Here is a 144,179-nt window from a genome sequence, read left to right on the forward strand (position 1 = left end):
AAACAACTCGGTGTATACAGAATATACATGCAAATATACTCCATAAAAAACTCCAATCTCAAATGAAAAAGAACCCAATGGAAAATTGACAAAGAACTAAAATAGTTCACAGAAAATGTCCAAATTATCTGATATTTAAAAGGAGCTTAATTTCCTTAGTGAAGTGGAAATTAAAGCTTTAATTAAACATTATTATACATTTATTAAAATGAAGACTTAAGAAGAAATATACCAAGTTAAATTCTGTAGTATACAATCAATTTTCTCCAACATTTTAGCACTATCTGCTAAACAAAATGTGTATACAATGTAACCCAAGAATATAAATCTAGACATTAGATTAAATCCTATAATGTTCATATTATTTACTTTATGAATTATGCAATTTTAATTTTTATTGTTCATATACCCAAAGAACTATTTATATAAGTCACCAAATACAATTTTTAAAATTTATTTTCAACTTTTATTTAATAAATATAAATTTCCAAAGTACAACTTTTGCATTATAGCAGCTTTTCTTTCCATAACCTCCCTCCCACCCGCAACCATCCCATCTCCCACTCCCTCTCCCATCCCACTCTTTTTTTTTAAATTTTTTGACAGGCAGAGTGGACAGTGAGAGAGAGAGAGACAGAGAGAAAGGTCTTCCTTTGCTGTTAGTTCACCCTCCAATGGCCGCCACGGCCGGCGCACTGAGGCCGGCGCACTGCGCTGATCCAATGGCAGGAGCCAGGTACTTACCCTGGTTTCCCATGGGGTGCAGGGCCCAAATACTTGGGCCATCCTCCAATGCACTCCCTGGCCACAGCAGAGAGCTGGCCTGGAAGAGGGGCAACCGGGACAGAATCCGGCGCCCCGACCGGGACTAGAACCCGGTGTGCTGGCGCTGCAAGGTGGAGGATTAGCCTAGTGAGCCGCGGCGCTGGCCTTCCCATCCCATTCTTCATCAAGATTCATTTTCAATTATCTTCGTATACAGAAGATCAACTTATTATATACTAAGTAAAGATTTCAACAGTTTGCATCCACACAGAAACACAAAGGATAAAGTACAGTTTGAATAGTAGTTTTACCATTAATATGCATAGTACAACACATTAACAGCAGAGATCCTACTTGGGGAGTATGTGCACAGTGACTCCTGTTGTTGATTTAACAATTAACACTCTTATTTATGATGTCAGTACTCACCCGAAGCTCTTGTCATGAGCTGCCAAGGCTATGGAAGCCTCTTGAGTTCACAAACTCTGATCTTATTTAGGCAAGGCAATAGTCAAAGCGGAAGTTCTCTCTTCCCTTCAGAGAAATGTACCTCCTTCTTTGCTGGCCCGTTCTTTCCGCCTGGAGCTCACTCACAGAGATCTTTCATTTAGGTTTGTTTTTTTTTTTTTTTTTTTTTTGCCACAGTGTCTTGGCTTTCCATGCCTGAGAAACTCTAATGAGCTTTTTATCCAGATCTGAATGACTTAACAGCTGATTCCAAGGCCAGAGTGCTGTTTAGGACATCTGCCATTCTATGAGTCTGCTGTATATCCCACTTTCTATGTTGGATCATTCTCTCCTTTTTAATTCTATCAGTTAGAATTAGGAGACACTAGTCTTCTTTATGTGATACCTTTGACACTTAATCCTATCATTGTGATCAATTATGAACTGAATCTGATCACTTTGATTAGTAAGATGGCATTGGTACATGCCACCTTGATGGGATTAAAATGGAATCCTCTGGCATGTTTCTAGCTCTACCATTAGGACTAAGTCTGAGTGAACATGTACTGAATTGTACATCTCCTCCCTCTCTTATTCCCACTCTTATATTTAACAGGGATCACTTTTCTGTTAATTTTAAATGCATAAGAATGATTGTGTGTTAATTAAAGAGTTCAACCAATGGTATTAAGTAGAACAAAAATACTAAAAGGAATAGAATAATAACTTGTTCCTCAACAGTCAGGACAAGGGCTGATCAAGTCATTGTTTCTTACAGTGTCCATTTCACTTCAACAAGTTTCCTTTTTGGTGCTCAGTTAGTTGTCACCAATCAGGGAGAACATATGTGGCTTATTTCACTCAGCATGATGTTGTCCATATTCCCCCATTTTCTTGCAAATGACCGGATTTCTTTTTTTTTTTTTTTTTTTTTTTACTGCTGTATAGTATTCTATAGAGTACATATACCATAATTTAATCAGAACTCTTCATGGTATCCCCAACCTGGAAGCCAATCAACTTCTCTACAGTAGAGCATTGAAAATATTTAATTAATACCTACATTGATTATAGATTGTATTAAAAATATACTAACAGGAAAAGTAGACACTAAGAAACACACGTTGTTTTGCTCTCATTATATAAATTACAAAAAAAAAAAAACTAAAATTATCAAGATGTATAAATGTCAAGTGGTTGTTTCTTCTTGTTTGGGTTAAGTATACCCAAAAGAGATCAGAAGAGATTTCCTGGGTACAGGCTGAGCTCACCAGTTGGTGAAGATTTGATGCCCTGTACACTTATGATATATGTAGATTTCAACTTGCTTCATTAACATATAAAATAATCATCTGCAATGCCATGGAGGTATACATTGAAGACAAATTTTAATATAAATAGTATTTCACTGAATCATCCCCCTTAAATGACAAAAAACTCTTCTGTTCCCATTATGATCATTATCATAGATTCCTCAATTTGCTTGTTTTTTCAAGGAAAAACTGTGATATATGTATGTATATAATGTCTATATTTGAAGTTTATGTGTCAAAATGTTAAAAATTATACAAAAATAGGGGCCTATGCCACAGTGCAGTGGGTTAATCCTCTGCCTGTTGAGCAAGCATCCCATATGGGCACCAAATCATGTCCCAGCAGCTCCTCTTCCATTCCAGCTTTCTGCTATGGCCTGGAAAGGCAGTGTAAGATGGCCCAAGTCCTTGGGCCCCTGCATCCACATGGGAGACCCGGAAGAAGATCTTGGCTCCTGGCTTCGGATTGGCACAGCTCCTGCCATTGCTGCCATTTGGGGAGTAAACCAGCAGACAGAAGACCTTTCTCTCCGTCTCTCTCTCTCACTGTCTGTAATTCCACCTCTCAAATAAATAAATAAATAAAATCTTTTAAAAAATACAAAAATAATAATACAAAAACAAGAAATTTATATAAGAATAAGGTATGTCAATAAACAATAACTTTTGCAAAAGTGCCATCTGTTGCAAATAACCAGCACTTCATTTTTGGAATTGTCATGAAATTTATTCTAGGAAGCTATAAAGTTCAATATTTAATTGGATGGTACAAAAATAAATCTATTGACCTCTTAAAAATACTTAGAGAAATGGTAGGCTTCTTGAAAAAGTACTGACTTCCGAAGATATTTGTCTCTATGAGGGGAGTTTTCAACATGAGTTGCAAAATAGGACACAAAGTTTTATTCAATGCAGATCTAGATGCTGCAGAAACAGAAATGTTTTTTTAAATTAATATAACTCAACAATGGCAGATTGCCAGAAGACTCTCCTTGTGCTATTTGCAATGATTTTGGCATAAATGGTATATGTGAAGTCTATTACATTAGGTGTTTTTAAACAAAAAGGGCAGGAACAGTTATATAAAGCAGCAGTAATTTAAATGTACCCATAAACTGAAGCACTATGGTTTCCTTTACCCACTAAAATTGAAGGGATTTCTATCATTGCTCATTGTGTCCTAAATGCTTTTGTGATATTAGTCACCAACCTATAATGACCATTTTCAGTTGCACAGTGAGACTTCATGTAATTTTGGAAAAAATAGTATTGTATTTTATTTCTCCCTGCCAGTGTTTACTTCTATGCGTTCATAACACTAGTGATATTTTATATCTAGTTGTATAAAACATAAATTTTTACTTAGATACATGCATAAATGTTATTGCAGTGTATTTGATCCAGTGTATTTGGTAGTTATAAACTAGCTCTTTACCAATTTACAGCAGAGATAATAAATTTCTTCCTAGATTAACAGATTATTTGTATTAATCTGATACAGTTTTGCTACTTAATGACTGTTTTATTTTTTCTTTAAGAAATATTAATGGTATCACTAGCTTTTTTCACAGAGTTTGATAAAATGCTTTTTTTCAACTTTTTTTCATTATAAAGAGAACAGAATTCATATATTTCACAGATACAATTCTTGGAATAAAAACACTTTTAAAGTTAAGAAATACACTATTTGGCAATGTATCTAGAGACAAATCTGGACATCAAAACACTACCAAAAATATTAAGGCTGCAGATTGTTTTAAACTAAATATTAAACAAAAAAAATAATGAAAAATGGAAAAGTTCATTGTCTAATTTGTATCATTTTGTGCTGTGTACATATTTTGATCTATCACAGTATTCAACAGAAATGTCCAATAATTATGTGTTAACAATTTCAAAAAATTATGATCTACTTATCAAAAAAGGGAATTTAATTTTCAGTTGAGATTAGGACTCAAGTTTGTGCTATAGCATTAGATTTGGAACCCAACAACTGACTATGATTGGAACTTGTTTACAACTAAATGTAGGGGGGAATAAGAATAATTTGTAGCAGTTTATAGGTTTGGAAGCTGAATCTCAAAAAGCTAATTTATCCAAGACCATAAGTTTTAGTGACAGGAATAGGGAACCTATTTTCTGCCAGGGCCATTTGGATAGTATAACATCAATTTGTGGGCCATATAATACAATCAACGTAAAGATTAGCCTGCTACAGATTTATAGAATACCAAATGTCACATGTTATTGCCTTGGCAGGGGCAGAGCAAATTATTTCACTGGCCTTAAATATGGCCCCATGTATTGTAAGCTCCCTATTCTGGGTAGAATAGCTGTCATGAAAGAACAAATTCCAAAATTTTTATATTCATATATTTGCTACCAGGTTGGCATTCTATTTTCAAATAAACTGGCCAACATCTTGTTTAAACTTACCTGAGATGAAAAGAAAAAAAAAAAAATCTAAGATAGAGAGAGTTTTCCTGAAAGTTGCATACCTAGCACCCAGGTTTCAGGATCTTTATGCAACAACAGAAACCCAGTGCAACTAGGGAAGGTAACTTTAGAACCCGTATCATTCAGTCATGTGGTCACGCTTCCATTTGTCTCAAGTCCTACAGACACCACAGCACACGAGTTGAACACAGCCTATCCTATTCTTAGATTATCTCTCTCTCTCTCTCTTTTTTTTTTTTTTTTTTTTTTTTTGACAGGCAGAGTGGACAGTGAGAAAGAGTGACAGAGAGAAAGGTCTTCCTTTGCCGTTGGTTCACCCTCCAATGGCCGCCGCAGCCGGCGCGCAGCGGCCGGCGCACCGCACTGATCTGAAGCCAGGAGCCAGGTGCTTTTCCTGGTCTCCCATGGGGTGCAGGGCCCAAGCACCTGGGCCATCCTCCACTGCACTCCCTGGCCACAGCAGAGAGCTGGACTGGAAGAGGGGCAACTGGGACAGAATCCGGTGCCCCCACCGGGACTAGAACCCGGTGTGCCGGTGCCGCAAGGCGGAGGATTAGCCTAGTGAGCCGTGGCGCCAGCTAGTCAGATTCTCTTAACTTACAAGGAGTGAAAGGGAAACATCAATGGAAAGTAAATAAGCAGGTATCCTTATAAAGCAGTCAACAGTACTTGTTTATTAATTTCAGGTATTCTAAATTGCTATAATAAATAACCAAATATATACTCATTTATTTTTGAATTTTGTTTTTAACTGACAAAGAATTGTATACAATTATAGGGTATAGTGTAATGTTTGAAGACATGGAAATGTGTATTACATTGACATCAAGATATTTGGCAAAGATAAGTCTTCATACTGACTTCTAGGAAGAAATCATTTAAATACATGAAATTAATATATTTTTAGTCTATATTGACATAGATATCTAAAATCCATATGTATGTAATCTCTCAAGATAGATAGATTTATAGACATTAAAATGAAGAGAAGAACTTTTTTAAGCCAGTCATGTGTGCAGGATTTGTCATACTATTTTAGTTTTATTGACTCAAAATCCATCTGACCCTATTGCCTCACCCCTGCCAGGCAGTAGGAAGGTCAGTCTTAGACATGCTTTGGGATTCTGAAATTCTTCTATGGAGCACATTCTTCAGTGCCACCTACTACATAATCCAATTCAGAATTTCTAAATTTTATGAATGGTATGAATGATTTCTGAACACTATGAATGAAATATACATAGCAGAATTATGTATATTTTGGGATTATGTATATTGTGGGATTCCAGTTTGTTTTTTAATTATTTTTAATAATGCAGAATGGTGATCTAAAGGCCTTTTAATAAAAATATCTTTCACATAAAATTAAAGGTAATTTAAGTCCTTTTAAAATTAAATTTTCCCAATCTTACATTGCCGTATGTTTTAATGTTATATGTAGACATAATCTTCCAATTTTAACAGTGAAGATAACTGTAATTAGCATTCCCCCACTGAATATCTACAAGAGGGATAGTGTCACTTGTGTTTTTAATTCAGACTGTGTAAATAGTTAATGGATTTAGCTCCTTTTAAAACTTTAAAATTTTAATTCTTTCATTTACATGAACTTCTGGTTTAAACCTATGTTCATTGTCATGTGAATGCTAACACTTTCTACCTGAAAGTTAAAAGTTTCTATCACACAAGAGAAGGAGTTAGCAGGTAGAATTGACATCTATAACTACATGGAATTATAAATAATGTTTTGTTATCAAAGATGATTTTGATTATAAAAGTTCAACAATTCCATACTGCAGAACACGTGTTAAGCAATGAACTGCTCTGTCTAAAACTTTACCTCACACATCTTTCGTGTGTTTTAGCACAATTTCATTGAACCTCAAAATTTTGCATCTTAGCCATTTCATATTGGGAACATTTGCAGCCATCATTAGGTACAGTTTTGAACAAATATGAAAAAGCAAATAAATGAAGAATATAGTGCAGAGTAAAGCTCCAGGGACAGAGTATATGGCATAGGAAAAAGGGAAGATAAACAGGTTTCTACAAGAAAGATGGTGCAGCCATTATAGTAAAGACAAGTTATCTCCAAGTTTTGCCAATTTGCTTTGAAATTACACAATACTTCTAGATTGATATATTCAAACTATATCAGGTGATTAGAAAGTTCAAAACAAACATACCAAATTATAAATTCTCTAAGAATATGAATATGACCATATTCTAACTCACAGTACTCATACTAATGAGATAAAGTTGTTCTCATATTTCCTGATAATCATTTTACAATTGCTCAGCATTCCTTCAGAAAAACTTATGCACTTAATGGATAGACTTTTGAAGCACTTCATGAATTTTAATTTAAGAAGTGATGTGAAATGTTAGAATTGTTTCAAGTGTATGCCTTTTCATGGGACTATCTCTTCTTATCAATAAAAGGGCAAGATTTATTGTTATATATCCAAGGGCACAAACACACTTTGGAATGTTTACTTTTTGGAAAAGCAGGAATAAAATAAGGATTCTAATGCTTGAGAAAAATATTTAACGAGAATTGTGTTTTGAAGATTTCTTTTAGAAAACAATCATTCCAAATCTTGGAGAAGATAAGCATGATATGTAAGGAAGAAAAGTGAAAGAGATGGGGGTGGGCATTGTGACTTAGCAGGTAAAGCCTCCACCTTTGCGTTGGCATCCCATATGCATGTTGGTTGGTGTCCTGGCTCCATGATCCAGCTCCTTGCTAATTGCACAGGAAAAGCCATGGAAGATGGTCCAAGTGTTGGGGCACCAATGTGGGAGACACTGATGAATCTCCTGGCTACAGCATCATCCAAAGTTGGCCATTGCGACCATCTGGGGAATGAACCAGCAGATGGAAGATTCTCCCTCTCCCTCTCTCTCTTCCTGCCTCTCCCTCTCTGACTACTTCTAAATAAATAAATATTTAATTTTTTCAAAGTAGAAGAAATGGAAAGGGAAGCTGAGCTGGATTCCAGAAATGATTTTCACCTAGGAGGTAGCTTCATCAGAAACTAAGAGAGCTATAGCTCCAGACCCCAAGAATGATAACATGAAATGAAGTTAGAAAGATCTGAAGGCAGAAGCAGTCCATAACTTGAGGACATCTACCAGTTGCATTTTGTAGAACTGAACATGTCAATAATAAACACAAGAGCATACTTCTTGACTGTACCCCAATATTTTATGTGTGGTTTTAGTAAAATTATATTTAGATAGAAAATATGTGCATATGTTTCTTTAGAAATTCAAAATGTGGATAGAAAGGAGGTTTGCATTTGATGATCATAATCTTGGCTTAGCTTACATTATCTTCCTTTCCCAACCTAATGATGGGTATCATTCCTTTACACTATTTATCACCTTACTAATTTCAGAAATCATGTCTTTCACTTTAGGTCTCTGAACCAAATAGTTAAAAAAATGAGGAATATATACACAATGGAATATTATTCAGGTATAAAAAAGAATGATATTCAATCATATGCAGCAAAAAGGATGCAACTGGAGGACATAATATAAACTGAAATAAACCAGATCCTGAAAGAAAAATACTGCATATTCTGCCTTAGATGTGGGAGCTAAAATTATAAAAAAAAAATTATGTGTGTATCAGTATTGCTACAAATATAGTTTTGTAAAACTTGGTTTACAACTTCGTCAAACCAATGGTTAAGAATGTTGAACTGTGATAGTTTTAATGATCTGTGATTACTTTAAAATTTACTGTAGATAGGTAAAATGGTCATTTTTCCATTCAATTCTTGTTTACAGCCATTGTCTATATTCTCACTGAACTAGGTTTTTTGCTTTTTATTTTTTAATCTTCTTATTAGGTGAAGTAGTAAGCCTTTTTACTGTAATATGTTATTAAAATATGTTATCTCAGAAACAAAAAAAGGAGAAGGAAAGAGGGAGGGAGGGAAGAAGAGGGAAGCAAGGAAGAGAATAGCCTTATGTTCTTAGAATTTTACAAACCACATAGAATCTGCAAAATATTAAAATAAATTTTAAACAACAACAACGAAAAAGACTTCCTCACAAATAGAGTAACATGTTTGAAGTATATTAAAATTTTGATCTAAAAAGATAACAAAAATAATTACTTAAATCTTTTATCCATTTATCAGCCAATTCTGATAACTAAAACAGCAAAATATTTCCAAATTTCTATCAACACAATAAAAACTACAAATCCAAAGATTAATGAGGTAGTATTTGATATTTTCATAGACATAATGAAACATAATGTCAAAAGTTTTATTCGTTTTACCTTTGTCATCTGACTAACTTTGTAGCATCATGATTTACTACCTCCATACAAGAGTAATTTATAGAGGATGCCTTAGAACCTCATTATATGACATCAATAACTCAGTACTATTCTTGCAAAAGACCACATAAAACTCTAATACCTGGGACATGCAATCCCTGGAATGGCTTTTAAAAACCCTTCTATTACCTAATGCCAGGAAATAGCTTCCTATATTTCATCACGAAATGCTGCAAACTCAGTACTGTTGACAGATGCAATTAAAGCAAAAGTCGCTGGCCTTCTATATATCTATTATCTGATCAGCAGAACTTGAAATGGCTACATCCCATCAAGACGGGCCTCACTAGATTCACTAAAATTCTGGTTCAGGACAATGAAAAATTAACACCTATCACTGGAATGATAAATACCATCAATGTGTGTCACCACCACTTAATATTGCCATCTTAATATTTACCACTAGCACTAGCCTTGGAAGTTACAGCAACATCGTTAAGAACTGATGATGGGAGAGTAACCAACTAAAGCCTATTTTTCCTCTTAGAGTAGCTTGTTTGTGGAAACTGTCCTGTATTCCTGAATTCACAGAGTGTTCTCCAGGATATCAGTTTACCTGAATCTTCAGCCATCTCTGTATTCGACATGTTTTCAGTTTAGATTTTACTCTTGGCATAGATTTTACCTTACTCATTTGTTTCTGTCATTTACTACTTCTGTATTCTCAAGTAGAGATTGTTCTATCCCATTCATGAAACAAGCTTAAACTAGGAGCTTCAATAAGTTCATAGAATATAGAATTAAGTTTATCTGATGCAAAATTGAAAGTAATGCATCAGCTTTTCATAATACAAACTTTCCATGAAATTTGGGAAGACATTTCATTGTAAAAATTAAAGTTTATGATCAAAAAATTAAGGAGGCTCATACCTAAATTCTATACATACATGATTTATTGTACACTATGCTTATCTTACAAAAATGGAATTTTCCTTCCTGCAGAAGATGTTCCTAAGATATTTCTTTTTACATTTTGTCTTCATCATTTAATTGCATCTAGTTTTATTGGAGCATCCCAAAATACTTCCTGATTTTTCAAAGTTTTTCTGCCACTGGTCAACAAACAGCAACCAAAATAGGAGAAAGAATTCTTGTTTTTTTCTTTTTCTTAAAATTTATTTGACAGATTGAGTTATAGACAGTGAGAGAAAGAGACAGAGAGAAAGGTCCTTCCCTCCGTTGGTTCACTCCCCAAATGGCCAATCCAAAGCCAGGAGCCGTGTGCTTCCTCCTGGTCTCCCACGCGGGTGCAGGGCCCAAGCACTTGGGCCATCCTCCACTGCCCTCCCAGGCCACAGTAGAGAGCTGGACTGGAAGAGGAGTGACCAGGACAAAATCCGGTGCCCATATTGGATGCCGGCGCCGAAGGCAGAGGATTAACCAAGTGAGCTATGGTGTCGGCCCCCAGAATTCTTGTCTTTTAAGTATCTAGACTGAATTCCTATGACAACCATGACGACATGCCTACATATCTTCCTCTTTTCAAATTCAGAGGAGTTTAAAATAAACATTTCTCTCTCTCTCTCTCTCTCTTTTTTTTTTTTTTTTTTCCATTTGACAGAGTTAGAGAATAAGAGCGAGAGACAGAAAGGTCTTCCTTCCGTTGGTTCACCACCCAAATGGCCGCTATGGCCGGAACTGAGCTGATCCGAAGCCAGGAGCCAGGTGCTTCTTCCTGGTTCTCCATGCAGGTGCAGGGGCGCAAGCACTTGGGCCATTCCCCACTGCCCTCTTGGGCCACAGCCGAGAGCTGGATTGGAAGGGGAGCAGCCGGGACTAGAACACGGTGCCCATATGAGATGGCACGCGACACAGGAGAAGGATTAACCAAGTGAGCCACGGCTCTGGCCCCTGAAATAAACATTTCTAAAGCACAGTGTCTGCTGCATTGCTTACATGAATCCCCATCACGTAAGTCAGGTAAACTCAATTCAGAAAAACTTCCACCAATTTTCCTTTTTTAAGGACCATGCTTTACTTAACTAATCCCAATTCTCCAATCCTATTCCTTTTCCATTATCCCACTAGTCCATCCTAATTGTACCATTAAAGCAGGGTTGAAGCTTTGAAAAGAATGTAGCTTCCCCAGTGGAACTTAGGTTATAAGGAAAAAATTGTTGCTAAATGGGCTCCATGGGCCTGAGAAGTCTTTCCTATCAAATACCTTGTGTATCAAAATTAGCAATTCTTTCTATTTTTGTTACGTAAGATCATTATCCCCTGTTATAATGTAAGTAGAAGTTTTCATAAGTGAAAAACATCTAATATAGCTAATAGATTCTAGAGAGGGAAATAATAAAAATAAATAGGAGAGAGATTTTGATTTTAAAGTTATATACATTTGTGGGTATATTTATGTATCTGCATATTGGTATATCTTCATTTTTGTGTGTATCTAGTATTTCTATATGATGAAAGAAAAGATTGTATGGCTTAAAAGACATATATTACATACATAAGATGTTTCTATGTGATAATAAAAATAAATACAACTTTTGAAATCCAAGCATCCTTTGAAATATATAGAAAAATTTCTTAAGTATTTGTTGCTTTGTGATAACTTAAATATAATATTTGGCTTTGAAAATAATGGAGGTGCAGGTTTGGGTACAGTGATTAGTTTGTCACTTGGGTTGCCCACATCCCACACTGAAGGGCCTGTTTCAAGTCCACTTCCTATCCAACTTCTGCTAACACACACTGGAAGGCAGCAAAGAATGACTCAATTACTTGGGTGCATGGGAGACATAGATTGAATGAGAGGCTGCTTGCTTCAGCGATCCCATCCCTAGCTATTGCAAGATTTTGAGCAATGAACAAATAGATTTTCGTACTTCAATTGTTTCTGTATTTCTTCCTGTCTTTCTTTCAAACAAAATTAAAACAAAGAAAAATCAAAACCAATATCATTTATACATCATGTAACGAATACTTCCAATAAACTTAATTTACAAATGAAAGAGGCTGTGAAACACTAAAAATATGAAAAGATGTCAGACATATGTGTATATTTGTTCACTGATGCTATTCAAGAGAGAACTAGGAACATCTAAAGTAATTGCAATTTTTAATTCTACAACACGATTCAGAATTTTTAGAACAGATAGCAGAAAATGAAATACTTGACTTTTTCAGGAAAAAAAATAAAGCTAATGATAGATGGTTCCAGGACACTTATGCTCCATCCATTTTAAAAATGGTATGGTTTTATAATTAGAATATTCTAATTGATTTGGAAATGCATAGCTGGAGATTATCTTATAAAGATAAGAAAAGTTTAGATCTTTTTTATGCATTCCTTTTAATTATGAATAAGACATTAGTCTTCATTTTTATACCTGAGGTTTTAATATTGTTATGCATATTATTCTTAAACTGTAAGGAGGAACAGTTGTAAAGTTTGGCATAGATAATTTGGAAGTCTAGTAAATAGGCCAGAGCCGTGGGTCACTAGGCTAATCCTCCACCTGCTGTGCCGGCACTCAGGGTTCTTGTCCCAGTCGGGGTGCAGGTTCTGTCCCGGTTGCTCCTCTTCTAGTCCAGCTCTCTGCTGTGGCCCAGGAGTGCAGTGGAGGATGGCCCAAGTGCTTGGGTCCTGCACCCACATGGGAGACCAGGAGGAAGCATCTGACTCCTGGCTTCATGATTGGCACAGCACACCGGCCATAGTGGCCATTTTGGGGGTGAACCAACAGAAGGAAGACCTTTCTCTCTGTCTCTCTCACTATCTAACTCTGCCTGTCAAAAAAAAAAAAAAAAAAAAAAAAAAGGAAGTCTAGTAAATAACAAGAATGGTTTATTCATTATCTCTAAATGAGAAGCTCTGGGATTAACAATAAAATTGCTCATTTTAGAAAGCACTAATCTGGGGTTAAAGGGTAACTATCACTAAAGAAAAGAGTGTAGGGGCCAGAACTGTGGTATAGTGGGTGAGGCCACCGTTTGTACAGCCGGCATCCCATATAGGCACAAGTTCAAGTCCCAGTTGCTCTACTTCCAGCTCAGCTCTCTACTATGGCCTGGGAAAGCAGTGGAGGATGGCCCAAGTGCTTGGGCCTCTGCACCCGTGTGGGAGACCAGGAGGAGACTCCTGGCTCTAGCTTCCAGTAGGTGCAGTTCCAGTAGTTGTGGCCAGCTGGGAAGTGAACCAGAGGATGGAAGACCTCTCTTTCTCTGCCTCTCCTCTGTGGAACTCTGACTTTCAAGTAAGTAGATAAATCTTAAAAAAAAAAAAAAAGAAGAATGTATTAATCTGTGTTAAATTGAAAAGAGAAGTTGTTTTATGTCCCAGGGAACCAATTCTTCTGTCATTATCTTACTAGCTTTTGGCTTCAAGTTCCCTGAGTTGGGTTTCTACTAAGGATTGTATTGAAACCAATTGGTTGATAAATTTATCTTATAGCTGAGTCAAGCTTTAGATACTTTTTTAAAATATCATCAATGACAAATTATTATTTATTATGGATAATTATGAAGATGTTTATTCTGGTTTGAATGTTTTCATTTTTCTAACTAATATACTCGAAATCTTACTTTAATGAATTCCACTAAATATTCATTGATATTCACATGGGTATTTTCCCTCCACAGTAATGGATTGTTAATTCTTCACTTTTTCCATAAATTCAACATTTAAAAGCATTTTATATAGGCATGAAATTCTTTATGTTGTAGCTTTAGGAGTTTGGAAGGGACCAGTGTGGTGTTGGTTCACTGAGTTGTTGGCACTGGGCACTGCCGCAGTGATCTCGGTGTCCTTCAGCATCTGCCAACGATGATGTAATCGATCTGATGCCATCTTTTGGCCCCGGGGCATCTATGATGCATTTCAGGTGCAAATGTGGTACCCATAAGTACACTGCTGCTTGGCCCAATTTTAAGGATGCTGGACAATAACTGTTATCATTCTCAATCGTATATGATCTGCCACAGGTTGAACTACTAGTTGTAATTTATACAGGGAAATGTAATTCAAGGTAATATTAGATTCCTACAACATTGTGAATAATTGCCTAGATCTTACTGTAATATTCTCATTTACCCAAACATTCTTCATTATCCTTATTGTTCATATGCTAATAACTTGTTCTGATCTCTAAAAAGCTGGGATATGATTAAAAGGTCATCATTATCTTTAGGTATGCCTATGAGTTTTTAGAGATTGGCTTGAATATTACTTTCAAAGAAAGCACTAAAATGACAATGATATATCTATGCTCCATTATTATTGCACTAAAATCAGTTTTACATTCTCATCTTTGAATTTTTTCTTGTTTCTGCTTTCATATTTTTTAAATTGGCAAACAACTTCTTTCAGATTTATGTTTCTAAAATTTTTAGACTTTTATGTTTACAAGGTTAATCCATCAAATTAACTTTATTTGAGAAAAGAAGGCTAATTAAAAGCATAGTCACATTCAGTATATGTTAAATTCATCAATGTTAACTTCAAGAATGCCAATTTCAAGATCAAAGTCCAAAACATTTTTATGTTCACTTTCACATAAAGATTCATCTCATTATAATTTGAACTTTTGAAGGTATGGTAGTTATTTTATTTTGGGTGTCAAATAACAGAAATCTATTCCTTCAGCTTTGTGCTAAATGGGAATTTGTTATTAGGACAGAGAAACATCCCCTGAGAACACTGGCAAAATGCACCTGACACAGTGGATGGGCTGAACCAAAGTCTGAAGAGCAAGGTGTGTGGCAGTCTGCTCCACCTACAAGTATTACCTTAAAGAACTTTGCCTCCTCCATTTTGCTCCAATGTAAAATATTTCTTCTTGTTACACTTTCTCCTTTCAAGAATATTTTCTTTTTAGATACTTAGCAGAATTTCAATTGATTACATATTTCCTCAATGAGCATGTATATTTTATTACATCAGTTTATTGTGTCTGTTTCACTGAAGTTAAGCTCTCAGAAGGCAAGGATTCTAGCAAATTTTTCAAAATTGCTATCAAAATGATAATTCCAAAACACAGTATCACTGAATAAGACATAATTATATTTATATAATACAAAAATGTAAAATCATTTTAATAAGGAACTTTGGACATTAGACAATATATAACAATACTATTCAGCCCATTTTTGACCATGTGCCATATATATTTAAACTATAATTTCTTATGCTTACAACTGACCCAACCACCTGATTTCTGGTGCTTCATGTATTTCTCAGGTAGTAACACAGAAGTGGCCTGACTGGAATCTCTAGTTACTAGCAAGGACAGCAAGAATGAATAGTTCTCCAAAAGCACCCAAGAACAAAAAGTCAGTTGCCTTCAATCACTCATATGCAAGAGCACTTAATTTTATCAGTGGGCATTTTAGATGGTGTCCTTCAAAGGAAAGAGTTGATTATAAATTCTCTCTAGTCTGGAATGAATGTAGAAAAAAAGATTGTTCTTTCCAATTATCTTTCCTATTTGACCAGATGTCACACTGAAAAATTTGTCCATGCTTGTGTCCATGTAGTTGAGACTATGGCAGAAATTACAAACACAAAACAGATGCTTATTAAAGCCCTCCTGATTATTTTATGAACGAAATATTTACTCTTAATTTTAAATTAAAATAAATTGTAGTAGTTGCAAATTTGGACTGGTCACATGGAGTGACTTCAGGCATGACTGGCTCTAACCATGGGGAAGAATACTAGGATTGGATGGGGGTGGTTTTGTTGAGTCACATCCACCCCATGAAAGCAGGTATAAGAACCTGGTTACATACTGAATGAGGAAGTTGGGGCTTATGGACAAGAATATGGGGAAGGACACCAGTGAAGTAGAAGTGCTTACCGTGAAGTATCGGTGCTCAAAGGGAAGATATTCTCATTCAATCATTTCCAGAAAGAACACATCAAGCCCCGGATGTCATATGAGATTTGATTCAGGTGCTTACCCTCACTGAGATAAAACAACCACCGTCACTCCTGTTTCCCTAGGAGTGTGCTAGCAGATGGAAAGCTTTTCCAGTAACATCTTGAGAACACAAAGTATCCTAATACATATTAACTCATTTTCCTGGAAGCTCCTCTTCCATCACTCTGAGATCCAGGGCATCCTTCTGCCTCTCACACATGTTCTAATTGAGACACCTTCAGTGAGCCTACTTTCAGATCTTCTTTTGCTGGCCAAAGAATAAAAATCAAAGAGTATGCTCTCTGATGAGGTACTCTAATAAAAAGCCAAGATAATAACCTAAGCATGGAGTTTAATATACAAAATTATTTCTACCTCCTGATATTGCCTTATTCAACCGTGCGATTTGGACACTGTTTCACCCTGGTGTACAGCCATCTCTTCAAATAATTAATAATGTAAGTCTATTCTGTCTTGTATGGATCCATTTCTCCTACATCTTTGTTGACAGCATGAATCAAAGGAACCCATCCTAAAAGCATGCTCAGAATATATAAAAAACATAACTTCTACTGGTGGAAGCAAAGACAAGGATCTTTCCTCTTGCCAAGCATATCTTTTAGCTCTGGCTCCGAGAATCATTTTATTTTAAGCAAATGAGTTCTTGTTTGACAAGAGAGAAGTGAATGCTCATCATCAATCAAGTCAATGAGGGAAAAATCATACTTACGTTGAACTGTAATAATTTCTGGGGCCAATTATTAGGTGCCAGACCACTTGAGCTTTCCAACACTAGGTGAGTGACTTAAAAAATGAGAGTTCTAGATTCTAGCAGGGAGTAAAATAACATAAAAATTGAAAAGGACTTTAGAAAGAATGCAGAGGCTAAACAGTCAAGTGTAGCCCCATTACAGTAGTTTAACACAGACAGGCTAAGACGATAAATAAAGTATTGAGAATATACTAAGACTACAATTGTGCTTTAATAAATTGCATGGGATAATTTGAATAGAAATCCTTATGAAGATATGAGAGCACATAATGAGAGAAATAGGCCTAAGAGTATCTGAGGAGGAGGGTAAATCTAGAAATAGGACATAATTCATCACTAGAAAGAGAGCAGGGAAGGGAAGCGGAAGAGGAAAGGGAGGGGGTAAAAGGAAAGAAAATGGAGGAAGGAAAGAAAAGTAAGGAAGGGGTGGAATGTTATCGAGAAGCAAAGGAAATGGCATCAAAGTGGCCAATAATATTTAATGCTACTATGAAGTAAATGAAAATGAGAACAAAAACCATCACATACAGCAAAATGATGGTGAAATTTTCTGAGACCCAAATAAGACACATGATGTTTTACCATTTAATAGGACTACACATCATGTAAGTTATAAAGAATAAAATGGGAAGGTGGGTTCAGCGTGTGACGTAATGAGTAAAGCCACTGCCTGCAGTGCCCACATCCCATATGGGCACCAGTTCAAGTCCCTGCTGCTTCACTTCCAACTCAGCTCTCTGGTGTGGCCTGGGAAAACAGTAGATGGCCCAAATCTTTGGGCCTTTGCACCAGCATGGGAGACCTGGAAGAAGCTCCTGGCTCCTGGCTTCAGATCCGTGCAGCTTCAGATGTTACTGCCCTCTAGAGAGTGAACCAGCAGATGGAAGATCTCTCTCTCTCTCTCTCTCTCTCTGCCTCCTCCTCTCTGTAACTCTGCCTTTCAAATAATAAATAAATCTTTAATTAAAATAGGGGTGGTTACAGAGCATCAATTTTGGCACTCGAAAAGGATATTTAAATTTTCCCTCTACTTGTTTTTAATACACTTATTTATATGAAAGGAAATGATGGAGAGAGAGTGTGAGGGAGAAAGGGTTAGAGGGAAAGAGAGAGAGAGAGAGAGAGAAAGAGAGAGAGAGAGAGATTAAGAGATCTTCCACCTACTTGTTCACTCCTCAAAAGCCCACCACAGCCAAGACTGGTCTAGACTGAAGCCAAAAGTATTATTCTTGATTTTGAATTAATATGATCTCAAAAATTGTTTTGTCAAAAAAAGAGACAAATTTAACAAGACAACTATTTCTTAAAACCCATTCTTATTCTGGATGCTCTTACCTTAATTGAAAAGTATTTTTTTTCATGATTAGTTATTACCTTCTACAAGACCACTCCTAGATCCACTATTCATGGCAACACTATGGATGAGTGTCAATTAAAATTATCTGTGGATCTTCATTCTGACTTTAGTTTCCTTTGTACCTATGAAATTGTATAAATTGAGGTTTTTTAATGAAAAAATTTTATGTAACCAGGATGTGTATAATAAAAAATATGTTCCCTAATTAATCAACTGTTCTATCCAATTAGTTATGAAAAGTAGCAAAAATCCTCATTATCACATTTTATTTTTAAATCAATGGATAGAAGTTAAGTTCATCCAAGAAAGTCATCCAAGCTGTAGCATGTAGCTCAAGGAGGTAACAGATGTTACTCTTGTTTATGATTTGGATTAAAAAACTCAGCTGTATATCTTCAATCTTTCATTTGTCTCGTACAATTTAAATAATATATTTATCTTAGATTGGGATGACATACTAAAATAGAATGAGCTAGATAGTTTATCAACAACAAAATTATTTCTCACAGTTATGGAGGCTGGGAATTTGAAGATGATAGCTGATTCAATCTGGTGAGAGTTCATTTTCTAGTTCATAGACTTCCCCCCGCTTTTTTTTTTTTTTTTGCTATATCCTCACATAGCAGATGAAATGCTAAAATATATAAACAAACTCCTTGAGATCTCTTTTGTAAATGCACTAGTCCCATTCATAACAGTGCTATCCTATGACCTAATCACTCCCCAAATGCTCTATCCCATAATATTATAATCTTGGGGATCAGGAATTTGGAGGAGACATAAAAATGGATAGCTTGACAGTGCTTAAAGTATGACTTGATTAGCAGTTCAGTGATTATGAATAACTAATTTTCTTGATTATTGTTTCTATTCTTCTCCATACTGGTTTTATCTCTGGAAATATAAGATTACTATCTCACAATCTTTCATCATTTCAGTTTTGCAATCTATGGAAAATCACAAAAGTTTCTCTCTCATATGTTCTAACAAATGCCTAATTTTATCTCAATGGCTATCATTGATCTAAGTCCTCAGCAAAAGATTATCACCGTAAATAAGAAAAACGCCATATGCTGACATTACTTGGCTTGGATCATAGTTTTCCTTATCCTTATTACAGCAGTAGGAACTCTATCTAAGCCTTATGGATTGTTGTGAAAAAGAGGGAAGGAACTCCAAATCTTTATTACTACTTGAATGAATTGACACTGGTCAGACCAAATCCAATAAATGCCTCCCATACATAGTTTGAAGTAGCACAGATACTTTTATCTTTTTTTATAGACATCCCCATTTAGTACTTTTCAAAAGGGACATACTGGATTTATCTATAACAAGCTTTCTTTTGAATATAGCTACCAGTGCTTTAATAAACATACCAACAGCAGTTACAATATATCAAGCAACTATTACATACCAGTTAATATTTCAAGTCCCCTGTACTCATTATATCATTAAATTCCATACCTACAAGATATAATATAATTCTCATGTAAGCATCCCAAGATTCACAGACCCTACTGAGCATATCTGTGACTTTATTGCTTAACAGATTTCTGTTCTGCATCTAAGACTGTTTGACTCCTTATTCTAAGCACTTATAGAATACCTAATGGTCCTTAAGTGTTTGAATTGAAGGAAAATAACTCTCTGAGCTAATAGCAAGTAAAACAGAGCAATATTGGGGTAGCTTTTAGGATAAGATATATCTTACCTCAAAATCACAGACTATTTCACTTTTGAAATTTTGTAATGATGATGATTATTTTTTCTCAAAATTAAAGGAATTTCAGATTATTTGCTAAAAGCAGGATAAATTTTGTAATAAAACAAGAACATCAAATAAGTTTTTTTATAAAGGATGCAATTCAGCATGTAAGTTAAATATTTGCTTCTCTGAATTTGTGGATTCCCCGTTCTTGAGCATCCTAGGTATTACATCTTGACCACAGCTTATTCACAGTGCAACAGCTTCAGTCTTTCAGTATGCAAAGGTTCCAACTTATAAAATATGTTTAATAACACAGAGAAAGCCATAATTTTACTTGTTTTTTTAATTTTAAGGTATACAAATTCATGTATTTCCTATATAGAGATTCATGAAAATAGTGATACTTTTTTAAAGACTTATTTATTTATTTATTTGAAAGTCAGAGTTACACAGAGAGAGAAGGAGAGGCAGAGAGAGAAAGAGAAAGGTCTTCCATCTGCTGGTTCACTCCCCATTTGTCTGCAACGGGCTGTAGCTGTGCCAATCCGAAGCCAGGAGACTCTTCTGGGTTACCCACATGGGTGCAGGGGCCATCATCTACTGCTTTCCCAGGCCATAGCAGAGAGCTGGATCAGAGTGGAACAGCCTGGACTCTAACCAGTGCCCATATGAGATGTTGGCGCTACAGATAGCGGCTTTACATACTATACCCAATAGTGATACTTTCTACCCTAACCTCCCTCCCTCTCATGCTCCCTACCCTTCTTCCTCCACCCTCTCCTATTCACATTCTTATTTTTTCTAAAAAAAGATCTACTTTCAGTTAACTTTATATTCATAAGATTAACACTACACATGTAAATGGTTCAACAGATAGTATGAATAAAAGTTTAAAAAACACTGTTCCTAAACAGTAGAGACAAGGACTGTTATCCATTACTGGGCTATTTTGATTATAACTGCCCTGTAGTATGTCTTGAAATCAGGAATCGTGATGCCTCCAGGTTTGTTTTTGTTGTATCAGCTTGCTCTAAGTTGGGAGAAAATAGTAAAAAAAAAAAAAGTGGAGAAAATAAATTCTCAGGGGAGAATTGTAGGAAAATGGAAAATCTTCAGTGGAGGTTCTGTGGAAAGAGGAGAGATGCTTTGGGTCAGCATGGAAGGTGCAGACATGCAACAAAAAGCAAAGACACAACACACAACCCAGGCAACCCTGAGTCAGAGAAAGCACCTGCTTTGGAGAGCAAGGTAAGCTAAGACTGCAGTGGCTCATCCACTGGTTGTATACCTGGATACAGAGCCTAGTGCACTACACTATCTTTGAGTCCAGCCCAGAGTCCTTATGGGAACAGGTTGCCTGTTCTCCCAGAGAAAAAGGAAAGAGGCATGACTCGCCGCAACTCTACCACAATGGTGCCTGACGGCAGCTGAGAGAGGGTGAGTGCCATTATGGATATAAGTAGGTAGCAGCTGCTGCAGCTGTCGTCCGCACACCCAGCAATGGGCTTGACAGTTGCCAACTTGACAACATATGCACCCTCAGCAGCTCCAGTGCATGCATCCAGCAATGGTGGGGAGAAGGAGCCATTCCAACACTAGTACTGGCTGTAGAGACGCTTGTACTCGACAAGCACAATGATGAAATGAGTAGGGCTGCAGCCACCAGGTATTGTACATCCATATGATCCAGGGATTTTATCAGAGGGGAAAACCTGCATTCTTCATTGACTTTGAGCTGGCAGACAGGATTGACTGGTGGCTGGGCACCAACATATGACTGTGAGATATTTCTAACCTCTCAACATATCACAGGGTCCAGGGCTCTGGGGCTCATACTGCCCAGGTAGAGCTCCTACAGGCATCTAGATCTTGGAACGTCTCTGCCTTTCTGTGGACAGGACAGACTAGTGGGGCAGAGTCAACCCTCTGCACCATGTGATTGGGAGAACCCTGAGTGCTGAGATTGTGGGAACTCTGTGACTGCATGAGGGAGCGCTGAGTATAGTTGGGTCTCTGGGCAATCACTATATGAGGTTCCACATGCTCAGAGCTCCCTGGTTGCCTGGCAGCAGGGAGAGGCAGGAGTGTCTTTGCAGCAGGATCCAGGCTCATGGTGAGGACTGCACAGACTCTTTGTGCAGGTCATATATCGGCACAGATGAATATTGCACCCACCAAGGGCTAACTTCCAGGCATTGATCTCCTTAGAAGAGAGGAGGTTAGGGTGTGATTATGCCAAAAGAGGTGCTCATACCCCCGCTTCTGTTAACAAGAAGAGATCTACCACTCCCACCCTGGAGCACTGACCAGAGCGCCATGGACAATGGACACACCTCACACAAACCTCTGGGTATTCACTGAAAGAGCAGATATTTCACTAAGCCACAGAGACATAGTTCAAAGATAAAAGCTATCAGAGGGAAAAAATAAAAAGTATCTTTACAAACGCCTTAAAATAAAGGGAGAAATTCAAGAAAAAAGACTAAAGAAGACAACATGACCCTCCCAAAGAAACACAACACTTCAATATTAGAATGTGAAAAAAAGATTGATAAAATACCTGAAACAGATTTCAAAAGATTAATCATTGGATTACTCAGAGGCAATGAAAATCAAATTCATGAATTAAAGAAATGCATACATGACATGAATGAAAAATGTTCCCGCGAAATTGAGATTTTAAAGAGAAATCAAAATGAAATGTTAGAAATGAAAGAATTCAATAGGTTAAATACAAAATTTGGTGGAATGCCTTAACCACAGTCTTGGTGAGGCAGAAGAAAGAATATCTGTGTTTGAAGACAGATCTTTGGAAAGTTCTCTCTCATATCAAATAAGAAGAAATTTAAAAAATTAAAAATAGCATTAGATATTTATAGGATACTATCAAATGACCCAACATATGGATCCTGGGGGTTCCTGAATGTGTGGAAAGAGAGAATGGAATAGAAGGATTATTTAGTGAAATAATTACAAACGTCCCAAAATTGGTGAAAGAAAGAAACATTCAAGTAAAGGAAATACATAGAACTCCTAATAGACACAACCAGAAAAGATATTCACCGTGATGCATTGTAGTCAAATTCTCCACAGTAAAACACAAAGAAAAGATTCTAAAATATGCACGAGAAAAACAACAGATTACTTTCAGAGAATCTTTCAAATAGACTCACAGCTGACTTCTCACCAGAAACTATATTGTAATAGAGAATGGAGAGACATAGTCCAAGTCTTAAGAGAAAAAAAAAAAAAAAACTGTCAACATAGAATACTGTACTCTGCAAAGCTCTCATTTATGAGTGAAGGTGAAATAAAGATCTCTCGTAACAGACAGAAATTGAAGTTATTAGTCACCATTTATCCACCTTACAAAAGAAACACAGAAAGATAGTCATCAGTATGAAAAAATGTAAAGGCAGAATATCTCCCAGCAAACGTACAAAGGAAATGAGATTTTTAAATACACATTTTTGGATATTTTATTGTACTAAGATCTTTATATGAAATTTCTTTGAACATAAGGCCAACTTGAAGGCATGCTTAGTTATGACTTGTAGCTTAATCTTCAATGCCAGAGTATATTAACATACTTTATAAAACCTTGTCATTTAGCCTCTTTTAGAGAATTTCTAGAGCATAATCCTTTCCTCTCTCAAGGTTACCTATAGATCTTTATTTTTTTTCTATATCTCCAGCACCAACATCTACTATAACTGCTAGTAAACTCAGAAGATATCCTCAGTGACCAATTAAGTCTTTATTGCAGACTGTCTTTTATCAGTATATACTGACCTCTCAATTGCTAACACAATGGAACTGTTTAAATATTGGGGGAAATGAATTCAGAACTGATGGACCTTAATTATCAGAAAATATTTCATCCAGATTGTTCCAGCTAGCTATTTTGAAAGTTATGTCTGCATGCTCAACAACTCAGATTTTCTCCCCAAATAGAATGGCCTAGTTGATGCCTTTGTGCATATACGTTGGTTTTTGGTTTTGGATCACACCTCAAGCTATTCTATCTTCTCTCCTTTCTTTCACCTTTCTTAATCTTCCAGTCACAATCCTATTAATGGAGATCAGGTAGCCTTCAGATATTCTCAGCCATTAGTGCAATATTTGAACATAGTAAGACCTCAGCAATCAATTGTTAATGAATTATGAAACTTACACTTGCAGCAATTAACTAAGTTTTTGACAATTAGATTAGGACTTCGGACTCTAATTTTTTCATGTAATCATTTCATGCAGTAAATAATATTTACTTGAGTTCTAAGTGTTAGGCACTATGGTGAGCTTTTGGTTTTAAAAAAAAAAAAAAGCAAGTGGAAGAAACCTGGTCTTATCCTCAGGAGACATAAACTCCACCCAATAAGCTTTGGAAAGGCCCTAAGGAAGGAACTGGCTTGATTCTAGGGTACCTATACTAAGGGAAGTTGGAAATCAGAGATTTATTGGATGATAAAATCAAATCTACTTTTTAGATGATTGCATTGGAGATCCTACCATGAATCAACTACAATGGCCAAAATAAGATGTAAGATGTAAGAAAATTTTCCCTTGGAGCATTTTTCAGGTATCCTAATGAATAAGGATGATAGACTGAGTTACAGGGGTGGTGATACAGCTACTGAGTAGAAGGATTTTAGGACTACTTATATGGTTAAATCTAAAAGGACTTGGTGATAAAGTATACATAGAATCCGTAGTTGATGTCAAAAGCAAATTTACTAATTACCTTTAAGTGAAATTAAAAGTGACAATGTACAGTGAAGAAAAAGTATATACAGGGAAGGTTTTTTTTTTTTTTTTCTATTTTGGCTTTCTTACTTTTTTTGGCATAGAAGATATTGAGGTTGTTTTGTCTTTTTTTTTAACTTTTATTTAATGAATATAAATTTCCAAAGTACAGAATATGGATTACAATGGCTTCCCCCCCATAACGTCCCTCCCACCTGCAACCCTCCCCTTTCCCACTCCCTTTCCCCTTCCATTCACATCATGATTCATTTTTGATTCTCCTTATCTACAGAAGATCAGTTTAGCATACATTAAGTAAAGATTTCAACAGTTTGCTCCGACACAGAAACATAAAGTGAAAAATACTGTTTGAGTACTAGTTATAGCATTAAATCTCAATGTACAGCACACTAAGGACAAAGATCCTACATGAGGAGTAAGTGCACAGGGACTCCTGTTGTTGACTTAACAAATTGACACTCTTGTGTATGGCCTCAGTAATCACCCTAGGCTCTTGTCATGAGCTTCCAAGGCTATGGAAGCCCCCTGAGTTCATGACTCTGATCATATTTAGACAAGGCCATGGTCAAAGTGGAAGTTCTCTCCTCCCTTCAGAGAAAGGTACCTCAATCTTTGATGACCCGTTCTTTCCACTGGGATCTCATTCGCGGAGATCTTTCATTTAGGTTTTTTTTTTCCCCCAGAGTGTCTAGAGCATAATCAGCCTTAAGGGCTGATTCTGAGGCCAGAGTGCTGTTAGGACATCCGCCATTCTATCAGTCTGCTGTGTATCTCACTTCCCATGTTGGATCATTCTCTCCCTTTTGATTCTATCAGCTAGTATTTGCAGACACTATTCTTGTTTATGTGATCCCTTTGGTTCTTAGTCCTATCATTATGATCAATTGTGAACAGAAATTGATCACTGGGACTAGTGAGATGGCATTGGTACATGTCACCTTGATGGGATTGAATTGGAATCCCCTGGTATGTTTCTAACTCTACCATTTGAGGTAAGTCAGCTTGAGCATGTCCCGAATTGCACATCTCTTCCCTCTCTTATTCCCACTCTTATATTTAACAGCGATCACATTTCAGTTAGGTTTCAGCACTTAAGAATAATTGTGTAATGATTACAGTATTCAACCAAAAGTATTAAGTAGAACAAACAAAAAAAAATACTAAGAGGGATAACATATTAAGTTGCTCATCAACAGTCAGGGTGAGGGCTGATCAAGTCACCGTTTCTCCTAGTATTCATTTCACTTTAACAGGTTTCCTTTTTGGTGCTCAATTAGTTGTCACCTATCAGGGATAACAAGAGGTTGTTTTGTCTTTAAAAGTTGAGTTTGGAGAGGCTATGAGATAGCAAGAATCAATTCTGAATGGACAATCAGATATGTATTCCTGTAGGAAATAGGGGGGTCAATGAAGAAAGAGACATGAATAGAACCATCTATACTGTGCATATAATACTTTTCATATTCCTTGTACATTTTCTTTTATCTGAAATTGTGCTATTTTATAATTTTTTACATTAGTCACATTTGACACAAGACAATGCATTACAGTTAACATATGGGGGAGATCAACTGGAAGAGGTAAAAAACCTCTGTGAGACTGGAGTAATTAAGAAGATTCTATTATTCAGGTACCTTAAAAATGCAATACTTTGGGGTTTATGGTATTTTCAAGAACATCATTAAATAATGGTACACAATGTTTAAAAGGAGTTTTGCAGAACTAAGTTTATGGAATCACTAAAAGCTATATAGAAAATAGCAATAAAGATTATATTAGAACATTTAATAATTTCATGACACATGATTTTTTTTTCTTCTGTTATACACCTCCTCAAAAACATTTCATCTTTACAGAAAGGGAGGTTTGGATTTCTACAGGCAATGTAGAAGGAACTTGAAATAACAGTAAGATGACCCACAGCAACTCAGTTTACATTGGGGAAGAATGAGCAGGAAGAACAACAACCTACCACAGCCACCACAGCAGATTACCTTTTATTATCTGCAACCTGGTGCCTTGCATACACCAGATTGGACCCAAGAGACGTGAAGCCAGCCTACAAACTTGCTATATCTGCTTGGCAAACCCAATACATTAATGGCTGTGATTTTTCAGTTTTTATTTTATTGATCTCCAAAGAAAATCTGCAGTGAAAAGGTGTTGTATTTTCCTCTGATTCGGAAAACAAAATGGCCAGGACTCCAATTACAGTTGTAGAAATAAGGTCCCAACCTCCCCAAATGCATGGCTTCAGCTTGCACACATTGATTCCTTAAAAAAAAAAAAGGTGCTATTATATGATACAATAAAAGTGTATTTTCAAAGATTTATGTTTTCCAGCTCCTTTGAAAATGCACCCTACAAAAAATTATAGAAAATCAGAAGTCAACAAAAAAGAATCAATTGTTTTGGTTTGGTTTGTAAGTGTGGATAGGGCATTAATATAATGGATTTCTGAGTGTGCTGTCCCAATGCAAAAAATCAAGCCTCTTCAGTGTTGCTCCCTATTTCACAGTGCCCTCACTCTAAGGTCCTCATATTATCCTTTAACTGTCTTGAGGACATCAACATAACATCATTTTTCTTTTTACAGAACAGAAACAAATTCCCAGTCAACAAATGAAAAAAAAAAACAAATTTAAATTTGTTTTCTGTTTCTTATTGGAAGTTTCTGTAAGCTCTCAGGCAAATTTCTTAAATGGATTCTAGTTCTGAACAATAGCAAATGAGTTACTTGCAATAAGTTGTAAAAAGTTTGTATCACACTCCCATTGTTCTCTCTCTCTCTCTCTCTCTCTCTCTCTCTCTCTCACACACACACACACACAGACATACACACAGACACGCACACACACACATAGAGAACTAAAGTTCAAAACTTCAATAGGGTAGATTATGCTAACTGGAAAGAAACTCAGTTGTTCATAAAAGGAAGAGGACAAGCAAACTAGAACATCACTGAAACCCTGTGTTCTTATCTATATTATCTAATTGCATTTATTCTTAGACATTGAAGAACTGACAGATTATGGCTGGCGCCGCAGCTCACTAGGCTAATACTCTGGCTGCGGCACCGGCACCCCGGGTTCTAGTTCCGGTTAGGGCGCCGGATTTTGTCCTGGTTGCTCCTCTTCCAGGTCAGCTCTCTGCTGTGGCCCAGGAAGGCAGTGGAGGATAGCCCAAGTGCTTGAGCTCCTGCACCAGCACAGGAGACCAGGAGGAAGCACCTGGCTCCTGGCTTTGGATAGGCTCAGGGCGCCGGCCATAGTGGCCATTTCGGGGTGAACCAATGGAAGGAAGACCTTTCTCTCTATCTCACTCACTGTCTAACTCTGCCTGTAAAAAAAAAAAAAGAAGAAGAAGAAGAAGAAGAAGAACTGGCAGATTAAAGATAATGCACTAAATTGCTTGATATCTGAGTTCCTTAGCCTCTTAATGTCTAATTTTTTTCATCCTAACTCACTATATACCTCCATTAGTCTGTTTAGCTTTGTCACCACAGAACCACATGTAACATCTGTACTTCAAGTATTTAGAAAACTATTTTTTGAAGTTTTGTTTGAAACGCAGAGGAACAAAGAAATACAGGGAAAAACAGAGAGATAAATGTAAAGACACAGAGATATTTCCTATCTACTGGCTCATTTCCCAAGTAGCCACAATAGCCAAAGCCAGGATACAAGAATCCGATCCTGGTCTCCCAAATGGGTGGCAGGGACCCAAGTACTAAAGCAATTATCCGTTGCCTTCCAGGAAGATGGGCAGGAAACTGTATTGGAAAAGACACCAGAACTTGAGCCAGGAGTCCGATATAAAATGTCGGTGTACCAGGCAGTGGTTTAACACATTGTGCCACATCACGTGTCCTGGGAAAACTATTTATCTTCTTTAAGCTCATTTTTGTGTACTTTTATTTCACTGATTCTTCATCTTCAATAAAGATATCAGTTTCATTGACCCTACATCCACATACCTTCACCTTCCCCTTTACAGGTTAAATCTCGTTACTATATTGGTGCTGGTGACGTGGTGCAGTAGGTTAATCCTCTGCCTGCAGCTCTGGAATCCCATATGGGTTTTGGTTCTAGTCCCAGCTGCTCCTCTTCCAATCCAGCTCTCTGCTATGGTCTAGGAAAGCAGCAGAAGATGGCCCAAGTCCTCGGGCCCCTGCATGCATGTGGGAGACTGGGAAGAAGCACCTGGCTCCTGGATTCGGATCAGCACAGTGCAGGCCATGGCGGCCATTTGGAGAGAGAACCAATGGAAGGAAGACCTTTCTCTCTGTCTCTCCCTCTCACTTTCTGTGACTCTGTCAAATAAATAAATAAAATCTTAAAAAAAAATCTCGTTACTATAATCACTCTTCAAAATACTGTCATTTACTCATTTGACAAAATCTGAGCCCTGCACTGGTGCTTGGGCCACTAAGGTTGTTAAAATCCGCCCCTCCCCTGACATACACATTCTTGTTAGTTTGTTTATGAATTACAAAATAATTATTCTACAGCTCTATTTTTACTGAGAAAATAGAAATAATTATATAAAAGGAAATTCATTTAAAGTTTGTTTATTTGAAAGGGAGGAAGAAGGGTGGGGGTGGGGAGAGGGAGAGGGGAGCAGGAAAGGGGAGGATCAGGAGGGAGGAGGAGAGGAAATTTCACCATCCACTAGTATCAAACAAATCTTAGGAAGAAGGTACTATTATTAGCCCTCTTTTACAAAGTGGGGAAGCTATGGTTAAATATTAAGAAATTATGAACAAAACAGGATCTGTGACTGACAGATCTGGACTTCAACCCTGGATTTGCCAATTCATAATTTCTTAACATTTAACCATAGCTTCCCCACTTTGTAAAAGAGGGCTAATAATAGTACCTTCTTCTTAAGATTTGTTTGAAACTAGTGGATGGTTAAATTTCTGGCATAAGGTCAGAGCTCAAGGAAGGAAGTACTGACAATATAATTGTGAAATTTCCCTTTGATTTGAGACAATGAATAACTTAAAAGGAACCACATACTCTTTGTGTTTTACATGTTGTCATCTTATAGATGAAAACCATAATGAAATAGGGGAATTTTTGTGTTTTGTTATATTTTAACTATAAAAGCATTGCCATAAATAAATGCTCTCTTTTACTTTGGATTCCTCAATGAAATTTCAACTTTTCAAAAACTCAAAAGAACATGGTCATGAGAGATATATCACATTCTGTGCAAGATAAAAATTACAATTTATCTGTAACTTTTTGCAATAACCACTAATGAGACAATATTATGGTCCAGTGGCATCTCTAAAAATGAATGTATGAGCACCAAAAAGTGTATACATTTTAATGCAGTATGAATAATAACAGCAGACAATAAATCCTACTGGAAATAGAAAAACTGTGAATGTAGAAATTTTATCAATAGTATTTCTCAATTAGTGGGTATGAATATCTATCTAAAATTTTTTGGGGGGATTGTTGGGAAATGCTACAATAGGAAAGAACTTTTCCAGCAGAAAGAAGAAGTAGCAGCAGAGAAGACAAAAGATGAAGTCCATCCATTCTCCAGAGTTATGCACAGGGGACAACAATAGATAACTATACTAACCAAGACTATGATTTTAAAGGACTCCAATATTTAAAAACTAAGTGTTATAAAGGAAACATCAATTGAATATAAATTTTATAATATTTCATTTGGTTCCCATTATCTGTCATAAAGCCTTTAAACCAAAATTATTTCATGTAAGCATCACTGCTATCCCCATGGCAACATTATCACGTTCAACTTCTTTCACCAAATATAGAGAATGGCTTTTCATGAAGGCCCATAATTATGTTTTTATTACATTTTAAGTTATGAAATAGGCTACAGAAGTGGCAATGATATTATAGTATCCATATAACCTGAACCTAATGATGCTTGATATTTCCCTAGAGGATTGAGATGAATATATCACCTTAGCACTGAAGAATTTGATGCTTTATTTAGAGTGAACTTTAAAGGTAATAATCAACCCAACATATTCTTGGCTTCTCTATGGCATTCCTTCTTTATGAAAGGAAACCAAAAAGGAGCATAAACACTGTGTTTCTAAGACCCAGTCAGCTTAAAAAACCTTACTCATACAAAAGGTTAAAGGAGTAGGTTGCAGAATAAAACCCAGCTACTCTTTCTCATGTTTCCTAAATTCTCAATGTTCTACTTTGCAGTGATGACCTTTACAAACCCAAAAGGCTTTTTCCCTGGAGACTGAACTTCCAGAATATGACAATATGGCAGTATAAGTACTCTCATTCTTGAGCCCAGAAAAATAGCTTAAATGTCTTCCTGATGAGCAGCTGCTGCTTGTCCTCCTCCTCTACCTCCTTCTCTTGCTCCTCTTCATCCTTCTCCTTTCTCTTACTCTTCTTTGAAAAGGATGGAGTCAGGATACAAATAATGGAGTAAAATTCCACAAATATTTTGAACTAATTCTAATTCTTTTCAAATGCTTCAAAACAGTTTAAAGGGGCCAATGCTCCCAAATTCCTTCTATGAGACCAGTATTACTTTAATTCCTAAATTGGAAAAATGATATGACAAAGAGAATGATAGACCAATATCCCTGATGAACACAGATGTAGAAATCTTTGACAAAATACTAGAGCAAATAGAATCCAAGATCACATCAGAAAGAACACTCACCCGGACCACATGGGATTTATCCCTGATATGCAGAAATGGTTCCACATATGCAAATCAATAAATGTGATACATACATTAACAAATTGAAGATTAAAAACCATAGGATAATCCCAATAGATGCAGTGAAAGCATTTGATAAAATACAACATCCTTTCATGATAAGAAACTCAAGCAAAATTGGTACAGAAGGAACACTCCTCAACAAAATCAATGCAATTTATGACAAACCCACTACCAGCATCATATTGATGGAAAACTTAGAAACATTTCAATTAAGATGCAGAACCAGATAAGGATGCCCACTTTCACCATTGCTATTTAATATAGTTCTGGAAGTTTATCTAGAGTCATTAGGAATGGAAAAAAAAAAGTGATAGCAATTGGAAAGGAAGAGTCCAAATTATTCCTGTTTGCAGTCTCCACTAAGAGACTATGAGAATTCATAAGAGAGCTTGGTAAAGTGGCAACATATAAAATCAACACACAAAAATCAATAGCCTTTGTATATACAAACAATGCCATGGCAAAGAAAGAAATTCTAAGATCAATCCCATTCACAATAGCTACAAAAAATTTAAATAACTTGGAATGAATTTAACTAAGGATGTTAAAGATCTCTATAGTGAAAACTACAAAATATTAAAGAAAAACATAAATGAAGACACAAAAAAGGAAGACTCTTCCATGTTCATGGTTTGGAAGCATTGATATTATCAAATTGTCCACATTTGTGAAAGCAATTTACAGATTCAATGAGATCCCATTCTAAATACCAACGACTTTCACAGATGTAGAAAAACAATGTTAAAATTCATATGAAAACACAAGAAATCCTGCATATCAGCTAAAGCAATGTTAAACAACAAAAACAAAGCCAGAAGCATCACAACACCAGATTTTAAGACATACTATAGGGCAGTTATAAGTAAAACAGCCTGGAATTGGCACAAAAATAGACATGTAGACCAATTGAACAGAAGAGCAATCTCAGAAGTTAACCCATTCATCTACAACCAATTAATCTTTGACAAATGAGCTAAAATCATTCCCTGGAGAAAGAACGGTCTTTTCAACAAATAGTGCTGAGAAAAGTTGATCTACACTTGCCAAAGTATCAAACAAGACCCCTACCTTACACTATACAAAAATCAACTCAAAATGGATCAAAAACCAAAATCTACCATCTGATACTGTAAAATTACTAGAGGTTAACATCAGGAAGCTCTACAAGACACTGACATAGGCAAAGACTTCTTGAAAAAGAAGCACAGGTAATTAAAGAAAAAAAATAGACAAATAGCATACATCAAGCTAGGGAGTTTCCACACTACAAAGGAAATGCTAGACAAAGTGAAGAGGAAATTGACAGAATGGGAGAAAATGTTTGCAAACTATGCAACTGATAAGAGATCTATAAAGATCTCAAGAAACTCAACAAAACAATTCTGTTCAGAAATGGGCAAAGAATATGAATAGGCAATTTTCAGAAGATGAAATACAAATGGCCAACAGATGCATGAAAAAATGTTCGGGGTCACTAGACATCAAGAAAATGCAAATAAAACAACAATGAGGTACCAAATCTCCCCAGATAGAATGGCGATCATCCTTAAATTAAAAATCAAATGCGTGCAGGCAAGAATGTGTGGATAAAGTATCCTAACCCACTGTTGGTGAGAATGTAAACCAGACCAACCGCTATGGAAGACAGTGTGGAGATTCCTCAGAATACTGAAAATAGATTTACCATATGTCCCAACCATTCCACTTCTAATAATTTACCCAAACAGAATTTAATCAGCATATGAAAGGGTTATTTGTACCCTATATTTATTGAAGCTGAATGCATAACAGCTAAGTTATGGAATCAACCCAAATGCCCATCAACTGATGACTGGATAAAGATAATATTGTATATATACACTACAGAATAGTACATGGCCATAAAACAATGAAATCTTGTGTTTTACAGCAAAATGGATAAAATTGGAAACCATTATGCTTAATGAAATAAGCCATTCTCAAAAAGAAAAATATCATAAATTTTCTCTTATATGTGCCAGTTAATATGGAGTACAAAAAATGCTTAGGACTTAAATGGACATTTTGTGATATGATTATCATTTTTATCCCTTGTTTATACTCTTGTGGAACTTTGTTTACTACTACTGTTTACTTTTTGAATATCACGGTTAGCATCAAATTAATCTGTGAATATAGAGTGAATTAAAATTATGTCTTTGCAAAAACTGATGAAGAAAGGGGAGGGAGAAAGGAGGATTAGGGTAGGGGCAGTGATGAAAGTGTGGTTGTATTCTTGAAATAATACCTATGCAATGCATTTAACCTTTTATCTTTATATTAATAAAAAAGAATACCTACAAAAAAAAAGGGAAAGAGCCCTCACCAGAGCCAAATTAGTCGGAAGCTTGATGTTGGACTCCTAGTCTTTAGAATTGTGAAAATATAAATCTCTTTTGTTTAAGACACTCAAAAAATTAAAACAATGTTGATAAACTATTTTTGATAATGCATAATCAAACTAGGAATATTCCATTGAATGAAAATTCTGCTGAATCTCAGACTTTCCGTGAAATATAACATTAGCTGTAATAAGATTTTAGTGTGCAGAAGGCAAGAATATCACTTGCTTCAAGATAATTCCAGGTGTCTGGCAAACTTCATAGAATGTGAGCAAGGCTGATAGTACCTCTGTACTATTGGCCTCTCAAGAACACTAAGGCAATTAAATTATTCAGTATATTTTGATTCTTTTCATAGCGTTCAGAACTATAGTGGAGATCAATGGTGGATAAGTGATATCTATTTGTAACTTCAGGAATCCCAAGAAGCTATTCAATGAAAAGTTTAACAATGCTTGCCATCCTGAACTCAGGCTCCCTCTTCTCTGCACTTGATTAATACCTGGGAAGACAACTACCTTTTATAAGATAGGCACCAAAGCAAGACCAAAAGAAATGAGACTATTCTGATAAAACATTAATTTTCTTAAAAAAATAACTTTTATACATTTGAAAGTAGAGAGACAAGCAGAGATTTCCCATCCCCATTTCACTTTCCAAATGCCAGCAACAGCTATGGTTGGACCAGGCTGAAGCCAGGAGCTCCATGTAGGTTTCCAATGTGGGTGCCAAGGACCCAAGTACCTTAACCAATACCTTCTGTCTCCCAAGATGCACATTAGCACAGGCTGAAATCTGGAACATAGCTGGGACTCAAGCCTGGCCACTCTGAAGTGGGCTGTGGAAGGACCCAAGTGGTATCTTGACCATTAAACAAACATCTACTCACACTTCATTCTTTGGTGTTTATGAATCTCACAGAACACGTGGAAAATACAGGAGATTCAGTTGTCAGATGGAACTGTATTGTCCCAGGTTCAAAAACATCTGCATTCATGATCTTATTTACCAATAAATAAATTCTTTTCTTAAAAACAATTTTTAAAAACTCTTTTGGATATTTGGAACTATTACGTATTTAACTGTTAGTGTCATGGATTTTGAAGAGATTTCTAAATCCATGCCCACTATTGTGTAATTAGATGTTCATTTGAATTATGAAACTTCCACCATCAGTTAACCCTGTGCCCTCATATTTTGATCACTTTAACAAATTGATTGCAATTGTCTTTTTTTCTTTTTTGACAGGCAGTTAGACAGTGAGAGAGAGAGACAGAAAGGTCCTCCTTCTGTTGGTTCACCCCCAAAATGGCTGCCACAGCCACAGCCGGCGTGCTGCGCCAATCTGAATCCAGGAGCCAGGTGCTTCCTCCTGGTCTCCCATGCAGGTGCAGGGCCCAAGGCCTTGGGCTATCCTCCACTGCCTTCCCGGGCCACAGCAGAGAGCTGGACTGGAAGAGGAGCAACGGGACAGAATCCCGCACCCCAATCGGGACTAGAACCCTGGGGTGCCGGCGCTGCAGGCGGAGGATTATCCTAGTGAGCAGCGGTGCTGGCCTGCAATTGTTTAATCATAAATAGTTTAACAACCTGCAAGATGATTAAGTGTATGCCACAGACCTAATCCTTCCTATACTATTCAACCAAACAAGCAGTAATTATTATCAGGAAGGAGACAGCAACAACAAAACTAGAGATTTGGTCAGTCATCTCAATTCAGGTATCATCCTGAAGGATTTTCCAGGATAATTTTGAGTATAAGTGATTTTATTTCATACACTCTTTTAACACCATCCCCCCAGATCTGGAACACCATTGCATTAGACATTAAATGACGTGGAAACATGGAAGGAGGGAGAAATCAGATCATGGTGAATCTTAGATTTCTAATGAGGTTCACCTATGGTGCTAATGGTGTTAGATTGGGTAGCTCTGGTGTTCTGAGGAACAATCAATAAAAAGGAAAAAGAGAGATGACTGTGTGTAGAAAAGAATAATGAGAGTCACAAGTGTTCTTTTGGATTTAAAGTAGTGAGAATGAGAATTGAATGCCTCTGCGTTAGCCCTAGTTCATACTTAGTACAAATTGTTTCTACAAAACCTATTCATTTTGTTCTACCTATGGAATTTAGAGAAAAAGAAACTGAGGTGAAAACAAAACATGCAAATAAGCACTACAAAGACATTTAAAAAGAGAAAATAAAAGAATGCATATAAATATAAAATAGAAGCCACTACATAGAAATATTAAAAGACAGGCAACAAAATAACAAAGCTTTAGGATTTATCATGAGGAGATTTTAAAAAGAAAAAGACTAAGACTTGTAGCATGAAGATATTTTTGTCATGAGGAAATACACTAATTATGCGGTGGAAATCTTGTTAACAACTAAAATATCCCACAGTAAAGCATCGAACCTGGAGAAAATAAAAGGCTCATGAAATGCGAACATCTGCCCATAGTAGGAAAGGAGTCAATATATTTTATGGGAAAATCTGGCCCTAGTCTCAGAACAGTTGCTATAGTAACAGATGGTCTAAGCAAAAGTTAACAATCAGTAATTCTATACTTCTTGCCTCTGACCAAAAAGCTACTATTGGACTTCAAGGATAAAGATAGAATGAATAAATGACAACTTATCTATTTGTGTAATTTTTTTTTGAGAGAGACAGAGAGAAAGAATAGAGTTCATGAACTCTAATCTGCTGATTCACTCCCTCAAAAGCCTGCAATAACTGGGGCTTGGCCAGGCTGAAACCACGGATCAGGAATTCATTCCAGATTTCCTACATAGTAGTGGGAACCCAACTACTTGAGACATCACCTGCTGCCTCCCAGGGTGTGCATTTGCAGAAAGGTTGAATAAGCAACAGAGCCAGGACTTGAATCCAGGCACTCTGGTATGGAATGTGAGCATCCCAACTGGTGCTTACTCCCTAATCCCAACACCTGCACCCAAGAATTGGCAAAATTTGAAACTAATAGTGCTTAGAATATTTCTTGTTCTATGCCTCCAACAAAATCCACTACTTACCCTACCTCACATCATTCATTATAAGAGGAAAACACACATGTATGCACATGTGGTGAGCATGTACCATGCCTGGACAAATGGATCCATGATTCTAAAGTAGTGGTGAGGTAAGTATTGAGGTCTCTAAAAAAACTGTCAGACTTATAGTAAAAAGATCTCTAGAATCAGCTCTTAATCTCAGGTTTCTATACCTGGGATTTGCCATGCTGCTTCTTAAATCATGATCAGATAGAATCTTTCTTTGTTTCCATGTTGTTAAATTCATGTCTTAGAAGCTGTGTCTATGTTAGATTCTGCCAGGATGGGGATGTGGAGGGAGCCAGCAAGACTGGAGAGGGACCTTCTTCTTCTTTCTGCAGTAATTTCTCCTCCAATCTAGCAAGAGTTTGTTTCAGTAACTGTGATTGACTATATATTGGAATTCTCAAGATCAATATTCATTCCCCACACTCTCTACCCCTCTGCCTGCCCCAAATCCTGCAACAGTCAAGCAGCAGCTGTATGTTCCAGTTCAGGATCCAGCAATGTTGGACCTCTTCTTTGAGATCAGAGACCAAGCAACAAGTCAGTGCCCCTCCTTTGAGTTTGAGGTTCAGTTCCAGGTGTTTCCCCTAATATTGTCTTTATGTGAACCACTTCTCTTCATTCCTTCAGTCCTTCATTCCTTCAGGTGGTAGTGGTTATCTATACTTTTTATTTCAACGACATCCTACTGCTCCCTTTTTGTTTCCTCAATTTTCCAGAGTCTGACTTATCATTTATTTACTCAGAATCATTTTTGTTAAAATTAGTACAAACTAAGACTGCCCAAGCACTTTCTTGAACTGGAAATCTATATCAAAAGCAAGGATAAAGTGGTCAATGTTTTTAGCTCTGTTAATTTGCCTAGGAAGACAGTGGAAGATGCTTCAGTCACCCACATGGGAAACCCAGATGGAGTTCCTTGCTCCTAGATATAGCCTGGTCCAGCCTGGGCAATGTGGCCCTTTGGGAGGGAACAACTGAATGGAAGGTCTTTTCCTGTCACTCTTTCAAATAAACAAAAATTTTAAATAAAAGTGATAAACTCCAAATCCATTTTCAGAAAAATTTTAAAATTATTTTTTGCAAAAAACAAACATAAGAGAGACCAGCTTTCATAGAACTAGCTCAACCACTTAGATAACTACAAAAGAAAAGCTTTGATTACTAATTTTATGTATATTTTGTGTACCCTAGAATGAAAGAGCGTGCAGGTAAAAGTTTCCTATCACTGACCTAGGGATTTCTACAGTCTTTATCATGACTGTTATCGATGGCACTTTCCAATTACCAACACATTTTTAATTAATGCAAAGTTGTATTCTTGTTCCTACCCAACAACACTCAACTCTGAAAATGTATTCTCAATTGAGAAATGAGTTCATTATGCACAGGGTTAATTTGTGCTAGCTCTAACTTCTAACTACTAGCTAATTTTCTGTCATTAAATTTAAGTGTTAATGTGCTGTTTGCTCATTAACCATATTAAATTGGTGTCTTCACTATATACTGCAAATAATTGAAGTTTACATTTGTACTATGTTTCAAGGCTTTCAAAGTGACTCCAAATGCTTCATTTCATTAAATTTCAATGTAAAAGTGAAAGGAAAGTTAGGGCATGCACTTTCCCCCAAACTCCTACCCCAGCTGGTCAAGGAGATACAACAGGCAGAGATATCTGTGATAAAAATTGTCGCTCCCCCATTCGCGGAGGAACGACACAGGACCCTGCGCTGTTCTTTCGTCTACTCGGCCCTTCCCGGGTTTGCTGCTGGTCCTTCCCGGGTTGGCTGCCGACCCCTCCACCTCCGTGGAGGAGCGGCTCCCCCTGCCACTTTCCCCACTTCCGCGGAGGAGTGGCACACCACCGGCCGGCTCTCTCGGGGGCTGCTCAGATGTTATCCTGATGTTCCCGGTGCATGTTGTCTTTCTCCTCCTTTATAGTCCTCTTCCACCAATCCCAACTCTGCTACCCACACACCGAGCACGCTGCTCTCCTCCAATCAGGAGCAGGATCAGCTCCTGCAGCTCATCAGTCAAGTTGGCGAAAGGCAGCTGTGTAGAAGTTGTTTACTCCTCTCCCAGCGCCATATTGTGGGAGAGCAGATGCATAGAATAAGTCTTAATTCCAGTAACTTAGTCTAGTCCGAGTTGCTCCCCACAAAAAATAGACCTCAAACCAAATTAGTTTCATCTGTTCCATAAATTTTTACCAAGTGCCCAAATATTTACTGAGACAAAAGTAATAGAAACAAGATAGCAATCACTGACATAGTCTAACAGAAACAGTCACTGAAAATGTAACGAAAAGCATTAAAAAGGCTGTGGAAAAGAAAACCAGACTGACAGATGTGAATAACAGATTGTATTAGTTTCCTATTGTAACAAATCATCGCAAATTTAATGACATAAAGCATACAAATTTATTATCTTGCAGTTCTGTAGATTGGAAGTTTCACATGGACCTATTTTATTGAGCTGAAATCAAGATGTTGGTAGAGCAACATTCATTCTGGGGGGGTCTATAGAAAAGACATCATTTAACTGTCTTTCCCAGCTTCAAGAGACTGCCTGTATCTCTTGGCTCATAGCCATCCTCCATATTATAGGCCAGCAAAGTTTGATTGGGTCCTTCCCAAAATGACTGGGTACATCTTTCTCCTACTTTTAAGGAATTACTGTGATTATATTGGGCCATCTTATTCAAGATCAGCTGCATAGCCACTATAAACTATCTGAAATCTCAATTCCCCTTTGCCATCAAACCTAGCATATGCTCAGACTTTAGGAATTAGGATGCAGACATCATTGGTGGGCCATTACTGCGCTTTCCACACAAGTAGAAAAATAACTTCTTCAACATCATTAGATAAAGGCTGGGGGGGAGATTGACATTATAAAAAAACAGCTCTGAACCCAGAGAGAACAAGGCAGATATAGGAAGGGGATATGAGGACAATGAAGTTAAAATAGTTAATTGGGGAGTAAAGAGAAATGATAAGGAGGAGTTGACATGGATCATATTCCACAGGCTTTTAAATAATATCTGCTCCTTATTGTGAAGGTAATGAGAAAAACAAGAATAGGTTTAAGCAGATTGGCATAATGTATTTTGTGACATAATTATGTTTCATGAGTTTTCTATTTGTTTTGCTTTTTGGTCTGTTCTGTATTTTAAAAGATTGCTTTGTTTTCACACAGACAATGGGTTAAAGAGGCAGAGAGAGTCTGAGAGGGTTTACTATCCTCCTTGAAGCTAGAAAAATTGGTGATCTGGGTTATATTAGTGTCAAAAAGATAATTGGTTATATTTGAGAAATATTTTAAAATTGTAATCAGCAGGAAATGGTTTATTTTTGATAGGTCCTTTAATCCAATGTTTATGACACAGTACCTGGATAGACCCTTTTAATGAGACTTATTACTGGGAAAAGGCTAAGTGTTATGGTGAGAGGGAATTTAATTCAGGATCTATTTTGAATAATTAGTTGGATATAAGGCCTACTGGTGAACATAGTGAAATGGTGATTAAACAAAGATCTAAATGAATTCAATATAGCAGTTGATGATAGAGATAAACCATTGGATGTACAGGAAGTAGAATGGAGAAAACAGATACATATATAGTACAGTGATACTGATCATCTAGAATAGAAGTTATCTACTTGGGGTGATTGTCTCTAAGAGCACATTAGGAAATATGTGAATTGTTTTGTTAAAAATCTTGGTTTTAAACATTAATGTGATTTATTATTGGTTTTGTTTATCTACTATCAACTAATGCCATTATTACTAATAATATTGATGAATCACTTAAGATCTTATTGCAATTATTTTGCTTGTTAATTTTGGAATTCATCCTTCTAAGAAAGCATAGTCCACATCCTATAGTTTAAAATATTGAAATATGCTTCACTAAATGGTTCCATCAACAATTTTTATATACATTTAAATTCTTTTGTTATTGTTTTTAATTCAAAGGGTTAGTTTTGTTTTACTTTTGCTTTCAAATATGTGTGCGTGTACATGATTTTAAACCAAAATAGATAAATGATAAAAAGACACATTCTGAGAGTTCTAGTTTAAAAAAAAATATGGGAAATATTTTTGGTTATCACAACTAGAGGACAATAAGCTACCAACTTAAAGTTGATTGTAACTGAGAATAAGGCTGCAAAACACTCCTATAATACACAGAACCCTCAGTTTTAAAAAAGAATAACCTGATGCAACATGTCATTAGTAGCAAGGTTGAAAACTTACACCTCAACAAACAATGAAGTCTATGAAGAATAGCGTTCTGAGAATTGCCAACATCTAATCATTTTGGTTGAACAAGAGTTGCTTTGAAGAAGTCTCCAAAGACTATATATATGGTGACCTCCATATAGCAAAATCAGTCTCCAAAGACATAATTGGGTAGAATGTAGTATCCTCATAAGTAGTGTGTCATCAGTCAAACACTTAAGAGTGATCAAGTATATTTGATTTTGCTATATGGAGGTCACTGGTGACCTTGGAGAAAATGCCTTCAGGAGAGAGGGGAGTACAGGAGTCATCCTGATAGAGTATGGGAAATCAGTTAAATATAAAGATATGGAAATAATGAGTTAAACAACACAATGTTTATTGTGATAAATTAAAAACATCTGAGAGACAAGTGTTTAAAGGGCTCTCTCTGTCTCACTCTCTCTTCCCCTTTCTCTTATAGGCTCAACAAATACAGATGTTATTGGATGGATTCAGGAGCAACAGGGTGGACCTGTAACAAAGTTTAGGGATAGGTGGTAACTTTCTTAATAATGAAAGGAGTTTCACTGATTGCTTCATTTACATAGCTGTGCATTTATTCATCTAATATTTGTTCAATGCTTACTGGATATCCTCTTGAAAAGGTTTCCCTTGAGTGGGAGAGACACTTCCTCTTTTGAAACAGGAAGAGAGAATTTAAAAATTAGTGTTGAATTTGGATGACACATACATTTTATTAGGGTTTAGAAGTCCTTTCATCCTATTCCTACTGCTTTTCTCATCCCTATCAATAAAGCTATTTCATAGTCATGGTTTGATAGGGAAACTTTAGAAGAGATGGAAGAAGTCTTTATTTTAGCCTTTGATACAAGTTTGAGTTATTATAACATTTTATAAATAATGTTTGATATGCAAATTTAAAAGCATTTTATTGGTCCTAGATTATACAAAATATTCACATACCACAACTAATTTGTTTTCAGTATTATAATACAGAAACTTAAGATTACAAAAATGTTCATTTTTGCTGACTAGTATCATAGTAACATTCCAAATACAAAATTTATGTATTTATTAGCCACAACTGAAAATTCTCTAGATTCAAGGCAAGTTTGCTTTAATATTCTATTCATACTAAAATTCCTGAGATAAACAATAGAAAGCTCTCCTACTGTATATTTGATTCTTTAAAGGTATCTGTGGGGAGCAACTGGGAGCAACTCGGACTAGACTGTTACTGGAATTAAGACTTATTCTATGCATCTGCTCTCCCACAATATGGCGCTGAGAAGGGAGGAAACAGCTTCTACACAGCTGCCTCCAGTTCAACCAATAAACAGCAGGACCTGCTCCTGATTGGAGGAGAGCAGCGTACTCGGCGTGTGGGTAGCAGAGTTGGGATTGGTGGAAGAGGACAATAAAGGAGGAGAGAGACAACATGCACCAGGAACATCTATCTGAAGGAACACCTGTGCAGCCCCCGAGAGAGCCGGCCGGCGGTGTGCCGCTCCCCCGCGGAAGTGGGGAAAGTGGCAGGGGGAACCGCCCTTCCACGGAGGTGGAAGGGACGGTAGCCAACCCGGGAAGAACCAGCAACAAACCCGGGGAGGGCCGAGCAGACGAAAGAACAGCGCAGGGTCCTGTGTCGTTCCTCCACGAAGAGGGGGAGCGACATAATGGTGCCGTGACTCGGATAGGAAGCCTAGGCAGGGTTTAGTGTCGCTCCTCCACGACACAAAGAGGGGGAGTGACAGTATCTAGGAAAGTTTTGTAATTAGACCTTAGGGCTCCATCAGTGATTCATCACCATCTATAACTTATAACACTACATACTATTATGTTTGTGTTGCTTTGAATAAAGTAGCAAGAATAAAAGGTATTTTGTATGTTCTTTAGAAGGTAAATATTATTTTCAAAGCACCTGTGGCCATATACATGCATGAAATGTTTAGTGTAGGCTCAGACTTGACTCTATTCTCCTCTACACATATGACAAGGAAATTAGCCCTGTCATCTAGACAGGGATCATATAATTATAAAATAAAATAATAAAATTTAGAATACTATAACATTTGTTTTATTAGGGGGAGTCAATTTTGGCTTTCAATTAATTTGGCATGGAGAAATGGCCTTGGATATATTAATTTATTAGGAACCAGCTTAAAACTCAACAGTAACAACTCTACTAGTAAAAATTCTATTGGTCCCCTGTAACTTTCCTTTCCCTGTATGTCTATATTTCTTACTTACTATATTATCCAGCATTGTATGACATCTTCTATTTATTCAAGCTTTTATCTCAAGTAATATTTTAATCACTTTTAACCTCTGATGCCTACTACAGGAGAATAGAATAATTTACAATCACTATACTTTTTTTTTTTCAAATGAGTGTACTCAGGTTGAAAACTGTATCTGCTTTATGCAAGGGTGGAAAATATGTTTTGAGATAAATAGAAGGTTTTTTTAAAAGGGCTACAAAAAGTTAAGGGAAACTGCTGGCTTTAGAGAATAAAGAGCTGAAATTCAAATTAATCAGACAGGTTTTATGCAGACTTGTGTCCAGACTGTGGTTTTATGCAGACTTGTGTCATCAGACTGCAGTACTTTAAATTATCTTTCAGGTTGGTCATAACATTAAAAAGAAGCAAGAATATTGAGAGAAATCTTAGAATAGTAAATACAGTTTTTCTCTTATTAATTCAAAATGGAAGATATTAGCCATCCTCTATTGAAATGAATGATCAAAAGGCATTTATAAAACATTTTTAAGGATAATCTGAAGCAAGCATCTATAAATCCCTATAATCTACAGAGTTATAGACAGGCTGGTAGAACACATTCTTTCCAAATAAGAACTGTTAATGTAAGTTATGATAATCAAAATCTAATTTTTATGTTCAAGGAGCCAAGGGAAAGAAATTTATTCAGAAAGCTGAGATAAGGTTTTATTAGCGTTCTCCAGAGAAACAGAGCCTATTGGGGTGTGTGTATTTGTATGTGTGTGTGTGTGAGAGAGAGAGAGTGTGTGAGTGTACATATATAGAAAGAATTGTTATACAAATTGGTTCACACAATTAAGGTACTGGCAAGTCTAATATTTGCAGGGAAGGAAGCAGGATGGACAGCCAGGAGAACTCATATTGTAGTTCAAGTCTAAAGGCTGTCAACTACAGAACAGAGAAAAGCCCATGTTGAGATGAATTCCAAAGGCCGTCTTGGAATCTTCTCTTTTTGGGGAGAAGGTTAGTGTTTTTGTTTTATTCAGGATTTCAACTCATTGGATTTGGCTCACCCACATTATACAGTACTTCCTAGTTTTTGCTGCTATGACACAATGCAGTGGACCAAGTGGCTTAAACATAAAATATTTATTTTTCAGTTTGAGGCTGGAAAATTCAGAATCAAAATGCTGGCTGATCTTGTGTTTGAAGGGGCACTCTTTCAGATTTTGAGGTTAACTTCTCACTTCTCATTGTGTTTACATGGCAGACAAGAGAGAAGAGTGAACCTTTCATACTTCTCATGATGTTAGTAATCCCCCTCTGAAAACTCCACCCTAATGACCTAATTACACAACACCTCCTAATACTCCCATATTGTGTTAGAATTTTAACATGTGTAAATTTAGGGGGAGGGACAGGTGTGTTGGAGGGACAGAAACATTAATTTCATAACAAAAGGCAGATTGTTGTACTCAAAATCCAGTAACTTAAATCCACCTAAAAACATACCCAAAGGAATATGAAGAATCATGTTTGAACACATATCCAAGCACCCTTTGCCAAGTTAAATTGGCAAATAAAAGGACCCACCACAAACTGTATTTGCACAGCTGACATATTATATGAGTAAGATTCTAGATGAAATTTTCATAGTTTGCAGTAGCAGAGGACATAAGAAATGATATACAGAGAGTATACTCTCCCAACACACTCCTTGGTTTAATATTGTTGAAACTCTATAAAAATCCATAACTTAAGTTGATAAATATAATCAATACATTTTCTGTTGATATAGAGGAGCTCATAAAGTACTGTATTTTTACAGCAGTACTGAAATATTGTTATTAAATGACTAAATCAAGATTAATTTTGAAAACAAAATATTGATATTTAAAAAAGCAAAGAGTAGTGCGTATCTCATATTTCTTATTATCTAATGATTGATGTTTATGGAAAACCTGGATTAACTACACACAATCATAGTGAAGCACAACTTGGTTTTAACTGGAAACAAGTACATTGGAAAACAGAGCACTGCAGAAGGATGATTCTCAGCACTTGCTTTATATTAAGATTCACTGGAAATATTCTTAAAAGACAAGATACCCAGGCTCACCCCAAAACATGTTGATCTAATTGGTTTGTGGTGAGGCTCCCCCATCAGCTTTTTTTTAAAGATTTATTTTTATTTATTTGAAAGAGTTGCAGAGAAAGGTAGACACACAGACACACACACACACACACAAAGAGAGAGAGAGAGAGAGAGAGAGTTCTTCCATCTGATGGTTCACTCTCTAAGTGGCTGCTACAGCCAGAGCTAAGATGATCCAAAGCCAGAAGCCAGGAGCATATTTTGGGCTTCCCAAGTGGGTGCAGGGGCCCAAGGATTTGGGCCATCCTCTGCTGCTTTCCCAGGTGCATTAACAGGTACCTGGATCAGAAGTGGAGCAGCCGAGAGTTGAATCAGCACTCATATGGGATGCTGATGATGCAGACTGGGGCTTTAAATCACTGCACCACAGCGTGGACTTTGAATCTGCAGTCAGGGATGAGAATAGCTGCCACTAAATATTAGCTTCAAAACCCCAAATGTAAAAGTCAATATTATATCATTTTGGGAAATTCAAATAGACTAGTCATTTATGGCAATTAGGAAAAATAATTCATATTTCAATAATTCACCTTAACAACCAGGAATTCATGAAATGCAGAGGCATGTCACTATAAGGCTTGGAGAAATTTTAATTTAATCTACAAATAGTCAATTTATCCCTCAAATATTTTTGCTATGCATCTTTATAGGAATCATCCAGATAGAAAAAAAGGCCAATGCCTTATAACAAAACATAAAAATGAGTATCAATAAGTAAAACTCTTGATTTTTATGAAAAATACTATAGTCAGATGTTAATTGACCTTAGCAATTATGTCTGGAGGCACAGATTGAACCGAGGTTCACCTGGTTTCAAAATTATAGTATGTTAATTCATTTCCAAATTTCTCCCATCCTTATTTCAATTAATTCTCAAGACTGATATTGAAACTATTTTTCATTAACATAAAAATGAGGGAATATAAGTCTTCTATGTTAAATCTTTTCATTGTATAGGTTTTATGCAGAAATATGGACTTTCAGTTTTGCAAGATGAAAAGCTTCTGGAGATATGTCACAACGATATGAGTATACATATACAACTGAAACTTACACTAAACGTGGTCAAAATAGTAAATTTTATGTCATGCTTTACCACAATAACAATACATATAATAAAAAATAAAAAGAAATGGATACCATACACTTTATTGTGACACTACAGGTTCTTTCCAGTATAACCCCAGCACATCTCTTCTGCTTGATGACATATTACAACAGTGCTCCTGTCACTCATTTTGAGACACATCACAGGTTACATTTGTGTATTCATAACTTTCTGCTTAAAGCTCATCCCCCTCCCTGACTACCTTGAGAGTTTCTCTGTATCAGTTTTTCAAAAAAAACTTCTTAGAGAGACCTATGAAGCTGCTAAAAATGAATATCTTCCTAGTAAAGGAATCAATAATTCTACAAGTCTGGTGATTCATATATCTGTTGGTCAATAAAAATATAATTAAGTATCTATCATGTGATCCACACCATAAATTTAGTTGCTTAAAACAATACAAATTTACTAACTTAATTATAGAGGTCAGAAATTCAAAAATTAGTCTCATTGGGGAAAGTCAGGTATTAGCCGGGTTGTGTTACTGCCTTGCGTTTTAGGAAAGAAGTCCTTTTTTGCCATTTATGGCATCCAGAGGTTGCTTTCACTGCTCATATACTGGCCATTTCTTCTATACTCAGTGAGCCTCAATCCAATCTCTACTCTACTATCATATCTCACTTCTCAAACTAAATCTGCCTCTTCATCATAAGAACCCTTGTGACAAAATTGGACCCAGGCAGACAGCTATGATAATTTCTCCATGTCGTATTCCTTAATGTAAGCAAGTTTACAGACTTCTATTTGCTATTTAAAGTAATATACATACTGTTATTAAAGACTAGAATGTGATCATATGGGGGGATCATATATAACTTCAACTTTTTTTTTATATATAACTTCAACTTTTTTTTATAACATTTTTATAACTTCAACTTTACTAATAATGAAAGATGTGTAATTAAAAAAAAAAAAAACTTCTGGCCTTCTGGTATCTCCCCCAAGATATGAGGTCCAGGTTGAGGTTTCCTAAAATAACTGTTCACATGCAAAAACTGGTGCCTTCCCGAAATCCCCTATTAGGAATTTCTAACTAATTCTCTTGTCTCATGGTCTTTGTATATTGCAGAGGTATTATTGAGGATTGACTTGAGATATTTGCTTTACTTCAGATAGTCTCTGTCTTATCTGGATTTCACCTATAAAATATGGATAGTCATCTTCCAGTTCCTCATGGAAATGAGGTTCTAGGAGGCGGTTTTGCTGCTGATGGAAACTCCAAAGGTAACAGCATTTGCTGTTCTTGGACTTTCTTTCAATGGAAGACACTGCCCATCTTGGAAGATGGGAAATGGGGATTCCCAGGTGTCTGAATAGGGATAAGCCGTGCTGATTTTGACCAGGGAAAGATAACAGAAGAAAAGTGATGGGGGCTGCCACTGTGGCGCAGCAGGTCAAAGCCCTGGCTTGGAGCGCCGGCATCCCATGTGGGCACCGGTTTGAGTCCTGGCTGCTCCTATTCCGGTCCAGCTCTCTGCTGTGGCCTGGGAAAGCAGCAGAGGATGGCCCAAGGCTTTGAGCTCCTGAACTCATGTGGGAGACCGGGAGGAGGCTCCTGGCTCCTGGCTTCAGATTGGCACAGCTCTGGCCATTGCGGCCATCTGGGGGTGAGCCAGTGGATGGGAGACCTCTCTCCCTGCCTCTACCTCTCTCTATAACTTTCTCAAATAAATAAAAATAAATCTTTAAAATAAAAAAGAAAAGTGATGAAGTGCATTTCCAGGAGAGAGTTGGAGAAAAGTTTGCAGTAGAGATTCTATAGAATTAAGAGAGACACAGTGGAGAACCATGAACAGTACAAACAAGCACCAGAGAACAGGGTGCCACCCGCAACACCCAAAGCTGGGGACTAGAGGAGATGCCAACTTCTGAGAGTGAGGTGGAAGCAGACTGCAATAGCCTCTGTCACTGGTGATACTAATCATTAAAATATCTAGAAATTTTGAATACATTTCTTGATACTTATTAATTGCCAAGAATCACAGACATTGAAAACATGTAGAAACAAATAATGAGTAATGAAATTGAATCAGCAATGAATATTTCTAGAGAAAGGGAAGTCCTGTAACAGATGGATTCATTTCTAAATCCTACTAAATTTTAATGAAAATTTAACATCATTTCTTTTCAAGCTGTACCAAAAATTTGAGATCGAGGTACCCTTTCCAAAGTACTCTGAGTTCAGCATTTCCTTGATTCCAAAACCAAATACATGGCAATCAAAAAGAAAGCTATAGATCTCCCTGATGAATATACATACAAAAATTCTCAGTGAAATACTAAACAAATCAAATCAAACAATATATCATAAACATCACACATTATTAATAAATGTGATTTATCCCAGAGATGCATTTTTTTAAACTTTTATTTAATGCATATAAATTTCCAAAGTACGACTTATGGATTACAATGGCTTCCCCCCCATACTGTCCCTCCCACCCACAACCCTCCCCTTTCCCACTCACTCTCCCCTTCCATTCACATCAAGATTCATTTTCGATTATCTTAATATACAGAAGATCAGCTTAGTATACATTAAGTAAGGATTTCAACAGTTTGCTCCCACACAGAAACATAAAGTGAAAAATAACAGATGATTTTTTTTAAATGATGATGAAATCAGATCAGACCTATTGTCATGTTTAATCCCAGTGAGAGTCAAGTTGGGAATTGATAATTTCTTTTTTTTTTTTTTTTTTTACAGAGGATCAGTTTAGTATGCATTAAGTAAAGATTTCAACAGTTTGCACCCCCATAGAAACACAAAGTGAAATATATTGTTTGAGTACTCGTTATAGCATTAAATCTCAATGTACAGCACATTAAGGATAGAGATCCTACATGAGGAGTAAGTGCACAGTGACTCCTGTTGTTGAATTACCAATTGACACTCCTGTCTATGGCATCAGTAATCTCCCTATGCTCCAGTCATGAGTTTCCAAGGCTATGGAAGCCCTCTGAGTTCTCCGACTCTTATCTTGTTTAGACAAGGTCATAGTCAAAGTGGAGGTTCTCTCCTCCCTTCAGAGAAAGGTACCTCCTTCTTTGATGACCTGTTCTTTCCACTGGGATCTCACTCGCAGAGATCTTTTGCCAGAGTGTCTTGGCTTTCCATGCCTGAAATACTCTCATGAGCTTTTCAGCCAGCTCTGAATGCCTTTAGGGCTGATTCTGAGGCCAGAGTGCTATTTAGGACATCTGCCATTCTATGAGTCTGCTGAGTATCTCACTTCCCATGTTGGATCACTCTCCCCTTTATTTACTCCATTGGTTAGCGTTAGCAGGTACTAGACTTGTCTATGTGCTCCTTTTGACTCCCAGTCCCTCCACCATGACCAACTGTGAACTGAAACTGATCACCTGGAACAGTGAGATGGCATTGGTACATGCCACCTCGATGGGATTGAATTGGAATCCCCTGGTATGCTTCCAACTCCACCACTTGGGGCAAGTCAGCCTGAGCATGTCCCAAATTATACATCTCTTCCCTCTCCCATTCCCACCACCATATTCAACAGGGATCACATTTCAGTTAATTTTCAACACTTAAGAATAACTGTGCATCAATTACAGATCTAAACCAGTCATATTAAGTAGAACAGATAAAAAAAAAACTACTAAGAGGGATAATGTATTAAGTTACACCAGAAATCAACCCAAACATCTACAGCCAACTTATATTTGATCAAGGATCTAAAACTAATTCCTGGAGCAAGGACAGTCTATTCAATAAATGGTGCTGGGAAAACTGGGTTTCCACGTGCAGAATCATGAAGCAAGACCCCTACCTTACACCTTACACAAAAATCCACTCAACGTGGATCAAAGACCTAAATCTACGACCTGACACCATCAAGTTACTAGAGAACATTGGAGAAACCCTTCAAGATATTGGCACAGGCAAAGAGTTTCTGGAAATGACCCGGGAGGCACAGGCAGTCAAAGCCAAAATCAACTATTGGGATTGCATCAAATTGAGAAGTTTCTGTACTGCAAAAGAAACAGTCAGGAGAGTGAAGAGACAACCGACAGAATGGGAAAAAATATTTGCAAACTATGCAACAGATAAAGGGTTAATAACCAGAATATACAAAGAGATCAAGAAACTCCACAAAAACAAAACCAACAACCCACTTAAGAGATGGGCCAAGGACCTCAATAGACATTTTTCAAAAGAGGAAATCCAAATGGCCAACAGGCACATGAAAAAATGTTCAAGGTCATTAGCAATCAGGGAAATGCAAATCAAAACCACAATGAGGTTTCACCTCACCCCGGTTAGAATGGCTCACATGCAGAAATCTACCAACAACAGATGCTGGCGAGGATGTGGGGAAAAAGGGACACTAACCCACTGTTGGTGGGAATGCAAACTGGTCAAGCCACTATGGAAGTCAGTCTGGAGATTCCTCAGAAACCTGAAGATAACCCTACGGTTCGACCCAGCCATCCCACTCCTTGGAATTTACCCAAAGGAATTTAAATTGGCAAACAAAAAAGAGGTCTGCACCCTAATGTTTATTGCAGCTCAATTCACAATAGCTAAGACCTGGAACCAACCTAAATGCCCATCAACGGTGGACTGGATAAAGAAATTATGGGATATGTACTCTTTAGAATACTATACCGCAGTAAGAAACAACGAAATCCAGTCATTTGCAACAAAATGGAGGAATCTGGAACACATCATGCTGAGTGAAATAAGCCAGTCCCAAAGGGACAAATACCATATGTTCTCCCTGATCGGTGACGACTGACTGAACACCAAGAGGGAAACCTGTTGGAGTGAGGTGGACACTATGGGAAACGGTGGCAGAGATGCATTGTTGATGCAACATTTTGAAGTCAATAAATATAATTCATCATTATTGTGATGAATAAAGGATAAAAAGAATAAAGGATAAAAATCACATGGTCATCTATAAATGCATAGATGGCTTCTAATAAAATCTGGCAATTATTAATGTTAAATAATAAACAAAATAAGCAGAATTAGTATATCTCTTGAATAAAGGCTATGTATGACAGACCCACAGCCAATATCATACTGAATGGTAAAACACTGAAAGAAATTCCTCTAAGATGGGGGCCAAATAAACCCACTCTCATTACTCTTATTAAACATAGTGTTGAAAAGTTTTAGCTACAGCAGTTAGGCAAGAGAAATAAATAAAAGTATACAATTAAGACAGGATCAAGTTAAATCGTCACTTCTTATGGATAGCATGGTTCTTAGAGATAGAGAAAACTAAGTACACCACCAAAAACCTATTTAAATTGATAAACATATTCAGTAAGATTATATAAAATAAATACACAAAAATCAGTAGGATTTTTACATACCAATATCCAACTCATTGAGAAAGATATAAAACCAATATCATTCAATATATCTACAAGAGAAAATATAAAATAGCTTGCAGAAATTTTAACAAGGATGTGAAAAGAATTATTTTTCTCTGTAAAAAGAATTTAAAAAACAGAGACAAAAGAAATTGAGAAAGACAGAAGAAAATGGAAACACTTTTCATGTTCATAGACTAGAATATTTAAAATTATTAAAATTTCCATACTACCCAAATAGATTTATATTTAATGCACTCTTCAATGAAATATCAATTACATTTTTATAGAACTAAAGAAAATAATTCCAAAATTCATATGAAGCCAATAATACCCTTGAAGACTTAAAAATTGTCAACAATAATGAGCAAAGCTGATGGCATCACATTAAGAGTTTTCAAGACACACCCAGAAATCTTATAAGCAACAACTACATGGTATTGGTATAAGAACAAACACATAAAACAATAGAATGAAATATAAATTCAAGAAATGAATTCATGTATCTAACACCAAGATCTTTGATATAAGTGTCAAAATCATGCATTGGAGGATATTCTCTTCAAAAAATGGTGTAGGAAAACTGGATATCAATATTCCAAATTTGGAACTCTCACCTCTCAAAAATTCAATGCAAAATGAATAAAATGTTCATATAAAAAAACCCACGAAATTCTGAAATTCTGGAAAGCATATGGGAAACACTTTGAAACAGTGGCATTGGTATGGTTTTTTGAATAAAATCCCAAAGGTAAAGACAAGTAAAGCAAAAATAGATCAAGGAGATTATATCAAACTAAGAAACTTTTGCATAGCAAAAGAAGTTGGCAGAGTTAACAGACTATCAGCAGAATTCCAGATAACATTTTCAAACTATTCATCTGACAAAGATTCAATTTTCAGAGTGTGCAAGAAAGTTAAAGAATTCAACAACAGAAATGCAAACAATCTAGTTAGCAAAGGGCTAAAGAATCATCACACATATTTCTTAAAAAGAAAATAAAAATGGCCAAGAAAGCAAAAAAATAAAAGAATACATAATATCACTAGCCATCAGGGAAATACAAATCAAAACCAGAAGGAGGTATCATCTTGCTATCCTTAGAATGGCTATTAGCAAAAAACAAAAATAACAAATGCTATCTAGGGTATGGGAAAAAAGGTATCCTTACTGTCGGTAGAAATGCGGCAATTATGGAATACAACCATTATAGGGAACGGTGGGGAGATTCCCTAGAAAACTCAACATAGATCCACTTTATGACACAATTATCTCACTTTTGGGCATATATCAGAAGGAAATGAAACCAGTATATGAAATAGATTGTTGAACTCCTATGTTCACTGCAGCACTGCTTACAATATTCAACATATGAAATCAAACTAGGTGCCCATCAATGGACTAACAAATAAATAAAATCTGGAAGTCGTATATATATATATATATATATATATATACACACACACATATATACATACAGTAGAATATTATTCAGCCTTTAAAGCAATGAAATTCTGACAATTATCTGAAAAATAATTCTTAAATGTAGAGCCTTAAAAGATAACATAGTGGTTACCTGGGTATCTGTGAAAGGGAGGAAATGGGGATACACAGGTCAAAGGACAAAAATTAACAAGATGTATGATGAACAGTAAAAAAGAAACAATATAGAAACAAAATGAGGACAATAGTTAATAACACCATATTGTACTTAGGGATTTGCTACAGGAGGAAAAAATGGGTAAATGTAAGATGATGGATATATTGAGTTGGTTCACTATAGTAACCATTTTGTTATATATTATAATGTTATATACTATAAATATAAACAATAAAATTTATTTTTAAAATATAAAAAATATAAAATGTCATATTCAAGAATATAATGTCAATATTTTAAGAAATAGTAGTCTAAAGTCAATCATGCTGCTCTAGCATAATAAAAGTATCTACAATCTGACCATTAGAAATAAATTGGTTTTGTTTTTGTTTTTAAAGACTCATTTATTTGAAAGACAGAGTTACGGAGAAAGAAGCTGATACAGAAAGAGAAAGATCTTCCATCTGCTGGTTCTCTCCCCAGATAACCACAATGTCTGGAGCTGGGCCGATCTAAAGCCAGGAGCCAAAAGCTTCCTTCGAGTCTCCCACATGGGTGCAGGGGCCCAAGCACCTGGGCCATCTTCCACTGCTTTTTCAGGCCACAGCAGAGAGATAGACCAGAATTGGAGTAGCTAGGACTTGAACTGATGCCAAAAAAGGATGCCAGCACTGCTGGTGATGGCTTTAGTCACTATGCCACTGTGATGGCCCCCTAATAAAATGTTTTGCAACCATATTCATACAAATCTTTCTCATCACCTCTGAGCATATTTCTGATTAACATAAATGCAGAAATCTTCAACAGAATACTAGCTAATCAAATCCAACAACACCTCAGAAAGATCATTCACTCAGATCAAGTGGGATTTATTGCTGATATGCAGGGATCGTTCAACATTTGCAAATCAATAAATGTGATACATCACATTAACAAACTGAAGAATAAAAATTATTATTTTAATATATGCAAATAACACATTTGACAAGATTCAATATCCTTTCATAATGAAAGCCTTAAGTAAATTTGGCATTGAAGGATTAGTCTTCAACATAACCTCGCAAATCTATAAAAAACCGACAGCCAACATCTTACTGAATGGGGAAAAGTTGGAAGCATTCCCACTAAGATAGTGACCAGACAAGGATGCCCACTTTCACCATCACTGTTCAGTATAGTCCTGGAAATTTCAGTCAGAGCCCTCAGGCAAGAAAAAAATCAAATGGATACATTTTCTATTTATCATGTTTCTTGATTGTAACAAGAGGCTACAGCAAGTGATAGACATTCACCATACCATCTAGGTTTGTGTAAGGGCACTATGGATATTCCCATAATAATGAAATTGCTCAAGGGCCCACTTTTCAGAACACATTCCTTTCATTAAGTTGTGCATGACTACCAATGGTCTTAAAAAAGAAGTAGGTAATTTGTGGCATAGTTTATTTATTCTTTCTAAATCTTCATTTCCTGATCTATAAGAGAGGGAACAATTTTACCTTACAAGTTGAACATTAGGTTAAATGTGATAATGACTGTACACACTTGCTAGCCATCTTTTCATTCTCACAGGCAATATAACAATTCAGTTTCACTGTTTGTATATTATTTTATCAATAATTCTAATACATCTATAGTATTTGTTTAAAAACATAGGCTTTGGAGAGCAGATTTCCAGAATCCCTGGCTTCATGATTTCACAACATATGCTGTATTGTGAACAACTAGAAAATCTGCATGTAAAGTAAACAAATTAAAACAGACTCATTTTGGATAATAAATATTAATAACAGCTGTAATAATTTATATAGTCAAATTTAGGGAAGGAAAGAAGCTAAATGAATAAGTTTAGCACTTGTAATCATGACTTCCACTCAAGGTGGTTTCCAATGTCAAAGACGAAATTAAAGTTGAAAAGTAGAACATTCTCAAGGACAAGAATAAAAATTAAAGCTCAATGTACTAATTATAAGTCCAAAGTACATACTGTGTTTGCCATAATCCCAAATCTTCAAATTTTGACATATATAACTCTTTAAATTCCATATATATATATATATATAAATCTAAAATTCTAAAAATCACAATCAAATGACAAAAATTGAAAGTGGAATGTTGAAATTATGAAAACTACAATTAACATGTGTGTATTCTTTGAGGATAATCATACTTCATTTCCCCAAGAGGATATTCATTGTGAAGCAAGACTTCAAAATTCAGTTATAATGTTGGTGAAAGAGGGCCAGCTGTTAGGGACTGCCTCTATGCAGTTGCCCATAACCTATGCCTGTTATATCCATTTTCACCAAATTTCTGTTTTTGGTGTTTGAGTTTTTTTAATCCAACCACTATTTAAAATTGGTGGTACTATTTTGTACAAGTCACAGGCTATGCATTTCAGCTATGTATCATTTTAAATAATGGAAGTATAAATTATGCAATGAGTTTTATCATTCTAATTCACTTTGTATGTTTTTTGCAAGTTGAACACCAGGTGCATTATTATAACATCATCTTTCTGTTTGAGCATTGTTGAGTGTACATGAAAATGCAGAGAAATCCTGAGAATGTATACCTACATTTGTGAAATATAAAATGTCTTCAGATCTCTTCTCTTTGGGTTTATGCAGGTGTGGCCCATTGCATTTTTAATCAACCTTGTCAAAAGACTTAGGTAGTCCTTTACAGTACCTTCAGATGACAGCAGTTACAATGCTGGGCACACACAATTAGCAACTATTGTGATATATGTTTATACATTTAGGTTTTCAATTTGTTTCCTTATGAGTATTGTTTGTCACCTATAATTGTTGTACCCATGTGATTATCAGTGGTATGCCTGCTTATGGTTGCATAAATACTTCTATGAATGTTAGTTACCTATATGTGTAAAGTAGCCTATGCATTGTCCTGCCATGTTTTCAATAATTATTTTGTTACTCAAATAAATCCTTTTAAAAATGCCCATTAGGGACCAGCATTGTGGCACAGCAAGTTAAGCCTCTGCCTATGATGCCATCAACCCATAAGGGAACCAATTCGATTCACAGCAGCTGTTCCACTTCCAATCTAGATCCCTGCTAATATATCTGAGTAAAGCAGCAGAAAATGTCTTAAGTGATTGGGCCCCTGTCCCCATGTGGGAGACTAGGAAGAGGTTCCAGGCTCCTGGTTTCGGCCTGGCCCACCTAGGTATTGTGACCGCTTAGGGAGTGAACCAGCAGATAGAAGATCTCTCTCCTCTCTCCATAACTCTATCTTTCAAATAAATAAATAAAACTTTTTCTTAAAATACCAAGTAATATTTTAAACAATGTTTATCAATTATATGTATTTCATTTGAATGACAGAGAAACAGAGAGAGAGACAGATGGAAGGAGGAAGAGGGGAGGGAGCAAGAGAGAGAGAGAGAATGCAATCTCCTATACACTGTTTCATTGTCCAAATACTCTGGAGTATGAACTCAACTTGGGTTTCCCATGAGAGTTAAAGGCTCTCAACTACTGAGCCATAACTCGCTGTCCCCTGGGGCATACATTAGTAGGAAGCTAAATCCAGAGCAGAGCCAAGACTGAAACTCAGAATCTGTAAGAAGAGATGCAGGTATCCAAAACAGTGTGCTAATTGCTATGCAAAATGCCTACCCTTCAAGAATTTTTAATTTTTTTTTGCAGGATTGTAATCTCTCTATTTTATATTTAAGGAATTTTACACCTTAGGAATTTTGATCTTTTGGAATTTCAATATTAAGGACTTGTGCTTTGAGGATTGTTTTCAGGTTTATATCACAAGCTTTTTTTTTTTTTAAGTCACTTTCAATTGACTTTTTTTTATTTGACAGAGTTAGAGAGTGAGAGAGAGAGAGAGACAGAGAAAGGTCTTCCCTCCATTGGTTCACCCCCCAAATGGCCGCCATGGCTGGTGCTGCACCAATCCGAAGCCAGGGTCCAGGTGCTTTTCCTGTTCTTAAACGTGGGTGCAGGCGCCCAAGCACTTGGGCCATCCTCCACTGCCCTCCCGGGCCACAGCAGAGAGCTGGTCTGGAAGAAAAGCAACCGGGACTAGAATCCGGTGCCCATATGGGATGCCGGTGCCACAGGGAGGATTAACCAAGTGAGCTACGGCGCTGGCCCTATTTCACAAGCTTTGTGTGTGTATGTGTGTGTGTGTGTGTGTGTGTATGTATAGGTTTCTCATAGGTTTTTAGTCTTTCCTGTACATATAGCTCATAAGCTTTCATCTGTTTTTGTTTTCTTGACAACTATTATTTTTTAACTTAAGTTGAATGAAAGATATTTTCCAGAAAAAGAGAATTCAGTGAGAGCAAACTAAAACTAAAGGAAATCAGGCAGTTTGAAAGTGAGTCCACACAAAACTAAATATACTCCTCCATATGATTCAGCATCCATGCTCCTTGTTATTTACCCAGAGTTGTCAAAAACTTACATCCACATGCAAATCTGTGCATAAATGTTTATAACAGATTTACTTGCAATTCTCAAAACTAGGAAACAACCAATATGTCTTTCAATATAAGTTGAGTAATGAATAAACCAATTGTGATATACCCAACGAAATACTATTTAGCACTAAAAAAAAATGAGCTGTCAAGTCACGAAAAGATATGGGGCTGGTGCCGCAGCTCACTAGGCTAATCCTCCACCTTGCGGCACTGGCACACCGGGTTCTAGTCCCGGTCGGGGCGCCGGATTCTGTCCCGGTTGTCCCCCTTCCAGGCCAGCTCTCTGCTGTGGCCAGGGAGTGCAGTGGAGGATGGCCAAGTGCTTGAGCCCTGCACCCCATGGGAGACCAGGAGAAGCACCTGGCTCCTGCCATTGGATCAGCGCGGTGCGCCGGCCGCAGCGCGCCAGCCGCGGCGGCCATTGGAGGGTGAACCAGCAGCAAAGGAAGACCTTTCTCTCTGTCTCTCTCTCTCACTGTCCACTCTGCCTGTCAAAAAAAAAAAAAGATATGGAAGAAACAGCATTGCATATTGAGAAGTGAAAGAAGTCACTCTCCAAAGGCTACATAGTGCATGATTCAACATATGACATTCAGGAAAAGATAAAACTATGGAGTTAGTAAATGAATCAATGTTGCCAAGGGCTAGGCCAAATCTTCAGAGCACTGATCTGCTATGCATGATATTATAATGGCGACGCTTTTGTCTGTTTCTCTCTATATAACTCTGCCTTTCTAAGAATTTTTTTTTTTTTTTTAAATGAGGGTAGGTGAGAGAAATCAAGGGAAACTCTAGTCAAAAACTTGTAAAATGCTGAAGTCCTTCACAGCTTATATAGCATTAAACACTGTTAATAACATCACAAGTTTAGATGCATATCCTTCTCCACTCGGCCTGGGATAAGATCCCAGTCATGGCTTGGAGAAACACACTGAAGCAGGAGACCAAACTTCCTGAATCCCTGACCCATGGTAACTGTGGGATGATAAATGCGTATTTGTTTTAAGCCTCAGCATTTATGGTAATGCAGCTGAGTGGCAATACATAACATAGTATGCTAAATTTTTGGAAATTAAAGTACTGAGATTTGTAACAAAAATCTTTCATTAAAACATAAAGGTACTCTCTGAATTCAGAAATTGTGATTGTATTTTAAATTGTTGAGTTTACCTAGTGTTTTTCACTGAGACAAAACGGAACATAATTGTTACAAATATGTGATTACAAAAACAACAAATGAAAGTATTTTTGTTAGAAATAATTTCTGCCAACTTATGCTCTATCAACATACCATTCAGTGGATTATTTTCCATGTGTTTCAAATCAATTATCAGAGAAGGCACCAGTTTTATTAGGGCCAGGAAAAAAAAGTCAAGTGATGTTTGTTCTTTTCTTTTCTAGACCTGTGCTCCTTGACTGAAAAATTAATGACATTTGGCTCTTTCACACTTTAATCTGAAGGTCATAAATTAAAAAGCCAGAATGGACAAACATCCCAGCCAAAGCAGACTGATAGCATTGGGAGGCAGTAGAAATCACAGTAAACAAAATGCAAGCCATATTGGTGAACACAATATTTGATATTTTAAAATACCAAAGAGCAAACTAAATGCTTCTATGAGCCACAGACAGCACACATACGGGCTGCCAGTTTGTAGTATGTGCTTCAGTGTAACAAAATTAATTACAGCAATATCAGTAGACATGATGTTTTTTTATATTTATATTTTATTTTATTTAATGAACATAAATTTCCAAAGTACAGCTTATGGATTACAATAGCTCCCCCCACCATAACTTCCCTCCCACCCACAACACTCCCCTCTCCCACTCCCTCTCCCTTTCCATTCACATCAAGATTAATTTTCAATTATCTTTATATACAGAAGATCAATTTAGCATATATTAAGTAAAGATTTCAACAGTTTGCATCCACACAGAAACACAAAGTATAAAATACTATTTGAGTACTAGTTAGTTATAGCATTAATTAAACACCTAAGAGTAACTGTGTATTAATTACAGAGTTCATTACCAATAGCCAATAGTTTTAAGTAGAACATAAAAAATACTAAAAGGGTAAAGTATTAAGTTCTTTTTTTTTGTTTCTTTTTTTTTGAATGATGGTTTATTGAAGCCCAAGGCGGTCTCATAGTTAAGAAGGATTTCTAATATTTGCTTACTCAGAAGACTCACTTCCCAATATCCATATGCATTCAGAAGCTAGGGTCAGAGACTGATGTCAAAAGCATGAAGGAGTGTGGGGAGCAACCGGACTAGACTGAGTTACTGGAATTAAGACTTGTTCTATGCATCTGCTCTCCCACAATATGGCGCTGGGAGAGAAGTAAACAGCTTCCGCACAGCTGCCTCCAGTTCAACCAATTAACTGTAGGACTTGCTCCTGATTGGAGAGCAGCGTACTCGGCGTGTGGGCAGCCGAGTTGGGATTGGCGGAGGAGGACTATAAAGGAGGAGAGAGACGGCATGCACCAGGAACATCTATGGGGAACATCTAAGGGGAACATCTGAAGGAACACCTGTGCAGCCCCCCAGAGAGCCGGCCGGCGGTGTGCTGCTCCCCTGCGGAAGTGGGGAATGTGGCCAGGGGGAACTGCCCTTCCACGGAGGTGGAAGGGATAGTAGCCAACCCGGGAAGAACCAGCAGCAAACCCGGGGAGGGCCGAGCAGACAGAAAGAACAGCGCAGGGTCCTGTGTCGTTCCTCCACGAAGAGGGGGAGCGACAAAGGAGGATCAAATTTTTTTATTTACAGCACAAAGGTATAATCAGATGGGAGGGCATTAGGTTGACATTTGGGATCAAGTCATCATTCTCTACATGTGAATTTGCTATTAATCCTCTAGTTTGTGGCTAATTCTGATAGACCATCAGATTACTTTAGATTCATTTCCATGTGTATGTGCATGGCATAAAGTAATTGGTTAGCACTTCATTTCCCACACCTGACTGTGAGCGTCTCATCAAGTGCAAGTCACTTGATTTATTACTTCTGGAACATTGGCAGTGGGACAGAGTTCATTACAGAACAAACACATGAGTGATTGAACAAATGCATCTTTCCAGAACTAAGAACACTGTGCGTAAAGTAAGAGTTTATTTTAATACTGATATCTGAGCTAAACACTAACTATAAAATATCATGGTACCTAAAATTACATATCTATGGAAATTGATGATTCAATTAAACTCTACTCAATTATGTAAAAATAAATGGTGAGTATGTTTTAATATAAAATAAAATTTTAGCTTAAGAACAGGCATAGTACCATTGTAAAGTCACAACTAAATAACTTTGTAGCTAGTTTTGTTAAATAATTACTTAAGGTTTTATTTCCTCCATTAGTTAACTGAAGATTTCTGATTCTCCAATTATTTTGAAGAAATCTAAAACTAAACTTCTATTTTATTTTGATTTATGGGGAGTTGTTTGGGGGGTTTTGTTGATTTAGATTTATTTTGAATTTTCTGAACATCTCTTACCATGATAGGGTTCAGTTTCTGTAGAAAATTTAGCAGATTAACCAAAGGTTAACATAAACAGTCAGTGACCACTGAGATAAAACTGAATGGGTTTTTAAATGAAAAGCTTTTCCTTTCTATAAATCTGGATCATTTTATATTACATAGAAACATTTGCTCCCCAAGCTAAGATAAATGCTCACATTTTAATGCAAAACTTCCAGAATAATTCAGGTTTATTAAACTAATGTTGCAGCACCACTACAGATGGCCTAAGAGCTGGCAGAGCCTTACAGAGAAGGAGAAAAAGGACACATGCAGAGTGGCTAACAAACTCTGTGGCTCTGTGCAGCTGTGCACGCTACTTTCAGTCCTAATTATGTCCTGTGGGGGAAAGCTTTCTACCTAGCAGAAGACAATCTCAGGGACAAGGAAAGCAAAATAAATTCTAAATACCCTGTACCTAAGATGGAAAAGGTGGTCAAGATTTCACAAATTCAACTCTGTGCTTGGTGAGTGCTATTACAGTTACTTGAAGTGAGAAGTTCTAATTTGTAAATAATTTGGGGGAGTGATGGATATAACAGTGTGTTCTGATGCCATCTTGTCTAGATGAATATTTTAGTTGGTGTTATAGGAGATTTGGGAATGAATACTTTAGCATGATTTAGAATTCAGGAAGTTTTAGTCCTTTGATTTTCATGTATTAATTATAATGTATTCATTAATGAAATATTATTTGAAAATCTGTTTTGGACTAGGAACTATACTACCTGAGGGGTTATAGCAAAAATAAAGGAAAAACAGTTCTACCCACTGGGAATTTAGTGTGAGTTTGGGGATATATGTGTGAAAAATAAAACAAGTTACATAGCAGTAGAGTATTAAAAGCATAATTTAAAAAGTTCATGGATATAGAATTAAAAGATAATTTTATTTAGCACAAAATTCCTTGAAATACATTCATATAAGAAGTCTTCAGAAGGGCCAGTGTTGTGGCACAGCGGGTTAACGCCCTGGTCTGAAGTGCCGGCACCCCATATGAGTACTGGTTTGAGAACCAGGGGCTCCTCTTCCCATCCAGCTCTCTGCTATGGCCTGGGAAAGCAGGAGCAGATGGTGCAGATCCTTGGGCCCCTGCACCTGCATGGGAGTCCCAGAAGAAGCTCCTGGCTTCGAATTGGTGTAGTTCCAGATGTTGTAGCCAATTGGGGAGTGAAGCAGCAGATGGAAGAACTCACTCTCTCTCGCTCTCTCACTCTCTGCCTCTCCTCTCTGTGTTACTCTGACTTTCAAAAAATAAATAAATCTTAAAAAAGTCTTCAGAAATCCCTTGACAAATGTATGTTATAGGACAGACATTCATAGGCTTCAAAAAAATATTTGCGCGCTAAAAAATATATCTCTTAATTCTATTTTCCATCAAATATTTGAACCCTAATATATTCTATATTTTAGGCAAATGAAGCTTCTTAGCAACTTCAGAAATGGAGTGTCTGGGCAATATTGTGTTAGAAGTCAGAGAGCAGCGTCACAAGAATTGATTGAATGGGAATACAATATCCGAGACCACAGGTGCATGCACATAGTCCTGTTGAGAGGTTTGGTTATAAAGGGAAGTTTTCAAAAAGTGGGTCAACACTGGAAATCTCCTTGGATGTGATTAGGAAGAATGTTAAATAGTTCTTGCTGATATTCAATGAAAAAGGAATTTCCAAAGAGGGAGGGATGGAAAACACAGGCAGCAAGATAAAAATCTTGAATCTGAGATATTGAGGAATAATTTATTTATTGTTTTAGAGATTTATTGATTGAAAAGACAGAGTGACAAGGACAGAGGAAGAGACTGAGATAAAAAGATATCTTCCATGTACTGTTCACATTCCAAATAGCCTACACAGTCTGGAGCCTATAACTGCATCTGGGTCTCCCGCGTGGGTGGCAGGGGCCCAAGGATTAAGCCATCATATATTTCTTTACCAGGTACATTAGAAGGGAGCTGAAACGAAAATAAAGCAGCTGGTCTTGAACTGGCTCTCCAACATAGGATTATGATGTTGCAAGTGATGACTTAACTCATTGAATCACATCGACCACCCATTGAGGAATATTTTAAAGAGAATTAGAAGAAGGTGAGCTACATTTATGGGAGAATTGGCCTTAAAGCAAAGAAATTTCTCTTTGGTTACAACTAGGTAAAAGGAATCGGATGATTGCACATGCCCCTTATTTTGAAAGTTTAAGGGTAAAAAATGTATGAGTTTAGTGTCTCCTCTCTTCTTTGTGATGGATGACGTGAATTTCTTTTCTGATGATAAAGGATAAGAAAGTGGAGCTTATTTGGTTGACAGTTTGGAGAAATAGCGAATGATTTAGAGCACCCATACCATAGAAACACTTACGCAGAATGTGTGTTGGGCAAGGCTGAGGAACAAGATGACAACTGATTCTCTAGGTTATATCTGAAACAACCTTTGAAGATGTGTGATGCTTTTATTTCAACATTTGGTGCTTCAGAGAAGGCATGGATTTCGATGTGAGAGAGAGACAGAGAGAGAAAGGTCTTCCTTTGGCTCACTCCCCAAATGGCAGCAATGGCCTGAGCAGCGCAGATCCCAAGCCAGGAGCAAAGTGCTTCCTCCTGGTCTCCCATGTAGGTGCAGGGGCCCAAGCACTTGGGCCATCTTCTACTGCCTGTTCGGGCCACAGCAGAGAGCTGGACTGGAAGAGGAGCAACCAGGACTAGAATGCCGTGCCCCATGTGGAGGATTAACCTAGTGAGCCACAGTGCTGGCCCCTCCTAGTTGAATTTAAATGGAACAAAATGAAATTACATGTTGAAAGTATTAACTTAATGATGAACAACAGAATTTAAACAATGTAGAGAAGGAAGTGGTGTCAGGATGGAGGAGAACATTAAGGAGAGAGTTTGGAGAGTAGCTATTTAGAGTTTAAAAGGAGAAGGCCCAATGGACATACAACAAAGAGACTGCAGTCAGAAGATCAGATGCCTGCATTTAGTATTTCAGATTAAATGTCTTCAGGTGTATGTAGCTATATGATTAGAAAGAAATCAAGGGTAAAGACACTAAAAAAGATAAAGAAATATAAGACTTGAGAGTCAAATGGGTCACTCATTAAATTGAACTAGGGGATGATAATATGAGCTTATGGGGGCCTCAGACAAAAGTAAATGTAAATTATCTCAGAAAAAAATGCATCCTCAACCCAAAATAGTATAATTCTCACAGAAACGAGTCAAAAGCATGAGAAATTCAGAACTTTCATTTGATCAAATTTTATTCAAAACCTCTCTTTTTCCCATTGAATTTTATCTTTCTCATTGTAGGTTAACTTAGAAAGATGTATCCTTCCTTCTCTGCTATTTGGATTCCTCTTCAAACCTAGTGAAATGTAGTCACTTCCATATCAAATAGAAAGCAAGCTTTGGGGCTATCTCAGGATCTTTGATTAACATTATCTCAACACCTTTGTATAACTACCAGCTGTGACACAGAAATCATTTTAGAATCTTATCATATTCTCAGACACCCCACTGCCTGCAAACTGGACATAAGGCATAGGTGTCCCAAGTTCTCAGATTCCTAAACTATTTGGGAGGTGAGTATGTTTCAATTTCTGCTTGGAACTTGAACAAGAAAGAGGTTCACAGTAGTTCCTGACTCATTTGCTTCCTTTATACCTCTAATTCTTTCTTTCTCTATAATTTTTGTATATCCTTCCAGTATAGGGGGTAAAGTTCTTGAATTCTGATGCATGATAATGTTTTAAAATTCACATTCTCTCTAAGACAACTGTGCCTCCTATTTCAAAATCCATTTGTCACTTATTTTACTTGGAAGATATGCAATAAAAATGCAACTCTGGTGGCTGTAAAAATAAAAAGTCATAGGTTCTTATATTGGGAGAAGATAACATGCCAGACAGTAAAATATTTTAAAAATAATAATCCCCCACCTGATAATGAATACAAAAACTCTGGTATGGCATGAACGTAAACTAAGTATCTTTACAGATGTTTAGTCTTACCTACTTTTTACTTCCAGTGGAAAAGCATAGAATTTGCTGAGATAAACAATATACGAATGTATAAGTTTATTACATTTATTGTGATGTAGAGTTGGGGAGAAGACACATGGACCAAGGGCTACCTATTAAGCTCAATTCACCTGGGTTATCTATCTTTCTGCTGTACACATATCAAAATATCTGAAGTTTTTGAACAAAGAGTAGAAATCACAGATAAAGAGGATAGATGACTGCTATAATGTTGTAATCCAGTAAAAATGGATAACTCTAGAAAACAGAAATAATTTCTTTGAGTGACTAAAATATATTTTTATCCTTTTAATTTTCTGTTTTTTTTTTTTTTTTTTTTTTTTTTCCAGTTCCTTCTAAAGTGAGAGAGAGAGAGATGTGTGATCTGCTGGTTCAACAGCAGATTGTCGCAACAGTCTAGGCTAGGCCAGGATAAGTGAGAACCCAAAATTCAGTCTCGGTGGATGCACATGAAGCACCACCTGCCACATCTGGAACTGCAATCATCCTGGCTCATGCATGTCTCATAGGAAGAGAAACTAAGAGTCAAAAACAGAATATTTGATATAACTCTCTATGGATAGGATTTGACTTTATGTCCATCCTTGTAGGAATTACTATAACCAGTGTATGGTATAGAATGATGATCCTAGGCTGATCAAGGCTTATCCTAGAGCTAAGGAAGAGTCATGACAGATTAAATCTAAACAGACACAGAGTGAGGAAAGGACAGTATCTTCAAGAAATTCAAATCATGTTTCTAGTGGAAAATCAAAGAAAAAAAAAACACTACCATAGTTTAAATTATTTTCTTTTTGCATAGACTAACATATACAGGCTTTGCAATTCATTTGCTTCACAGAAGTTCCCTTAATTTAAGGGTAATTATGCTCTAATGCACATGCCCTAATATTATGGTAAAAGAATCCTTTCATAAACATCTTTAAATTTTATAAAGAAGAAAATGTTGCTTGTTATTCAACATCTATTCTCCCCTTGTTCCTTAAAACATAGTACTGATTATATTTAGAGTTCTGTTTTACCTAGGCAAAATAATAAATTTCTCGTCCTTTCTGTGAGCTGTTTCTCAAGTAACATCTGGTTAATGACATTGAGAGGTGTATTTTATAGAACTTCAAAAAAACACTTTCCAGAGGTAACTGACCTGGACAGATCATCACATTCTGCTCCCCATTCCCCGTCCTTCATATTGACTACACACAATGTCATACTTGAGCTCTACCGGTTTTTGAAACCAAGAGGTGATATTTGGGATAGAAGCTACAGACCCAAATGATGGATCCAGAAGTTTGATACAACTTTTGTGAGGATGAGATGGTCATTAAGCCACCATAGTAACCCAATCCTTCTCTGAATTATGCTTTGTGAAGAAGACATTTATAGATAACTTAAACCACTGTTCACTGTCATCATGGCCTTTTCTGGTATGTGTACTCAGGCTCAAGCCAAATTCACATTTTTAAGTTAAAATGTTTGCCCCCCGCCTTGTATGTCCAATGCTTTTTTTTAAGTGATCTCTGGCACCTGCATGAAATTCATGAAGATCGTCAAACTTTCAATCACCTTCTATAGACTTGGAATCCAAAAGTATTCCAACTATTCAGATAAAGTAAGAGCCTTCCATCTTCCAATAAAAATGTGAGGGTACTTTAAGAATTTTGTGGGAAGATATTTAAATAGTGAGAAGCTGCACTGACCTTAGCCACAGAAAGATACTCTTTCCCAATAAACAAAAAATAAATAAATAAATAAATAAATAGCCACGTTTCCAAGATATTGAACAAGAGAAATTTTCAGTAGAGAAGTAACAGAAAAGAACAGAGATTTCCTCGGGCAGCAAGGAGAGAGGACAGATATTCTGCTGCCATCAACCACTGTTGCCAGTCACCAATGGATCTAGCTCCTGGCTGGAGAATGTCATATTGCCAAGATAAGGCAAGAAGAAAGTGCCATGACTCCCAAAACGGGCAGCTCTAAATACAGGAAAATTCAACAGTCCAACTGAATTCAAGTCCACCCTAGGGAACTGACCAGGGTCTAAATGACTATGGTGATACAAAACACTTGGCATCCTCCTTTCCCCTGCCAACATGCCAGACTCAGTTTGCTGTGGTAGAGTCACTGCTGAATTGTGTTCTGAGTCCTGCTGCCATCAAAAGACAGCCAGTGATCACTGACATCATAAATCAGAGTGTCAGTGGTTAAATCAACAACAGGAGTCACTGTGCACTTGCTCCCCTTGTGGGACCCCTGTCCTTAATGATGTATACTATGAGAATTAATGGTAAAACTTGTCTTCAAACTGTACTTTATACTTTATGTGTCTGTATGGGTGCAAATAGTTGGAATTTCTATTTTGTATAGAGTTGGTCTTCTGTATATAAAGTCAATTAAAAATGAACCTTGGCCGGCACTGCGGCTCACTAGGCTAATCCTCCGCCTGAGGCGCCAGCACCCCAGGTTCTAATCCTGGTCGGAGCACTGGATTCTGTCCCGGTTGCTCCTCTTCCAGCCCAGCTCTCTGCTGTGGCCCGGGAAGGCAGTGGAGTATGACCCAGGTGCTTAGGCCCTGCACCCACATGAGAGACCAGGAGGAAGCACCTGGCTCCTGGCTTTAGATCGGCACATCACTCCGGCCGTAGCAGCCATTTGGGGGGTGAACCAACAGAAGGAAGACCTTTCTCTGTGTCTTTCTCTCTCTCACTTTCTAACTCTGCCTGTCAAAAAAAAAAAAAATGAACCTTAATGGAAAATGGAACAGGGGAGGGAATAGGAGGTAGGATGAGAGTGGAGGTAGGAGGGCAGGAATGAAGGGGGGAAGAAACAGTATATCCCTGAAAGCTGTACATATGAAATTTGTATTCATTAAATAAAAACCTTCAAAAAAAGAAGACACCCAAGCCAGCACAGAGCCAGCAGTTCAGAGAGCAGAACCCATACACCCTACAACTGTTGGCGTTCTGGATAGTTCTGGACAACTGTATGATCCAGGAGTGGGTTCTTCTCAGCTTTTCAAGGATAGTAAGAGTGACCTATATAAAGTCTGAGAGGACATGACCTGAGGAAGTTTCCTTTGTAACTCCTATCACACGGTGTTTGGAGTCCCAGGCACAAGCCCCATCATCACCCATGCATACTGTGTGGGATCTGCATACAATTCCATCTGTGCCTTGCAGATGTAGGAATGTTGTTGTTGGTATCAAAATCTCTGGAGTAACCTACACTTACTTGAGGTGTCTGGAGAGCTCTATCTACATTTCTCAGCTTCAGACATGTGGATACCACCATTTCCAATATGATTGGCTCTTACGCTGGGAGACCTGGATAATTACCCAACTGCATCCACTGTAGAGTCATACTGCTAATCCCAGGAACGGCTCAAACTTTACCATTTACCAGTCACTACAGAATCGTCAGACTAGTCACTTACGGACACTGATGATTTTGATTAAAGCAAAAAAAAAAAAAAATTACTCAGAGGCTTCACTTCTGAGCTCACCTAGAATTAAAGGCCAACCAAAAGCCAATGGATACCCTGCATACTATGAAAACAGTGAACACTTTTCCAATAAAACCTACTCCATAAAGAAGTGATTCCATCAGATACACAGATACCATTGTAGGGACACAGGCAAGAAGAAGAAATGAGAAGAAAGAAAGAAAAAATAAGACGAAAGGTATTGAGTGTGATACCTCTGAAAGAACACAGTAGTTCTCAGGAATCGATACTGATCTGAATGACATCTGTGAAGAGCCTGAATAGAATTCAACATAATGATTGTAAGGAAACTCAGTGTGATGCAAGAGACTACAGATAGACTGCTTTTGAAAGTTATCAATTTAATTTTTTAATCCTAGTTTTTAACAGATTCAATGTGCTTTGTAGATGCAACTCTTAAGAACGTAATGATATTCTTTCCTTCCTTTCAATATTTTACCACTTACTTCATGTGTAGATATCATATACATACATATTCTATTTTTCTTGAAAACAGATGTTAATATCACAAAGTGAGAGGTTTGTGATAACATACATAACATGGAGAAACAGGTATATGGTCAGGCACACTGCACAATTCAGTGAAGCTGTGGAAATTTTAGTTTTTAATTAAGAAGCAACTCTGTACCTTCCTACAACATTCTCAATGTATGATTAAGTCTTGAGTTGGATGATGTTTTGGAATTGTATACATGTGATAGCTAATGTCTCCCCATTTCTTAAAATTTTTTGTTTAGAAGCCACATGAATTATACCATTCTTTCAGTGAAAAACTAAGTTTGAGATATACAGGTCTTCCTAAGAAGATATTTCTGGATCTAGGTCATAATATATAAAAAAAAATGCTGTACATTTTGGTTGATGTTTCTATTATCTCACTTTTTGTATCTTTCACTAAATAATTCATTCATTTTTATGGAGAGAAACTTATCTGGTTGGTAGTCTTGAAAAATATGTTTCAAAAATATGAAATAAATATAATGACACATATATCCATCTAGACTCTCAAATAGCAGACAGAGCTGTTTACTCCAGATTGTTTGACCTGTCTTACACAGCTCATCTGATTTGACCCACCTTACCCTGTCATTCATAACATTGTCATCTGTCCCTATCTCATCCTCCCTACTCAGAATGCAGTACGGCTAATTTCAGGGGCATAAAATCTTCATTGTTCCAAATCCCCATACTTACAAGTGGATCCTGCTTGATTTAAGACTTCTGACATTGCCTTGAAATTCTTAGTAATAAAGGACCACACATTTTCATTTTGTGCTTGCCCTTGCATATTCAGTATTCAGTCCTGTCTCTGGGCTTCAGAATGACTTTTGAGTTTTAAACTTTGCTGTATTTCCTAACCTTGTTCTTGCATTCTGTCTGGGTTACAGCTCTGTCAATCCCAAGATTATTTCCCATTTTAGACACAGAGCAAATATCATCTCCTATGGGGGGTTTTCCCACATCTTTAAAATATGATTTGGAGACTACTGCTCTACCTTTTATGACATCTCAGTTTAATCTTTGTACACTTTATCCTAAAGGATGATAGCTTCTTTTTATTTGTTTTCCCCTTAGACTGTAATTTTTGGGTGGGATCAAGAGTTTATGTATATTTTCATAAATGAAGTAACTTGATATCAAGGATAAAATGAACACTTATGATATAAATTCCGCAAAAAAATCAACATGCGTTTCATAAGTTAAAAAGTGATGGCCTCACCTATTATATACCTAATATTTGCCAATTTATTTTTACCATATGGTTGTAACAGAAAACTCCTAGAGAATGAAAATCATATTGCAAAGTCAATTAAGACTAATAAGAAAAATTTATTTTGGTATAGTACATGAAATATAGCAAACACAATGGAAAAAGCATCCCAGTAATTTATTGACTAGAAATGCATACAATGCTAACGAAAATATGAGTGCTCTCTCTGCGAGCATATGTGAAGGAATGGAATAGAATCCCAGGCAAATATGCACCCAAATAGAAAAAAAGAAAGCAATAACACAATAGAACAACACATAAAACATTTACAATTTTTCAAGAGTTCAGGGCATACCACCCTTCACAGATTTTGCCCCTAGATCTATTACTGGACTATTGTATTTGGAAACTCTATGAAATTATCTAGATCTTGGAAGATAAGGTGAGATGCACTATGAGAAAGTTGAATAGTTAGGATTTGTCATTTTATTTCTTTTTTCTCTAGTTTTAGGGACATAATATGGAGGTAAATTGACGAAAGAAAATTAATCATGTCTATCATTGGGCATGAATAACTTTTTTCCAAGAAACACATCTGCTGCATTATGGTGCTTAATTCCATGGAAAAAGCAAATAGAACTTAAGTGTAGCGCTCTGGGTTCTTCATTTTACTTTTTTTTTTTTTTTTTTTTTTTTAAGCAATCACCTGTGCATTAGTTAGCAAGTAATTGTACCTCATTTTGTTTAGAAATCTTAAAGTAAAAATATGATTTGATATGAACTATCATATTTTTACACGGACTCTCCACCAAGAAGACAGATTATATACATAAAGATATGGAATTTTCAAAAAGTGATATTTTCCCTTTAATTTGTCTACAAGCAATAGCAGCCAAAATCTATTCAAGAAACATGCCTTGATTTGTTTATACCTAATTATGGAAAATGCTGATAAAAATCCAGCCTCATTTTTTTTCACTTTTATTTACTTATTTTATTTGAAAGCCAAAGTCACAGAGAGAAAGCCCTTAAGGCATGCGGATCCGGCTGAAATGCCCATGAGAGTATTTCAGGTATGGAAAGCCAAGACACTCTGGGGGAAAAAAAAAAAAAAAAAAAACTAAATGAAAGATCTCCGCGAGTGAGATCCCAGTGGAAAGAACGGGTCATCAAAGAAGGAGGTACCTTTCTCTGAAGGGAGGAGAGAACTTCCACTTTGACCATGGCCTTGTCTAAATATGATCAGAGTCGGTGAACTCAGGGGGCTTCCATAGCCTTGGCAGCTCATGACAAGAGCCTAGGGTGATTACTGAGGCCATAAACAAGAGTGTCAATTTGTTAAGTCAACAACAGGAGTCACTGTGCTCTTACTCCTCATGTAGGATCTTTGTCCTTAGTGTGCTGTACATTGAGATTTAATGCTATAACTAGTACTCAAACAGTATTTTTCACTTTATGTTTCTGTGTGGGAGCAAACTGTTGAAATCTGTACTTAATGGATGCTAAACTGATCTTCTGTATATAAAGAGAATCGAAAATGAATCTTGATGTGAATGGAAGGGGAGAGGGAGTGGGAAAAGGGAGGGTTGCGGGTGGGAGGGACGTTATGGGGGGGAAGCCATTGTAATCCATATGTTGTACTTTGGAAATTTATATTCATTAAATAAAAGTTAAAAAAAAAAAGAGTAAATTAGAGAGAGAAAGACAGGGAGAGATCTTCTATCTGCTGGTTTACTCTCCAAATTTCTGCATCAGCCATGACTGGGCCCAGCAAAGCCAGGAGCAAATATTTCAGTCCAAATGTCCCTTGTGATTGGCAGGGATCCAACTACTTCAGCCATCACCTGCTACTCCCATGGTGCACATTAGCAGGAAGTTAGAATTGGAAGTGGAGCAAGGACTTGAATCCAGGTGTTGTACTATATCTGAAGCAATGTTTTAACCACTGCACAAAAGCCATCCTAAATATACCTTTAAATGCATACCTACAATAATGATCGATTCTAATCCCTCAACTAAACAAGAGAGTTGATTCTAATCCTTCAGCTAAATAAGCAGTCTTTGAGGTTTGTGGAATATCACTAACATTAACTTTTTAAAAATTATTAATGTCCATTAATCACAGTGTCTCAATGTTATATTCCAAAGGTTACTCTACATCAGACACTTTTGAATTCTTTGTTACTATAAAGACATCTGGATCTCATTTTATGCCTAGCAAATCAATCTATGAGTATAGATTCTAGAATCATTGAACTTTATCTCACTTCTGTGATGTTTTTTGGCACTAACATTTTTGTTCCACATATATGCATGGTATTTCCATTACTATACATAATAGCATTTGAGGTTCACCTAAATTAAGAAAGATTTTGGAGACATGATGTTTGGTAAGTTAAGAAAATAATTTACACTACATAGAACTCAAAGTTGAAGCTCACAATCAACCATGTGTCAGAGATCATGTCCTCCAAGGACTGAACTACTCAGTTTGTTTTAGGAATTTAGACAGGATTCATCATAATTTGATTATTCATTATTTTTAAATCTTCCCTTTTTCTTTAACAGTGGCCATTAAATTACCCTGATAAACTCACTCTTGAAGGTGACAGTCAATAAAAAATACTGATTTGACATTTGCTGTTATGTCAAGTCCCTCCCCTCCAGTTGACAGTAAGGAGTGGGGGTTCTAGACCCAGATTTCACAAGTTCTCTGGGTTGCAGGTTCCCCCCGCCTTGTAAAATGAGTATTCTGAGCACAACAGTCTCAGCTGAATTTAAATGTTTTTGTCTTTCCTCTTTTTTTCATCCAGTCTCTTCCTGAACAATCATCAAGGACATATTAGATGAATAGAACAAGGTTAGCATCCATGAAAACGGAAACACATTTTTAATTTAAAATTTGATAGAAAAATGGCTTATTCACATCATTTCAAAATACCTTTCCACAAAAAAACCTATTGATTACAGAAGGAAAATGACTAACTTGACCCTGGAGAAGTCTGGCAGACACCGCTCTAATGAAGTAATTAGAGGGAACACTGTCAATAATGAGACCATTTGCAATACGTTTGCCTGAGAGAATTAATGAGGAGAACACAATATCAATTCTGTGATAGGCCTGCCAACAATGTACACATCATGAGGAAACATAAGACAACCACAACTGAGAGACATTCTACAAAATTATTGGCTTTAATGTTCAATAGGATCAAGATCACTAAAGCCACAGCAAGACAAGCATTTTTCAGACTGAAGAATAATAAAATTAATGTCTGATCATAAGCTGAATCCCTTACTATAAAGGATATGATTTAAAAAATTGGTAGGGGCCAGCCCTGAGGCATGGCAGTTTAAGCCACCACCTGCAACACAAGTATCCCATATGGGCATTGGTTTGAGTCCTGGCTGCTCACTTCCAATCTGGCTCCCAGATAATGCTCCTTGGAAATCAGCAGAGGGTGGCTTCTAAATATTTAAAAAATGATTGGACCCCTGCACCCATGTGATAGACCCAGATGAAGCTCCTGGGTCCTGCCTTAGGTCTGGCCCAGCCCTGGCGATTGCAGCCATTTAGGGAGTGAACCAATGGATAGAAGAATTTTCTCTCTCTACCTCTGTCTCTCCCTTTCTGTAACTCTGCCTTTCAAATGATTAAGTAAATCTTAAAAAAGAAAATTTTTGAAACTTGAATGGCTCCGACAATATCGTATTTCAGTAACCATCTATTAAAGTATTCAGAAGAATTGGGGCACCTGATCACTGCCTTAATTTCAAAATCAGAATGAAGTGTTGGTACTGCCTTTACATATTTGCCATTAAGCTTTATATTTTTTCTAAAATAAGAGGAAATACATGAAAAGATATTACCCAATACCAGTGATACAACCAGATGTACCTCTAAACAAATAAATATTAAGACGTGATATATTTCACACTCCTGATTATTATTGTGTCTTTTTCTAAATTATTCATTAATAATCTATTTTGTCCTGTTGAATTTTAAACTATAAAAACATCAAAATGTCTTGACACAGTGTGCAGAGCATTAGCTTAGTATAAACATTTGTTAAGGGGGACTCTGGGCCTGCATTGTGGAGCAGCATGTTAAGTCAATGCCTGCAATGTTAGCATCCTATATGGGCACTGGTCCAAGTCCCAAATTCTCCACTTCCAATCCAGTTCCCTGCACTTAGGAAAGCAGTTGAAGATGGCCCAAGTACCTGTGTTTCTGCCACCCATGCGTGAGACTTGAGTGATATTCCTGGCTCCTGGCTTCAGCCTAGCCTGGCTCCAGCAGATGGAAGATCTCGCTCTCTCTCACACACACCTTCTCTCTCTATCACTCTTACTCTGTCACTCTACCTTTTCAATAAATTAAAATGAGGGACCCTGACCAAGTTAGAATGATAACTGAGAATAGAAGTTTTTAGGTAATCCCCTAACCTACACACTGTCCATGCCAGATTTTCTAACACCATATTGGAGAACTGTCATCCAATGCATTCTATGGCTCCAATTTGATAAAATGTGAAGGCTTTAGTGAAGCATTGAGAAACAAAGAAAATCCTAAAGGAAAAAGTTTCCTATTAGAACATTCTTCCTCAGTATGAGTCATGTAGGAAATTTCAATGGAGAGGATAAGTTTTAAACTGAGGAAATATAAGCTTTTATTTACTTTGGATTTTTAATAATTTAAAGTACCATTAAATTAAAATACTTCACAATGGTAAAAGTTGCAGTATCTTCTTGGGATATTCATGGGTAGGGAAGAGAGATTCTTTCTTATACTATAAATTGTGATATAAGGGAAAGAAAAGTCATTTCCTACATTCAGCTCACTCTGCTTACAAACTGTTTACATTAACTAAATAAATTACCTGGTAATCACCTGCCACGTAGGTGGAATTGTTGTATAACCCGTATTGAAGCAAATTTTGTGCACTAAGAAACAACACCACTCTCACTCACTTTTCATTTTAGGAGAACCTGCTGAGTCTCACTGTGATGTCTTCCTGTGACTCCTAGATCAATATGGATAGCTTGTATGTGTGTGTGTGTTTTTAATATATTGAATATATACCCATGTTTAAGGCATTTTATTTCATGGAGTAATATTTATGAAAACAGATATATAAAGCAGGATCATGGCACCTTTGATCCTTGAGGTAAAGGACACAATTTTAATGAAGTAAAATTTATGAATAATGATTTTTACACAAAAACAATGGTCAGTTTCCGACAGCCAGCTTTTTAGAAACAAGTGTGCTTAAAGAATTTTAACACTGAATTTGTGGGGAAAAAAGCTAGAGGACCAAGTTTTTGGGTAAATCAAAGATAGGGTTTATATTATTCACATGGAAGTAGACAAAACAGAATATAAATCATATTAGTACAAATATTTATTAATATTAATACAACTAATTTGTAATAAACACTATTAATTTTTCTTTTGGTTGATAAAAAAGTTTTATGTTTTTTAAAGATTTATTTATTTATTTTAAAGTAAGAGTCACAGAGAGACAGAGAGAGAGAGAGAGAGAGAGAGAGAGAAAGGAAATCTTCTATTTGCTGGTTCAATTCTCAAGTGGCTGGGGCTGGACAAGCCCGAATAAAGGAGTCAGGAGCTTCTTCCAGGTCTCTCACATGGGTGCAAGGGCCAAAGTGGGCAATCTTCCACTGCTTTCCCAGATACTTCAACAGGGAGTTGGATTGGAAGTGGAGCAGCTGGGACCCAAACTGGCATGCATATGGGGTGCCAGAATTGCAGGAGGCAGCTTTACCCACTACACCACAGTTGCAATACTCTATGCTCTCTCTTAAGTTGTTTTAATAAGACTGTTGAAGTGAATGGACACTATGAGAAACAATGACTTGATCGGCCTTTGTCCTAACTGTCAAGGAACAACTTACTATTTTATTTCTTTTAGTATTTTTTTGTTCTACTTAATACCATTGGTTGAACTCTTTAATTAACACACAATTATTCTTAGGAATTTAAAATTAACTGAAAAGTGATCCCTGTTAAATATAAGAGTGGGAATAAGCGAGGGAGGAGATGTGCAATTTAAATTCAATCCCATCAATGTGGCATGTACCAATGCCATCTCACTAGTCCAGTGATCAATTTCTGTTCACAATTCATCATAATGATAGGACTAAGAGCCAAAGGGAGCACATAAACAAGACTAATGTCTGCAAATACTAACTGATAGAATAAAAAAGGGAGAGAACGATCCAACATAGGAAGTGAGATACACAGCAGACCCATAGAATGGCAGATGTCCTAAACAGCACTCTGGCCTCAGAATCAGCCCTTAAGGCATGCGGATCCGGCTGAAATGCCCATGAGAGTATTTCAGGCATGGAAAGCCAAGACACTCTGGGGGAGAAAAAAAAAAAAAAAAAAAAAAAAACCTAAATGAAAGATCTCCACGAGTGAGATCCCAGTGGAAAGAACGGGTCATCAAAGAAGGAGGTACCTTTTTCTGAAGGGAGGAGAGAACTTCCACTTTGACCATGGCCTTGTCTAAATATGATCAGAGTCAGTGAACTCAGGGAGCTTCCATAGCCTTGGCAGCTCATGACAAGAGCCTAGGGTGATTACTGATGCCATAAACAAGAGTGTCAATTTGTTAAGTCAACAACAGGAGTCACTGTGCTCTTACTCCTCATGTAGGATCTCTGTCCTTAGTGTGCTGTACATTGAGATTTAATGCTATAACTAGTACTCAAACAGTATTTTTCACTTTATTTTTCTGTGTGGGAGCTGCACTGTTGAAATCTTTACTTAATATATGCTAAACTGATCTTCTGTATATAAAGAGAATCGAAAATGAATCTTGATGTGAATGGAAGGGGAGAGGGAGAGGGAAAGGGGAGGGTTGCGGGTGGGAGGGATGTTATGGGGGGGAAGCCATTGTAATCCATAAGCTGCAGCAGCTCTTGTGCACGTGCCCAGCAACTTGAAGGAACAAGATGCTTATTGTCAGCAGTAAGAGCCGCAGCAGCTCAGGTGCCAGCACCCAGCAACGGTTTGGGAGAAAGAGACATACAGACATCAGTACTGTCTGCAGAGACTCCGGCATGCTGGCAACTGGCAGAGAGAAACAAGTAGGACTGTGGCCGGTGCTTCTTGTGCATGCCTGTGATCAAGAGATTTTACCAGAGTGAAAAATCGACATTCCCCACTGACTTTGAGTCAGGCAGGGAGGAAGGGAAGTGGACTGGGCACCCGCACACACACCTATGAAGTGCCTGCAGTCTCTCAACATATCACAAGCTCCAGGGTTCAAACTGCCTAGGTGGAGCACCCACAGGTGGCAGGCTCTGGGAACATCTCAGTCTCTCCATGAATAGGACAGACTAGCGAGGCAGAATGGATCTTCTGCACTACATGACTGTGGAAGCCCTGTGTGAACTCTATGACTGCACAAGAGAGTGCAGAGTATACCTGGGCCTCTGAGCAATAACTCCATACATTCAGAGGTCCCTGATTGCCTGAGGTGTGTCATTGCAATGGGATCCATGCTTACATTGAGGACTGCATAGATCCTTTGTGCAGTTCAAGTGAAGTGTGGATGAATACGACGCCCACTTAAAGGCAAATACTCAGGCAATGATCACCTTGGAAGATAGGAGGTGATTACACCAACAGAGGTGATCATACTCCCTCTTTCAGTTAACAAAAAGAGATCTATCATGCCCAACCTGGGTGCCACCCTGGGTAATCACCACACCCTGGAGCACAGGATAGAGCCTGCAGGCCACACCTAGTACATGCCTCTTTAACAGAAAGAGTAGACCCTTCACTAAGCTACATAGGCATAGTTCAAAGATAAAAGGCATCGGAGGAAGAAACCAACAAGTATGCCCACAATCACCTAAAAATAAATTCAAGAAACAAGGTTAAGGAAGACAACATGACCTGTCTGAAGGACAGTACTTAAAAATTAAAATGGGGCCAGCGCTTTGTGTAACACCACCACCTGTAGTTTTAGAATTCCATATAAGCACTGGTCTACTTCTGATTTAGCTCTCTGCTATGGCCTGGGAAATCAGTAGAAGATGGCCCAAGTCCTTGGGCTCCTGCACCCATGTGGGAGACCCAGAGGAAGCTCCTGGCTCTGAATCTGTGCAGCTCTGGCCATTGCAGCCAACTGGGGAGTGAGCCAGGGGATGGAAGATCTCTCTCTGCCTCACATTCTCTCTGTAACTCTGACTTCCAAATAAATAAATCTTTAAATAATTAAAATGTGAAGATGAAGATATTTATGAAATGCCAGAAACAGAATTCAAAAATTAATCATAAGATTATACAGAAGCAATTAAAGAAATCCATACATGACATGAATGAAAAATTTTCCCATAAAATCAAGATATTTGAAGGGAAATCAAAATGAAATATTAGAAATGAAGAATTCAATATATCAAATAAAAAATAGTTTGAGAAGCCTTAACAAAAGGCTTCAAAAGGCAGAAGAAAGAATATCTGAGCTAGAAGACAAATCTTTTTCACTCAGGCTGAGAGAGAGAGAGAGAGAGGTATTAGAAAAATAAAAACCAGTGTTGGACATTTATAAGATACTATGAAACAGTCAAGAAAAAGGTTCGTAGGAGTTTCTAAAGTATGGAAAGGGATAACAGATTAGAAAGCCTATTTAGTGAAATAATTAAAGAAAATATCCCCCATTTCTAGAAAAAAAGGGACATCCAAGTTCAGGAATCACACAGAACTCTCAATAGACTTGTCCAGAAAATATCTTCACCACGATGCATTATAGTCAAACTTTCAACAGTGAAATGTAAAGAAAAGATTCTAAAATGTGCAGGAGAGAAACACCAGATTACTTTCAGAGACTCTCCAGGTAAACTCACAGCTGACTTCTCATCAGAAGCCTAGGAGAGAATGAAGAACTATATTATAACTCTTAAGAGAAAAAACTGTCACCCCAGGCTACTGTACTCTGCAAAGCTCATTTATGAATGAAGGTGAAATAAAGATCTTCCATAACAAACAGAAATTGAAACAATTTGTCACTATTCATCTAGCCTTACAAAAGATGCCTAAGGATGTGCTGCACACAGAAAGATAGTCATCATTATGAAAGAATGAAGGCAGATAATCTCCCAGTGAAAGTATAAAGGAAATCCAATGAAAACAATAGGAATATATATGGAAAAATGGCAGAACCAAGCTGTTACTTAGCAGCAGTAACACTGAATGTAAATTATCTAAATTCTCCAATTAAAAGATAGAAAGTCAGCCCCTCACCTGGGTCCCACTGTGTGTGTCCATCCAACCAGCTCACTTTGACCTAGGCCAACCCACCCTGCCTCACCCTGCCCAGTCCTTCCTGCTGTCCAGTGGCCCAGTCGCTGTGTGGCAACTCTTGGCACCTCTGCGAACATACCACTGCAAGTAGACCTGACCACACTGTCCATGGTCTACAGTGAACTCATGGCCTCAGTGCCCACTGCACCTTGCTTGCCTCTGCCTTTGTGATTGCACGTGGGTGCCATCTGAACACTGCACACAGGACCCACTCTGCTCTCAGTGAGTAAATTCCTAGAGAAACACGAGTGGATAAAAACAGAAAATGGTATTGGAACAATGGGAATCAGCAATTTTATACAGGGAACTTTGGGAGATGTTCTTTATTGTAGTCTGCCTGAAGTTGGGGCAAAGTTGAAAAAACAAGGAAGATGGTCTGATATGATGTACATCATCATTACTGGAACCTTCTAAAGTTTACATTTTTTTCTGAGCCAGAGTGAATTTGGTGCTTTGGAAAGTGTGAAAGCTGCTTCTGAACTCTAGTCTCCTCTATCAAGAGAAGTAACTGAAACCAATGAAGCCTTTGCAGAAAACCCAGGACTTGTTAACAAATCTTGTTATAAAGATGGTTTGCTGATTATATAAAATTTTCATTTTTTAAATTTATTTGACAGGTAGAGTTATAGACAGTGAGAGAGGGAGACAGAGAGAAAGGTCTTCCTTCCATTGGTTCACTCCCCAAATGGCTGCTAAGGCCGGTGCTGTGCCCATCCGAAGTCAGGAGCCAGGAGCCTCCTCCTAGTCTCCCATGGGGGTGCAAGGTTCAAGCACTTGGGCCATCCTCCACTGCCCTCCTGGGCCACAGCAGAGAGTTGGACTGGAAGAGGATCAACCGGGACTAGAACCCGGTGCCCACATGGGATGCAGGCACCGCAGGCGGAGGATTAACCAAGTGAGCCATGGCGCCAGCCCCATGATAATATAAAATTTTCAACATGACACTGAGTAACCCTTCAGAACTAATGAGTGAAAAAGCCTAATAGAAACACGTAAAATCTATTGAGGAATGAAATTGGAACCCTAACATGTCTTAGAATGGAATAACTTAATCCAGCACAGTTACCTTAAATTAATGGCACACAAGACTTAAAATAGCAACTTTTAGCAATATCAATAGGAAGATACTACTTTAAATTCTGCTACTGGAAGAAAATATCCCCTAACTTTGCAATGATTGCAGATGAACACAATATGTGTCTTTTTCACAATAGCTTGTGATTTTTATATGAGGCTCTAGGCACTAGTATTCTGAATGCAGGAAGTTATCTGTGGTAAAAAATAGTTCTACAAATAAGGAAATTCAAGTACAACATTATTTTAAGCCATATGTAATACTGTAACTCGCTTATATCCATCCCTTGATTAGAATCAAACTATGTAATGATCTTTCCATTGGAAGTAACTGGGAAGAGAATACAGTTTTTGTTAGTTCCACAGTGCCAGAGAAAGAACAATACTACCTTTATTTTGCAATATACTGCATTTGTTGGTGCTGTTTTATACAGTGAAGCAGCAGTTCTGCATCAAAATAAGAAACAATAAAATTTTCAACTTCCTCATTAATCATGTTTGATATTAATATTTGATTAAGTGACTTGGCTAGTATCTAAGAAGGATTTTAACTTATAGAAAGTTAGTTTTTAAAAGAAAGCTTAAACCATAACAAGGAAAATTTCCAAGAAATGTTTTCTTTTAATTGCAAATTAATTCTGGTAGAATCAAGTACTTTTATCATCTTTAATACAGGCAAAAAGAAATCACTGGCTTTTTTGTCATGCTATATTAGAAATGAGAAGAGGAAAATCAAGGAAATGGGAACCTTTTTTTTTTTATCAGCACAGCACATGTTATTCTTAAGAACTGAAACCAGATGCAGGTTTCTATTTAAGTAATGGGAGTAGAAGTAGCCATACAGTGAGGGCTTATGAGCTGCAACACTGACTTAGACAATGAGTGTTTTTAAAGCTTAACCACTGCTTATTTAGGGTGCTAAATGTTATTTTCAAGTGGCTAATATATATATGCATACTTACTGTCTAAATTAGTCAACTGTAACAGTTTCAGGGGCGGGTTAAGTATATGTACAAATAGATATTTATACACACAAAGCAAGAGCTAAGTTCTGTATTATTTTCTCAGTTACTTTAGAAAAAGAAATATTCAGATAGTACCACCTTCTGGTGGTGAACAAACAGCAAATATGAGAACTTGGAGGTAGGTAGGTAAATAACATGCAAATCTTCTAAGCTCTTTAGCAAAAGAAACCCTCTTTCCAAGACTGTCCTAATGGCCATGTCACTCCTGGACAATCCACTTGTACCTTTAACAAACAGAGTATCCAGATAACTGTCTCCCTATTTCTTTTGAGTTATTATTAATTGGGTAACTAATCTGACTCTGCTTTGGAACAAGTCACACATAATCTGCCCCCAAAATCAGCAAAATAATTATATAAATTTACCTTTTTGTTTTGAAGGTGATCTCCTATATAGCTACTTTGCACAAGACATCCATTTCTGCCACCATTTCTCAGAAGGTGATGGAGACAGTAAATAATTTGATAGTTTTGTGCTAAATGTGGAGTGCTACATTTCCTAAGCTACTCTTTATCAACCTTATGCATATGTTACTATAAATTAAATAGAACAGAAGTGTTTGGCACAGCAGTTACAAAATTAGTTTCCCACATTAGAGTGCCTGGGTTTGACTCCCAGCTCCCAATTCTGCTTCTTGCTAATGCAAACCCTGGGAGGCAGCAGGAATGATTCCAGTTGTCAAATTTCTGCCACTCATGTGGGATACCTGGATTGAGCTCCCACTTTTGGCCTCCTGGCTATTATGAGCATTTGAGGAGTGAACAAGTGATGGGAGAATGCTTGCTTTGTGTCTCAAATAAATAATTTTAAAATTAAAAATAAAATGAAAAGATGAAAAATATCTCTTAAAAATACTTAAGTAGGGGCCGGAGCTGTGGCTCATTTGGTTAATACTCCACCTGCGGTGCTGGCATCCCATATGGGCACCAGGTTCTATTCCAGCTCTCTGCTGTGGCCCTGGAAGGCAGTGGAGGATGGCCCAAGTACTTGGGCCCCTGCACCCGCATGGGACAACAGGAGGAAGCACCTGGCTTCAGATCTGCACAGCACGCCGGCCATAGCGGCCATTTTGGGGGGTGAACCCACGGAATGAAGACCTTTCTCTCTGTCTCTCTCACTGTCTAACTGTGCCTATCTAATTAAAAAACAGAAAAAAATACTTAATTATTCTCGCTTTTTTTCTAGTTAGTTGGACCAATAGTGTATGAATTTTGTTTGTTTTTCCAAAAATCCAGCTCTTCATTAATTTTTAGTTTGTTTAGTTTATTTTCTAATTATTTCTTTCCTCCTACTAATTAGGGTTTGGTTTATTGTTATTTTTCTAAGTCATTGAGATGCATTGTTAGATAATTTATTAGACGATTTTTCAATTTCTTGATGTAGGGACTAATTGCTATAAACTTAAATAATGCTTTTGCTGTATCTCATAAGTTTGATATGTTGTATTGTCATCTAAATTCATTTCTAGGATTTTTTTTATTTCCCCTTTTATTTCTTCTATGACCCACTGTTCATTCAGGAGCATATTGTCATTCTCCATGTGTTTGCATATTTTCTAGGTTATTTTTTATAAAGAATTTCTTAAGTTAACAATTTCTAGCTTCATTCTATGGTGGTCAGAAAAGATGCATGGTATGATTTAAATTTTTTAAGTTTGTTGAGACTTGTTTTATGGGCTAGCATCTATCTTGGATGAAGTTCCATGCACCAATGAAAAAAATATGTATTCTATATCTGTAGGATGAAATGCTCTGTTGATAACAATTAGGTCCATTTGGTCAGTAGTGTAAACTAGCTCTGTTTTTCTTTGTTGATTTTATGTCTGGTTGATCTGTCCATTGATGACAGTTGGGTGTTGAAGTGCCCCATTATTATTGTATTGGAGTCTATATCTCCCTTTAGATTCATTAACATTTATTCTAAATAGCCAGACTCCCTGACATTGGGTGCACATGTTTACTATAGTTGCATCTTTCTGTTGAATTGATTCCTCAATCATTACATGATACCCTTGTCTCTTTTAACAGGTTTTGTGTTAAAGTCTTTTTTGTCTGATATTTTAAAAAAAAAGAGATACAGAGCAGCTGAATGGATTAAAAAACAAGACCAACTATTTGCTGCCTACAAGAAACATACCTCAATAGCAAACATACACACAGACTAAAAGTGAAAGGATGGAGAAGGATAGTCCATGCTAATGAAAAGCAAAAAAGAGCAGGTGCTTCTATAAGAATACAAGGAAAAAAAGACATTAACACAAAACTGTTAAACAAGATGAAGTAGGGCACTATGTAATGATTAGGCTATCAATTCAAAAGGAAGAAGAAACTATAATGTATATGCACCCATCACAGGGTGCCTGGCTATGTAAGAAAATGTCAATGAATCTAAAGGTAAACATTGACTACAATACAATAGTAATGTGGACATAAATACTTTACTTTCATCAAAGGACAGATCAAATAGAGAGAAAATCAGCAAAGAGAAATAAAGCTAAACCACAATATAGCAGAAAGGGACTTAACTGATTTCTACAGAACCTTTCATCCCACAGTTGCAGAATATACATTCTTTACATAAGTACACCAAACTTATTCTAAGGTAGACCATATTCTGGGCCATAATGCAAGTCTCAGCAAATTAAAAAAAAATGATATCACATTTATTTAATAAATATAAATTTCCAAAGTGCAGCTTTTGGATTACAGTGGCTTCCTCCCCCCATAACCTCCCTCCCACCCACAACCATCCCATCTCCTATTCCCTCTCCCATCAAATTCACATCAAGATTCATTTCCAATTATCTTTATATATAGAAGACCAATCTAGTGTAACTTAAGTAAAGATTAAAACAGTTTGCACCCACACAGAAACACAAAGTGTAAAGTACTGTTTGGGTACTAGTTATACCATTAATTCACATACTACAACACATTAAAGACAGAGATCCTACAGGAGGAGTAAGTGCATAGTGACTCCTGTTGTTGACTTAACAAATTGACACTCTTGTTTATGGCATCAGTAATCACCCTAGGCTCTTGTCATGAGTTGCCAAGGCTATGGAAGCCTTTTGAGTTCACCAACTCTGATCATATTTAGACAAGGTCATAGTCAAAGTGGAAGTTCTCTCCTCCCTTTAGAAAAAGGTACCTCCTTCTTTGATGACCTGTTCTTTCCACTGGGATTTCACTCACGGAGATCTTTTGTTTAGGTTTTTTTTTTTTTTTTTTTTTTTTTTTTTTGCCAGAGTGTCTTGGCTTTTCATGCCTGAAATAATCTCATGGGCTTTTCAGCTGGATCCACATGCCTTAAGGGCTGGTTCTGAGGCCAGAGTGCTGTTTAGGACATCTGCCATTCTATGAGTCTGCTGTGAATCCCACTTCCCATGTTGGATCGTTCTCTCCCTTTTTTATTCTATCAGTTAGTATTTGCAGACATTAGTCTTGTTTATGTGATCCCTTTGGCTCTTAGACCTATCATTCTGATCAATTGTGAACAGAAATTGATCACTGGGACTAGTGAGATGGCATTGGTATATGCCACCTTGATGGGATTGAATTGGAATCCCCTGGTATGCTTCTAACTCTACCGTTTGGGGCAAGTCAGCTTGAGCATGTCCCGAATTGTACATCTCTTCCCTCTCTTATTCCCACTCTGATATTTAACAGTGATCACTTTTCAGTTAAGTTTCAACACTTAAGAATAACTGTGTATTGATTACAGTATTCAACCAAAAGTATTAAGTAGAACAAACAAGAAAAAATACTAAGAGGGATAACGTATTAATTTGTTCATCAACAGTCAGGGTGAGGGCTGATCAAGTCACCGTTTCTCATAGTGTTCATTTCACTTTAACAGGTTTCCTTTTTGGTGCTCAGTTAGCTGTCACCGATCAGGGAGAACATATGATATTTGTCCCTTCGGGACTGGCTCATTTCACACAGCATAATGTTTTCCAAATTCCTAACAGGGATCACTTTTCAGTTAAAATTTAAACACCTAAGAAATATTGTGTGTTAGTTACAGAGTTCAACCAATAGTACTAGAACAAAAAAAAAGTACTAAAATGGCTAAAGTATTACATTGTACATCAACAGTCAGGAAAAGAGCTGATCAAGTCACTATTTCTCATAGTGTCCATTTCACTTCAACAAGTTTCCCCTTTGGTGCTCAGTTAGTTGTCGCCAATCAGGGAGAACATATGATATTTGTCCATTTGGGACTGGCTCAATTCACTCAGCATGATGTTTTCCAAATTCCTCCATCTTGTTGCAAATGACCAGGTTTCGTTGTTTTTGACTGCTATATAGTATTTGATAGAGTACATGTCCCATAATTTCTTTATCCAATCTGCTGTTGATGGGCATTTGGGTTGGTTCCAGGTCTTAGCTATTGTGAATTGAGCTGCAATAAACATTAATGTGCAGACAGCTTGTTTGTTTGCCAATTTCATTTCCTTTGGGTAAATTCCAAGGAGTGATATGCCTGGGTTGTATGGTAGGGTTATATTCAGGTTTCTGAGGAATCTCCAGACTGACTCCCATAGTGGCTTGACCAGTTTGCATTCCCACCAACAGTGGGTTAGTGTCCCCTTTTCCCCACATCCTCTCCAGCATCTATTGTTGGTAGATTTCTGAATGTGAGCCATTCTAACTGGGGTGAGGTGAAACCTCAATGTGGTTTTGATTTGCATTTCTCTGATTGCTAGTGATCTTGAACATTTTTCCATATACCTGTTGGCCATTTGGATTTCCTGTTTTGAAAAATATCTATTGAGGTCCTTGGCCCATCTCTTAAGTGGGTTGTTTATTTTGATGTTATGGAGTTTCTTGATTTCTTTGTAGATTCTGGTTATCAACCGTTTATATGTTGCAGAGTTTGCAAATATTTTTTCCCATTCTGTCGGTTGCCTCTTCACTCTCTGACTGTTTCTTTTGCAGTACAGAAACTTCTCAATTTGATGCAATCCCAAATGTTAATTTTGGCTTTGTCTGCCTGTGCTTCTGGGGTGTTTTCCAAGAAGTCATTGCTGGTACCTATATCTTGCAGGGTTTCTCCAATGCTCTCTAATAAGTTGATGGTGTTGGGTCATAGATTTAAGTCTTTAATCCATGTTGAGTGGATTTTTGTGTAAGGTGAAAGGTAGGGGTCTTGCTTCATGATTCTGCACATGGAAATCCAATTTTCCCAGCACCATTTTTTGAATAGACTGTCCTTACTCCAGGAATTGGTTTTAGATCCTTGATCAAATATGAGTTGGCTGTAGATGTTTGGATTGATTTCTGGTGCTCAATTCTGTTCCATTGGTCTATCCATCTGTTTCTGTACCAGTACCATGCTGTTTTGATTACAACTGCCCTGTAGTATGTCATAAAATCTGGTATTGTGATGCCTCCAGCTTTGTTTTTGTTGTACAAAATTGCTTTAGCTCTTGGAGGTCTCCTGTGTCTCCATATGAATTTCAGCATCATTTTTTCTAGATCTGAGAAGAATGTCTTTGGTATCTTGATTGGGATTGCATTGAATCTGTAAATTGCTTTTGGGAGAACGGATATTTTGATGATATTGATTCTTCCAATCCATGAGCATGGAAGATTTTTCCATTTCTTGGTATCCTTTTCTATTTCTTTCTTTAAGGTTTTGTAATTTTCATCATAGAGGTCTTTAAGACACTTGGTTAAGTTTATTCCAAGGTATTTGTTTTTGTAGCTATTGTGAATGGAATTGATCTTTGAAGTTCTTCCTCAGCTGTGGAATTGCCTGTGTATACAAAGGCTATAGATTTTTGTGCATTGATTTTATATCCTGCTACTTTGCCAAACTCTTCTATGAGTTCCAATAGTCTCTTAGTAGAGTTCTGTGGGTCCCCTAAATAAAGAATCATGTCATCTGCAAAGAGGGATAATTTGAGTTCTTCCTTCCCAATTTGTATCCCTTTAATTTCTTTTTCTTGCCTAATAGCCCTGGCTAAAACTTCCAGAACTATATTGAATAGCAGTGGTGAGAGTGGGCATCCCTGTCTGGTACCAGATCTCAGTGGAAATGCTTCCAACTTTTCCCCATTCAATAGGATGTTGGCCGTGGGTTTTTCATAAATTGCATTGATTGTATTGAGAAATGTTCCTTCCATACCCAGTTTGCTTAGAGTTTTCATCATGAAAGGGTGTTGTATTTTGTCGAATGCTTTCTCGGCGTCTATTGAGATAATCATATGGTTTTTCTTCTGCAGTCTGTTAATGTGGCGTATCACATTGATTGTTTCGCGCACATTGAACCATCCCTGCATACCAGGGATAAATCCCACTTGGTCTGGGTGGATGATCTTTCTGATGTGTTGTTGCATTCTATTGGCCAGAATTTTATTGAGGATCTTTGCATCTATGTTCATCAGGGATATTGGTCTGTAATTCTCTTTCAATGCTGCATCTTTTTCCGGCTTAGAAATTAAGGTGATGCTGGCTTCATAGAAAGAATTTGGGAGGACTCCCTCTTTTTCGATTGTTCTGAATAGTTTGAGAAGAATTGGAGTTAGTTCTTCTTTAAATGTCTGGTAGAATTCAGCAGTGAATCCATCTGGTCTTGGGCTTTTCTTTGTTGGGAGGGCCTTTATTACTGTTTCAAATTCTGTCTCAGTTATGGGTCTGTTTAGGTTTTCGATGTCTTCCTGGTTCAATTTAGGTAGGTTGCATGTGTCCAGGAATCTATCCATTTCTGATAGGTTTCCCTGTTTGCTGGCATACAAGTCCTTGCAATATCATACCAATTTTTAAAAATAATCATTATTTCCAGAATCCTTATAACTAACATAATTATTTACTAAAATCTGAAGAAATTCTCAGTGGCTAATTAATGTGAAATTTGAAATCAACAAAGGGCATGCTTTTTTCTATTTGAAGGATTTTGGGGTGCAAGGTGGTCACAGGAAGTAAAATTAAAAAATAATTTTATTTATGCAAAAATTTTGAAATCCACATATACATAGTTCATGGAAATCTGTATTATGCCAAAAATAACTATATATAAACTTCCGAATTTGAACTGATAAGATATTTCATAAATCCCCCATAACTAGAGCTCCATAGACTAAATTTCTGCTTTGGATGGCAGGTGATAAATCTCTCACTAGAGGAAATGAGTAAACCCAGATGATTAAAGATGCAATAAGCCAAGACTTAGAGAAGATTGGGTGTATTTTGGGTGGTATGGCTGTAGATAATGATCCAAGATTCAGACCTCCTGTGATCCCCTGTCCTTGGGAACTTACCAAACCTATAGTATGCTAGAAACTCATAATGTTAGATCATAAACCAGTTTAAGGATCACTCATCTACTTGTTCTCACCTCTCATGGTGAATTAAAACCAATCAAAGAGATTATAACTTGCTAATGTCAAGGCCAATTGCAGTCTAATTGATCAAAATCTCTGGGAGAGGGGACCAAGCATTGATATATGTTTCAAATCCCCTAAAAATTCCAATATGCAGTCAGATTATGATTCAGTTACCTTTTAGCCAAGCTTTTCAATCTCTAAGTGCTAACTAGTAATTTGAAAGATCACTTGATGGCAACAGATTCATTCTCTTCTCACACAGATCATTCATTTAATGGCTCTGTCTCCAGAAATTAAAAATTCTCAATTAGCTGCAACACATCTGCATCTTGAAGTGGCAACTCTCAGGAGCCTCTTCAAACTACATAGACCACTTTGCATTTTAACTGAACATGAGGTCAGGTGTGTGAGAATCACTTCATAAGGGAGCACACTTAGATTTAGAACACTATTGAAGAGAGTTATTCTAGAAAGCTTTTAAGGTGCTTTTCCAGTGTAACAGTCTTTAATTTTCAGTTTCATTTTCATGGGTTGATGGAGAACACAATTAAGCAGTTTCTGTCACCCCTGGACAGATAGATTGAGCTCTTACTCACCTTTGTATACTAAAAGACTGTACATGTTTTGTGTGATTCCAGTGAACAAAGCTTGGCTTATCAGATGTAATATCTACACTCGAGGATGATATAATATCACTAGGTATATAAAACAATGAATTTAAGACAACTAGGACTTTTTTTGGCACTCTGTAGGAGCTCAGAATAGTTGATGGTGAATAAGTTGTTGATCAATTACAACTTTTTTTTCTAATAGTCTGATGAGTCAGGTAATTTAAGAAATGCAAATTAGGTTCTAACATTAGATTTTTCATTCTCCTACTTAACAGATTTCAATTTTGAGCTTCTCTTGATTATAAGCCTATTTTCTGGATGGTTCCATCTGGACCTAAGGAATGCAACCTATGCATTCTGTACTATCATTTTTTTCTTGTTAGTTTATCACAATAGCAAGTTGTAGAAATGAAGAAAAATCAGATTATGTTGATTGACCCTCTGATAATGAACATATATTCTCCAGAAGAATAGATACAGATTCTCAAAAAAGAGCCTGCCTATTTATTCAGTACTTCTAGAGATATTTCAAAAGGATCTAAAACTGTTTGTTGGTCAGTAGATGACTAGACTCCATTCTGCTCTTTCCTCTGGGAAGCATACACTGCCTTTCAACTGTGGATCCCCTAGAAACACTTGTGTTATTCCAGCAAGTGCGTATGCCACAAGACCATTCTACAAATGAATGGTTCAGATAGAAGTATTGCTGTGCTAATTCTGTTAGAGGTATGCCACCATCTACAAAAATGATTATAGCAAGTGCTGGAAATTACTCCAGGCAGTAATGAATCCTGCACTGCCAGTATAGGGGAAATCAAGAGGGAAGAACCTAATCCTGGGAAACAGACTTTAATTTATCCTTGCCATTATAACTTAAGAATGAGTTAGACTGCAGATAGAACAGCTAAAATCTATTCTCTTAGCAAATTTTAAGAATGCAATACATTGTTTTAACAATACTTACCACAATGATAACAGATTTCTTGAACTTATTTTTTTAAAGATTTATTTATTTATTTGAAAGTCAGAGTTACAGAGAGAAGGAGAGGCAGAGAGAGAGAGAGAGAGAGAGAGAGGGATCTTTCCATCTGCTGGTTCACTTCTCATTGGCCACATTGGCCAGAGCTGTGCCAATCCGATTGAAAGCCAGGAGCCAGGAGCTTCCTCCATGTCTTCCTATGTGGTACAGGGGCCCAAAGACTTGGGCCATCTTTTACTGCTTTCCCTGGCCATAGGACAGATCTGGATTGAAAATGGAGCAGCTGGGTCTCAAACTGGTGCCCATATGAGATGCCAGCACTGCAGGCAGTGGCTTTACCTGCTACACCACTACACCAGTCCCTGAACTTATTATTCTTAATAAGAACTGAAATTTTATATCCTTTGACCAAACATCTCCCAAACTGCCTTTGTCACTGGCTCCTTCTAGTAGCTACCATTTTACTCTCTACTTCTACATGTTAAACTTTTTACATGTTACATGCATATAATATCATGTAAATGTCCCCCCTACAAAACTGAAAAGTACAGAGGTAGTACAAAGGTTAGTGGACTCCTTTAGCCATCTCACAAGATAATATATATTTCAAAACAACATGCTGTACATCATAAATGTATGCAAAATTTTATTTGGCAATTAAAATAACTTTAAAAGAATGTGTTAGATTGTAAACAAATGCTTGAACCTTTATGTGCACAGAGATGTTTTGTTAATATCCATAACAATCAAGAGGAGCCACCAGGGTAGAAGGTTTAGAACTCATTATGAGAAAAGGAATTTCTCCAATGACCTAGAAATCCTTAACCTAAAAAAGATTGACATGTCATATTTGAATGTGCCTCAAATACATGGGTGTATTTAGAGGGAACAGTTCTACAGAGTTGTGCCTACAGCCATATTCATACAATTGTGTATATACTACATTTACATAATTTCTCTGTTTGCTGATGTCTCTCTATTGTTACCACTCTTTAGAAAATGGTGAAACTCATAAACAAATTTAAGAAGAATTCATTGACTTCAGAATCTAATTTACTTTCCTGTAAGTTACATGAATCACTGTAGATTCATTGATTTGATATTCAGCAATCATTTATTAGAACAAAGCCTTACAACATGGACATTATTATTAGATATGCATGCTGAATACTTTTGCTTATAAAACTTTTTTCCTATTTTTTTCCATTTTGTACATTTTCATACTCAAAACAACTTTATTGGAAAACATAGGGGAAATGCTAGAGGACATTGGCCTAGGCAATGAGTTCTTGCATAAGACTCCAGAAGTACAGGCATTAAATGCAAATATAGACAAATTGAATTACATAAAGCTAAGAAGCTTCTGCACGAAAAAGAAAATGATTAACCAAGTGAAGCCAGAAACAACATGATGGGAGACAACATTTGCAAACCATCCATCTGATAAAGGATTATTATCCAGAATAGCTAAGAAACTCAAAAATAAGAAATAAACAATCCATGTTAAAATATGGGAAAAGGGTCCAATGTTATAGCATAGAAGGTAAAGCCATCACCTAAAATGCCAACATTCCATGTAGCTGCTGGTTTTTGTTCCAGCTACACCACTTTTGATCCAACTCTCTGCAGGAGAAGAAGTCCCAAGTGCTTGGGCACCTGCCACCCAGGGAGAAACCCGGAAGAAGCGCCTGGCTCATGGCTTCAGTCTGGCCTAGCCCTAGCCACTGCGACCATCTGTGAAGTGAATCAATGGAAGGAAAATCATGCTCATTATGTCTTTCCCTTTCAAACTCTGGATTCTCAAATAAACAACTATGGTTTTAAAAGTGGGAAAAGGCTGTGAACAGTTTTTTTTTTTTTTTCAAAGGAGGAAATACATATAGCCAACAGACACATTCAAAAATGTTCAGGATCACTAACCATCAGGGAAATGAAAATACAAAACACAATTAGGTATCACTTCAAACTGATTAGAATGGCTATCATTCAAAAATTAGCAATAAAATGCTGACAAGTATGTGGGAAAATTTATTATGCAGAGCTTATGTAACAGAAAATAAGAAAACCATATCTATTAAGTGAACAAAAATAACAAAAAAAACCCTGATTGTTGAAATTTTGAGTATCACAAGATTAAATTATAATGGTCAGGAGGAAGCTGATTTTAGGAGAAAAATGCATGTCATTTTCCACTACCTCCAGTATAGACCTGTATCATGAGATTTTGCTTTCTAAGCAGGAGTTACCTACCTAACAGGAATATTTTCTTAGAGTTTGAAGAATGACTTTTATGTGCTCCTTAATATTAAAGAATATTATTTCTTTCTTTTTACTTGACAGAGTTAGACAGTGAAAGAGAGAGACAGAGAGAAAGGTCTTCCTTACTTTGGTTCACCCCCAAAATGGCCGCTACGGCTGGAGCTACGCCGATCTGAAGCCAGGAGCTAGGTGCTTCCTCCTGGTCTCCCACACGAGTGCAGGAATCCAAGCACTTGGACCATCCTCCACTCGGTCTTCCTGGGACACAGCAGAGAGCTGGATTGTAAGAGGTGCAACCGGGACTAGAACCCAGTGCCCATATGGGATGCTGGTGCTGTAGGCGGAGGATCATCCAAGTGAGCCGTGGTGCCAGCCCCCAAGAATATTATTTCTAGTCTGGACAATTGTACTTTTCAAAACCATTTTCTCCATGTTATCAATTAAGTGGACTCAGAAACATACTGAAACATAGTCTGAAAATCATGTAGTCAGTATATTGGCCTAATATATAAATGTATTAATCATATAAGAAGACAGAATCTGCTATGGAAACATAACCTAAGGGCATCCAATTTGGATTGTGACCACAGGACATGAACCTTGGGATAGGACAGATGAACTTTCTTTCCATAGGAAAGATGAGTGTGAAACCATTCCGAACATCAAAAACTTACAAGACAGGACTCTAAAAACAAATAAAACCTCTATTTTTTGAATTTTCTACTGCTTTTCTGCTGTAGAACCTGGCACTGAGGTATGCCTAATTTAGGAACCAATCTTTCACATACAACAGAGATGTTCACTAGCAGAATAAAACCAAGATTAAAACAAATTGGAATGTATAATGTGGCTAAATTCCAGATAATGGACGAAGATCATGGAAAGTAAGATGAGTAACAAGCTTGAGGGCAGATCTTTAAGCTTCAGAAGTTGATGACTATAAACTTCTCTCTATGCAAACGTAATCTGTTTTTTATATAAATTTCTTTGGCCTTCCCTTAGGAAACCTGCTTTAGGCTTCCTATCATTTTTCTTCCATAATGTTGTCTCTGACTCTGCTTCCTAATCTGTCTTGGTATTTCATGCAGGTGAGTCGGTACTTTATCACAATAATTCAGTTCATTCTATATACCACAGACTATCTCTTAGATATATGAATATTTCACTCTCTGCTAGTCTCATTGCCACTTCTACCCATACATCTTCTCTGATTATTAAAAACATCTTACAGGGGTTGGTGCTGGGGCACAGCAGGTTAAAGCCCTGGCCTGCAGTGCCAGAATCCCATATGGGTGCCGGTTCTAGTCCCAGATGCTCCACTTCCAATCCAGCTCTCTGCTATGGCCTGGGAAAGTAGAAGATGGCCCAAGTCCTTGTGCCCCTGCACCCATGTGGGAGACCCAGAAGAAGTTCCTGGCTCCTGGCTTTGGATAAACTAAGCTCTGGCTGTTGCAGACATTTGGGGAGTGAACCAGTGGATGGAAGATCTCTCTCTCTCTGTCTCTGTCTCTGTCTCTACCTCTGTCTGTAACTCTGTCTTTCAAATAAATAAAAATAAATAAATCTTTAAAAAATGTAGCTTACAGTGTATCAAGAGAGAGATTCAAAATTAAGTTGGAGAAAGTCTACATGTGAAACGACATAGCTCTTAAGCAAGCATTTAGAATGTTAAGTTTCTTTACACTTTGCTATTTCTCAAACATGATGATTTAGGAAACCAAAGAATTTGTGTTAGAACTTTCCTTTTCAGAATATTTCTAAAATATTAAAATCATACAGTAGTAATAAAATGATGAAATGCAGATGTCTCTCTTTCAAAAGAACCTCTCACATTTCAAAATCTTGTATAACATTTGATATTGATTCTCTGTATTTAAAATTTTCCCAGAGAAAATAATTACCAATTCACTTTAGATTTTTTTCTCTAGTTATTCAACAAAAATAATTTAGATGGGTCAATAGCTTTTTTTAATTTAAAATTTTCACTTGCTTGACTATTGTTTATGTACAAATGAAAAATTGAAGTATTTATAATAATATTTCTTATAGTAAGCTCTTTTTCTGCTCAGCATAGCTTTGGTTTACTCAGTTTAAAATTGATAATGTGTTTTCTATTATCTAAAGTAAATGTGACTCTAGAATGAAAAGTAATAGAACACCAAAACAACATTGCCCTAAGTATCCCAAATATATGCACAAATGTATTTAGTATTTCACATTTAACAAATACAGATTGAGTTCTGATTAAAAATGCATGCACCAGTCATTGCAGTAAGCTAATTATTTCATGATTATAACACTAATAATTGATTTATAAAATAATTGAGATGCTACATTAGTTGATTAACCAATATTCTCCCTAGCACTTTCTTCTCCTCCACATGGCTCATGCAGTTTTACCTACGGTACTATGTTCTGTGTCAGTACCAGAAGCTTTGCAAATACACTTATGACTTCCCTCTATATTGAACCTTGACTTTCAAAGTTGTTCTTCAAAATAATCCTAAGAAAGTTTGGAGAGTATTATCACTGTATTGATGTAAACCTCTTGATTTTACTTTATTGAAATTTAATAACTACTAGTGACACCTGTCAGCCTACTTGTCTTTGAATCCAAGGACCATTCAGATTTACCTTTACATCTTTACACTTACAATAATGCTGACTAAAAACATGTGCTCTGTAAATGGAACTAAAATGTAACTTTTTGCTGATATTTTGTATATATGAGCAACAAAATGCAAAGTTATACTTAGAAGTTTATGTTATGTCCAATATTTTCCTTTTTAAGAGAATACATTGGGAAGATCCAAGATGGCTGAATAGTGAGAAGTCACACTGAGCCCAGCCACAGAAAGATACCAGAAAAATAAGGAAAGGACCTTGTTCTCCAGGGAGTGATTGAAAGAAGGTTTCAGTGGATAACAGAAAGAACAGAACAGAGACTTCAAAGAGCAGTGAGAAGAGAGGACAGAGATACCACCACTCTCCACATCATCAGACACCACTTATTCTACATGCCTGGCTACTGTCTGGGAACCATTATCTTGCCAAGATATGGTAGGAAGAAGCTGCTGCAGCCATGAGCTTTTTGTAAAAATTTTACTATCTCTACCGGCATTGATCCAGCCTGGGAAGATCTGGACGCCTATTTTGCTCTGGGAATGGAGGGCATGTTGACTCCCTCTGCTCTCCATCAAACATCCAGGCAGAGATGGCTATGGTAGAGTTCTGGTTGAACTCTTTTATTAATGAGAAAACATTAGGCAGTGCCATCACTGCCAGATGCCACCAGAACCAGGGACAGGGCTGCTTACTTGTCAGAGAGAAGAGACACAAGCCATGGAGCTAAGAAGGTCAGAGTTTGTGTCAGGGTTACCATGTGCCCACCTAGTCTAACCATAAAGACTTACAACTCCCTGCATACAGAGGGAAAGATTTCATGGTGAGGTCAGATGACACACTGTGTAATGAGCTGGTGCTCTGGGTAGTGTACATATCTGGGTAGGTGAAGTTAACTGGAAGTATGAGGTCCTTCTAAGTTGTAAACAAGTTAGTTCACCCTGGCACAAATAAAAGCTATGACTGTGAACACATTAGCCATCTAGAACACGCCCTCACTTAACTGACTGCTTCACCATGCTGATCTTGGATGTCACTCTGGGTTCTTGCCCCCACCCCACAAATGGTGACCAGAGCTCCTGGGGCCCACAAGCACATGCTCCCAGAGCTCAAGTGTAAGCCTGAGGTGCTCCACTATTTCCCCAGAAGCACATTTCCAGAAATAAAGTAGTCATTCAAATAACAGTCCTCCAGAGAGGCAGAAACAGGAGAACCCTAGATGCACAAAAGTCAACATAGAAACACAAGAAACATGAACAAGGAAGGCTATAAAATCCTGCCCCAAATAAACACAATAACATACTAATGTTAAAATGTTACGAGGGAGAGATTAACAATTTGCCTGAAAGAGAATTCAAAACAATGATTGTAAGGTAAAAACATTTAAATAAAATTAGGAAATGCAAATATGAAATGGGTGAAAAATTCATCAGCGAGAGAGAGAGAGATTTTAAAAGGACAAAACAAATGTTATAAATGAAATATTCAATAAGTCAAAGACAAAATATAATGGAAATCCTTAACAATAGATTTGGTGAGATGGAAGAAAAAGATCAGAAAGACTAAAAACAGAGTTCAGGGTCTGTATGATACCACCAAACAACCAAACATATGAGTCTTAGTTATTCCTGAAGGAATGGAAAATAAGAACCTAGTTAGTAAAATAGTAGCAGAAAATTTTCCCACTTTTGAAAGATATGGGCATGCAAATACAGGAAGCACATAGAACCTCAAATAAGCATTATCAGAAAAGATCCTGATCAAGAGACATAATAGTCAAATTTTAAAACTAAAATATAAATAGAATATTCTACAAGTTGCAAGAGATGAATGCCAGAGCAACATTAAAGGAGCTCCCATCAGATTCATAGCAAGTTTCTCACCAGAAACACTACAGATCAGCAGAGAATCAAGACACATAGTAGAAAACTTAAAAGGAATACCACCTCCAATCCTGAATATTCACCACTGATGCTCTCATTCATAAAGGTGCAATATATTCTAAAACAAGAAAAAAAATAAAAGAATGTCATCAACTGGTCAGTTTTACAAATGATACTTAAGGATGTCCTACACACAGGATCAGCAAAAGATAATCAATATCCTCAAAGAATATGAAGGCAGAAAATCTCAGTGAAAGGACAAAAGCTATTCAAAACAAACAGAAGTTTTTGGGGAAAAGTGGTAGGATGAAGTCATTGTTGTCAATGATTAACTCAAATGTATATGGGCTAAATTTTTCCATTAAAAGCTACAGACTGGAGGAATGGATTTAAAAAAAATAAGACCCTTTAAGAACACTTTCTATAAGAAACACACATACCAATAAATATACATACAAAAAATGAAAGAATGGAAAAAGATATTCCATGCAAGTGGAAATCAAAAAAGCTCATTTGGTATTTAATTCTACATATTGCTTCAGTGGATGTATCATGTAAATGACATTATGCTCTTCTTTCCCCCACATTAAAAAAAGATGGAGAAAGGAGAACAGTGAGGATTGTTGGGTATTAGTAATGATTTGTTCTTAATTTGTCTGTTGGGTATGAGTGTTCTTAGGGAATTGAAAAGCTCATTGATCTGTACAATTATGTGCATTTCTTGGTCTATAATCTGTTCAATAAAATATTTTCAAAAAGAAAATCGATTTCTATCAAATGGTTAAAATTAGGTTTCAAAATTTACTTATTTGAAAGACAGAGAGAGAGAGAGAGAGAGAGAGAGAATGAATGAATCGCCCATCTACTGGCTAGTTCCCCAATTGCCCAAACAGATGAGACTGGGCCCTTCTGAAGCTAGGAGTCAGGAACTTAATCTTAGTCTTCCCCTTAAATGACAACCATCAAACCATCTGAGCCGTTAACTATTGTTTCTCAGATGGCTCCATTGTAAGAAGTTAGAATTGAGAGCAGAGCCAGGACTTGAAACCAGGCACTCTAATATTAAATGTGGGCTTTCCAAATGGTGTCTGAACTGCTATGCCAAATGCTCTCTGAGAATGTCATTTAATAGAATGGGCCACAAATATAACACTAGGAAGGTTCTCAAAAAGTTCATGAAAAAGTGTATTATGAAAAAAGTGCTTAAATTTTAAACTGCTTTCTAATAAAATAATCTTACTTTTTAAAAAGATTTATTTTATTTATTTGAAAGGTAGAGTAACAGGGGTAGAAGGAGACAGAGGTCTTCCATCCACTGGTTCACTCCCCAAATGGGGAGTGATCAGGGCTAGGCAAGGCTGAAGTCAGGAGCTAAGATCTTCTTCCAGGTCTCCTATGTGGGTGCAGGGGCCCAAGCACTTGGACCATCTTCTGCTACTTTCCCAGGCACATAAGCAGGGAACTGGATCAGAAACGGAGCAGCCAGGACTCAAACTGGTGGTCATTCTGGATGCTATAATCACAGATGGCAATTTACCCACTACACCACAACACCAGCCCCCCAAATAAACATCTTTTAACTTCATTTTACACAAATTTTTAAGTTTTATTTATTCTCATTTTCTTTGGGGGTTGGTAGGGATAGAGAGAGGGAGAAGGAGGAAGGGAGTCAGAGGTAGCAGATGGAAGTGGAAATTCTCCCCATGGTAATTTTATTATAAAAGCATTCTAATGACCTAAAGGTCATTGCACCTACATATCCAAAAGCCATTTCAGATTCTTCCAGCTGGGTTGATAATATGTGGAAATCACAGTTTCTTTTTTTATTTATTTATTTGACAGGTAGAATTATGGACAATGAAAGAGAGAGACAGAGAGAAAGGTCTTCCTTCCATTGGTTCACTCCCCAAATGGCCACCACAGCTGGCGCTGAGACAATCCGAAGCCAGGAGCCAGGTGCTTCTTCCTGGTCTTCCATGTGGATGCAGGGCCCAAGCACCTGGGCCATCCTCCACTGCACTCCCGGGCCACAGCAGAGAGATGGACTGGAAGAGGAGAAACTGGGACTAGAACCTGGTGCCTATATGGGATGCCGGTGCAGCAGGCAGAGGATTAACCAAGTGAGCCATGGCGCCGGCCCCAGTGATATACTCTTATATTCATTTTTATCACTGTGTCTGACATTTTGGAAAATGCTTCTACTGTCTCATGATTCAATAGGAAGTTTTGAAGATTTTTGTGTCCTTAATTAGTAAGAAAGTAATACTGATTTCCATCAGCATTATTTGTCTAAACTTTACTATAGAAATTATTTGTATTTTTAATCTGTCATAAATCAATTATGCAATGATTTGACATTTTGTCAAATATTCAGTTGTTGCCTTATGCAATTCACATATTCTTCCTGCCTTTCTCAAACTATTTTTCAATTTTCCTTTTATTTCTTTAGAATAACATTTTTTTTCTAATAGTTGGTTGTTAGCATTGTTCAGATGAAATTTTATTCAATATTTCATAGTTTTTATTTTTAGATAGTATAAATGAATATAATAAAAACAAAACTAATACATAGGAAATCAAATCTTAAGAGATAAGAGATAAGATTTAAGATTTGGGATCTAGAGCATCAGGATGTCAGAATCTGTTACTGAATGATATTCAGTGCATGAATGACTGAATCCAGCTAAGGTGCTTGGCATATATTGATGGTTTTTGCACCTGGATAATAAGTTCAGATAATTTTGCATATTTCTGAATTTTTATAAAAATATGAAGGATTTTACATTGCAGTTTGGGGAGAATATTGAGGAAAGATGGCATTAATAAAGGACTTCTGGATTCTGCTAGGAAAGGTTGTTTCCCTATTTTTCTAATGTCCTGGGATAAAACACAATGCCTTTCTTACTTTCACTCTGAAAAATTAGTGATTAATTCACACCCACTTTCCATCCCCTAAGTAAGTACTCATTCAACTTATTTCCCAATGAAATTGTCTTCAATTATTTCATCCAAAGATAATAAAATGTTTTAATATCCTTGCCTATTCATTTTCTAACATTTTCTTCCTCCCAGGCAGAGAAATCCAGTGGGATCTCATTACATGTTATACATAGTTTTCAATTAAATTTTGATAATTTAATTTTCCTTTTGAGTATTGTTCCATTCAGATTGAAATCTTGAAGGGGAATAATTGGTACATAATTATTATTTATGTTTTTACATATAGATGTTTCAAAATTATATTTATTTCTCTTATTTTAAAAGGAGAGATAGAGTGAGCGAGAAGCAGATCTCCCATCTGTAGGTTCAGTCTCCAGATGCCTGCAACAGCCAGGTTTGAGCCAGGCTGAATCCTGAAGCCTGAAGTTGGGTGTCAGGGACCAGAGTACCTGAACAGAAGTGAGAATATACAGCAAAACAGAAATGTGAATCCAGACACTCCAATATGGAATGCAGATGCCTAAGCAGTGTCTTTATCCACCGTATCAAATATATTTTTAATATCAAACTTGGGAAATCATAAACAGTTAACTTTGTCTTGAGTGTGGAGTCAATTAATAAGTTGATTTTCCTTCCAAAGCCTACAACGTGTTGAAAAGTCCATATTATATAATAAAATATCCATTATTAAAAAAATGACTATTTGTAGCTTAATACAAAATTTCTATATAAATCACTAAATATTAATATACCTCTAGATAATATTTATATTTAAATAGCTAACACAATTTGGAAACATTAATCCATAACAGATGAATGCTGATGACTTTTGCTAATGAAATGTAAGCATTCAATTAAATTATGGGGAACTATAACTCATATAGAACCAAAAACCTAGATGCTTAGAAATGTTCAGAAGGTGGGGCCGGCACCCATTATGGGCGCTGAGTACTAGTCCCGGTTGCTCCTCTTCCAGTTCAGCATCTCTGCTGTGGCCCGGGAAGGCAGTGGAGGATGGCCCAAGTGCTTGGGCCTCTGCACCCTCATGGGAGACCAGGAAGAAATACCTGACTCCGGGCTTCGGATCGGCTCAGCGCCAGCTGTGGTGGCCATTTGGGGACTGAACCAACGGAAGGAAACCTTTCTCTCTGTCTCTCTCTCTCTCTCTCTCACTAACTCTATCAAATAAAAAAAAAAAAAAGAAATTTTCAGAAGGTTGGAAGTTTGCATACAAATCAAACTGATTGAAAGGAAAGAAAGTAATGGAAATCATTAGTCAGACGAGGTTGAACATGGTTATGATAGCTTTTGGAAGAAAGTACAATAAATTTAGTCAAAATAGTTTAAAAGTTGTGAATACATAGTCACTCTAACAAAAGCACATGGAAAGCAACAACAAACACAATCTTTTACAAGAAAATCATTGCATGAGTTCTAAATAAAGAAATATTTTGTTAAGATTAAACAAATATCTTTGCACACGATAAATCAAAGATTTATGAAAATATGAGTTGAAAATGTAAAAAATATTTCTAAAGCACAAATATCTCAATTTAGTAATTTAATATTTCATACTTTTTTCATTTTCCTTCTTTATAGTTCTTTTTCTAAGCATTTTTATTTATTTTCATTTTATTTGAAAGGCAGACAGAGACAGCCAAACAAGAGAATCTCTACCCAATGATTCACTACCATAAATGATCACAACAGCTAAATCTGGGTCATGCTGTGCCAAAAGACCAGAACTCATGTAGGTCTCCAAAATGGAAGGTAGGCACCCAAATACTTGAGCCATAACATGTTCCTTCCAGGGTATGCATTAACAGGAAGGCAGAATTAGACATGGAGCCAGGACTCCACTGGACTCAAATCCAGGCACTCCAACAGAGGATACAGGCATCATTAGCAGTTTCTTCACTTCTAGGCTAAACACCTGCCCCATTTTCATTAGAACTCCTATTGCTAATATTGATATAAAATACAGCACTAAAAACTGTGAAGTTTTCTAAACTAGACTTAAACATTGCTAATAAAAATACTGTTACAATTAGCTAGCTGGTCACTCTGGCAAGAATTAGTCTTCTTTACCTGGAAATAACTATTAACAATGTTCTCTGCATAAGAATAAAATGGTGGCCAGTGTTGTGGCACAGCATGTTGAGCAGCTTCTGGTAACCCGAGCACTCCATATCGGCACCGGTTCAGGTTTTGGCTACGATACTTTCAATCCCGCTGCCTACTAATGTGCTTGTGAATGTGCTGGATGAACCTGTCACCCGTTTGAGAAATGCAGATGGAGTTCCTAACTCCAAGACTTCAGCCTAACCCAGCCCTGGCTGTTGTGGCCATTTGGGGAGCAAACCAGTGGCTAGAATATGTCCTTTTCCCCTCTCTTTTTCACTCTGCCTTTCAAATAAATAAATAATTTTTTTAAAAACAGTGTGCAGAATTACATGAGGAGATTATGTGTTCAAGTAAGATGCTTGATGTAGGTTTACAGATTTCTCTCTCTGGAAATGTCCCTGATAATCTTTCAGCAGAGGGGTAGGGATTAAGTGACTAATACGTAGTTCCAATAATCTAAATCATGATGGTATAAGGTAGAAGCAGGTCCCCAAATGTCCTGTTAATTAAATAATCTGGTGTGGCTTTTTTTGTTATTGATTATGCAACATCCAAGAGACCCTCCCCAGTATGGTCTGGTTTGGCAGGTTTTGGACAGGATCCAGGAATCCTTACAACCACCCTAAATGAGAGAATCAGTTAGATTTGGTTTTCAGTAACAAAGAAGAGTAGTGCTGTAGGAAGGTTGGAATCAGTTTATAAAAGGGAACTCCAATACACCCTCACAGCGGTGTTATTCAGAATAGCTGAAAGAGGCAACACAATGAATGGGAAAGCAAAATGCTGTATACACAAACAGTGTAATGATCTTCTACCATAAAAAAAAGGAAATAAATTCTGATACATGCTGCAACATGGATGAATATTGTGTTAAGTGAAATTACTCACTTAAAAAAGGATAATTACTCTTGAATTCCACTACTATAAATCATTCAGAATTGTGGTACTCACAAAAACAGAAAACAGGATGGCAGTTGCAAAGGATTTAGTGTGGGGGAAGTGGCGAGTTGTTATTTTCTGGGTATGGACTTTCAGGTTTGCAATATGAAAAAAAAGTCTGGAGACTGGAAGTACAACAATATAACGTACATATATTAGTGAAATGTACACTTAAAATTTTTTACAGTGGTAGATTTTGTACGTATTTATCAGACTGCAAACAATTTAAAGTGGGCTAGTGTGTTAAAAATAGGACTGTAAGAATACAGTACACTCTGTAGAAAATTCAATTGTTACCACAACCATATTGAAAAAAAATTGATTGTGGATTCATCTTATCTGTCACAGCAGCAGACCCCGAAGGAGCTGCTCTATCTGCAGGGCTTATCCATCAAAGGGAAGATGTCAGTGCATGTCAATTTAATAAGACTGTGGATCAAATACAGCCTAATTAGAGGAAAAGTCTCTCATCTAAATAATCAAAAAGAACCTCAGAGTGCACACAATCTTAAAGTACAAAATTGCATGAATAATCATGCATTCATTATTAATTTTATTTCAACATTACATTTCACAGATTGCTTTTCTCAGGTTAAAAAATAGGTAACACTCCTGGACTTAGGTATGAACTCACCCAACAAGATCCAGCAGCATCCTACAGAAAAAGCTCAATTGTTTAATTTAGCAGCACATTTCTGGGAGCTCCCAGTGTATTTATAGCTTGGTGATTCACAGTTCCCTGGATTAGTTTCTCTGCTAGGTATTCAGTGTAATCATCAGAAAGTGCCACACTATCCCAGACGAAATAAACCAATTTATTAGCATACAAAGCAAAATGAAAAAATATTCCTGGTAATCCTAGACTGTATACACCATGGGAGCTACTATTCTGATAATTGAAAAAGTTATATCCCCAATGACAATATCGAATTATTTAAGCTATAAAAACAAAAAGAGAAGGTACACTGGTGTTACAGTAGACTATAGACACATGTGCATACTTTATCAATTAAGGAACCATAATAATGCACACTACATTGTTTACAGTATGGTGTAGGTAACACCTTTTTGTTTCATGTGGATTAGTTATTCAAGCAGAGGTGAAAATATTTTCTGGAAATTTTCAAATCTTTCAATTCCAAGAAGCCTCATACAATAAAATAAAATGAATAATTCTTATTTTTTATACTCTAAACTGTTCAGAGCACTATTAATTAATAATCCTGAATTTGTCTACATATAAATACTAGTTTCAGGGCTGGTGTTTTGGTGCAGTGGGTTAAAGCCCCAGCCTGAAGCAACGGCATCCCATATGGGCGCCGTTTCTAGTCCCTGTTGCTCCTCTTCCAATCCAGCTCTCTGCTATAGCCTGGGAAAGCAGTAGAGGATGGCTCAAGTGCTTGGACCTCCTGCACCCACGTGGGATACCTGGAAAAAGCTCCTGGCTCCTGGCTTTGGATCAGCTCAACTCCAACCATTGCGGCCATCTGGGGAGTGAACCTGGGGGTGGAAGACCTCTCTCTTTGTCTCTACCTCTCTCTGTAACTCTTTCAAATAAATAAAATAAATATTTTAAAAAAACCACTAGTTTCATAAATCAGCTATGTTAAGTAGCTGTACTCAAGAATTTTGTAATGTATATTACTTTAACTGACATCAAATTGTACATCCATATGGGGTATAGTGTGATGTTCGGATGTATATATACATTGTATAATGTCCAAATCAATCTAAATGTGTCTCCTCAAAATATTTATCATTTTGGTATGATGAAAACATTTAAATTTTCAGAAAAATATAAAGTACATTACCTATCATCACTGCACAATAAATAGGAGCACAAAACTTCTTACTCCTAACTGTAACTTAATACCTGTGAATCAACTTTTCCCATCCTTTTCTCCTCCCTGTCCATCTCCAGCCTCTGGTAAAGATATCAGAAGGAATAAAGTCAGGTAGCTCTGTCTAAATGAAATAAATATTCTACACATAGAATAAATCCTTCTTATTTTGGCAAATATAAGAATCCCCTAACTGTTGGCTCATTCTCTATATTTTCTTTTCTGTTTATATAATGCTAAAATAACTTTTCTATTTTGATGTACTGTATATTCATTTTTTTCTAGAAAATTTTAGTCTTTTAACTTCCAGGTTTTTTTTTTCTTTTTTTGGACAAGCAGAGTTAGACAGTGAGAGAGAGAGAGAGAAAGAGAGAAAGGTCATCCTTTTTCCATTGGCTCACCCCCCAAGTGGCCTCTATGGCTGGCTGCAACGTGCCAGCGCGCTGCGCTGATCCTAAGCCAAGGAGGAGCCAGGTGCTTCTCCTGGTCTCCCATGTGGGTGCAGGGCCCAAGCACTTGGGCCATCCTCCACTGCACTCCCTGGCCACAGCAGAGAGCTGGCCTGGAAGAGGGGCAACCAGGACAGAATCCAGCCCCCCAACCGGGAATAGAACCTGGGGTGCAGACCTCGCAGGCAGAGGATTAGCCTAGTGAGCCATATTGTCAGCTTAATTAGATTTTAAAAGATTAAATGATTTGTATATACAATTCTAAGAACATCATTATATACTCTTCTTTTTTTTTAACTTTTATTTAATGAATATAAATTTCCAAAGTACAGCTTATGGATTACAATGGCTTCCCCCCCATAACGTCCCTCCCACCTGCAACCCTCCCCCTTCCCACTCCCTCTCCCCTTCCATTCACATCAAGATTCATTTTCGTTTCTCTTTATATACAGAAGATCAGTTTAGCATACATGAAGTAAAGATTTCAACAGTTTGCTCCCACACAGAAACATAAAGTGAAAAATACTGTTTGAGTACTAGTTATAGCATTAAATCTCAATGTACAGCACACTAAGGACAGAGATCCTACATGAGGAGTAAGTGCACAGTGACTCCTGTTGTTGACTTAACAAATTGACACTCTTGTTTATGGCATCAGTAATCACCCTAGGCTCTTGTCATGAGCTGCCAAGGCTATGGAAGCCCCCTGAGTTCACTGACTCTGATCATATTTAGACAAGGCCATGGTCAAAGTGGAAGTTCTCTCCCCCCTTCAGAAAAAGGTACCTCCTTCATTTTCCTTCATTGATGACCCGTTCTTTCTTTCCACTGGGATCTCGCTCGCGGAGATCTTTCTTTTAGTTGTGGTTTTTTTTTTTTTTTTGTTTTGTGTTGTTTTTTTTTGTTTGTTTTTGTTTTTTGATAAAGTGTTTTGGCTTTCCATGCCTGAAATACTCTCATGGGCATTTCAGCTGGATCTGCATGCCTTAAGGGCTGATTCTGAGGCCAGAGTGCTGTTTAGGACATCTGCCATTCTATGGGTCTGCTGTGTATCTCACTTCCCATGTTGGATCATTCTCTCCCTTTTTGATTCTATCAGCTAGTATTTGCAGACACTATTCTTGTTTATGTGATCCCTTTGGTTCTTAATCCTATCATTATGATCAATTGTGAACAGAAATTGATCACTGGGACTAGTGAGATGGCATTGGTACATGCCACTTTGATGGGATTGAATTGGAATCCCCTGGTATGCTTCTAACTCTACCATTTGAGGTAAGTCAGCTTGAGCATGTTCCGAATTGCACAGCTCTTCTATCTCTTATTCCCACTCTTATATATACTCTTCTAAAACTACTCTTTTCCATAGATTTACAGACCCTGTAATCTGCAGATATTTTGAATTTGTTTTCTTATTTATTTAAATGGAATGAGAAGTGCTGATGCAGTGGCATAGTAGGCTAAGCCTTCCATTCCAGCATCCCATATGGATGCAGTTTCATGTCCTGGTTGCTCCTCTTCCGATCCATCTCTCTGCTATGGCTTGGGAAAGCAGCAGACGATGGCAAAGTGCGTTTGCCCCTGCACCAGGAATATATTATATAAGAATTTTATTTTAAAAATTTTCCCTTGTTGGTAGACCTTGTTGGTGATTAATTTTATACAATCTTAATTTAACTCAGCTATGCAATTTAGCACACCATGAAATCCTTAGAATGTCTTTTTATTTGAATGTGTAAACGTGTGTTGTACATATTTATATATGAAGGTTTTTCAAAAAGTTTCTGGAAAATAGAATTATCATACATTTATTTTGACACAATGAAATTTTGAAAAAATCCATGCATAAAGAAAGTTATTTGTAGCAAAATAAGCTCCTACTTTACATTTCTTTTTCCCATGAACTTTGAGATACTCGTATGTATTGAAACATTAACAGTAATACAAGTCTGTGTCTTCCATAAATATATATTCAGCAAGCCATTATTTCTGAACATAAATTTTCTTATTGATAAATTGAAGTTGTAGAATGAATTAATTTCAAATGTCTATTCTAGTTTTTAGATCTGAATTATTATGATATAATGGCTACATTTTAGAACAATGCCTTGCTTTTATCTTTTATATATCATTTATTTTTTTGCCATTCAAGCCAAACAAAATCATCTCTACTCAGACAAGTATTCTCTACCATGTCCTTGGAAAAATAATCCCAAAGATAAGAAATCTCTTTTTGGAATAAAATAAAGCCCAACTGCTTTCATGTATAAGGACTCCTGGTGCCCACAGTCTGTCTTTCTCTTCATCACCCCTTGCTGCATCATTCTACTAGATTTCTGCTATAGAAATATTGTGAATTATATTAATATTTCCTTTATCTCTGTTGATAATTTTTCTTGCTTTGCTTTGCCAGCCTAGCTCGTCCTCATCCTTTCAAATTTGCCAAGGCATCCTCTCATTCAAGACTTCCTCAAAGTCTATGCAAAGTTTGGTGCTCTCTCTCCAGGTGTGTGCTATTCTCATGCTTTCTTAACATAATGCTGAAACCTCATTTCTGACCATTGAATATGGGTCTGTAAACTCTCCATCAACAGGAATTTGTTGCCATTTATCTTTACTTTCTCTAAATAAATATTTATTGTATTGTTAAAAACAGGTTAAATGAAATTTTCTTTTGATTAACTGATATTTTCAGATTTTTTTCACTTTTAATCTACTCCACATCAATACAAGTATTTGTCTTTATTCATATTTTAGCAACTATTTTTAAGAATTATTTTATTTTAAAGGTAGAGTGACAGAGTGAGAAGAAGGCAAATTCTAATAATAAACACTTAATAAGATAAACCCTAAATATCATTTTTCTACTCTTCTGATCACTATAAATACAAGGAAGACTCATAGGAATTATAATTTTGATAAATGTTGTAAGTGGATCTGAACTGAGCTTTCTCAGTGACAATTTAAAGTCTTAAGATTATTGTTTAAAGAGCAGGTGTTTGTTTGTTTTTTTTTTTTTTCTGAACACAATCTTTGGTAGTTCCAGTTATTCATGGCACATACCATTCAATTTAATTGATTTGAACTGAACCATCTGCTGTCTAATTGCCTCATAGCCAGTGGGATTTATGTAAGTAAATGAATATCAGAGATAGAAAGAATACTAATGTGAGGTTTATGTTTCATTAAGAATGCCTCCTTCTTCAGACAAAAATTAAGTATATTAAAATTCATGCAAATCAAAAAAGCCTACTTTCAATACTCTCACTTCTGACTAAGGAATAACAAGAATAAGTTACATCTTATTGCTCTAAAATGTTTAAAAAGTGGATGAAACAGATGAAAAATTGTTTTCAAGACATCGAATGCCATTCCATGGAATAGAGTAATAACCGAGAGATAGGAATAGACAAGGTTAGCCCTCTAATTTCCGCTGCCTAGTATCTGGAGAGGTTTCCAGATGGCAGGGAGAGAAGAAAACCAAATAAAGTCCTTGGCTTAAGGAGATTTAGTTTGGGGAGTAAGGAAGCCAAAGCTGATAGTTATTAGAAAGGAGAGAGCTGCACAGAGAGATCTATAAGTTTTCCACTTGAATCATCAGCTGAATACCAATCAGCGTATGGACATGTGAAAATAACTTGAGACTGGGGGGAGAACTGCAGGGAGAGATTAGAGGCAACAATTCTGTACACTTACACAAGGCTGAAGAATCAAACATCTGTTCCCACTAACCAGAATAGAAATACTAATAATTGCATTGAGTATTGAGTTGAGTACTCAGAAATTTTTTGCCTCAATTGTCAGACAAGTTTAGCCATGGGCCAAATTTTTCCCATGGACCTGCCTCAAAAACGTAAAGGCAAAAACTCGGCTGAATATGCCATAAATATGAAAGGAAATTCTCGTTTAGGCAGAAGGCAAATTACACCATAAGGAAATAAGAATTTACAGAAAGAGATGATTTTGTTCTTCATTATAGGTCCAATTTGATACTAAACATTGGAAATTCTACCTGGGGTTCTTGGCATTTTCTTTTTTTTTTTATGTTATAAATATTCTTGAGCTTTTTTTTCTGGAATGTCATTACAATTTCTGGAAACAGTTTAATCCTTCTGACTTTGCTTTAGTATACACTAAATGCACAGACAATAGTACATAATATACCTAAGAAAATTCCATGATCAATCCAACCTTACTTTGTTGTGTTGTCTCATGGAGTCATTAATCAAATTTCCATTCAACAATGTCTAATGTCAGCTGACAGCCATGATGATTTGTTGGATTGTGTTCTCATGGTCTGTTAGATCATGACAGTCCCTATCTACTCTTTGCATAATTGTGTAGCAAATTTTGTGCATCTGCGATGGGATCATTGAACTCCTTCTTGAATTTATTTTCATTATATGACAGGTCCCTGGATAAAGAATTTAATCATGGATAATGGAATGTACAATCCTGAAAAATTAAATGAAAATTTGGTACTGGATTACCTAAAGTATTTGTTTGGGGCACGGCCACCTCTACAACTACAGTACTGTAACCATCAGATTTCATTCATCAAGGGATAGACTGTGGTCGACTTGAGTTTTTGGTTTCTCAGTTTGCTTCATTAACACCTCTCCAATATGTGTGCTATCTTATTGATTTCACATACCCAAAGTATTTCCTAGCATTTGTGTATATATATATACACAAATATATATACACACAAATATATATATATATATAAAGAAAACAAAATTTTATGATATTCTGAGATGAATCAATCTATGTTCTTACAACTTGTGAAATTATTCTATTGTATTTTTATTATGGGGTTTCTGCTCATTTGGATATTTAATAATAACCAATTCTTGAATAATAGAAGTATAGGTACTATAATGTCTAAATTGACTACAGTCTGTCATTCACTGATATTCAAGGAACTCCTAAAATGAACGTTCCACAGTTCTTTTTATCTGGAAGTTCTAACTCTAAAGTAGGTTACCAAATTTAAGGTCAACAAAGTATTTCCATAAGGAGGTTCAAACTTCCCTTATGATGTCTCTTCCAGTAGCGCCTATGAAGAGATAGATAGGTCTGGACCTCACATATAACGGCCAGGCCTTAACACCCACCTGATTATCATCAAACCCCTCCTGTCAATTTCTATTTGCCTCTCAATGGGAAAACTTCCTTGTGGTTTAGACAGCATCTTTTCTAGACCCTCTGATAATGTTCTGTCCTTTGTTTTGGACCCTTTGTATTTAACCTGCTTGTTAGGGTCATTTTCTCCAGGAAATGAAATTCTAGATGGCTCTGCACATGAAACCTCGAGTGGAGACTTTCTGTGAGCTGGTGCCACAGTCCCCTCAAGATGCCACCTTATGCTGGAATCCTGTCTTGACCATGGGTCCCTACTTCACCCCTATTCAGCTTGAAGAAGTCAGAGCAGACCTCACCTTAACCCATGACAGCAGCCAGGGTTTCCATAAGCAGAGGGAGGAAATGTGGGAGACCAGGGCTAGAAGCAGGTGAGACTATCACACAGCTCCTTGCCAGCGCACACACACTAAACAAAACAGGAGTGTTCTTTAAGACAACCAGGCACACACCAGTCTCCCCACTAACTGGACAAAAACTTTTACTCTTGCTTTCCTGTTTCCCCCTTTATCTTCCTCATTTTGGCCATCTTTTCCTCCATGGGCACTGTTTCTAATTTCCTCATAATATCCTCCTAATAATAGTGCTCCTATTCCTACCATGTGTAGTTAACCTATTTCTAAAGTCCTTACAGGAGCGAATGACTGCTATATCCCAAGACATCACATAGGAGCAACACAAGACTACTTATTTTTCAATTAATCTGATCCAGAGTATAGATACCCTTCCTTGCATCAACACCCCATATGAGCAGGAAATAACCAGAAAGATGGCTGGCACCACGGCTCACTAGGCTAATCCTCTGCCTGCGGCGCTGGCACACCGGGTTCTAGTCCCAGTCAGGGCAATAGATTCTGTGCCGGTTGCCCCTCTTCCAGTCCAGCTCTCTGCTGTGGCCTGGGAAGGCAGTGGAGGATGGTCCAAGTGCTTGGGCCCTGCACCGCATGGGAGACCAGGAGGAAGCGCCTGGCTCCTGGCTTCGGATCATCGCGGTACCGGCCACAGTGGCCATTGGAGGGTGAACCAACAGAAAAGGAAGACCTTTCTCTCTGTCTCTCTTTATCACTCTCTACCCTGCCTGTCCAAAAAAAAAGAAAAAAAAAAAAAAAAGAAAGAAAGAACCAGAAAGAGACCAGCACCCCATCTCCTTATCTATACTCAGAGTCAGGATTGATGGAACAACGACATAAGCCTCAGCCATTTTAGGTACTTGCCTAAAAGTAGATAAAATGCTATTTTACCCCTTGCCCCTGCCTTCTTTCAAAAGACCAGTTCAGTCTTACACCCTGTATTGTTCCCCAACCCAACCCCTGCATTCTTCTCCAGGTTTGAAAACCCTGGACAAACTTGAGGAACCTATACAGAGAACTTCACCTCTGTATACTGCCCCTCTACTCTAAACCTTTATCCACACTAAGATATAAAAAAGCCCAGCTGCTGGGATCTGGGCCCTTTGCCAGGTGCTTCGTCTGAGTGCATGCTGGTGTTTAGTCACTCACCTCTGTGAATTTATTTTCCCTGAATAAATTCAGTTTGGTTTGTATCTTGTCTCCTCTCTGTCCTGCACCCTTTCCCTTACATTGGTGAAGAAACACCAATCTGTACCCCTTTTCCTTATTACTGTTCCACAGTTCTTTTTATCTGGAATTTCTGACCCTAAAGTAGGTTACCATATTTAAAATTACATGCTTTCTATCACAGAGAATAAATAATCTTTTGATAAAGTTCACATATTAACAGAGGAAGAGATATAGGAAATAACTAAGGATTGCTACACATATAGAACACTTCCTGTAAACCAAGGCAAATAAAATCTATTTCATCTCAAGCATTTACCACTTATTTTCAAGTCTCAAGATCACCTTTTAAAATATCTTCCTTTAATCTGGTACAATCAGATAATTTTCTATTATCAGAAAGTCATAAATTAATTTTTATTTCTAACTGATTTAAATTCTTCTAAGTCCCTTTGAACTGTAAAACCACATTTGGGGATTTTGTTAGTAATTTCTCTTTCCAATTTATATTTTCAGTTTGCCCTTTTTTAGGGTTGTAGGTAAGGATTCATTTTTGCTATTCTTGACTCTATGTTAAAACCTGAATGTGTTCTAAAATTGATTTTCTTTTATTTTTACATACTTGAAAATGTCTTCTGGAGCTCTTCCAAAAATGGCACTACAGTGAGCATTTTCAGGTTTCATCCCTTGTATCTCAAGGCCATCATTAAGTTATCTACAGCTGGGCTATTTTAATCATTCCCTGGTATTTCCCATACTTTTGTTTATAAATACTTTTTCTCAACAGTGGGGCTAATAATTAAGTGAACCTAGGGAGTTTTCACAAATCTATAAATTATAGCTGAGAGTATTCAACAATCTATAAATTATAGCCCTTAGCATCACTCTAGAGTGGGATATCAAAAAAAATTGTTACTTCATATTCTGAATATTCATATTCTTCATATTATGTTGTAGGCAGGATTGGATTTACCCTCCAGCAGCAAAAAAAAAAAAAAAGCCAGAATTCAGATAATACTATCTTTCAGATATGGACAAAAGGAAACTCATCACTGTAGCCCGTGAAAACAGGGGCATAGTTGAGGTTGGCTTTCTAATTATTCTAACTTGTTACCTGGACAGAATATTAAGAACATATTTGAGAGAGGTAAACCAAAGGATCTCAGCAACTTCACAGAAGTATAAACAGATGATAGGAAAGGCTGAAGAAGCTAGAAGTTACAGGGGCAGAGTACTTGGGAGAAAGGTGCTCTACAGAAATCTTAATAAGGGACCCTGTTGCATCTTAACTAAGAATTCAGATATGGTAGAGTGAAACTCCACAAGGCCAGGATAAAAAAACAACCAGGCAACCGTAAAGTAAACGCAAGAGTTCACATAAGGCAAACTCTAAGAAAAGCTATTAAACCACAGTTAGCCAGAGTAGGGGGTGTTGCTGATCCTGTAGTATGGTCCAGAGAATGAGTCATCAACAGTGAGGGCAGTGTCTTAGTAATTTGGCAAGCTATCAGTGGAATGAAGGCACTTTAGACCTGCGCATATAAAGCTCTAAAAAATGTGACTCAAAGGCATGACACTGTTCTGCAAGTAACTTAGTTGCCTGCCCACACAAAGTCTATCACTCTTTAAAGGAAGGGGAAAATCCAGATTCTTTCCAACATAAATTTTAGAATATTTAAAATACAATTTAAAGTGACTATTAAATAGAAAAATGATAACCCAAAACAGGAAAAAATGGAATAGAAGATGGAACTAGAAAATGCACTAAATAATTACCACAAATCTATATTCATATATTTGTATATATGTTGTATATATTTGTTTATTTATTCATATATATGTAAGGAAAAATAGGAACAACCTAAAAAACTGAATGGAAATCTTAAAATTAAACAAGTAAGTAGAACATCTAGAGTTGAAAATGAAATGTCTTAATGAGAACGTTAACTGGGTCAGATCAGAAACACTAAAAATTATGCCTTAAAACATCAGCGAATTTACATAGTTAGCAACAAATCCACTAAGAAATTAAAAATGATACAGAATAAAGCAACCTAATAGAAAATTAGTGACCTATACAACAGAATCAAGTTATCTAATTTATATGGAATATGAGTTCCAGGCATGGTGAAGGCAGAAAAACAAAAACATTTTAATACTTCATATATTCCATAAGTACAACTTTAGTAACACAGTGTTTCTCTGCACCCAACCCGCATTCCCATCCTTCTTCCTCCTGCCTCTCCTATTCCCATTCTTATTTTTTATTAAAATATATTTTCAATTAACTTTATACACATAAGAAACTCTATACTAAGTAAAGAGTTCAACAAATAACATGAAAAAATACTGTTTCTCAACAGTAGGGATAAGCGCTGTCCAAAGTCATTACAACGTGGCTTTAAACAAAAGGTTTCTGGGTTAAAAAAAAAGAAAAAAAAACATTTAAAAAGTCATAAGAAATTAAAGAGAAACTAGGAAAAGTATGTGTAACATTCATGCCAAAAGATTAACAACATTAATATATGGCCTTTGGAATCAATAAAACATTAGAATTGATAGGACAACAAAATCAATCCCATAGATAAATCAGCAAATTTATTTGCATATGTATGTAAGTGTAGGTCTCATACATTTACAAAACAAATATAACCAATTAACACACACACACACACACACACTTGAAGAAATGGAGGCTAAGATATCCTCAAATTTGAAGAAAACTACAATGCTAACTCAACACCTGGAAGGGTGATAAAACATAAAAAATAAACACAAAACTTCAAAATAAAATTGCTAAAAACTAGTGGTAGAAAATCTTAACAGTAACCACAGAGAGCAAAAAAAATTGTATAAGAAAAACAAAGCTAGAATGATCTGATATGATATGGTCCATTAAAAACATAGCAAATCATTAATGGGATAGCATCTTAAAGGTGGTAAAAATATGTATGATTGCGACGTAAAACTCTATATTTCAAAAAAACAATGTGAATATAGCTAGGCATATATATATATGTATATATATGTATATATATATGTATATATATATATGCAATTGAATTTATAGTTTATAAGCCTTACCTCAAAAAATCACATTCAGCTAAATTCCATGTGTTTTTTTTTTTTAATTTAAAAAAAAACACCGTATTAGTCCATTTCCCTTCACTGTTGCAGAATACCTGAGGCTGGGTTATATCTAAAGAGTGTTGCTCAGCTCACCGTTCCGGAGGTCCAAGATTATGGTGAGAACATCTGCTCAGCTCTGGTGTGAGCCTAAGGGGAGGTGGCACCATAATGGTGGAGTACATTGAAAAGCAATCACATGGCCACACAGGAAACCAAAGAGAAATTCAAAGGGGGTCAGTCTTGATCTTTCATAATGATATACTGCAACCTGTCTGTGGCCAGCATCCCCAAAGGCTTACTAACCTCCCACTAAGTCCCACAGAGGACCAAGTTTATAGCCTCTGAGCCTTTGTGGGACAACCAAGTCCAAACTGTAGCAATTCATATACAATTTCACTTTTGCTTTTCATAAAGCAGAGGTCAACAGTACTGAGACCAAAAGCCAAAAAGGAAATTTTAGAAAATAAAACCAGAAACTAATATTCTCATGAAGGTAAGTTAAAATTCCTTAAGAAAGTATTACTATATAGGGCACATCATGGCCAAGTTAGTTTCATAGCAGAAATGCAAGTTTGCTTTTACATTTATCAACCTATGTAATTTACCACAACTGACTTTTCAAAAATCATTATTGCAAAGGGTGCAGGAAAGTCTTTGAAAAAATTAAATACTCATTCAGAACTGAAAAAAAAAAAATAAAACTCTCAATAAACTAGTGACAGAACAGAAATCTCTTGACATGGCAAAGGATTCTGTGAGAGACTCTGAACTAAAAGTAATACTTGATGGTAAAAAATCACCTGTATTTTCTTCAATACCAACAACAATAATAGCACCAGCCCCGGGGCTGGCACTGTGGCGTAGTGGGTAAAGCCGCCGCTTGCAGTGCCAGCATCCCATATGGGAGCCGGTTAGAGACCTAGCTACGCCACTTCTGAACAAGCTCTCTGCTATGGCCTGGGAAAGCAGTAGAAGATGGCTCAAGTCCTTGGGCCCCTGCACTTGCGTGGGAGACTGGAAGAAGCTCCTGGCTCCTGGCTCTGGATTGGCACAGTTCCAACCATTGTGGCCATCTGGGGAGTGAACCAGCAATGGAAGACCCCTCTCTCCCTCTCTCTCCGTCTCCCTCCCTTTCTCTCTCTCTGTAACTCTTTCATGTAAAATAATTAAATCTTAAAAAAAAAAATAGCACCGGCCCCTAGTAAAATAATGTCCCTTAAAAAAAAAAAAAAAGAAAAGAAAAATGGGGCTAGATCTGTGGCATATTGGGAAAGCCATTGCCTGTGACACTGGCATCTCTATGGATGCCAGTTCAAGTTCTAGCTATCTGCTCCCAATCCAGCTCCCTGTTAAGATGCATGAGAAAGTGCTTGGGGCCTGGACCCATGTGGAGACCTTGAAGAAACTGCTGGCTCCTGGCTTCGGCCTGCCCCTGCCCCTCAGCCATTGCAGCCATTTGGGGAGTGACTAAATCGGTGGATGGAAGATATTCTCTCTCTCTCTCTCTCTCTCTCTCTGTCTCTTCCCCTCCCTCCCTCTTTCCCTCTCTCCTTCTCATTCTCTGTTCTCTCTGTAATTCTTCCCTTCAATTAAATAAATAAATCTTTTTTTTAAAAAAAAAGAGAATGCAGAATTATTTAAAAATTTCAACTGTTTGTTAAAGTTACTTAATAAAACACAAGGAAAAAGCCCCAAAGCATTAATTTTTCAATATGTAGAAAACACTGGACTCAGCAATTTCATATGCTTTGTTGAAACTAATTTACAACCTTAAAGTACTTACTAAGTATGATTTTTAAAGTACAGCAATATTTTTAAAGAAAATAGAGATCAGTAGAAGTTAGGCTGCTCAAGGAATTCTGTAAACGAGGGGTGAGAAATCATACTTTTTACAAATATTTTAAGTATCTGTAGTATGCCACTATATGGACTATCTCTGTAGACATAAAGATGATAGATAAAATCCTGTGTTTATATATGCATAAACTTTAAAACTCCTGGAGTTTACTACTTAAGCACTCAAACACATGTACAAGCTAACATGACAGTATTATTTAAACAGAGAAATAAGACAAATGAGAAAGAAGGCAGTCTAATGAACTGATTGATTAAAAGAAAATGTCAGCAAGCTGCCATTTGTTGAACATCTGCTGTGTACTAGGTATATCATTATATATATATATATATATATATGTAATTCACTGTAACAATCCTTCAAGGTATTATTTTTACTATTCTCCTTTTAGAGATAAAGAAATGTAGGCAAAGAAAAATCTAAGTAGTTTTCCAAAACCAAATGGCAGGGTTAGCATTTGAATTTCAGGTTGTCGACTCCAAAACTCTTCTTCCCAAAAGTACAAATATTCAGGTTGGTTGCATTTCTGGATATAATGTACACGAATATAATTCTAAATGAAGTATAATCTTACAATAATTTCTCTTAACTGTCTAACATGATGAAACATAAGATTTAAGATCTTCTTCCATGAATATATTTAGGCTCCAAGTATGTCTCTGCAAATTTTCTTTTTGTGTGGGATACAAGAAGAGAGGCATCAATTTTACTACAACACTTGCAGCAAATTATTGGTACTGACTGCCTGCTTGGAAAGTTCTGGCACAGCTGATTTGGGGAAATGGAGCAGGAAGCTTTGAAAAAAGAGATAGAGAGGATACTAATGCTATAAAACATAAGATTGAAACCTGGGTATTGTTCCAATTATATATTACAGCATAACAAATAACACCACAATTTCCTGGTTTAAAACATCTATTTACCTTTTCCATAGATTTGGTGGCTGCTTAGTCAGACACTGTCTCTCTAAAATTGGAATAACCTGCAAAAACTAGTTCTCAGTAGTACAACTTTGAAGTTGATATTTACATGTGCACGTCCGGCATCTCAATATTCCCTTGTGTGTGTGTGTGTGTGTGTGCAAGATATTTCAACCTAACTAGTCTTCCTATGAAACATCACATTATGGACAGACTTCTTACATGGCATTGATTCCTCATGGCATACTTATCCTAAGGGGGAAAAAATAGGGGACACAGAGGAAGTTGCAGAGCTTATTATGATCTAACCTCAAGTTGAAGGATATCAGTTACCTATATCCTATTGGCTAAATAACTTCCTCAGGCAAGCCCTGGTTCAAGGGTTGAAGAGGAAATCGCTTCACCTCTTCGTAGGGACATGTGCAAACAAGGAGAGGGGGAAAAAAGCAAACCAATATTCCACAAACATGGAGCAGTTCTGGCATGACTGATTATTATAGATCACCAACCAATCGTCATATGATCTACCTAAATTTGGAAGAATTTAAATAACAAGTGTTTATATTAAGTGAGTGGGAAGCAGCAGAAACTACCCAGTAAAATAATATGAACCAAGAAAGATGCAGACTTACATCCCCATGTAGCAGGATCTGCCTGGAGTACCCCTGTCTGAGATGAAATTTGCAAAAACACAGAATACTTTGACTGAAAAATAGATAAGCATGCTAGTAAACTTGATTACATAACATGATGCCCAAGTATCTTGTGTATCTAATACAAATATTTTGAAATTTTAGTTTGGCCAATTAGATTCACTATCTACACTTTGATCAAGCTGACGGAAATGGCAAAGCCAGTTTGATATATGTATAAATACTGTGAAATGTGACTGTTGTGTTTTGAGTAAGTCCCTCAAAGTTTCATGTGTTGGAAAGTTAACACTTAAATTCATATATTTAGATGTGAAGCCTGCCACTAATGTCTGTTTAACAAAGGAGGAAGGACCCAAGCAGGCACACTGGTGTGGTGGAATGAGAAGGCCATGCCAAGATGGCACTGGAGAGTGAGCTTCAGTTACTCAGGAAATGGTGGCGGAACCCACCTGGCAAAGGAGCCTGCCTAGCAACAGGCTGTGATTGGTTATAGCATAAACCGCCCCTTGCCTGGATTGGCTGCCTCGGCTATATAAGCTGCTGCACTAACTGAAATAAACAAGTCTGCAAGCTGCTCACTTCTAGCCCACTTTCACCCAACTCTCGGTGTCTGTGTGGTGACTCCACGCCTCTGCCTCCACCGCGCTTCTCCCTTCAGAATGAATCCACAGCAATACACTGGCCCTGTCTTACATGGTACTCTCCACCATGTAATGATGCTGGAAGAAGGCCCACATAGGATGCTGAGCAGGTGCCAGGGACAGGCCTGGGGTCTTTGTAGCCTCCAGAACTGCAAGGCAAATAGGCTTCTATTCTGTATAAACGACCTGGTCTCAGATACTTTGTTATAACAACAAAATACAGTCTAAGACAGTTATCTGGTATGTGGTACCTCAAAAGGGATTCTAAGTAACTCACATAAAGCATTCAAACAAAGAAATGAATATTAAGCTGCAGCAAAGATTTTAAACTGTCTAATGGACTGGGACACATCCCTTAGCTTCAATTTCTCCCTCCAGTCAAATCAAAAGTGAAAATAATTACTATGATGATGTCCCACACAGAACACCTAGTCTGTACCCAGCTTTTTCCAAGCTTAAAAGAAAGCCCCAAAGCATTAATTTTTCAATATGCAGAGAACACTGCACTCAGCAATTTCATATGCTTTGTTGAACCTAATTTACAACCTTAAAATTACATCTTATATAGGTCATGCCCCTTCAGGCACTTTGGTTGTAGCCAAGATTCTGTAAAATAGAGCCCCCGCACAGAGGAGGTGTCAGGCTAACAAGCCTCTGGAAGTTAGTCTCGGGAATAACCCTGTGGTTCTAAAATTTGCTGCTATGTGTTTTACTCTTTCTGAAATGCTCTGCTTGTAAATCACAGAGAGCATGCTGACATTTTCTATGGAGCAGAAACCTACTGCTAGGCCTCTGGCATAGATCACAGAAAAAGAAAAGGCACCTGCCATTGAAAAGTCATAAAGCTAAATCCAAAAAGATAAATTAGAGTGTTGTTGCAGGGTTTGATCATAAGACAGTTAGATTTTACCCAAATCCTCCTTGAGGTTTGCATTTCCACACTAAGCACTCATAGATTTTGCAGGAAGCACTGTTCTATACAAAAATGCAAGTAACCCAAGGATGTCATTGTGACACAGCAGGTTAAGCCACCACCTGTGACTCTGGTGTTCCATATGAGTGCTGGTTTCAATCACAGCTGTTCCACTTCCCATCCAGCCCCCTGCTAATGTGCAAATGAAAGCAGCAGGAAATGGCCTGAGTACTTGGGACCCTGCTACCCATGTGGGAGACTCAGATGGAGTTCCGGCTCCTGACTTTGGCCTGAGCCAGCCCCAGTTGTTGCAGCCATTTAGGGAGTGAAACAGCCAATGGAAGATTGCTCTCTCTCTCTCTCTCTCTCTCTCTCTCACTGTTGCTCTCTTTTACTTTCTGTCTCACTCTCACTGTAACTCTGCCTTTCAAATAAATATTTTTAAAAATAATTTTAAAAATGCAAGCATGTATCTCAAAGAAATATAAGGGTCTACAATTAAAATACGATGACTTTTCTTTCTTATTATATTTTTATTTTTTTTAATTTACAATGATTTTTCATTACACTGATAGCTCAGAATGTGGATAATGTTGTTTTAGGAGGAGGTTCTCCAAAAATGGTGGACATCTCAGTTGCTCAAACAATACAGTTGTATTTATCATTATGATAAATTATGAATATTATGACAAATGCAATTTTATTGTTTTAAAAACTCAGATTTGGAAATGTAAGTTGAGTTAGCATAACAATGCTTATACTGCTGGAGATAGACATTAATCAGAACAATTATTAGAAAAAGCAATGAACAAATTAACTTTAAAAAAGTAGGGAAAATGAAAACAATTGATAAGAATTTACATAGTATAATAGAAAATAAGAAATCTGAAAATGCCAACACAGATGGAAAGGTGCTTTTTACTGTGGAGGCCTTTTATTGCTAGCCATGAGAATTCTGCACCCAGCAGCATATTGAATGAGCCGAGATAGCCTTCCATAGAATGAAAAACGTAATCCAGCCAGCCAATGAACAGTCACATGGACGGGCTTCTGTTAATATATGCCTGATTGAGCATATGTCAGATTATTCAGGTCAGTGTAATGTAAATCACCAACAGAATAATAAACTAAACAAATGATAAGATTTTTATAAAGATGTATTGATTTATTTGAAAGGCTGGGCGACAGAGGGAGGAAACAAAAGAGGGGATAAGAGAGAGAGAGCAAGAAAGATCTATCTGCTGGTTTACTCCCCAGTGCCTGCAATGGTTGGGGTTGGGGCTGGGGCAAGCTTAAGTCAGCAACTGAAACTCCATCTGGGTCCCAGCAGGTGACAGGGGCCCAGATACTTGGGTTATCATCTGCTGTTTTTCCGTATGTATTTTCAGGGTGCTGCATCATAAGCAGAGCAGCCTGGGTCTCGAAGCAACAGTCTAATATGGGATGCCAGTGTTGTGAACAGTGGCTTGACCCGCCGCATCACAGTGCCTACCCCTGAATATTTGACTTTAAAAAAAAACAGTTTTTAAATTTTGTTATGCACCAAAGGCCAATTGATATAGACGTCATAATTTTAAAAATAACATTGACACACCTTGTCAGTGTAGTATTATGCTTAAAAATAGTTTCTAGAATAAATCATTTATATGTTTTTATAGTAAGTATCTAAACACTAACAATCAAGGAAAAGAATGATAAATTGAACTGCATCACAATTAGGAATGATTTTCATTTGAACAAGTCTAGGGGCTAGTGCCATGGCGTAGTAGTGAAAGCCATCGCCTGCAGTGCCAGCATCCCATATGAGCACCAGTTTGAGTCTTGGCTGTTCCACTTCAAGTACAGCTCTCTGCTGTAGCCTGGAAAAGCAGTAGAAAATGGCCCAATTCCTTGTGCCACTTGCACCCATGTGAGAGTCCTGGAAGAAGCTCCTGGCTCTTGGCTTTAGATTGGCCAAGCTCTGGCCATTGCAACCATTTGGGGAGCCAACCAGTTGAAAGAAGACCTCTCTCTTTCTCTGCCTCTGCCACTCCACCTTTCAAATAAGAAAATAAAACTTAAAAAAAAAGAAAAACAAGTCTATGGATTTGAAAAAGCAAGTTTCAGATCAGAAGAAACAAGTTCCAGCTTCTGTAATCAATATGTGGTTTATATGTTACTATATAAAAAGATATCATAAGAAAAATAAACAAAAATAGGGTAATACTTGAATTCTTTACAAAATAAAATAAATGAAGGTCAGTAAACTTGAAAATATGCTCATTATATTTACATTCAGTAAAATTAAAATTTACAATGCTGTGAGAGATATGCCATGTTTCATGGTAGTTCAAAGGAGTTTTCAAAACTAATAACCTTGAAAATTTTCTAGATAGCCAGAAGAGAGACAGCAAGAAAGAGAGTGAGAGAGAGAGAAACCTGTCTATAAGCATCAGAAACTTGCTGAAGCATTCAAGACTGAAAGCCCAAGATTTGCAATCAGGAAAAACTTAAAGGAACTTCAGGCTCTTTTCTCCAAGGAGCACCTGCCAGTTCTGAGTTCTGAGAGGGAGGTGCAGAATTCTTTTCCAGTCTCTTTTTTCTTCCTGTTTGTGGTAGTTGTTGGTGGTAAATTATTTATACCACACGTAATTGACGGAGGTCACTGGTGTATGGAATAGAAAGTATAACTGTGCTGATTCTAGATTAACTGAATAATAATGTAGCATTTTAGTCTATGCAAAAGAGACATTGACACAGCCCAAGGTTTACCTCCTATCATACACATGGACACCTGATTTGATAAAGATTTCATCTAACAGGAAGTACTCAGGAGATGGAGCTATTTCTTTGTCTACAGCTAAAGTATTTTCTGCTTAACTTTTCTACAGAAATTGGGCAAATTTATTTTCTGCACTCTGTTCTTGAAAACTTTTTTGATCCATTTCAACATCTAAACAGAGTCCAAATCTTTACTTACTTGAAATCTAGATGCTGTTTTATAGACAACACAGACATAAACAGGCAACCAGGAGAGCTGATTACAGTTTTACACCTTGCCAGTTGATGATTGCCCAAATGAGAGCTGTGGGAATGATTTTTGAGAACTCTTGAAGGATAAACTTGAAGTGAAATCTTCCTCTACCCCACACTGAAGATGTTAGAACTGTCTTAACATAGTAAATATTTGAGCAGCAGGAGAAAAGGGGGTAGGAGAGAGAGAGGTATGTGGAAAGATCTCATCTACTGGTTTACGCCCAAATATTCACAAAGACTGGGCCCAAACCAGGGCCAAAGTCATGATGGGTAAATACTATGATGCCTCCCATTTGGGTGGTGGGAACCTCACTACTTGACCATCACTGCTGCTTCCTGGGGTCTGCTCTGGCAGGAAGCTGGAGTCAGGTCTCAGAGTTGGGAATTGAACTCAGGTACTTGGATGTGAGACACCAGTGTCTTAACCCTAGGCTAAATGCCTGCTCCTAGAATGGTCTTTTAAATGCTGAAGTACCAATGTTACTGGAATGGAAAAATAAAGATGATATACAAAGTCATTCACACATCCTTGTATGCTTTTAACCTTTAGTATTTATAAGCATACTTCACTTACAAGCATATTGTCATGTATAGTCTTTTTGGTTTGATTTATTTTAATTTGCTACAAGTACTTTTAGTCTAGTCATTTGAAATGTATCTTGTGACTATTTCCCTTGTAAGAGACAAATATAAGATTTTTTAAGAGAAATTAACCTTCATGACTCACATTTCTCAATTTGGAAGAATTATCTCAATTTTTGTATGATTGCCATCCAATTAGTGTCATATTTTCAGACAAAAATATGGTATAATTTTGTGAGTGAATAGAGGTTGCAATAAAATGTTGCTCAGTGCTAAATACTCACATGTTCACATTTTTCCTACTCAAAGATTTAATAGACTTCATTTCCAGAAAGTTAGTGACTTTTAACTTGATATCCTTCCTCTAAAAATCTGGTATTCCTTCCATCTATAAATTTTGTTTCTCTGGTGGTTTTATTTAATATGGTGTTAATCATATGTACTAACATTTAAACAATGTTTTTATAAATGGTTAGAATGACTACAGTGGGAAATGACTTCACATCAAAAGTAATTAGTAATTCTACTTCACTTTGTTGAGAATTTTTTTAAATTGTTCTCTAAACCAGGCTACCTTCTAGACAGACATGGACTCTAGAAATCTAGTCTGAGCCAACATAAACGTATTTTTGATAAGTTGTATAGCAAAATGAAAAAAAAAAAAAAAAAAACCTTTGAGGGCTGTTAAGTGCCCTTATCAACTTTAAACATTAAAGTCATTTTAATAGAAAATGAAAATGGAGATAGAAGTTTCAAGGGAAATTGATTATAATAAAAAATTAACAATAAGCAATGAATAGAAAGTTTCTTCAAATCTTATGATTTTTATTTCAAATATCTAAATACTTTTATCCAAAAATTAAGACTCATGTGAGGATAAATTGAAAATTCATCTCAAAAAAATTAACACAACAAATATTTCAAATATCTACTTATCACCTTACTTTTCATAAAGTATTTAAAAAAAAAGACAAAACAAAACCAAAACAATCTTCACATGTAACTCTGGACACTCTGATCTAAAAAAGGAATAAATGAATTTTTATATTCAAAGAAATGGCCACTGAAAGGATTCATAGGTGTTTTCAGATTAAAAGTTTATGGAAATAAGCATAAACTTAGAGGATAAAGAATACAACATTGATGGAAAAAGTTAGCTTTCTATTGGTACTTTAGATATATCCTGGAGACAAATTTTTCAGTTATCCCAAGGTCTTAATGAGATGGAATTGTCATTGTTGAGTACTTCTAATAGACTTTTTTGTCCTGTATTAAGAAATTCACTAAAAACTCCTCTAAATGCTGAATGAGCTGCCTTCACAAATCATGGGTTATACATTAGTTAAAATATAGAGATACTTATGTATAAGCTTGACAAGCATTTGGTAGGACTATCATATAACATTATTTTGTATACCCAGAGCACTTTGTAAATGAATTATCTATGATGGACAATCTTTCATTCTTGAAACTAAAATTCAATTGTGCAGAATTATACAAGCTAAGAAAATAAAAGAAAAATTTACATCTAATTAATCAAAGGATACTGTAGAGATGAAAGTTCTAGCAATGCTCTCCTACTGAGCTCTACTCTGAGCTCAGGTGGGGGTTCTAGATTAGGCAATTGAATTGTCTGTGTAGAGCTCTACAAACCACTCAAAGGAAGATAGGTCTGTGATGCAACCACACTATGATGGGCACATGGCTGAAGCAATCAACTTAGATTGCCTGCATAAGATGTTATCTGTGAAAAACAATGAGGAACAGCATTTTAAGCATATTAAGAATTGTTGGATAGGGGTCAACATTATGGCACAGCTGTTAGTCCACTACATGCAACGTTGGCATCCCCTATGGGAACTAGTTCTAGTCTCAGATGTTCCACTTCTGACCCAGCTCTTGAAGCAGAGAATAGTCCAAATCTTTGGGCCTCTGCTTTCCATGTGGGAGGCCCAGCTGGAGTTCTGGGATCCTGGCTTCTGCCTGACCCAGTCCTGGACATTGTGACCATTTGGGAAATGAATCTGCTGATGGAAGATGTCTTTTGCTCTCGCTTTCTAACTTTGCCTTTCAAATTAATAAGTATTTTGTTGGAGAGACTTGGACAATGAGGCTTTGAGAAATGGGTAAAATTAGGTCATGGGGAAATAAAAGTATTTCAGATAAGACTTAATTGCAAATAGGGCTCCTTCTTTGAATGGATTTTATTCCTTTTGGTGTAATCCTAAAATCATGTTTCTGCTTCTGAATGCTTTGATATTATTGTATTGGTATGCATCCAGGGAAATCTCACTGTTGATGAAATATGCTGAGCCTGGGCCAAAATTCAGGTCCACACAGTCGGCTAATGCTGAATTAGGAAAAACCCTTGCCCAGCAGAGCCACTGTAATTACACAGGTTGGCTGAATTGTTTAGATAAAACAGAACAGTGCCTTGTATACCTCCAGAAATCCTTTGCATTATATCTTTGTAGAGTAGTCACATATTTCTTCTTTAGTGCTTTAACAATAGGACAAGCCAGAGTTAAAAGAACCAGAAAGAAAAAAAAAAGCACAGTATTGAGGAGACACACATATTGATAGCAGAAATATTCTAAAGCATAAATGCAGGAGATGGAAGGATGAACCTCAAATAAGGTTCAAATATTGACTGCCACAATGTGTGTCAAGGAAATATTTCTGGTTATTTATCCCAAAGTAAAATCTAGTTATTTAGCCCAAAATAAAATTTAATCACACTAAAGCCCACTAATATTGCACAGTCTGTTCTTTTTTAATACTTGTGTTTTTAGCCTGAATTTGTCCCAATGTGATTTATATGTTATGGAACAACTGGAAGATGAAGCAAGTTTTGTATTTGCTTATGCAAGATTTCATCCACGAGAAACATAAGGTGAACACAGAAAGCTACATACAGTTAACTGAGAAAAGTAGTGATTTGTAAATGTATTCACCTCAAACATTTATCAGCTGCCCCCAGGACACCGATGTGTTTATGTCAGGAGCTAAACTCATTCACATCTGGGAGTTCAAATTTCCATCCATTTTCAGACAACTTTTTTCCCATCACTTCACAGTAATTCAATGGCCCCCAAGTCTAGTGCAAAAGTGGTCTACCATTACTAAACACAAGAAAGCTGTGATGTGCCTTACAACCTTCTGTGTGCTAAAAAAAACTCTGTTTAAGGAGTTCTACTGCTATTATATGTGGGCTTGATACTAATGAATCAAGCATATCTATTAAGTAAAGTGTCTTTAAACATAATATATACATAAAATTGTTTTTTGTGTATTTATCTGGCAAACAAATGACCACAATCTCAAAGAAAATCCCACATTTTCCCTGTGAGTAACAGTTCTGTATTTGTTATGACTGCGTAGACCATAACTACATGGAATAATGAGAATTCACTTACTATACATAGATTGTTATAACTGCTTTTTATTTGCCAAAAATTCTATACTTCCCTATGTTTTCTAGAGATTAGTCACAGAATCCAAATTGAAGTAGGTGAAACTTCACTGCTATGTTGCAGAAGGAGTCACATTGGGTAGTAGTTAACATTGACAAAAATTCACAATTGTCAAAAATTGATAGTTGTAGTTTATTAAATGAGTACGGCCTAAAGATGTACCTGTTTTTATTCTGCTTTAACAGCTGGGTACCAACCTATTCATCCAGATTGATTGTGTATGTTATAAGAGTCGTTTGTTTGAAATTGTTGCAGCTAGATTTCCTTGAGTTCCTTAGTAAACATAGCTTGCTTGGAATGAAAATAGAAAAAGAATATAAAATAAATGAGCATAATAAAATGTAGAAGAATCCTAGCCTTGCCATTTAAACATGTGACCAGAGTTTGACAAAGTACCCAAGAGAGAAATTATTGGTTGTTCCTTCCTTTCTCTGAGTTCCATCTTCATTTTGAAGGTGAAAGGAAGGCATTTAAGGTTTCTTGCCAAAAAGAAGCATCATGTTTTAAGACTAAAATATTTTCTGCCTATTGGACCACAACAATTGAACATATACTGAACAATATAGCTAGGAGTTCTCTACAAAAATTGTTACTAAATCATTCCTGTGTACAGCTCCACTCACCCAATACAGATCTTCGAATGTTATTATATTGGAGAAAAACAATTACAGAAATATTTGTATGATTAATTGCTCACAGTTTGAAAATTGTGCTTATACATGTTAACTCCAGTCATCAATTGTATTCTCAGGTATTTATCACGCTATCTCACCCTTAAACAAGCACACATAGAATTATATATCTATAATACTAAGTTCTTAACTGTAAAATATATCAAAATAGGAACAAATTATCTCCATTTTTTGGGTGACACAGTTGAGGTTCACATTATAAACATGCAGAAAGAAATAAGACTAGGTCACAATAGAATTGGATTTTAACTCATTTTTCACTCCTAATTTCTACTAATTTTGATTACCATGGATTAATTAAAAGTGATAACCTTTACAAGGTTTTCCATGCCTTTTTCAATAAAAATTTATTTAGGGGGCCAGCACTATGGGTAGCAGTGCCAGCATCCCATATGGGCTCTGGTTTGAGTCCCAGCTACTGCACTTTTGATCCAGTTCTCTGCTAAGGCCTGGGAAAGCAGCAGAAGATGGCTCAAGTTCTTGGGTCCCTGTACCTGTGTGGGAGACCTGGAAAAAGCACCTGGCTCCTGGTCATTGCGATCAACTGGGGAGTGAACCAGTGGATGGAAGACCTTTCTCTCTCTCTCTGCTTCTCCTTCTCTTTCTGTGCAACTCTGAATTTCAAATAAATAAATCGTAAAGTTTATTTAGTTATTTTTGAAAGTCAGAGTTACAGAGAGAGAGGGAGAGAGAGAGAGAAAGAGAGAGAGGGAAAGAGAGAGAGAGAGAGAGAGAGAGAGAGAGAGAGAGAGAATGAATCTTCCATTTACTGGTTCACTCCCTAGATGGTCACAGCAGCCAGCACAGAGTAAGGCAGGAGTCAGGAAGTCCATGAAGGTCTCCTCATCGGTGGCAGGGGCCGAAGCACTTGGTCCAACTTCTCCTGAATTTCCCAGTCCTTTAGGGAGCTGGATCAGTAGAGGAGCAGCTGGGAGATGAACCAGCATCCTATGATTATGATTTTATTTCTCTTGATTTTATCTCCAGATAAAAATAAACTCCAGATGTTGAATTGTTTTCTTATCAGCATAGAAATGTAAAAGTTGAGTGACATAAAACCTTTCTTAGATATGTAGACTAGTAAAATAATAAGAGAGGCAAGAAAAAAATTAGCTAATATCCCTAAAATAGTATTATCTGCAGTGGATTCTTACAAGGCTTAAATAAACGAATTGTGAAGTATTACAAAACCTTGAAACACAGAGGAAGCACTATGATTGTTTAATGCATTAATTATCATATTAATGTATAAAATACACAATAATCCTCTAAATCCTCTAAATATATTAAAATAATACATGAGAGTGACACTCAGATATCATATCACAGGACAATGCTGCCAACATAATTTGTCATTGGTGGCATTGGCCTTGGTCAGTTGGTTAAGATGGGGGCTGCCAAGTCTCCCACTGTAAAGTTACTGGTTTTTTTTCTCTTTCTCACCATACTTTATATCTTGGATGCAAATCACGAAGATCATCTCACATTCGTAGAGTGGTATAAGGAGTGGTAGAAGGAGGGGTGTAGATGAGAGTGTATTCTATTTCCTGCTGAGAAATATTTCTCATTCTTACTATGTGAAATCCTCCTATGAAGATTTGTTCCTTCTTTTTATCAATTTATATAATCATTTATTCACAGCAGCATGAACAGACATATATATATATATATAATTTCGTATTTTGGGTTATAATAATTTACCACATTGTTATACACTTGGCTGCTCAAATTATTCTGGCTCTGTCCATTGGGAGTTTTTTTCAGTTTGGCTCCATGTCCCTTGGCATATTCGTTTGTTTGGGGGCTACATCCTCACCTTCTGGCATTTCCAGATGGCTCCAGGCTCATTTGATATTTTTCTCTGCTGCAGCCCTGCAATGAAATCAGTCCTTTCTTCAGGGAACTTGGTTGTGGTTTGTTTTTTTTTTTTTTTTGGTGGGAGGGGTGGGAAATCCTCTTTTGAAATCAAGATCTGGGCATCAGGTGTGCCTTTTAGATGTCATTGTCTCTCTGAACTGACAGAGCTAGAAAATACACATGTACATACAGACTTTTTAACACATACTTCTAAAAGTATGACTTTCTCAACCCAAAAGTACGAACTATGAGCTCATACAAACTTCTAACGCAACACCACAGGATTCATACTGGCCCTCCTTCCTTGTGCATGTGCAATGTCTAACTCCAACAATGAGAAATGTAGTACTCAACATCCACCACCATCCTTTTGTGTACATCCCCAGTACATATATAATGCAGGGTCAGAATTGTTTAGCTACACTTGCTGCAACAATTCTATGAATAACAATTTTGCAAACTAGAAAACAGAGTTTTGAACAGTCCTTTTTGTCCTTCTCTTGACAGTTTCCCATTAAAACACTGCTTTCCACATTTACTTATTACCATTTACTTATTACCTGCATCACTTTTATTGTGTTAAGCCCATGAGCATTAAGGATATTTCTATAGCATAACCTGAATTACTGAGGGAAAAAAACTAACCAAGAGCTTTCAGGAAGATTTATTATGCTGTGATGGTTTCCAAGAACTAGTGTATTCTTAAGGGCATTAAAACTTAATAACATTTTCTGTCTTGTTAATTTTATGTTTTGGCCCTCCTGCAGTTTTTTATCAAACCAGGCCTTAAGTGAATATTTCTCCATTCTTCCAAGCATGGAGTGTCAAAAATAATTTCAGTTAATAGCAGGTGCATTTTAGGGTGATTGACAGAGAAGAATGCTGTCAGGTAAACTGGACAGGAAATAAAGAGGCATCCCCTGCCAAATTAGTTTTTGTATCACTTTGTCATACTTTAAATGCTGAAGGAAAAAAAAAAAGAAAACTGATCTCATTATCAAAGCTCTAACTTTTTTTTTTTTTTTTTTGACAGGCGGAGTTAGACAATGAGAGAGGGAGAGACAGAGAGAAAGGTCTTCCTTTTTCCGTTGGTTCACCACCCATGTGGCCGCTACAGCTGGTGCGTTGCGGCCAGCGTGCTGCGCTGATCCAAAGCCAGGAGCCAGGTGCTTCCTCCTGGTCTCCCATGCGGGTACGGGGCCCCAAGGACCTGGGCCATCCTCTACTGCCTTCCCCGGGCCATAGCAAAGAGCTGGACTGGAAGAGGAGCAACCAGGACAGAATCCGGTGCCCCGACCAGGACTAGAACCCGGGGTGCCGGCGCCACAGGCGGAGGATTAGCCTAGTGAGCTGCAGCACCGGCCCAAAGCTCTAACTTTTAACATATAAATTCTCATGCAAGCAACATAGCTTTCTCAGATTTAATCAGGTGAGTTAATGGAGAGTCTTGACACAATACAGGTTGGCAAGCAGATACTTGCTAATTTCAGTGTGGAGGTCAACAGGAGAGGCATGGAGAGAGTTTCAAATATTTAAAATAATTCTAATTGAATTAAATATCAGTTGGCAATGTGTGTTTGGCTTGGTGATTAAGATACCACTTGAGGCATCTGCATCACACATAGAAAGATCTGGATTTGAAACCCATATCTCATTCTGATTCCATCTCCCTGGCTAAAGTTCACTCTGGGAAGCAGTGGTGAACAGTCAAGTAGTTGGGTCCCTGTCACCCACATGGAGACCCAGACTGAGTCCCTAGTTCATGACTTCAGCCTATCTCATCCCTGGCAGTTGTAGTTATGGGAGTAGGGGGCAGTTAACTAGGGGAGGAGAGATCTGTTTCTCTTTCTGTCTTTCAAATAAAATAAATGAATAAAATTTTTTAAAAATGAATTGAAGCAAAAGTTAGTACTTTGTACATTTGTTTTAATACTACTTTTAAAATGCTAATTGAATTAAAAGAAAATTCTAAAACTAAGCAACAGGGAAATTAAGCCAGAGTTTTCAAACAGGGATATTGGAAACTGATCAAAGTACCAGCAATGATGGAAAGATGAGATTTTCCAAAATAAACATTGCCTATTTCAAAATGATTTTGAGACTAAATCTTCCTCCAGGAAAAGAAGGAATATTTCTATTTTTCTCCTTGTATATCCCTTTTAATATAAACTGTCTTGCTTTCAAAATCCTGGGCTTTGATCCTGATCAAAGATACTGATACTAAAGTTTAAGAACAGGAAAGTTTAAATGTACATTAATAGGTAGCTAAAAACCCTAAGACCCATGCTTAAAAATTTAAATAACACTTTGGAAAAGGAGAAAAGTCACTCTTAAGGAATAATGCATATGCATTGTAAGAATCTTAACAAATTATATTAATATACTAATAGAAGATTTTTAATAAGTTTAAATCATGACTCATACAAATATGCATGAGATTTCATAGATTTCATTTAATGACAATCAGACATTTAAAATATGATGATCAATTCAAAAAAATTCTACAAATACACACTTGTAGGAAATGAATTTACAAGGATTTGTGAAACCACAGAGAAATAAACAGATGCTTTTCTATCAGAATATTTGACTCACATCCTAATGAAAAATAATTTACTGCAATCAATGGTGTTATAAAATAACTTGGCAATGGAAAGCAGAGAAAACTAAAAAATACATCCTAAATAGATACCCAATCAATTTTAACCCATTTCAAGATTGTTCAAAGTTTAATCAAACAATACAAGGAACAAAGTAAGTTTTATATAATCATTATTTCCAGAGAAAGTCATTTTTCCATAATATTTTTCTCTCTTCATATAGATATGAGGATTGCAATAGGAATATAATTAGAAATATTTAGGGTAACTAAACATAACTGATCAAGAGAGACACAGCTAAATATTGTTGATATTGGAAGTTGGATTTACATTTAAAAGCATGGTAATTAATTTTGGATGCCAGTAAATTTGTTCTATAGCAGTATTATCTATAAAATGTACTGAGTTTTATCAAGTAAATGAGCACTGACTGATTTGGCTACTTAGAATATTGTGAACTTAACATTACTATAGCTGTTAAAACTCTGTATCTTGCAAAATGTAGGGTAATTCTAGATTTAGAATGCTTTGAAGAAAGTGAAATAGCACATATTTCACATTTGGACAAAATGACCTCCACAATGTTTTGTTCACTTATTGCTTTCATTTTCATCTATGAGGATGGGAAATCCCATTAATTTCATAAACACTGGATGTCAGTTGTCAAGATAACTATCAGTTTGAAGCATTTAAAGGATATCTTTTTTCTTTTAATTCTTAACTTGTGCATTAAAATTCTATGTATTTGTGGAGTTCCATGTGATGTCTCAATACCTGTGTATATTGTTCAATAGTCAATATTGTATCTGTCCATTCATTTTTATGTATGCAATCAAATAATCTCCCCTTGTGCTTTTTATAGTATGTTACTGTTACCTATAGCCAACCTATTGAAGACTAGAACACCAACATCTTTCTCTTATCTAAATATAATGTAATATTCATTAATTACTCCTTTTAAATTCTCCCTTCCTCCTACCCTTCCCAACCTCTGGTAACCACTGTTATACTCTCAACTTCTATGAGATCAATTGTTTTAGATTCCACCTGTGAATGAGATCATATAAGACTTCCATCTTTGCCTGGCATATTTCATTTAACCTAATGACTTCCATGTTGTTATAATATATTTTACTTTTTTATGAGTAACTAGTATTCTATTGTGTATCTGTATTACATCTTTTTAAATACTCATGAGTGGATAGATTGCTTGCATTTCTTAGCTACTGTGAATAGTACAGAAATGAACATTGGAGTAAAGAGGCTTACTTAACCAATTGACTTTTTTTTTTTTTTTTGACAGGCAGAGTGGACAGTGAGAGAGAGAGACAGGTCTTCCTTTTGCCTTTGGTTCACCCTCCAATGGTCGCCGCGGCTGGCGCGCTGTGGCCGGTACACCGCGCTGATCCGATGGCAGGAGCCAGGTACTTATCCTGGTCTCCCATGTGGGTGTAGAGCCCAAGCACTTGGGCCATCCTCCACTGCACTCCCTGGCCACAGCAGAGAGCTGGCCTGGAAGAGGGGCAACAGGGACAGAATCCGGCGCCCTGACCGGGACTAGAACCTGGTGTGCCAGCGCCGCAAGGCAGAGGATTAGCCTAGTGAGCTGCTGCACCGGCCTAACCAATTGATTTTATTTCCTTTGGTTATATACCCAGTAAGGGGATTTCTGGATCATTTGATTATTTTGTTTTTAACTTTTTGAGGAATCTCCATACTGTTTTGCATAATGGCTATACTAATTTACATTCCCACCAACAGTATACAAGGGTCTTCTTTGCTCTAATTCTTGTCAGCATTTGTTATGTTCTGTCCTTTTGGTAACAGCAATTCTAATTGGTGAGAGGTGATATCTCAGTGTAGTTGTAATTTGCATTCCCCTAAAGATTAGTGATAATGAGCCTCTTTTCATGTTCCTGCCATCCATTTGCTTGTCTCCTTTTAAAAAATGTTGACTCAGGTGTATTGCCTATTTTAACATTAGATTATTTGTTCCTGTGCTGTTGAATTGAATTCCTTATTTATTATGCTTACCAAACCCTCACCAGATATATAACTTGAAATATTTCCTTCCATTCTGTCAATTTCCTCTTCATTCTGTTGTCTTTTTGTTGTCAGAAGGATTTAAGTGTAATGAGATTCCTTTGTTCAGGTTTACTTTTGTGTCCTGTGCTTTAGGGGTCTTAACTAAGAAGTCTTTGTCCATTTCACTATTCTGAAGCATTTTCCCTGTTTTCTTCCACTGGTTTCATAGGTCAGTTCTTAAACTTGGTTCTTTAATGCATGTGAGTATGTGTGTGTGTGTGTGTGTATTTTCAATTTTCTCAGCACCATTTGCTGAAAAGATTGTCTTTCCTCCAATGTGTGTTCTTAGCACCTTTATCAAGTATCAGTTGACTGTGGATGTATGGATTTACTTCCAGGTTCTCTATTTGGTGAGTTTTCCTGTCTTTTGCATTGCGGTATGGGGGGGAAGCCATTGTAATCCATAAGCTGTACTTTGGAAATTTATATTCATTAAATAAAAGTTTAATAAAAAAAGAACTCTCTTTACCACATTTTGTAATACAAATCTTATAGTCCTAAATTCTCTCAAATTCTCTTAAATTGTCTGTATGCCTCTTTCATATCTAAAGAGTAGCATTGCTGTGCTCAGTATTATTGATTGGCAGTATTTTTTTTTCATTTTTTACCAGTTTCAATAGATTTCATAGATACATTTCTAAGAATACAATGATATCCCCTTTCTCCCTCCCTGCCTGCCCTTCACTTTCTCTCTTTCCCCATTCTCTCCTTTACTTTTCAGAAAACATATTTTTAATTTAAATTAGATCCAAGGGCTTCACGGTACTGTAAGTAAGTCCCATCATCTTGTTCTGTGAAAATCTCATTCCACTCTGCCCTAGCCTATAAGGTTTCTCATGAAAAGGCTGCAGTGACATGTATGAGGACTCCCTGGAGTGTTATTTCTCTTCTCTTACAGCTTTAGGAATCCTTTATCTTGATTATAAAATGCCTTGGGGTAGACTTGGTTCAGTTGACTATCACTGGTGACTTCTCACCTTATATCTGTAGAGTTATTCTTTCTGTAGATTTCAAAAATTGTCTTTAGTATCTCTTTGAATACATTTTCTATTTGGGCTTCACAAGTCCCTGTTGAGTCACAACAACTCAGATGTTTGATTTCCTGATGCTACTCCAAAGTTTCTGTAAACTTTCTTCCTTCTCCTTGCTTCTTTTTATTGTCTGACTGCATATTTTCAAGTAGCTTGATTTGAACTCCTCAGGTCTTTATTCTGTTTGATCCATTCTGCTTTTGACTCCTTCTATCATATTTTTAATTTATCTACTTTTTAGCTCATGGACTAATTTGATTTTTAAAATTATTTCTTTCTTTCCCTGAAGCTCCATGAATTTCCTTGAAAAACTGTTTTGAATTTTGTGCCAAAAATAAATCACTAAAATAAATTGCAACCTGATCAGCTTTGGACACCTAATTTCATTCATTAGGTGAGGTCATGTTTACTTGAAACTTCTTGGCACATGATGTCATCTTGGAATTGAAGGATTAGGAATGATTTTCAGTCCTCGTAATCTGGCTTTGTTTGTGCCTACCTTCCTGAAATTCTAAGGAGTCTGCTAATTTTCTCTGGGCACTTCTGCTATTTCGTGACTAGATAGAGCAAGGGGTCAAAGTTTGCCACATGTCTGCTCTAATTTAATAGTCTAGTTTTATCACTAAGAGTTTACCTATCTTAGCTTTGCTGTGATTCTGTCACTGGTATTTGGTTCAAAACAAACTGTTAATTCCTGGTACAAGGATAGGCTCAGATGCCTTGTCCATAGTGACTACTATCCTGTGACCGTGCACCATGGGAGTCTGCCTGATTGTGGGCTTTACCATGAAAAGACCAGCCTCAGGTTATTAAGCAACATCTTCCCTTATTGTCACCCCAGTTACACAATTACTCTGTGTTGTACCGCCTGGCGTTAAAGTGAGATTAGACAACTGTGGCCACCAATGCCACAATGATATGTTATACCCTGAGAACACAGTTCACCAAGTCCATTGTAGCAGAGGAAGGGGACCAAGGACCACACTGCTATGGCCCTCCTGCTGCTGATGTAGACACTCAGCCAGATCTTCCTGTAACCAGCCGCTGGTGATATCTTCTGTGATCTACATGTAAATCCAATCAACTGGGGTCATGGGTCTCCACATGGCATTAGGGCAAGTCTAGAAGCACTTGTTGCAGGCACTGACATGGGGACTGGGACCATTAGGATCATTCCAGTGTTGGGACATACCAGCCCATTACTGACTTCCAAGACACAGTCTTATGTTCAGTTTTGTGCCATACTTCCCAGTGGCCACGTCTAGTTATCTGCCTAAACAAGGTTTCAAGATATATCGTGAAGGTGCTACCGTGGCTGCCAGGCTGACATTAAGGTAGGTTGCTCTTGAATGTAGCAGCCATAGGGTCTGGATCAGTTCCATGGGTGTGTAACAGACACATGCAAGTTGTTTCCACTTAATGCAGTGGCTTAGAGTCTCCATCTGTAAGCACTGGCCAGGGTGATAGAGGACTTTGCATTTTGATTGGTGCTGGGTTTCATTGCAGCAAGCACGTCTCTGAACTCCAAGGAAATTCCTCTGCTTACATTCGCACCACACTCTCCAGTGACTGAGTTGCATGTCACTATTTGTAGGATGTGTGGGAGGGCTGGAAAAGGCAGTGCCTTAGCCTCTTGGCTAAGGAGGGCCAAAGGCTCAGCCTGCAGGTATTCGCCTACAGGTAAAAACCATGTAGTGCTGTATGGTTCTCTGCTTCCAGTCCATTCCTCTCCCTTCCCTTGAGTTGGAAGCATTGAGTCTTTTCACCAAGATGAAATCCTGGAAGCTTGGGAAAGAGTCACAGGGCAATTCTTTCCTTCCTGCCTTCTTCAATGAGTCTTTTTTGATATGCTAACACCAAGACCTCTGCTCAAGCAGCTGACTTTCTTAAATCCTCTGACCTTAACTTGGCACATGGATAGTTGATCACTTTACTCAGTTGGATTCTTGATCTATCTCATTATTGTCTTTTAAATTTATTTCAGTAAGCACGATATAGCATTTCCATATATTTATTTGCCATTTATGTTATGTATTTTGTTATGGCTCATATATTGTACCCACAACTTTGTTAACATTGCTCTTGATTGTTGCCTTATCGAAAGGTTTTTATATTAGAATATTTAAGAAAATAGACAAGTATATGACTTAAAAGACATGATTTTCTATAAAATGCACATGTAAACACTTGCACACAAATAATTGCATATGGTAGGACACAATTGATTATTGTCCTATGGATGGGAGCAGTGTGGCATTAGTTTATAAATTCTCTTCAGTGTTCTGTATTATCAATAATACATGTCTCTTTGAATTATTTAGTTTTAATTTCTTACTGGTCTACTCATTTAATTAATGGGTTAAATCTTTGATATATTTATATAATAACCATAAGAGATTCATGATTTTGTCTTTTTAAAATTATTTAGCAAAAGTAATATATATCATCTTTCTTTTTTTTTTTTTTTTTTTTGACAGGCAGAGTGGACAGTGAGAGAGAGACAGAGAGAAAGGTCTTCCTTTTGCCGTTGGTTCACCCTCCAATGGCCGCCACGGCCAGCGCACTGCAACCGGCGCACCACGCTGATCCGATGGCAGGAGCCAAGTACTTCTCCTGGTCTCCCATGGGGTGCAGGGCCCAAGGACTTGGGCTATCCTCCACTGTACTCCCTGGCCACAGCAGAGAGCTGGCCTGGAAGAGGGGCAACCGGGACAGAATCCGGCGCCCCGACCGGGACTAGAACCCGGTGTGCCGGTGCCACAAGGCGGAGGATTAGCCTAGTGAGCCACGGCGCCGGCCAATATATATCATCTTATATCATTTTATGTAAATAAAGACTGAGTAAGAAAAATCGCCAATACTATAGTCAGCTGTCCCCAGGTGCAATACCATTCTCTCAAAAACCAATGTTTTTGACTGTTGTTGCTGTTCAGTCACCACATGCTATAATCAGATATGGTCTGAGTGTGTCCACCAAAGGTTTAAGTGCTAGAAGCTTGGTCTCCAGTATAACAATGTCAAGAGGCAGGATAAACTTGCTCAGACCAGTGGAAAGTAATTAGTTCACAAGGGGCCTTGTTTTCAAAAGACATTAATGTAGCTCTCACAGGACCCTCATTGGCTTTTAAGAGAGCATTATTATAAAAGAGCAAGCCCGGCCTCTGACTCCCTCTGGTTTCCTGTCTTGCCAAGTGTTGTTACTATACCTGTTATACCATTACCATTGGATACTTTCCACTATGAGGCTGTCACTGCAGGCTCAACAAAGGGCTACCAAATATCAGACTTGCAAGCTCTAAAACTGTGAGCTAAATAAAACTCTTTTATTTACAAATTCCCTATCTTTAGGAATTTTTTCGTAGCAACATACAATAAACTAAGATATCACATTTGTAATTAGTCTACTTATGCCATTATGCTTTTTTTTTCAAATTTAGGTGCGACTTTATTGCTTGATGAGAACACAGATTTCCAACATCAACATGCCCTTACTACAATTTCTAGCATATTGTTCCCTATGTTGTCTTTTTTTAAGATTTTATTTATTTATTTGAGAGATAGAGTTACAGACAGTGAGAAGGAGAGACAGAAAGGTCTTCTGTCCATTGGTTCGCTCCCCAAATGGCCACAATGGCCAGAGCTGAGCCAATCCACAGCCAAGAACCAGGGGCTTCTTCCCAGTCTCCCATGTAGGTGCAGGGGCCCAAGGACTGGGCCATCTTCTACTGCTTTCTGAGGCCACAGCAGAGAGCTGGATTGGAAGAAGAGTAGCTAGGACTAGAACCGGCACCCATATGGGATGCTGGCATCACAGGTGCAGGATTAACCTACTGTACCACAGCGCCAGCTCTCCTACATTGTCTGAATTGACTCATTCCTTCAACAGTTTCAAATTAAATACGGAGAGACCTCCTTGTCCAACTTGTCTACCGTCATCTTCAACTCTGTTAATTTCTCTCTCAATACTTTCTAATTTACTAGATTGTACTTACAATCAACTTACAGTTGGCATTTTGTTGTTTGTTTATATCAATAATGCTGGAATTGTCTAATTGCTGCTGTTGTCATTGTTGTTGACAACCATCTCCAAAAGATTAAAGACAAGGACCAAATTATAGAATTCATCCTTAAGAGAAAATCAGAGATGATTGTGAATCAGCATGCAGCATGTTTTTAATGTTTGAAAGACAGACATATCAGAATCCCTTAAAAAAATATTTATTTGTTCAGAATTCAAGTTTATTTCATAGACTATGCATCATTAATAATAAAACAAATGAAAATAATTTGTAGTGAAAATAGATTTTTTCCTACCAAGTTTTAAACACCAACAGGAACACATTGCCAAGCAGTTATTGTTGGTAAGGTTCATCAGGAGTCAGGCATCTGAGACTATGAAGTCACTAATGATGCATTAAAATCACATTAAGGAAAACTGTGAAACACATATATCACATTATAAAAACAAAAAAGAGGTAAACCAACACAAGAGAAACTTTGTCAAAGATCCAGTGAAAGAAGCAAAAAATAGGTGCTGGCGCTGTGGCGCAGCGAGTTAAGGCCCTGGCCTGAAGCACCAGCATCCCATATGGGCGCCAGTTCTAGTCCTGACTGCTCCTCTTCTCATCCAGCTCTGCTATTGCCTGGAATAGCAGTAGAAGATGGCCCAAGTCCTTGGGCCCCTGCACCCACATGGGAGACCTGGAAGAAGTTCCTGGCTCCTGGCTTTGGATTTGCACAGCTCTGGCTGTTGTGGCCATCTGGGGAGTGAACCAGTGGATGGAAGACCTCTCTGTCTCTACCTTTCTCTTTAATTCTATCATTCAAATAAATAAAATAATAAATAAACCTTAAAAAAGGCAAACAATAAATGTTGTTTGCACTAGTATTGAGTACCATCACTATGCCAGAAACAAACAAAAGGAAGGTTTCAAAGTGTAAACTGTGCTTAATTTGGAGCCTCTCATATGATACATGGAGAGAGGGAAAGTACATTTTTTTGTTTTGTTTTGGTTCTTGTCATTAAAATTATGTTTACGTAATGTTCTCCACAAAAAATTCTCCAAATCATAATGGTAAGTCAAAAAAGTAGGCTATCCAAAAATATGCATATTATAAACACATTCATTTAAAATCATGTATGTATTTATATAAACAGAGATACCTAGAGGGAAAATACCAAAATTTTAAAAAAAGTATTAGTATCTTTTAGTGACAAGAATATGGATTATTTTAAGTGACAGTTATAATTTACTATCTTTAATTTTAATGTTTATTTAGGTAAACAAATTTCTTGTAATTCATGGATCTATTATGTATCAATTTAAGAACATAGTGATATTTCCCACACTGCTCTCCCTCCCGTCCATGATCCTACCCTCCCTCCTATTCCTCTCTTATTACATCTCCATTTTTACAATGGCCTACTTTCACTTTATTTAAAATCATGACATTAATCTTACAATAAGTAAAGAGTTCAACAATTAAGAAAAAAATCCTGTTCCTCAAGAGTCAAAGGCTGTAAACAATCATTTGATTTCAAAATGTCAATTTCACTCATATATTATATTTTTGACATTCTATTAGTTATCACAGATCAGGGAAATCATTTGGTATTTGTCTTTTGTGACTGGAAGATTTCACTTAGTATAATGGTTTCCAGCTGCATTCATTTTGTTGCAAACGATAGGGTTTCATTCTTTTTGTATGGCTGAGCAGTATTCCATAATATATGTATGTGTGTGTGTGAGTGTGTGTGTGTTTATCACAATTTCTTTATTCAGTTATCAGTTGTTGGATATCTGGGTTGATTCTATAACTTAGCTTTTGTGAATTGAACTGCAATAAACATGGGGGTAAAGGTAATTCTTTTATATGCCAATTTCCTTTGGGTAAATTCCCAGGAATAGGATTCCTGGGTCATATTTTTTATCTATTTGCAGCTTTCTGTGGTATACCCTTACTGTCTTCCACAATGGCTGTATTAGTTTACATTTCCACCAACAGTGGATTAGGGCACCAGTTTCCCCCAAATCTTTGCCAGCATTTGTCATCTGTTGATTTCTCTAATCAAAACCACAATGTGTTTTTACAAACTACAATGAAAGCCTCAGTTATAATGGCTCTCATAGAGAGGCTGAGGCATCACAACACCGGATTTCAAGACGTATTTCAGGACAGTTATAATCAAAACAGCCTTTTACTGGAAAAGGACATTTTAGACTATACATGGCATATTTAGTCAAGAGCAAGTGAATGGTTTGTCTGTGGGTAATGTATACACATGTAAGAATCTCCTGTTGATCACAAGTCTGCCTGTGTGACTGCCCTACTGAGTCTTCTGTCTCCCTAATCTTGTGACCATCTTAAAACTTTTACTCTACTTCAGTTATAACAGATAGTCTGTATCAAAATAGCTCATGCTTAACGTGAGTATTCACAATGGGGCCATTTTAATCTCAAATTATATTGGCTCCAAGGAAAGCACACAATGAATCACAATGAAGAGAGAGAAAATGTATCAATGGATAAAAATAGCACTGACTGTCTTCCAAGTATATACAATTAGGAGGATTCTGGAATTACAGAAGACGGTTTTATAGAACATGTGGGGACAGTTTATTCCAAATTTATTAGCTCTGCATTGCAAATCAGCACTTTCAAAGAAAATTTTTAAGTATTTTTTTCTTATTATTGCAATGTTATGGTCACTGAAGCCAGGGCTTCTCACTTCTGTTATGGGCAATTCTTTACACCTTGATATTCAGCTGTGAACACAGAAAACTCCTGAAGGCAGAAGGCAGGCTTTGCTCTTTCTTGTTGCCTCAGGGACCAAGAATGATAATTTAATTAAACATAAAAGAGTGTTTCATCCAAAATAAGATGCATATTTCTGACTTGTGCTGACAAACTTCAATCACATTTAAAACTTTCCTAAATGTCTCAAATGCCCTCTGTGACTGCAAACCTGGTGTTCCCATTTCCTTTGCTGTTCACCCAGACGACTGAGAACCAATCTTTACTCTGTACTCTCCTATTTCAGGAAAGTGAGGACACAGTAAGTGGTTACAGAGTCCTGAAAATTCTACCTCTTCAGCATCTCTGGCATCTGTCTCCTCTTCTCAGATCATGACTGCACTATTGCAATAGGCTTCTAATCAACTTCCCACCTCTAGTCTTATCTCCTAAAAATTCTCACTCTACTCAATTTCCAGGTGACACTTCTAATATTTTTACTTGCCTTACTTCTCTATACATCAAGATGCTAAAGGGAGTCATGTTTATTAGAGTTGTTTCCAATGCCTCAAGTATTTATAATAATTATATGATCAAACAAAATATTCTCATTAAAACCACCATTGTTAATTCATTTTAGTCTATAACCATTCCTTTGAATTCTATCCCAGTTATACATCTGAACAAAAAGAAGCCAAGTGTCATCAATACTTCCACTAGAGTTAACTAGAGAAATGCATTAAGGTCTGCCATAGTTTTTAGGGTCCAAAAAAGTGAGAATAATTGTCAAAATAATGAATAAATTTTTAAGTGCCAGGATTAAGAAAGATCCAACTCACATGCTTATTATAACTCTAATCAAAATTAATCAAGAAATTATAATTTTTAAAAGGTATATTTCAAACTAACTGGATGCTAAAAGCAAAAATAAAACATCTTTGAATCTCTTACACCCAGTGCAGTGTTTTCAGAATTAAATGGGGAAGATATACATCTTCCAATAGTATCAACTATGGTGGTAGATGAGGGTGGGTTGTGTTGAG

This window comes from Oryctolagus cuniculus, chromosome 5 (genome assembly GCF_964237555.1).
Source record: "Oryctolagus cuniculus chromosome 5, mOryCun1.1, whole genome shotgun sequence".
Taxonomy (NCBI): domain Eukaryota; kingdom Metazoa; phylum Chordata; class Mammalia; order Lagomorpha; family Leporidae; genus Oryctolagus; species Oryctolagus cuniculus.